Genomic DNA, 144179 nt, shown 5'->3' with positions numbered 1-144179 from the left:
CTTGTCGAAGAGTTCCAATATTTTCCTGGTCAAGTCGAGAATCACGGAGTCAAGGGATGGCTCGGTGAGTTGTGTGCGAGTGGACTCAGAGTTGTTGAACTCGACGAGTCCCGGAGTGACTCGGCGAGTTAGGTCGCGGATTGAGGGAAGTTCTGAGTATGGGGACTCGGCGAGTCATCGGGTTGACTCGGCGAGTAGAGTCAGTCAGGGGTTGACTTTGACCTTGTCTTTGACCAAGGGTTGGCCTGTGGTTTCCAAGGGCATTTTGGTAATTGTTGATTATTGTTTTGAGTTCAGTGCATTGGTGGTTGTCCAGTGGTGGAGATCGTATCAGTGATCGGAGCAACTTGGGTTATCTGTTCAGTCAGCAGTTTCGAGGTGAGTTATCCTCACTATATTAACGGGGTTTAAGGCACCAAGGCCAACCCTCTATCGGATGGAAATCCGGGTAGTTGTCTGTTGTTATGATATTGCGGGATATGGGCCGGAAGGCATTATACGTTGTGGGCCGGAAGGCATTATATGATGTGGGCCGGAAGGCATTATGATGAGGACCGGAAGGTCATGGCCTGGAAAGGCGTATGTGCGTAAATAGTATGTTGGCTGAGTCGTAGGGTGATGTTATGCTAGTGATCGGCTAGGTCGGTATCCTGGTTAGGGTGATCATATGTTATGTGATCTGTTTGATCGATGTGCTGGCTGTGAACTTTTTATATGATTATATGTTATATGCACACGGTTTCTTGGACTGGAGTGTGACCCGGTATGCATGGCTGTTCTATGTTCTGTTATGTTATGTATGCTTTTTATGTTATGGGACGGAAGGCAATACGTTATGGGCCAAAAGGCATTGTGACAAAATGTTATGGGCCAGAAGGCAATACGATTTGGACCGGAAGGTCGTGGCCTGGAAGGGCGTATTTGTGGTTGGTATTTTGGGGATATTTCACTAAGCTTTCGGGCTTACAGTTGTGGTTTCATGTTTTTCAGGTTCTTCAGGAGGCTGTGGCAAGGCGAAGGCGTGATCGTACCGCTCCTCATGATTTCATAGTATTGTGATTCTGGGAACACGTTATATGTTTTGTATTGAAAACCTTTTTGTAAAGATTTAATGGAATCGAGATGTTTCTGAAAAATTTAAAATTGGTTGTATTTTTCGGGCGTTACAAGTTGGTATCAGAGCCTTGGTTTGAGTGAATTGGAGGAACATTCGTGTGACTCCAGTCTCAAATCGAGGAGAGTTTTCAAAAGAGTATTTAAAATGGTTTTCAAAATGAGTAAGGGATGACGCGGAGGTACGATCAGCCGGAGCCAGTAAGTAACCCCAAAATATCATGCATGTTATTTGTTTTTGAGCTTTGATAGAACAGCATGCTAGTGATAGGCTAAGGATCTTCAGGATTTCATGATGTGTTTCCTGATTTGTGATGCCTGTAGCCTAGGGTTCCTTATGGGATATTTTCAGTGTTCCTCTAGTGGTGAGGGTGGAGCGTTGCTATGCATGTTTCTCTAGGGCGTTGTGGTAATACTTCATACAAATATGGGTAGGTGTGGAAGGTAGTATGGGCCCGTACTACTGAAAGCACAGGACCCATATGCATATCAGGGAAACCATGATCTCTAGGGTTGGGTTGAGAGAGTTGGATCCCAGGGTAGTGGGAAGAGTCTGAGATTTTGTGTGGTGTTTTCAGTATGGAGATTCTGAGGAATGATGAGAGTGGATCCGGATCAGGATCGGGAGCTGGAGAGAGAGTTCCGGGCGGATCGGTGCCGCCGAAGTCATCGGTCAGATGAGCACGTGCGAGTTGGATGCGAGGATTCGTGAGATCCTGCGTGATGAGATTGCTGAGTTGTTCCGGGCTGAGTTGCCGGAGCTGTTTGGGTCGATTAAGACCTCCATGGTTGAGTATTTTGATGAGCGCTATGCGGCTCTCGCAGAGACGGCTGTCGCGGCGGCTACAGCGGCTGTAGCGGCGACAGGGGGAGGAGCTGGTCGGGGTTTTCAGTATCAGGACTTCGCTAATACGAAGCCTCCCATCTTCGATGGAGTTCGGGACCCGATTGTTGCTATGAGATGGTTATCAGACGTGGAGGGGTGTTTCTTCACGTGTTTATGCCCTGCAAATCAGAGGGTGAGGTGTGCTCTGAACCTATTGAGGCTCAGGGCGAAGGATTGGTGGAGATTGACCACGGGGTCATATTCAGATGCGCAGAGGGCTGCGGTATCATGGGATCAGTTCAGAGAGATGTTCAGCACTCGTTATATTCCGCAGGTGGAGAGGGACAGATTGGCTCAGGAGTTCCTTGAGCTGAAGCAGGATTCGGAGTCGGTGACTGAGATCACTAGGATTTTCACTGAGAGGGCGATGTTTTGCCCAGATTTCGCTTCAGAGCAGGCTCAGATGTCTCGATATCTGAGCATGCTCAAGAGGGACATCAGGCAGTTTGTGTCTGTGCAGAGGTGCGAGACCTTGTTGGAGTTGCAGAAGGCCGCTAGGCGGCGTGAGTTAGAGATTGAGTTGCAGTTGCGTGAGCTGAGGCAGGCTCCGGTGCAGTCGCAGCCGGCGCCGAAACGGTCCAAGACCGTTGATGTTAGAGTGGAGGATCTGAGCATCCACACTTGTGGGAAGTGTGGGAGGGATCACACCGGGGTTTGTAGGTCCGGTGGTGCATGCCGCAAGTGCGGAAAGGAGGGGCACTATGCGAGGGATTGTCGGCAGTCAGCGCCAGTTCGGGATTTGAGGATTTGCTATCATTGTTATCAGGTTGGGCATTTGAGGGTCAACTGTCCACAGCTTGTTGCAGGACCGGTGCAGGCTCCAGCACCGGCCACTTTGAGGATCACAGGTGGAGGTCAGGGTGGAGCAGAGCCCCCAAGGGCTCAGGGTCGTGCTTTTCAGCTTGTAGCAGAGGAGGTCAGGGTAGTGTCGGATGCAGCTGCGAGTATGTTTCTTTCTTGATGTCTTGTTATCTTGTGATTATTGTGGTGTAATGTTTATGAGCTGGTATTTTTTTTGGTTTTAGTTGTGGTATTCGTCATTTTGCGGGTTTTGTTTTTGGTTATGGGTTATTGTTTTGGGAATTCCGTTGGTTATCATTCATGAGGGTTATTAGTGGAAACCCGGCAGTGGGTTGAAAGCCGGGTAGCATATGATTTCTAAGGAGTGGTTAGATGCAGATTGAGTTTCTTTCGAGCAGGTTGATCGGTGTTGATGTGAGGTCTTGTTAAGGTTGTTTATGCTTGTGAGAAGCAGTCCGCGTGTAAGTGTTTTATTTGTGTAAGAGTTGTTCTGGGATGTCGGTAATGGCGACCGGTGGTTGATAGTTAGTGCCCAAGTGGGGGAGAATTGGAGAATTCTCCGGGCGATCGACGAGTATTCGAGAGTGCTTAGCTGTTGGGATTCAGCAAGTGTTCTGTCAGCCCAGAGTATAGGCTGATAGGAGTAAGTGTCGGGCATGCGGGGCGGGATACAGACCTAGGGCATTTAATTGAAGAGGGCCTGGGAGCAGGCCGGGATCGAGTATGTATGATGGAGTTAGAGTTCGGAACCCCTAGAGGGCTAGAACGGTATGCATGGGAGGATTTCCGAGGGGGATAGCTCGGAATGTTGAATGCTAGTTGAGCGGTCCGGATAGACTGAAGGTCGGAAGGCGTACCAGTCAGGCCGAAGGCTCGGAGAACAGTCCAGCCAAACTGAAGGCACTGAGAGCGGTCCAGATTGGCTGAAGGTTCTGAGAGTGGTCCAGATGAACTGAAGACCTGGTGAGGCGGTCCAGTCATGCTGAAGACTCTGCAGGTATTGTTGGATCAGTTTGAGGATATGGGTTGTGTATGTTGCAGTGTGATTGCATTAGAAGGTATGGCCCCGGGTAGTGATCTTGATTAGTGCAGATAGTGCAGGGGCTTGAGAGTCCCTGCGATGAGATTCAGAGTATATGTGTTGGATGGATAGCAGATACGCTAAAAAGGGTGGTGTAGCGTTGGGCGAGCACCGTGGCACTTGTTGGAGTGGCAATGTGGTCAAGTGGATTCCTTGGTAGGGATAAGAGAGAGGTGTATAACTCCGCGAAGGAGTGCAAGTTCACGGAAGTGAAAGCGGCAGAGCAGAGTTATGAATAGATTAATTCGAGTATGGTTATCGAGCAGCATGTTTGCGGCAGTGGGATAAAAGCTCATCTGGTTTGGGATGTCTGCTGAGGTTGCGGAAGAATTCCGCAGATGTAGAGCCAAGAGACTCGGAAGGGATGCAGGGAGAGAGTCTTGGGCTCTCAGTGTGATTCTGATCAGGGTATTGTATATGTATTAGTGGTTCATCCTGGGGGGTGTTGAAGGATATCATCAGTGTATCAGGTTTTCCCAACCTAAGGGTGCTGGAGAAAGTTCAGCATGTGTATGTGATTGCAAGAGGAGCACTCGTAGGAGTTGCTCTGAGATTGAGAATGGGTCTTTCCGTCATCGCGGAATGGATAGAGTGAGATTCGGATCGGGGATCCGATGGTTCATGGCTTTCTAGCTCTTATGGGTCGAGTGATTGTTGAGATTTGGGGCAGTGATGCGTCATGGGTAATTCTCGGTTGTTGAGTGTGATTATCAGAGGGTATAGCCGGTGCCCGGCTCGAGACGGTGGTCAGGACACCGTAAGGAAAGAGAAGGTGTGTGAGTTTCGATGGGTATGCCTTGAGGGACTTGGCCCGGTTAAGGCCAGGTGGCGCGTTGTGGGAGTATCTTTGGGTTTGAATTGCTGTAGGCTTCGAGGACGAAGCCTAATTTAAGTGGGGGAGAATTGTAACATCCCGAAATATCAAGAGTAGAGTGGAAGGGCTAAAAGAGTAAATTGGGAAGAGTGACTCGGCGAGTCCATGGGTGACTCGGCGAGTCCCTGGGTGACTCGGCGAGTAGAGTCGCGACTTGGTCGCGTGTTAAGTAGCCGACTCGGCGAGTCAATGAGGTGGACTCGGCGAGTAGGCGCTGAGTGGAGAAAACCCTAATTCTCGGGGTTGAGCCCTATATAAAGAACCTTATGTTTTCCTCCCAACCTCTTTATCACCCCTTGAGTCTCAGAAAACCTAAAATCGTGGAGAGTACCATTGTTGAGCAAATTAGAGCTTGGAGAGGTGGCTATTGAAGAGATCTTAGAGAAGGAGAGGCTTGGAGCAAGGGGCTTTGCTTGGATTCAAGTTTCATTGCAGTTGGGGTGTTCTTTTGAGGTAATATCTCGTCTTTGAGCTGCCATTTCCTTGATGCATCATTTTGGGGGTATTAGAGATTAGATATTTGGATGTGTTGGAGTTTAGAGGTTAGATCTGAGGTTGCTACCTCAGATCTGGAATGGAGAAGAGTTGGAATGCATGAAAGTCCCTGTGTTGAGTGTTGGATGAAGCTATCATGTCCCAAACCTTAGCCCTAATGTGCAAAATGCATAGATCTCTTTGGATTCACGTAAAGTTTGCCACTTTACGTGATGGATGAGTTGTAGGAGGCTAGATCTATGTTTTGAAGCAATTGCATGGCCTGGAATGCTTCTGAATGGATTCAGACCGGTGGTACTCGGCGAGTCACATGGGTGTACTCGACGAGTTGCTTGAAGATGAGCTGGAACTCGACGAGTTGGAAGAACAACTCGGCGAGTTGGATGAAGATGGCCTGGAACTCGGCGAGTTGTATGAACAACTCGGCGAGTAGGTTGAAGATAGCCTTAGACTCGGTGAGTCTGTTCTTGGGCTCGGCGAGTCTTGTCGAAGAGTTCCAATATTTTCCTAGTCGAGTCGAGAATCACGGAGTCAAGGGATGGCTCGGTGAGTTGTGTGCGAGTGGACTCAGAGTTGTTGAACTCGACGAGTCTCGGGGTGACTCGGCGAGTTAGGTCGCGGATTGAGGGAAGTTCTGAGTATGGGGACTCAGCGAGTCATCGGGTTGACTCGGCGAGTAGAGTCAGTCAGGGGTTGACTTTGACCTTGTCTTTGACCAAGGGTTGGCCTATGGTTTCCAGGGGCATTTTGGTAATTGTTGATTATTGTTTTGAGTTCAGTGCATTGGTGGTTGTCCAGTGGTGGAGATCGTATCAGTGATCGGAGCAGCTTGGGTTATCTGTTCAGTCGGCAGTTTCGAGGTGAGTTATCCTCACTATATTAACGGGGTTTAAGGCACCAAGCCCGACCCTCTATCGGATGGAAATCCGGGTAGTTGTCTGTTGTTATGATATTGCGGGATATGGGCCGGAAGGCATTATACGTTGTGGGCCGGAAGGCATTATATAGGAAGGCATTGTGATGAGGACCGGAAGGTCATGGCCTGGAAAGGCGTATGTGCGTAAATAGTATGTTGGCTGAGTCGTAGGGTGATGTTATGCTAGTGATCGGCTAGGTCGGTATCCTGGTTAGGGTGATCATATGTTATGTGATCTGTTTGATCGATGTGCTGGCTGTGAACTTTTTATATGATTATATGTTATATGCACATGGTTGCTTGGACTGGAGTGTGACCCGGTATGCATGGCTGTTCTATGTTCTGTTATGTTATGTATGCTTTTTATGTTATGGGCCGGAAGGCAATACGTTATGGGCCGGAAGGCATTGTGACAAAATGTTATGGGCCGGAAGGCAATACGATTTGGACCGGAAGGTCGTGGCCTGGAAGGGCGTATTTGTGGTTGGTATTTTGGGGATATCTCACTAAGCTTTTGGGCTTACAGTTGTGGTTTCATGTTTTTCAGGTTCTTCAGGAGGCTGTGGCAAGGCGAAGGCGTGATCGTACCGCTCCTCATGATTTCATAGTATTGTGATTCTGGGAACACGTTATATGTTTTGTATTGAAAACCTTTTTGTAAAGATTTAATGGAATCGAGATGTTTTTGAAAAATTTAAAATTGGTTGTATTTTTCGGTCGTTACACGTGGGTTGGAGAGCGGCTCTCCGTTTCTGAGGTCCCTGTGGTGAGGGAATTTGCTGACGTGTTTCCAGAATAATTACTCGGAGTACCTCCGGAGAGGCAGGTGGAGTTCAAGATTGATCTAGTGCCAAGTGCGGCCCCTATCGCTAAGGCGTCGTACCATTTGGCACCGCCTGAGATGCAAGAGCTATCATCTCAGTTGCAGGAGCTGTTGGGTAAGTAGTTCATTCGTCCGAGTAGTTCACCCTAGGGAGCGCCGATCCTTTTCGTTAGGAAGAAGGACGCTTCGCACAGGATGTGCATCGACTATAGGGAGTTGAACAAGTTAACGATGAAGAACCATTACCCACTCCCAAGGATAGATGATCTCTTTGATCAGCTGCAAGGTGCATCTTTGTTCTCCAAGATCGATTTGAAGTCCGGATATCACCAGGTTAGGGTGAGGGAGGAAGACGTGGAAAAGACCGCGTTTCAGACTCGTTATGGTCATTACGAGTTCGTGGTGATGCCGTTTGGGCTCACCAACGCGCTGTGGATTTGATGAACCGAGATCTGCAGACTGATGCTCGATCGCTCGGTCATTGTGTTCATAGATGACATCCTGGTGTATTCCAAGACCCGGGAGCAGCATGAGGAGCCTCTCAGGGAGCTGCTGGAGGTTTTGAGGCGAGAACGGTTGTACGCCAAGTTCTCGAAATGCGAGTTTTGGTTACGAGAGGTCCAGTTCCTCATACATCTCGTTAACCAGGAAGAGATTATGGTCAATCCGGCCAAGGTAGAGGCCGTTATGCATTGGAAGGTTCCGAAATCTCCCTCGGATATCAGGAGTTTCTTGGGTTTAGCAGGGTATTATCGGAGATTCATTCGTGATTTCTCCAAGATTTTGGTACCCCTCACACGCCTTACAAGGAAAGGGGTGGATTTCCGGTAGGGTCCGGAGCAGCAGAGGGCGTTTGAGACCCTGCGGCGGTGTTTATGCGAGGCGCCAGTGTTGATACTCCCCGAGGGAGTTGAGGATTTTGTGGTATTTTGCGATGTGTCCATCACAGGGTTGGGGCAGTCCTCATGCAGAGGGGACAAGTGGTAGCCTATGCATCGCGGCAGCTGAAGCCGCATGAGACGAGATACCCTACGCATGATCTCGAGTTGGGGGCAGTGGTCTTTGCTCTCAAGATTTGGAGGCACTATCTGTACGGGGTCCGTTGTACTATATACACGGATCACAAGAGTTTGAGACACATCATGGATCAGCCGAACCTGAACATGAGGCAGCGCAGGTGGCTGGATGTGGTTAAGGACTTTGATTGTGAGATCCTTTACCATCCGGGTAAAGCGAACGTGGTTGCGGATGCTCTGAGCCGCAAGTCAGTTGGGTCTTCCACCCCAACAAGGTGTATGAGGATAGCGGTGGATTCCCCGCTCGTGAGTTTGATCAGGGACGCCCAGGTTGAGGGTAGGAGATCGGAGAATTGGAAGCAAGAGAGGATTAAGGGAGAAAGTGCCCGATTTGTTTAGGATAGCCTCGGGCTATTGACCCGATACGGTCGGGTTTGGGTTCCGATGACCGGAGGAGTCAGGCAGACAGTGATGGAGGAGGCTCGTAAGTCACATTTTTCTATTCTCCCGGGTGCCATTAAGATGTACCGCGACTTGAGTGCGAGCTATTGGTAGCTAGGTATGAAGCGAGATATCGTTGGGTATGTTGAGAGGTGCCTGACCTGCAGGATGGTCAAGGCCGAGCATCAGAGGCCGCATGGTAAGCTGCAGCCCCTAGAAATTCCTATGTGGAAATGGGAGCAGATCACGATGGATTTCATTACGAAATTGCCGAAGACGGCAAAGGGTTTCGATGTTATATGGGTCATCGTGGACCGATTGACCAAGAGTGCCCACTTAGCCATCCGGGAGAGTTCGTCGGCTGAGAAGTTGGCCGACCTGTACGTCAACGAGATTGTCTCTCGCCATGGGGTTCCATTTTCCATTGTTTCCGATCGGGATGTCAGGTTTACTTCACGATTTTGGCAGAAGTTCCACGAGGAATTAGGAACGAGGTTGTATTTCAGTACGGCGTTTCACCCACAGACTGATGGGCAGAGTGAGCGTACCATCCAAACCCTCGAGGATATGTTAAGGGCATGCGTCATCGATTTCGGTGGGAGTTGGGATTCCCATCTGCCGCTTGTGGAGTTCGCCTACAACAATTGTTGGATTAGTGTCTAAGTCCATAACTATTTTGGTATGCACTTGACCCGATGGTGCATGGTCCTTTTGGGTTGCCTTCACCAAAGCAACTTGATAGGATGAATTATGGAGAGAAAGGATTAAATATGATTTATTAATATATTATGAGAATAATATATTAAAGGACAAATCATACTGTTTAATTAATATTATTCAAGAATTAATAATAATTAAGTTTGTGACTAAAAGAGATTAATTAAACTTAAGGGACTGGAATTGTAATTATAAGATAATTGCAATTTGGGCTATGGATTGCCTTATATTAAGGAGTGGACGAATTCTATGCGGAAACCCATTAGAAATCGTCCAAGGCCTTTAAGGAAAGGAGTCCATGGGTTGCTTAGGGCTTAAGCATCCAAATTAGGGTTTCCTTGTTAAATAACCCTAATAGCCTCACTATATATAGAGTCCTTATGCCCCAAAAACGTGGACAAGCTTCTGTCTAGGGTTTCCACACATTTTTTGAGAGCCTCCTTCTCTTCTCTTCTTCATCCTCTTGCTCATGGTGTTTGTGAACCATTAGAGGAGTGACATTTGTGACTCTAAGCTTTCTAAAGTCAATACAAGAAGGATTTGAGATTGTTATTGCTACATAACAATCAAGTAATGATCTAAACCCTAATTATATGTTATATTGATTATCATATTCTAGATCTAGGGTTTATAGTCTTGGATAACTTGCATGTACAATAGAGAAACCTAGATCCAAGCATTAGGGTTTGTATGAGCACATAGGATGTTCTTATGACCAAAACCCATCAGTGGTATCAGAGCCTTGATTGGTTTCTATTGTATTGATGCCTTGTTGATATGTTCATGCTTGAAAAATTCGTTTTTTGTGAGCCTGCCTGATGGACTCGGCGAGTCCCATTGTGGACTCGGCGAGTAGGCCCCTACTCGGCGAGTCCATTGGGGTACTCGGCGAGTCCAAGCGTCAGAAAGAGCAAATATTGGGATTTCTTGTTGTTTATCTTTGAGATACTTGCCTTTATCATATTAGATCAATATAAATCCGATTTTATGATATATATGAGTATATTCTTGATCTAATTGAAGATATTTATCAATTAATAAAATATTTACTTCCTTATATGATTAAAGTTAATTATTTGTATTAATTGGGTAACTTATTTTGCAAGAAATTGAAATTAGGTCAAATATAGATAATGACAAAATTAGTTGTTTAATTTATATTATTTGTTATTTGATCCTTGTGTTATGAAAAGTTTCAATTTTTCCCGTTTAGGTTTTATAGTTTAAATTTAAACTCAAAAAGTTTAGTTTTGAAATTTAAATAGTTGAAACCCTAATGTTTTGAAAAGGTTTCAAAACTTGTCCTCAAGTTTTGGAATTTAAATTTTGATTAAAAGTTTAATTTTGATGTATATTTAAATTCTAAACCTAATGTTTTGAAATGTTTCAAAACTTGCCCTCAAGTTTTGGAATTTAAAAGTTGATTAAAAAGGTTTAACTTAGGAATGTTAAATTCTAAAACCCTAGTATTGTTTTGAAAAGTTCAAATCACACCCTTATGGTTTTATTAATTAATTAAGGTGTATAATTAAAAGAGATTTAATAAATCCATAAAAGTTTTGGTTTACAATTTAATTGAATTAAAAGTATAATTGTTAAATTTGACCTCCTAGTATTTTAAAAGTGTAAAATACACCCTATACTATATATAACATTAAAAGTCTAACATTATATATATGTATGAGTAAAAGTTAGTCTTACAGTTAGTAAGCCTCATTCACGAAGCTGGTCTATAAGGGGTGTTTAAGGAAATTGTCTATAAAATGGCGATTGAATGGGTATCCACTCTTACCCACCGCACTCTTGACTAGTGGAGGGTCGTTAGCCGAACGAGTAGGATAGGACAAAAACCTTCCATTATAAGTATAATGAAGTACAAAAGTAACTAAATGTTTTACAAATTCCCAACCTTAGTTACTTAGGCAAAAGTGAATTGATGCAATTCCATGAAATTACACTTTGTGCCCTTGCGAAGACATTAGTGGAGCGTGTGTGGTTAACCGGCACACTAAATGGGTCTAAGCAAAGGTAGCAAAGGGTGACTCAATGTTTGTCATAGTTCGATGGAGCGTGTGTGGTTTACCGGCACATCGAATAGATGACTGTAACATGTGAGGGCACCATGTAAGTTTGCATGGCTATTCACACCCGCTTTGTGATCCTCGGCATCCCAGTCACAAACTAGAGGGGCATATCGAGATTTAAACATGCCATTGAAACGTTCAATGAATCTCAAAGGATCTAGGAGTTTTAATAGAATTTAAAACTTAAATTTTTTTCGTTTTTTAGTGGTGGAAATTAGTGAATCGTCATTCACTTACCTTCAAATATTCTGCAACTAGATTACGGCATCCCTTTTCTAGGTTGTAGCGTATTGTGTTGGGTCCTAGCCTTAGTATCTCATTTGGGTGATTTACTAAGGACTCAATCAATCAACTAACTTGAATTCGTTTTCTCCCATTTTGTAGATGTCAAAGTTCGACAACTATGGTCTTCCCAAATCCTGTGGAACAAGCTTTCCACATGAAGATGATATTCCACGATTCGATCGAGGAACAAGAGATCATGCTTCACTTCCTCCACCTCCTCCAATTATTCTCCCTAACCCACAAGTTCGAAGGCTTGAAAAGTTCAAACTCACTCAAGCCCTTTTGGCAAGTAAACATAAAGAAGGAAAGTCGGTGTGTGCACACATCCTAGGGATGAAGTCACACATTGATAGGTTAAGAATGTTGGGATCCGTTTTCTGTGAGGAGATGGTTGGGTTCTTCAATCACTTCCTAACTCGTATAGTGAGTTAGTAAGAGAGTACTATATGATGAACTACGGCGTGACCCTTATAGATCTCACCTATATGCTTATTGCTGTTGAATCAGCAATGGTTTGGCGCAATAGAAAAGCAAAGTTGATTGGTGAATCTGCCTTCAAGACCTCTATGGATATAGACAATGGCAACGAAAGACATGCTATGATCGAAAAGTTTGATCATAAGAGAAAGGCAATGTCTGAAGTAGTTCCATGTCCAGTTCCAAAAGAGTCAATTTGCTTTTATTGCCAAGAGAAGGGGCATTGGAGACGAAGCTACCCTATTTACCTAAGAGATCTAAGATATGGGAGAGTCAAAACGTATGGCTCTGTTTTAGGTAAAATCCATTGACTAACTCTTTTAAGCTCCTATTCTAGATTCTTAATACATAATGTGATAAGATTACAATTGATGTTTTGTAGGATCGAAGAAAAGAGAGGAAGCTTAAGGGAAAAAGTGAGCAGAATCTAACCGTGAAGAAATGGATTTCAATCGCATTACTTGAAGATTAGATTCTTGAACTACTACTTAGAGTTAGAATTAGATTGCTATGAAATATGTATTAGCATAGTTTTTCAATGAATTGCATTGTAAGGACAAATTTTCTCCGCAATAAAATAAATTTTGATTTTATTTATTTATTGATCCTTGCAATGGCGTGTATGAAAAATTGATTTTTGAATGTTTTTATTATTAGCAATAATGGATTTGATTCTTAATTATGGAAATGTCGAAAATTTACCAAATAAGGAGAGTTTCTCATCGCCCAAGTTTCAATTAGACAGAAACTTAGAATCATGCAACTTGGTTGCACGATGAATGAGAAATTTCATATTTGGAAATTAGACTAATTCATTGACAAAGTGTCAAGTGAAGGACTAGGAGATCGAGTACGCAAAGTTGTGTGTTGATCAAAGTCCACCATAAGAGTAACAAAGATATTCGTCATGATTTACTAAAGGTTTGGTAAATATGATTATACTTATAAGATTAAGTGTAATTCTGAATTGATTGAAAAGGTTTAAATCAATAGCAGAACGAATAAGAAGAATCAAGTAGGCAGAAAGATAAAAGTTTCTCCATTCTAAGAAGAAGGGAGAGTACCTTTTATGCTTTATGATAGGTCTTAATGATTAAGAACCATATCTCAATTGATCCTCTAAGTGAGTCTTAGTACAATTGTATGTCTAAGAAGAGGAATCAAGAATTGAAGAAATGGTTAAATCGAGAAGTCAATCATACTTCGTTCCAAAACAAGTCTTAGAGTTAAGATTGTGACATTGAGTGAAAAGTATTAAGAAGGTTTATAGCATTCATCAAATGTAGAAAGTTGTGATGTCTTGGATAAGACAAAGACCAACTAGGACAAATTTATGAAGTGTTTTGATAAAAACTACATTAACTCTTGAATATTTGTTTGTCAAGAAATTTTTATTTGCAAAAGAATCTTATATGTCAAGGAGTCAGTGGGAGTCTTAACGGTCTTGAAAGGTTTCAAGAAAAAATCAAAATAAACCTTATCGATCATCACTAGCACACGAGATAAGGTTTACAACCTATCGTGTTGACACTATATTACTTCTGTGTCATTCCAAAAATGTGGACAAGCTTCTGTCTAGGGTTTCCACACATTTTTTGAGAGCCTCCTTCTCTTCTTTTCTTCATCCTCTTGCTCATGGTGTTTGTGAACCATTAGAGGAGTGACATTTTTGACTCTAAGCTTTCTAAAACCAATACAAGAAGGATTTGAGATTGTTATTGCTACATAACAATCAAGGTATGATCTAAACCCTAATTATATGTTATATTGATTATCATATTCTAGATATAGGGTTTATAGTCTTGGATAACTTGCATGTACAATAGAGAAACCTAGATCCAAGCATTAGGGTTTGTATGAGCACATAGGATGTTCTTATGACCAAAACCCATCAACAATAGCTATCATTCCAGTATTGGCGCCCCACCTTTCGGTCATTCTTCTCTATAGCTTCTTCCTGAGCTTTCCTGATACTTTCCACAATCGTCGAGACGACTTCAATTCTCAACGCTCTTGGCCTTTTCCTTTCAAGATTAACTTTCCAACTGAGAGCATCAGCAACAACATTTGCTTTACCTAGGTGGTAAAGTATCTCACAGTCATAGTCCTTGAGTAGTTCTAGCCAGCGTCGTTGCCTCATGTTCAATTCTTTCTGATTAAAGAGATATTGGAGACTCTTATGATCAGTGAACAACTTGCACTTTGTGCCGTAAAGGTAATGCCTCCATATCTTTAGAGCGAAAACTACCGCTGCCAACTCCAAATCGTGAGTGGGGTAGTTCTTTTCATGCTCTTTCAATTGTTGAGATGCGTATGCCATCACCTTTTCTCTTTGGGTCAAAATACAACCCAAACCGACTCCAGAAGCGTCACTATAAACCGCGAAATCTTCAACTCCATCGGGTAGAGAAAGTATCGGTGCTTCACATAACTTCTTCTTTAGCTTCTCGAATGCGTCATTGTGTTTTTCACTCCACATATATGTAGCTCCTTTATGTTGCAAGCTGTTAACGGAGCAGCTATCGAAGAAAAGCCTTAGATAAATCATCGATAATATCCGGCTAATCCTAGAAAGCTTCGAATCTCCATTGGACTTTTTTGACGTTCCCACTTCATCATAGCCTCGATCTTTGCGGGGTCCACCATTATTCCCTCCTGGTTAACAACATGACCCAAGAATTGAACTTCTTGGATCCAAAAATCACACTTGGAGAACTTTGCAAAAAGCTTCTCCTTCTTTAACACTTCTAATACTTCTCGTAGATGCTTGCCATGCTCCTCTTGGCTTTTCGCGTAGATGAGAATGTCGTCGATGAACACTATCATGGATTTATCGAGGAATGGTTTATAAACCCTGTTCATCAAATCCATGAATGTTGCAGGAGCATTGGTTAGTCCAAATGACATAACCAAGAACTCATAGTGTCCATATCTTGTCCTGAATGCAGTCTTCTCAATATCCTGCTCTCTCACCTTCAGCTGATGATATCCTGACCTAAGATCGATCTTTGAGAAGTAGCTCGAACCTTGCAGCTGATCGAATAGGTCATCAATCCTCGGTAATGGATACTTGTTCTTCACCTGTTATTCAGCTCTCGGTAGTCTATACACATTCTCATACTTCCGTCCTTTTTCTTCATGAATAACACCGGAGCTCCCCAGGGTGATGAACTAGGTCGAATGAACCCGTTGTCCAACAGCTCCTGAAGTTGCGTCATAAGCTCCTTTATCTCCGTCGGTGCTAATCGGTAAGGTGCCTTTGCTATCGGTGTTGTTCCTGGTAACAAGTCTATACGAAATTTCACTTGCCTATCAGGTGGTAATCCGGGAAGATCTTCGGGAAAGACTTTTGGATAATCACACACAACCGGTATATTCTACACCTCTTTCTTCTCCTTCTTAGCATCGATTACAAATGCCAAGTACGATGCACATCCTTTGGACAAACATTTCCTGGCTTTCATCAGGGATATGATTCCAGAATTCACTCTGCGGTTGTCCCTATACACCATAAATGATTCTTTTCCGGGTGGGTTCACCCTTACTATCTTCTTTCGGCATTGAATCTCAGCATCGTTGGCGCTAAGACAATCCATACCCAAAACGATGTCGAAACCGTTTAACTCTATGGGTAATAGCTCTTCGTGGAATTCGTTTCCATTTAGGTTAATGACGATGTTCCTAATACGATTACTAACAGGTACGAATTTGCCACTGGCAACTTCTACAATCAGGGTATTATCTAGTTTTTCTACAGGTAATGCTAATTTCCCACCAAATTTATGCGACACAAAGGAGTAGTTGGCTCCGGAATCAAATAGTATATTCACAGGCAAACCATTTACAAGAAAGGTACCTGAAGCGACGTCTGCTGCCTCCTTCGCAGCCTCGAGCGTCATCTAGAAGGCTTTCACCTTCGGCTTTGGTGGTATGTTGGGTCTTCCTGCCTCCTTCTTCTTCGGGAAATCCTTTGAAATGTGCCCCTCCTCGTTGCACTCATAACAGACCTTCTTAGTGAGCGTCCATTCGTTGGCATAGTGCCCAGGCTTTCCGCATTTGAAACAAGTGACCCCTCCGTCACACTTCCCACAGTGCTTCTTCTTACACTTGTCACACCACTTCGCTTCTGATCCTCCTCCTCTCGAACTAGATTTCGAGAATTTACTCTTCTTAGCAGCCCAGATGGCAGCTTTCAGAGTGGCAGTTTGCTTAACCATTAGACCAAAGTCCGCTGGTAATCCAAGGGCAAATTTGTTAACCTTGGAGAGTTCAGTTGGAATGAGGTGAGGAACAAGCTTCATTTTCTCAATAAAGCTTGCAGCGTATTCAGTAACACTCGTTCTTCCCTTCTTCAGATTCTGGAATTCGTTGTTGATCTCCAGAAGATCCTGCTCAGATGAGTATTGCATCTTCAACTGTACCATAAAATCCTCCCACGACATCTTGCTTGCTTCACCTTTGGGCATTGAATAAGCTAGTAGCTTCCACCAGCTTAGTACTCCAGATTTCAACAGAGGAACCGCGAGAGCGGTCTTCTGCCTGTTGCTACACTCACAACTCTCAAACATCGTCTCCATTTCAGAGATCCAGTTCATGACTTCCACCGGTGTCGGGCTTCCAGATAGACTCGATGGCTTGGATGCCATGAAATCCTTGTATTTGCATCCACGTCCGTCATTTCCTCCATCCTGGTGGTTTTGCCTAACTATCGGTGGGTTGGCTTGACCAACAGTCCCACTGTAGTTTCCCTCCTCAGTCTGCCCTTCGTTCAACTCGGGTTGTTCGATCTGAATAGTCTCTTCCTCTCGATTTTGCTGGAGCAAACGTCTGGTTTCCTCCATTTGATGATCCAACATCACCTGGATCATCGCTTGCACTCTGGCCATCGTGACTGGCTCAGGTGCAACTTCTTCAACAACAGGTATTTGCTGAACCACTGGGGGTTGGTTCCTATCTCCATTTGCATTCACCTTTCCGCTACGGGTCCTTGCCATCTTGATCTATACACCGAATAAGGTGAATTTAGATCTTTATTTAGGATAGACGTTTAAATCATCCTTATCACTCTGAAACGTTTACATGCTAGTTTTAATATCGTAGTTGTACGTTTAGAATCCTAAAAACATAAGGTTTCCAGATCCGGTCGGCAACAGACAATATATCCGAACAAATAACAACATATCATGCACAAAGCATTTAGCGCATAAAAGCATTTTAGGCACAATTCCTAAAATAAGCTAGTGCTCACACCTTACAATCATCGCTTAGCATTCTAAGTTTAAGTCTAGAAATCCTAAAAATTCCTAGTTCGCTTAAACTAATGCTCTGATACCAACTGTGACATCCCCATTTTCACGGCCAGAAAAGATCGATTTTGTTTATGCTTTGTTTGAAAATCAGAGTAACATTTTAAATAAAAGTGTTGCGGAATTTGTCCCAAAACAAAATATGATAAAGATTTATCAAAAGCATTTCCATAGAAATGTATTTCATTAAAAGACTTGGGATGTCACGTTCGTACAGATCAAAAGCATAAACAGTACAATATAAGTCTTACTACATTATTTCATATCTACAAGCCTATATCCGTAATCCCTCGTCCAAACATCATATCTATGCTCAAGCGCCACTACCTGTAATATATAAAACTGAGTGGGTCAGGCTTGGAAGCCTGGTGAGCGCATAGGGTTTTCAACCCATAATAAATAAGTTTATTAATTTCATAAATCAACAATAACCCGATTATCCGTTCCCGTTATCCTCACTTTACGTCCCTAAACACCTATCATAGGGACCTAGTCTAAGGATCATCATCGGGATGGACACTACTACTAAGGGGATTCCTTAACAATAAATGTCCTAAAGGCAACCATGTGGGAGATGGAGTACACCGGTGAACACATCGTTCACAAACACCTACAGGTTGCGAGCCTGCTAGTGTTCCACTGGACTGTCTAGAAGAGTCCGTGGTCGTCATCCATACTCCGCTAGATGACAGAATCAACAACATCAACATCGAGGCCTCTCATCATTTTATCACACATCACCTATTACATCTACCCATGTTTTACCACAATAGTTTTGTAGATATAAAATACATATACAGTTTAAATCATTGAAAACATGTATAAAAACGTTCATCCAGCATAGATAGCAAGTGTTCAGATAATATGCACACATAGCATGTAATTTATATAAAATACTTCATATCTATGTGTAAGCTGAAAGTAACTATGCACTCACCTGGTAAGGTGGTGACTCGGCACTCGGACAGCTCTTCGTTACTTCTTAAAACAATTTTTCCTTGACCAAAACCTAGTATTAATACCACTAGAGTTTAGTTTTAATGTTAATCGCGACTAATTAATAGTCTAGCTATTATTACTATTATATAAGCGTTAAATAACACTCAATATAACTCATAATAATAGCCCAAATAATTATTTTAAGGTCCTAATAATGTTACTATAATTAAATAAAAGCCATATTAAATATAGTATAGGCGTAACTCACTTACAGCGGGTTTTTATTAAAAACCGGGCTTCGCTGGAGCAGCGTTTCCGAGCTGAAAGCTTTTCTTCTCGGAGCCGTCGGGCGCTTCGGGGCTTTCTTCTCGTGATAGGGAGGTTCCCTAGACTTGGGAGGAGTTTAGGGATGTTAGAGAGAAGTTAGAGAGAGAAAGAAAGGTTTGAAGGTGTGAGGAAATAATGAAGAGTTCATCTCTTATTTATAGGAAGTGTATAGTAAAGTAGTCTCCAAGTTTCGTCCGTAACTTTTGCATACGAGCTCCATTTTTGTCTGTCTTTTTACCGTTGAGTTCCTATTAATGAGATCTTCAACTTTCATATATACCTCGTTAGCTAATTCTCATTCTATCTCGGATTTACAAAACTATATCGAATTCGCCGCGCTCGAAAAGTAGAGACTAAGCTTCGTCCATAACTTTCGTATACGAGCTCCGTTTTTGTCTGTCTTTTTACCGTTGAGTTCCTATTAATGAGATCTTCAACTCTCATTTGGACCTCGTTGGCTAATTTTCATTGTATCTCGGATTTACAAAACTGTATCGAATTCGCCGCGCTCGAAAAGTAGGGACTAAGCTTCGTCCATATCTTTCGCATACGAGCTCTATTATCGACGTTCTTTATATCCACGCGTTGGTATTTACGAGTACTACAACTTTCATTTAGATCCCGTCGGCTAAAAATTGACCGATCTAAAATTCAGATTTTGGGTTGTGCACTGCTATGCTAAATCTTAGAAAAATCATAACTTCCTCATACGAAGTCAGATTTGGGCGTTCTTTTTATAGATGTTCTTAGTTTAACATATTCTACGACTTTCATTTAGAGCACTAAGGCTAAATCTCGCTCTATCGTAAATTCATTATTTACACTTCCCGGTATCGTGCCGGTTCTGTCGCGAAACTTCGACAGGTCATAACTTCTTCGTTATAACTCGGATTCCGGCGTTCCTTATATCCCCATAATCCTTATTTCGACCACTACTACTTTATGTATAGATATTGGGTTTATCGCACACTTTAATTTTAACGCTTATTTTTATTCTTTATTAACTATACATTTATAATTAAATAATAAGCACAATAACACACATAATTCATATAATACTTAAATATTTTATCTTTATTACTTCAAAAAGAGTTACAATAGTTGACCTGGACTATTACATTGACAAATATGCTTAGCCCTGAAACCCGGGCATTACAATGTAGGACCCCGGTCTGCTGGGGTGAGGTTGGGCACAGCCGCACAGGGTGATGGGTCGGACTGAGGTGGTTCTGCAAACTACCGAGATGATACAACAGATTAGATAGCGGTTGCAGACCGCTCAGAGTCGGCAGAAGAGTTATGCTGATCGACGCCGATCCGAGTTGGAATTTCAGGAGGGTGACATGGTTATCCTGAAGGTCTCACCCTGGAAGGGTGTGATCTGTTTCAGGAAGAGGGGAAAGCTGGGTCCCCGCTATATTGGGCCGTTCAGGATTGTTGCCAGGGTAGGCATGGTGGCTTATAGGTTAGAGCTTCCGGAGGAGCTTAGCCGGATCCACAACACATTTCATGTTTCGCAATTGCAAAGTGTGTTATAGACCAAGAGGCAGTCGTGTCGTTGGATGATATTCAGGTCGACGAGCGCCTGAATTATGTGGAGAGACCTGTGGCCATTTTGGAAAGGAAGAAGATTTTGCGGAACAAAGAAATACCCTTAGTGAAGGTACAGTGGGAACATGGGAAGGGATCCGAATGGACATGGGAGCCGGAGGCGGAGATGCGCGAGCATTACCAGTCGTTATTTATCCCAGCAGACTTCGAGGGTGAAGTCTAGTTCAAGTGGGGGAGAATTATAACGCCTCGATTCTGAGGTATTATTTTAAATAAAAATTTCTTGGTTTTGGCCCTACTCGACGAGTCGGTAGCCCTACTCGTCGAGTAACGGTGGGTGGGATCGCAAAGTAAGTGAGTTACTCGGCGAGTCCTTTGTGGGACTCGGCGAGTAGGAGCTGGAAGGGGAAACCCTAATTTTCGGGGTTTGCACCCCTATTTAAAGAAGCTCAGGCCTCTTTCAGTCCCTTTGCATCTCTAACTCGTATGTGTGTTTGCCCATTGTGTGTTGAAGCTTCGAGAGAAGATTTTGGTGTGGGAGCTTGGGGAAAGCAAGTGATTGAGGCAAGAAGCTGGGAGGAAATCCAAATCTACTTCTGTGAACATCTCTTGGGAAGGTATTAAGCTATTACCCTCGTTTATTTCAGTCTAGACCTCCCTTTTTGAGTGAGCTTTAGGGTTTTTATAAGGATATCAAGTTGGTATGACAAGTTATGGGCTAGATCTGAAGTTGTAACTTCAGATCTGGACCCTCTTTGGATTATAGAAGCATAAAGTTCCAGCTGTGGTCGAGATTAAGGTTCCCTTGGCCCATTAAGACCCATTAAGATCTTGGTTTTGGCATTAAGGGCTTTTAAAGCAATGCATGTACGTAAAGTTTGTAACTTTACGTGATAAGTATGCTCTAGGAACCTGGATCTGTGAATTTGAGCCGTTGCATGGCTCAAAATAGGCCTGTATGGAAAAAGGACTGGATGAACTCGACGAGTTGGATGAGCAACTCGGCGAGTCGCATGAAGATGGCCATGAACTCGACGAGTTGGATGAACAACTCGGCGAGTCAGATGAGTTTTAACCAAGAACATGTTCACGTGTATATACGTCGAGTTGCAAGGAGGGAACTCGACGGGTGGCCTTAAGGTTTGATCGGGATTCAAAGGAACTCGATGAGTCACGTCGATGACTCAACGAGTTTGATTGTGCTTCAAGGGACTCGGCGAGTAGCTGGGTCTGCTCGACGAGTTGAGGTCAACATGGACTGTTGACCTTGACTGAGGACTTTGACCTTGATCAGGGGTTGACTATTGCGTTATGGAGTACCTTATAAGGTTAAGGACTTATGAGTATGTTGAACTATGATTATAGGTAGTGGAGCCTGTGTCGAGTGATCCGAGAGTTGGAGTTTACCTTCCGAGTCGACATCTGCGAGGTGAGTTATCCTCACTATATCGATAGGGTCTACGGCGCCAAGGCCGACCCTTTAGTTATTATAGTTATGGTATGCTACATGTGATTACGATCTGCTTGATTGGAATCAGGGTAGGCAGTATGTTATGTTTTATGATCCGTAGGGATTGATATGTTAGTGACCTGCTAGGTTAGTGTTCTAGAGAACTTCGTGATTTAAGATCAGTAAGATAGATATGCTTGATGTTTGTATATACCGTATATGATAGTTATGCGCACATGGTTATCTGCTTGTTGGTTGGGTTGAGGTGGTCCTGCTCCGTGCTGAAGGCCAACATACCCTATGAGCGGTCCGAGGAGACTGTAGGCCCATGTGGTGGACCAGTCATGCCGAAGGCTCGGGATAGATCTAGATAGACTGTAGGCCCAGAAGGGCGGACCAGTCAGGCCGATGGCCCAGTATGCATGTTGACTGATTGATTGTTATTGATATGGTTTCTGTCAGTTTGGTATTGGTATTTTGGGGGTAGCTCACTAATCCCTTGGGCTTACAGTTTTCAGTTATGGTTTCAGGTACTTCAGGAGACCGTAGGAAGGCGATGGCGTGACCGTACTGCTCCTCATCCTTGTGATTTTTTTGGGACACTCTGATGATAATTGATTTGGAAATGTTTTGTAAACGATTACTAGTTGTTTCTTTTGTTTATACTAAAAGTTTAAATTTGGCGTAAATTCTTTTGGATGTTACAAATAGATAGACCCAATATCTATGAAGAAAGTTGTAATGGTCGTGACAAAAATTTTGGAGATATAAAGAACGTCGAAATCCGACTTATAACGAAGAAGTTATGACATGTCGAACTTTCGCAAAAAAACCGGCACGACGCTGTGTGACGTAAAAAGTGAGTTTATGATAAAATACTTTTTAGCCTTCGCGATCTAAACGAAAGTCTTAGTATACGTTAAACCGAGCGCGTGCATAAAAGGAAAGTCCAAATCTGACTTCGTATGAGGAAGTTATGGTTTTTCTATGATTTGGCATATTAGTATGCAGCCCGAAATTCGAATATTAGATCGACCGATTTTTAGCTGACACAACCTAAATGATAATTGAAAGTTCTCATTAATAAGAACTCAACGATATAAAGACAGACAAAAATGAACATCCTTGACAAAGTTATGAATTTTTAACGGACTTTACCTGTCCAGGCCTGTTAAAATATAACTTTAAAAATAAATTCAAAATTAGCCGACGGAGTCTAAACGAAAGTTGTAGAGTACGTCGCCACCTATGTGTGGATATAAAGAACGTCTAGAACGGAGCTCGTATGCGAAAGTTACGGAATTTAGAAGTCGGGAATGGGCTGTTGCGAAGAGGGTGACGTGGCACAATCCTGACTATTGCTTCCTCCCCACGCCTTGCCGCCAGATGGTGATACTTGGCACCCAACTCGACGAGTTGGAGGCTCAGAACTCACCGATTTGAGCTATTTTTAAGCCTATAAATACCATGCGAGGCTCACTCATTTTCCTCACACCTTAACCCTTCTCTCTCTTTCTCTCTCTAACTTCTCTCTAAACCTCTCCCAAGCCCTAATACTTCCCAAGTGCTAAGAGGCAATTCCTGGAGCACCCAAAGGCTCCGAGAAGAAGAGCTTTTTAGCTTGGAAGTTTTGCCCCCGCACAGCCCGGTTCCTAACTAAACCCCCGACAAGTGAGATATGCTTACTCTATTTTAAGCAAGGTTGTAAAAATCGCTCAGTGGTAGCTCGGCGGTCGACTGGGGTCAAGCGATTAATCGGTTTGGCGGGGATTAATCGGGGACCATAAATTACTAATAAAACTATTTTAAAAGTTAATATATCCTAAGAAAAAATAGTATTTGAAAATTTAAAATTTTTAAATTTTTAAATATTTGGTATAATATTTGAAAATTTGAATATTTAAAAGTTTGAAATTTTGAGGTTTTGAAAAATTTGGTGTAATATTTGAAATTTTGAAATTTTGAAAATTTTAAAATCTTCCCGCCAAGGACCGTCGAGGGCCGCCAAGGGCCGCCGAGGACCGCCTAGCCTGTGTTTGACCGATATTGACCAATTTCCGCCAAGCACCCCTAATCGTAATCAGTTGCAGACCGCCTAACGCCTAGGCGGCCGCCTAGGCCGATATTTACAACACTGATTTTAAGTATAGCTTATGTTTAAATTTAGTATTGTTATTATGAACTTATAATCAACATATAAGTTAGTATTATGAATTATATAAGTGTTGTTATAATATCTTTTTAACTCCTCGCGGTACAGGGAATCCGGTTTTAAGGGTCGCCTGGGTTGTTGGATTTCGGAAGTGCTTTAATGTTAAAATGGTCATGCCCTCCGGTGTTCATGTCTGTCCCTGTCTGTACATAGTGGTTAAAAAGTATTGTGTAACACTTATATAATGATAATAATACTAAGACTAATAATTAGTCACGAGAAATATTAAACTAAAATCTAGTGGTAATAATACTAGGTTTCGTCGAAGGAAATTATATTGTTAAGAAGCGAAGCGCTATCCAAGTTGGAATCACCACTTTAACAAGTGAGTGCATAGTTACTTTCATCTTACACATAGATATGAAGTATTTAATATAAATTACGTACTATGTGTGCATATTATCTGTGTTCTTGATATATATATATATATATATATATATATATATATATATATATATATATATATATATTGGATGAATGATTTATACATGTTTTAAATAATTTAAACTGTATATGTATTTTATATCTACGAAAATGTTAGGTAAAACATGGGTAGATGAAATAGTTAAAGTGTGATAAAATGATGAAAGGCGTCGATGTTTACGATGATCTAGTCATCTAGCGGAGTATAGATGACGACCACGACTATTCTAGATAGTTTAGTGGAACACTCGCAACATGTAGGTGTTTGTGAACGATATGCTAACTGGTGTACTCCATCCCCCTCATGGTTGCCTTACAGACAATTATTGCTGAGGAACCCCCTTAGCAGTAGTGTCCATCCTGATGAAAATTCTTAGGATAAGTACTTTATGATAGATGCTTTAGGGACATAAAATGAGGATAACAAGAACGGATAATCGGGTTGATTGATTTGATGAAATTAATAAATTATTTATTGTGGGTTGAATACCCTATGTGCTCACCAAGCTACCAAGCTTGACTCACTCAGTTTCTTGTATTACAGGTAGTGGCACAAGAGCATAGTTGAGATGATCGGATGAGGGATTATAGATTATAGGCAAGTAGAAATAAATAAATGTTGTAAGGTCTATGTTGTTTCTGTTTTTGTTTTTGATATGTATTGACAATGACATCCCAAGATTTTAATATAATATTTATCATATTTTTGGGAACAAATTCCGCAACCTTTTTTTTAAAAAAAGATACTCTGATTTTCAAATAAAGCATAAACAAATTGGTCTTTTCTGACCGTAAAATTGAGGAAGTCACAACATAACAGTCCCATACATTCCTGCAACTTTCTTGTATGCAGCTACAGACCACACGACTAATGACAGTCCCTAAATGTGAAGCCATACAACCCGCTCTTTGACACCGATAACAATTCCTTGAAGTTTTTTTTAATCCCATCACTTTTCTTTAATCGAATACATACTTTTGAGGACATAAATTCAACCGAAACCCAAGTCCCTCCAATATACTTAATCTTCACTTCTTCAAAACCTACGTCATGAGACATCGTGTATAAATTTGGAATCAGAGAAGCCTCCTTTAAGAAGGATTACTTTCTTGATCGTATCATCAGGTGTATTATAGTCCCCAGTAGAAAGGATTACTTTCTTGATCTCACTTAAACTAGCTTTACTTAAATATCCTTTACTACCTTTAACAATTTTCGCATAGGACACCCTATTCATGAATATTCCCCTTCTTTTGCATATTGGAATTCTCCTTCAATCCTTTATTTACCTGCTCAGAATTTTCCCTATTGTTATGATTAAACCAGATTTCTCTTTTAATTCTAGCAACAGAGACGAAAATGTGAAAGTTCCCACCCAAATATTCTCAAGTTCTTTTTCCGGTTTTCTTTCATCTATGACTTTCAAGAATCGAATAAATGCAAACTTCCTACCAACCTTTGACAACTTTTGAGCAACATAGACATATACTTTTTTGCCATAATCTTGAAATTACTTCCACAAACCTTTCTCCTCCATGTCTTTAGGGAAATTCGTGACAAAAAAAAGTCACCGCCGGTCTCTCTACATCATGTTAATCGGATGTAGTTCCTGTCATCGCAACTCTTTTATTTCCAATCCTCCATTCAAAATCTTTGTACACTGTCATCCGTACTTTATTTTCCTTACTGAAAATGAAAACAAAAACCTATTATGGCTTTTGATCCTGCCGGAAAAGATGATGCCGTAAGTAAGATATCGCTGCAAAAAAGTTTTTTTTTGGTACCAAACAAACTGCTCACAAGAAAAGTTTCTAAAGGTCTATGGACGTGACTAATAACTTTTAGTTTTAGTCAGTGTTTTAAAAAGCGTGTCATGGCGTGAGACGTGACTTCGCCATTATAAAAAGTCTCATAACGTTGCTGTTAGGCGTGACACGTGATATGACGTGCCATGGCGTGTTATGACATGCGTTTTTTCGTTTGAGACACATTTTTTTCTCTCTTTGTTTTGTCTTTTATAATCGGAGATACAAATATTGTGTTTTTTGTTAACTTTTTGTTATTAGTTATTGATATAACACTTTTAAAAAGTAGTTATATTTGATATACATTTATATTTATATGGTAATATAATTATAAATTAATATAAAATCGTCGCCTTACATCACGCCTTGAAAAACGTCACGGCTCGTTAAGCTTGAGGCTTGGCTTTGCCGCCACACCACGCCTCACGTCATTTAGAACCTTGGTTTTAGTAATATTGTCGGTTGAAGCCGAATGACTTCAAAAGAGTGAAATTCTTATTCTTAATGAAGTGATATACACATGCGTGTAACAAATTGTTAAGTAGCAACCGGTAGAATAAAAAGCAAGGGATCATACGCATTATAACAAACCCAAACAAGACATTGATGATTAGGTGAGAACTTATGTACAACAAGGAAGGTATAGCTTGAATTTGAATGACTTGTGATAAAACTTTTTTCATTTTTATGAATGTTTGGATGGTAAACAATTCAATAGTAAACAATTCAATATCAAGTTTGAAATGAAGTGAGTAGATTTAAAATAAATAGTTAAGTGGGTCACACTTATAATTTATTCTTTTATTATGTTTTAAATGGTGGAAGAAATTTCCTCATAATCCCTTACACATATTTATATGTACATTGATGATGATTCAGTGAACGATGAAGAGTTACCAAGGCTAATTTTATTGTTCAGATAGAAGTGGTATTTACTATAGAACTAACGGAAAGGATTGAAAAGGGTGACTTGGGAATTGCCCAATGTATGAAGGGTCTTAATGCCCATATCCGTAATTTGAAGGTGTAGTTTTGGAATTTACATTCATAAGCTATCCACGCGCATGAAAGAAGAAGGTGGGCTTTGTTTCTTTTGTAGACTGAAGAGGGCACAGAAGTAGTAGTAGACTAGCAGTAGTAGTAGCCCAAATAATTACAAAAAACCAGAGAACAAAAGTCTTTATACTCTTTTCTTGGTGTGATTATTGGAGAGAGGAAGAAAGAGAACCCAAAACCCACCTCTCACTTTTCAAGAACTCAAAAGAAAAAAACAAAGGATTTATGCAAAGAAGCCGATGGTGATGATGGTGCTGTTGAAGTTAAAAACACACCACGAAGATAAGAACACATAATACCTTCTTCTTTTTCCAATCTTCTTTTTCTGTCTCAGAAAAGGCAAGAAGCCAACTTCCTTGTTATGTTTTGGTAGTTTATTGCAGTAGCAGTGTTCTCTGATCTTACTGCAAATCTTTGTATCAGAGCAGTAATCGTGTAGTCTCTCTCTCACACACACTCTTTCTCTCTCTCGTTCTGTCTGCAAGTCTCTTTGTGTTTAAGAGAATTTCAGAGACCCCACACCCAGCATCATAGTAATATCTATAGACAGACTTGTAGATCTTTCTCAGATCTTATAAAATCTTCTTCAACCCTATATTCGAATTGGGGTTTTGAAGTAATAAAGTTTGGGTTTTTGTCAACGAATCTCTGAGAGATTTTGATACAAATTCTAGCAGTTGTGGCTACTAGCAGGAGTAGTAGGCTGCCTTCAGATTCAGGTGCTTTTGCAGACTGGGTTGCTAATCCTTCTTCATCTTCTGCTCTCAGACCCTCTGATCAGGATCTTTCTTTAGGTTTCAATGCCGGTCCCGCCACCGCCGGAGGGGTATCTACCGGGATGTGGTCGTCAGCCCCGTCCGCTCGTCAAATCAACTACGGCCTCCCGGAGATGGGCATGTTGGGTCTTCGTGATGTGTTTGTGGTTGCTCCTTCCAGTCATCATAATCTCTCCGATCATCATTCCATCAACTCATCTGTTGCAAACGCCAACGCTGCAACCGCGCTCGGCGTCGGCGTTATTCCACTTTTGAGCACCACTCCTTGTCTCAACGTTGAAGAAGGTATGTTGAATAATCGCGGCAGCGGTAGAAATAGCAACGCCAATAATAACAGTAATTATAGCATTCAGTTCTGGCAGCAACACCCTCAAACGCAACCACATAATTATTTGAACAAGCCAATGATTTCCGATCATGGGTTTCTCCAAGGCAGCGTCGGCGGCGGCGGGTCGACGTCAACTTCAGGTTCCACCATGACTTGTCAAGACTGCGGCAATCAGGCAAAAAAAGATTGCACCCACCGGCGGTGCCGGACTTGCTGCAAGAGTAGAGGGTATGATTGTGCTACACACGTGAAGAGCACTTGGGTACCCGCTGCTCGCCGCCGTGAACGTCAACTCATGACATCAACGGGCGCTGCTACTGTTTCCTCCGCCTCAACTTCTGGTCCTAAAAAGCCTCGCCTCACTTCTCATACCACAACTAACTCACACACTTCCACTTCCAACACCACACCTCCTCGCAGTTTTGAAACTAGTTCCAGTCACCATCAAGGTATACATCAATTCATCCATCTAATTTTCTTCCTCCATTTAAAAATCTTTATATAGAATTTACGTTCTTTAATTCTGAAGCTGTAACGATGTGTTTTGAAACCACGAATCAAAAAAAGATTACGAATGTTTGCAACTATATATATTTGGGTTATTTTTTAGATGCCAGTTTTAAGGAATCATTGCCCGGACAAGTGCGTGCTCCGGCGGTGTTCAAATGTGTGAGGGTGACGGCGGTGGAAGATGGAGATGATGAATATGCATACCAAGCTAGTGCTACGATCGGTGGACATGTCTTCAAAGGCTTCCTCTATGATCAAGGAGTTGAAACAAGAGATCATTCAAACATCCCCAATTTTTCGGAATTGCACCTGGGCGGCGGTGGTGGTGGCGGCGGTAGTGGAGGGAGGAATGTGGATGGTTCATCTTCTTCACCGCTGCTTGACCCATCTGAGGTTTATGGATCATCAGGTGGTGGATTGCTTGCAGGATCAACCTATGGTAATCCAATAAATTAATACTGGTTTATTTTTCAAAATTGTCTAATTAAAAACCGAATTTTCATGGAAACTTGATTGGCTGCGTGGCATCGTGTTGTCCAATCAAATCCGCATTAGGGTTTATTTCTTGATCCCTTCGAACGTTGCCCTAAACATGTATGTGACTCAACAATTCTTTCATGCAATAATTTTGATTTAAAAGGTCTTTGCTTGAATTCCAACTTGAAATTATTCTACTCACTATCGTTATTACTAATGATTCTTCTATTTTGCTGATCACTATCAACGGTCCATATGGTGTTTAAGAGAGTTTTTAATAACAACGATAACAGTACTAATAATATTGTTCTAATGTATGTGTTTTATAATAACAAATTTAGAAAGCTTTTTAAATCAGAGAAAAAAATATAATAAAGGTTTTCACATTCTAAGATGAGAAATGCATGAATTGTAGGAGAAGCTTTAGGTGAACAATCAATCAATCTATAAAGTGAATATTTTAATTTAAAAAACAAGATAAGCTCATAATCAGAATAAAATATTTTGGAAATAGGAGTGAATGATTGTGCTTTGTTTTTTGATTGGGCAGTAGTAGGTAATTGCAACATAATTTATTTGTGATATAATGTATTTTTTTAATTATAATATGATAATATGCATGTTTTTTATTTATAATAACAGTGCATTTATAATTGTTTTTAAATTAAGTAACATATAGCTTTTTAAGTATATTACTTATTATCCATTGTAACTTATTTTTATAGTATTACTTAAAACTTATATCCATTGTAAGATATTTATGTTACTTGATTTATAGATAGAGTATTTAACAAACCTATATTTCTTCAACCATGCTAAAACGTCTTAAACGTTTTAACCGATGATAATAATAAAGTAATTCAATGTTTGTATTTCTTAAATGTTGATAACATATTGTTAATTTTGATTTGTTGGCTGACATGTATTGTACATGTAATTTGAAAATTATTTCTGAAAATCCGAATTTGAAGAAAGTGGATGCTTTTTTTTTGTTACCAGAAACATAGGGCCTTTGGTTTTCTTTAATCTAAAATTAAAAACCAAATAAAAATTGTGTATGTATGGTGTGTTTTGTGTCATAGTTGATTATTTTATTAAATATTTAAAGTATATATAGTTTACAGTGCCTACATTTTATCTCCTTTATTACCCAATTTTTATGGAACTTGGTATTGTTGTGTTGATTTTGGTTTTTGTTCTATTAAAATCAAATGTGCTGTTGATTAGATATAAACTTATCATGGATTGATGTTTTTATCATGAGAAATTAAATTATCTCATATTTTTTATTCTTAGAATTATTCCTTCCCATTAAAATTATGATAAATTATCATTCAATTTAATTTTATTTGATATATTTCTAATATAGTTTTAATAAGTTAGTTCAAAAAATATGAAAAGATGACACTTGTTATAATTTGATTTGGTTGGAATATTTGTAAACATAAAAAATAGGAATCAATTTAATTTCTTTTTCATCATACATTATGATATTCAAATTAAAATCTTCTTTGTGCTATTAGAAAATTTGACTTGGTGTGTCTATGTATTCAACTCCTTTTTTTAATTAATTGCTTTATGTATAACTGGAAACAGAAAAACTAATTAAACTCATAATGTTAAAAAAATCGGTTTTGGGGCTAGAAAGTGAAAGTCTACCGAATGTAGATAGAACATTTAGTTATTGTTTATATTAAACACGTAAAACAAAAACTGTACCATACAACTTCATTGCATGACTAATGGCTCAAAAAAGATGTTTGATGGGTAAAGCAATGTGATAGCAAGAGATGCAAAATTTAAATTGGTGTGTATATATAAAATAAAAGAATATAATTACGTTTTTCTATGCCTCAATTAAGCTATACGAACTCGTTGTAGTCAAGAAGTAGCTTTTACAATAGGTGGACAAAAAATTGTCTAATTTATTATAATTATAAACAAATGCAGGCACAATAGTTACATTAATTAAATCGGTGTCAACAAAAATTTAATTACGTTTGTAAACATACGTAGACGTACAAAAAAGTGTCCAATCATAAATAAATGTAGAAACAATAATTGCGTTATTAAAAAGGTAGTGTAAGAATGAAGTTATGATTGTACATACTAACATTAAAACCAGATAGCAAAATTGTATTTGTCTTTTCAAATCACTTATGGTATGGTAGTTGATACGACTTACGAGCCCTAGGAGATGAATTTCGATTGAACACAAAAGTATGTTTAAGTGAATGGAAATGTTTAGATCCTTAACCTACTATTTCCTAGTGATTTTTTTTAATCCACACTTTCTTATATGTCTTTATGCATAGTCTCTTGTCGTTATAAGTATCTATAATAAACCTATTATAATATGTACGTTTAAAACATGGATAACCTCTAAATGAAACTATTTAGGTGTCGGCTACAAATCGGTCAAAATTAAATGTTTGATATATGTTCTGGACTAATCAGAAGTCTATGAAGTGTCTATAAATAGTTTGGAAACATTATTTTCTCTTAACCATTAAAAAGTTGGAACCAGGTTAAACGATTGAATTTGATCAAACAACCGTTCAGATAGTGATAAAAAAAAGGTATGTAGTAACGTGGGAGACAAATTCCACGCTAACAATAGTATATTTTTTGAACTTTTTTAACCTCATATATAAAATTTTGCAGCAGCACCCCAACAGCTCGACAGAAAACGAGAATTCATAGAAGTTGTCTTAGGTTCAAACATAATAAGTATCACCTTTTTGTTTTGATTATATTATATTTTACCTCTATAACGTTGACCTTGTTGGAGGACACTCATAGGTGGCCTATATATAAAACTTTTTATTGTAAGACTTCTTTGATCTTGTGAGTAAGGACAATGTATAGATAGGTGGTTTAGTTGGATTGCAACTAGATAGTTAGCTTTTGATGGTTGAATGTGAAGGGAAGAGAGTGATAGGGAGTTTGGCTTGGCTTAAGTATGGGACAGTTGATGTAAAGTCGCTATCATTTATTACTTGGAGGAGTTGAAAGAGATCATTTTGTCCTTTATCCTTCACAACACAACTCTACGTGGCTTCAACTTTTCACAAACTTTCCCCCTCACATGCAACATTTCATTAATTCATTCTTCTAAAAACCATCACTTCAAATTCAAATCACTTAATTTGTAACTAATTTATGTCTCGTTTGTTTGTTTTCTAAATAAATCCCATCTAAACCAAACAGATTCTCAAACGAGTTTAATATTTGAATTTTGAAGCTGAGAGATTCCCACTTCGACTTTATTGAAGGAGCTGAAAAATTAATTCTGGCTAATTAATTAAAACCTAACTTATTCAACGACTTTTGAGCTAAAGCTTGAGCTTGAATTAAACATTTAACAAGCCAAAACTGAGTAATTCGTTTTATTTAGACCCCTCTTTGTGGGACAGAATGGTTTTACTTTTATGTGTACTAGTTGGCAGTTTGTATAGAGACAATATATAAATGTAACTTGTGAATAACTTTAGAAGGGTATTCTGGTCCTTTACTTGCTTTTCTGGAAATTGGGACTCGGGCAGCAGGCATGTCACTTGTGTTGCATGTTGTTCCTGCACACATAAGAACAAGTCTACATTCATTGTAATTAGAAGTCGAAACTTTTAGAGCAACACAATTAATATATAATTATAACTAGTTTATAACCCGCGGGAACTACGGTTACAAAATTAATTAAATTTTTATAGTAAAATCTAAAAAAATTTAATTAATTATTTTAAATAAATTATTAATTAAGAGATTTTTTAGATATAAATTTTAATTATTGATTAAAATAAATATGTGAAATTATATTTTATAGTTTGTATTAATTTTATTTTAATTTTTATTCTAATGTTATTAATTTAATATAATTAGAGCGAAAATTTTAAATTTTGAAATTTGAAATACAGTTAACAAGTGGCATGCATTAATTAGGAAACATAATAATATGACACATGGCAAAAGGAGAATAAAATATGTATTAATTACAATGCCTAATAGAATGACACATGTCAAAAGGAGAATAAAACTACTCTTTTATTAGAATAGAGATTGTGTTAGTTGTGATAATTATATATTACACCAGGCGAATGTTTGCGGGGTGCGTAGAAACATCTATATAACTAAAATGTTTACAAATATATGTTTTTTTTAATATAACAATAATATTGTTAAATTCGCTATAATAATTTGTATATTAAATTGATATAATATATTGATTATTTTTAAAAATATGATGATATACATCTATTAAAACTGCATAATCTCAATCTTTTGAATGACCTCTACCCGTGGGTTACTCATTAATAAAATTAAATATAATATATGGTTTAATGTTATTTATAGTTGTTGTTATTGTTAATTAATTTTTTAAAATTTATTTGTTTAACGTTTTAATTTCTATCATTGTAATTCTTTAAAACATCAAATATTTTTATTTTATTTTAAAGGTAACATATAATCATTTATATAAATTTATTTTTAACTATTGTTATTATAAGTTATTTTAAGCTACTTATTTGAAAACTTTTATCCATTATAAAAATATATTTAAGAAATATTTTAGTTAAATTGATATTACAATTTAGCTTTTGCATTTAACACTATAATTTATCACTTTTAACTATTCAACAAATATTCTTTAGGTTTTTTAAGTGGAACTGGAATTTATATTGAAATTTACCATGTAATGTTATATTTAAATTAACAATTTAAGTATCTTGTCCAAATTGTTCAAAAATTATAGCTTTAAACTGATAATGGTTTACATAGAACAACATATCTCTAATCCTAATAAAAACCTCTCCTAAATTCCACTTGTCAAACTCTTAAACTACAAATCTGCCACGTGGCATAAGAAGAAACAATAACCAAAAAAACTTTCCCGCCCATACACACATTCAGTCAATCCGTCAATTCCTCAATCCATATCCAAAACAAATTTAAAATTCAAAATTCCTTATTCAATATTGAAGATGACGATCCTGTATCCCTTAAATTCAGCAGCCGAAATTGATGTTGGTCAATTATCTTCCAATCTTCTGATTGAAATATACCGTAGATAAATCCTTGAAAATCAGGTTCAAAATAAAGGCATATGCATATATATATAATAATATAATCGGTTTTACTTCCACTTAGTATTATATTTCACACATTCTTTGACGACATTCTCTGTGAGCTCTGATGACTTCCATGGAACAGGAAAAACTAAGCACAATCGATGATAATAATAAAAGGTTTGTGTTTCATTTCTATTGCAACTCATTTATATCTTTTAATCTTTTAATCATTAATTAACATGTCTATATTTCACTGTCTATATTTTCTGTCTTTCTTTATGAATTATCTATACTCAAGAAACTGATGTTTATGTTTTTGACTCATCATTTTAATTTTTCGGAAAAACAGTTTTACAAAGTTTGGGATTGTTTTGAATTGACAGAATATACACACTTTAATGTTTTGAACACAATTATGTACACTAATATTCTTACTAAAATATTCATATTTTAATACATTTTTTATGTAATGAATATTCATCTTTTACAAGTTTTTTCATAAGTTATTTATTTAAAAAAACTTTTCATAAGTACGATGCTTAAATATTCATCTGTTTTTTATTCTATTTTACTCAAATTCTCATATTTTGGTAAAGCTTTTATGTCTCCATACAATTTTTATATTTTTCTTCAATTTTACCATTTTGACATTTTTCGAATATAATGTGTTTATTGATTGATCTTTTGCTATATATGCATCTTTATGTCTTTGAAGAAGTGTACATATATACTATTAGGGATAATTTCACTAATACTCTTGTAGTTACCAATTATTTGGCATGTAACTTATAGAATGGATTCTGATATTTGTAGGGATATGTCTACAACAAATATCACTTTCATAGCTGACTTGGATGTAACAAGGGATGATTTGAGTATCAAGGTTCGTGTCATAAACCATTGGAAGCAGATGTCTTTCTACAACAAGAATGAAATATGGTCCATTGAATTAATCTTGGTCGATGAATAAGTATGTTATATATATCTTTACGTATGTGTTAAATATAAATATTTATGTTAGTTTAATGTTTAATGCTTATAATATATTGTGTTTTTAGGGGAGCAAAATACAAGCATCTGTCCCTAAAAAATTCCTCTATCGATTCAAGAAAAAATTAAAAGATAGGAAGTCATATTACATCACATCTCCAAGCTTTGCAGCTCTGGAGCCTAATACTTTTAGGTTAATTCCCCAAGATCAAAAACTCACGTTTGTGTAGGAAACCGTTGTTAAAGAATGTACCCAATTTAGCGGGCCTAAATTTGGTTTTTCTTTTGTTGATTTTCAATATGTGCTGTCAATGGTTCATCCTCAAAATTTGTCACTCGGTATGTTTATTTATTATATTTTTTACTTAATGAAATTTCAACTTTTCAAAATTTAATGTTTATATATGATATGATATGATGTTTCCATATTCTAAACACCACTTCATTCATATTTTTTTTATATTGTAGATGTTATTGGATTGGTTGTTGCTGTTGGGGAAATGGCAAGAGAAAGCACTGATAAGTCCAAACACAAGATTTACATCCATATCCAGAATGAAAAGTATGTTTTTCAATATATTTATATTGAATACTTAAATTTTTTGATGTTTATATATAATTAACTTACTAACTGTTGTTGCATTGTCAGTGGTTTGGAAATACGTTTGGTTTTGTGGGGTGATTATGCGTACCAGATGTAAGAGTATATACAAGACAATCCACACAATCTTCAAATCATTGTTATACTTCAGCTTGCACAAATTAATGTTTGGAGAGGTATACTCAATTTCTCAAAAAAATAAAATTTTATAATAATTTTTACATTATTTATACATTTTTTATAGACCAACAGTTTGTCTAAACCGAAGAGTGTGTGGGAAAACACATGGGAATATCTGCCAGATGGAATTCTTTATACTCAACAACAGAGATTAAAGTCTCCAGGTATTATATGTTTATTACATTATTATTAAATCTATACCATATAAAATTCAAATATATGGTCAATTAGATTTGACTTTCATTTATTATATTTTTTAATTGGTGGTAACTAATATAACATTATTCATACAGCTTTATCACTAAACGAAGATCAAATTAAAAACTTGACTTTGTTTGAGATAGAACAAATTTTACTCCGAAACAACACCAGTCTCAAGAACTATAGAAGGATGCCTTACCCTGATGCTGATTCAGTTTCATCTTCAAACAATCGTTTGATAACTGAGGAGCTCGATTATGACATACCAAATTTAAAGAATGAGTTTGATCGTCTTTTTGTTTCATTAACAGACGAGCAACGCAACATTTTCCTTGATATCATGACTACGGTTAAAGATAATAAGGGAGGTGTATTCTTTATTTATGGTTATGGTGGAACGGGTAAGACATTTCTTTGGAAGACAATTTCTGCAGCCATTAGATTCAAAGGTGAGATTGTTTTAAATGTAGCTTCAAGCGGGATCGCTTCATTATTATTGACTGGAGGCAGGACAGTACACTCTCGGTTTATAATACCCATTAATCTTAACGAGGATTCTTACTATAGAATAAATCCAGATAGTGATCTTGCAAATTTAGTAAGAAAAACCTCATTGATCATCTGGGATGAAGCACCTATGGTACACAAGCATGCATTTGAAGCTTTAGATCGAACTTTGAAGGATATATTACGACGTTTCAATCCTACGAACTCGAATACTCCATTTGGAGGGAAAGTGGTTGTTTTTGGAGGTGATTTCAGACAAATTATGCCTGTTGTTCCGGGTGACAGTAGACAAAACATTGTTAATGCTTCTTTAAGTTCTTCGTATTTATGGCAACAATGCAAAGTCCATAAATTAACAAAAAAATGAGGCTAACTGTTGGAAGCGATCCATCTGCTGTTGACAAAATAAGAGGTTTTTCAAACTGGCTTTTGGACATAGAGAAGGTAATCTTGGTGGTCTGAATGATGGTGAAGCAATTGTTGATATTCCACAAGATATTCTTATTAATGATCCATGTGATTCTATACGTTCATTAATCAAGTTTGTATATCCTTTAATTGTGGAAAACTTCAACATTGCAGGTTATTTTCAGGAAAGAGCAATACTTTCTCCCAAAAATGAAGTTGTCCAAGAAATAAATGATCGTTTGCTAAAATTGATTCCAGGAGAGGAAAAAGAATATTTAAGTTCAGATAGCCTCTGCCAATCCGAGTTTGTTCATAATAAAGTTGATTGTAATTTATATTCGCCTGATGTTTTAAATGGTCTTAAACTATCAGGTATGCCAAACCATAAGCTCATTTTTAAAGTCGGTGTTCCAGTTATGCTATTGTGAAACATTGATCAGAAAAATGGTTTATGCAATGGCACTAGACTACAAGTCAAATCTTTGGACAAACGTGTTATTGAGGCAGTCATCATATCTGGAAGTAATATTGGAAACAAAACTTTTATTCCAAGAATGTCTTTAACTCCTACTAAAGACAAGATCCCGTTTAAATTCCAAAGAAGACAATTTCCATTGGTTGTATGTTTTGCAATGACAATTAATAAAAGCCAAGGACAGTCTTTGTCGAAGGTTGGTCTGTTTCTCAAAGAACCCGTTTTTACACATGGCCAATTGTACGTTGCTTTATCCAGAGTTCAAAGTAGAGAGGGATTAAAATTGTTAATTCAAGATAAGAATGGTAGACTAACAAATAAAACATCAAATGTTATGTATAAAGAAGTTTTTAGATTTTTATAAATACTTTATACAATTTTATTTTATATATGAATTTTTGTTTCTATTTTATTTAATTTTTTATTCAATTACACAAAATTGATAATTTTCTAACATATCTACAAACACAAACTGCCGATTGGATATTCAAAACACTATACTTTCGTAATTTTAAAGAATCAATATATCATTATCAAATTACTTATAAAAAATATAATTTATTACGTATTAAAAATATTTATAATTCCTTAATTAATATATATATATTTTAAATATATTTAACTTTTATTTTCTCTTCCGTGGTGTCCACGGGTTATAACCTAGTTAATTCTAAAAATTAAGTATAATATATTAAAAGTTAAAGACATAACTTTAAAAGTAGAAGTAAAAATATTATTTTAATATTAAAATTTAGTTTATTATAATTACACTTTAGGTTTGATACTTATTTAACATTTTTAACCAACTTATGATCATTATTAGAAAGAAATTGAAAAGTCATGTGAGTTTCGAATGAATGTGGTGGAAGGAAAATGAATGAGAGTTTTAAATGAATGTGGTAAAAGGGAAAATGCTTCCTCTATAAGTATACTAGGTGAATATCGAATATCCGCGCGTTGCGCAGAATAAAATTAAAACTTTTGATTATCTTATGTCATTGAAAATATTTATATCATTTTTATTAACTATAAAATAATAACTATTGCATTTAGTTTATATAAAATTATAATTAATTTGAACAATAGATAAAATAACTTTTATTAAAATCAAATCATTTAGTGGTCTCTACTCATGTTTTACGTGCTTATAACATTAGTTATATTTGTCAGCTATTTTAATTTACTACTGTTATGATTTATTAATTTTAAAAAAAAATTGATGGTGTTTTAATTTCATCATGATAATTATTTAAATTATCAACAACTGTTTGTAATCTAACATAAGTTAATTTCTAAGTTTATATTATTTTTAACTATTATTATTATAAATTAATTTAAAAACAACTTAATTGAATTTTCGTTATTATAAAATATAGTTTTCAGACACCTTTTAGTTAATTCGATTCATCGATTACGATTCTTTTATATTTATTATATTAATGTTTTCCTTTTAAATATGTTCAAAATATTTGTATTGAACATTTTTAAACATTATTTAATATTTTACTTTAGGTTTAAATTTTACACTAAATTTTTAAGCTTCTTTGATATATTAATCTAGGATATTTATTTAACAATATATTAAAGTTATCAAATTAAGTATATCATATTGATAAGTCATAAAGTTTTCCATATATGATAATATTTACAACTAAAAAAATCTTTAAGTTAATAAATTAAATATATTAAATATAAATATGAAGAGTTGGGGTTTCAAATGAATGTGGTGAAAGAAAAAATGTTTCCTTTATAATATAGTATGATGAGTTTATTTAAAAAAAAGATTGAAGGTCAAAATATTTGAGAAGTATGAATTTATAAAATAAAATATATTATTAAAGTTGAAATGTTTTTTTTTCAATTAAATTTAATAAAATAATTTAGATAAATAAACAACAGCAATTAATGTGGTTAAATTTAGATAAATTTAATAATGGTGGTTTAGATTAGATTGAATGGAATGTTCTTCCCTTCAATTTGTTATAATGGTTCTTCTTTATAATTGTTTTGGTTTACTATTTTGTATTTTTCACTCCAAGATTGGAGTGGCTTTTCATATATATATATATATATATATATATATATATATATATATATAGGGTAAAGTGAATATACCTAACAACCTTATATAAGCTTAGGTACCTAACCACATCATACTACGTAATTTTGTATCATATTTGCATTGTAATCACCCAAAGTTCTTAAAATTCAACCTCATAACTCAATTGCTTCCAAAATCTTTGGACTTTCACCATTATCTTCCTTCAAATGACGTCTTTCTGTCGGAGACCCCCTGGTGGGCTTTATATACTACCGTTACAAATCAAATGGTGTAGGAGGAATATAATGGTGAATGTCTGAAAATCTTGGAAGTAAATCAAGTTAACGGTTGAAGTTTAAGAACCTTAGACGATTGCAATGGAAATATAATGCAAAACAATGTAGTATAATGTGGTTAGGTACCTAAGCTTATATAAGGTTGTTAGGTATATTCACTTTACCCATATATATATATATATATATATATATATATATATATATATATATATATATATATATATATATATATATATATATATATATATAATATCCTTTTTTTTGCCAGTTTAAGAAATAAGGGTTATTAATGAATTTGATATTCATTTATTATTATATTTATTATAATTATTGAATTTAAATATTATATAAAATTTAATAAAATGAAAAAAACCATAAAATGACATTTGAAAAAAATAATTCAAAATAACCACAAAATAATATGTGCCAAAATAAATAAGAATATGAAATGTGACAAGATGATTTATACAAATTAAAATAAGGTAGTTTATTTTCTAAATAATATATCACTATTGAAAGTTTATATAATGCAATTAAAGTATTGACAAATATATATCAATGAAAATATGATGTGATTTATTAACTTTAAAATAATAATTATTATTAGAGTAAATTACCGAATTGGTCTGTGTGGTTTGATCAAATTTGCAGTTTTGGTCCTTAAGTTTAAATTTTGATAGGTTACATCTCAGTTGTTTGTGAATATTGCACTGCAAGCCCTTGCTTCATATAAAAAGACCAAATTAAATTACTCATATAAGAAGTCTTTGCTATATATATATATATATATATATATATATATATATATATATATATATATATATATATATATATATATATATAACTATTTTTATTATCTTTATTTTAATAGAATTAATATAGATTATTTATAATTTTTTTTTATTTTTTTAAATCAATTGTCTAAATTATATAAAATCATATTATTATTATTATTATTATTATTATTATTATTATTATTATTATTATTATTATTATTATTTATTGCTTTATTTATTTATGTTTGTTTTGTGGTTTAAAAATCTTTTAATATTTGTGACGATTTATTTGAATATATTATTTAATATTGTTTCATGGGTTATTGTCACTGTAAACCAATGAACTTTCGGGTTTTGGTTTAAATGAGCCATTGTGATATTCTTTTTGCATTATAAAGGAACGAATTCATGTTTTCAAGTTTTAAAATGTCATTATCAAGAATGTGAAGGGGTCGTCTGATGAACCCCTACCTTTTCACCAGGTACCATTTGACAAGTCATTAAAATAAGGCCACCTCACTTACCACCTATCTGAATATTTAACACGTCACCAATGAACTTCTGATGAAATCGATGAATTTCTCTATGTTGTAACCTTTACGAATCAGATCTAGGTCAAGATACCTTACTAATAAAGTGAATCGACTCCAACGTTTCGTTAACCTTCCGTGATCGTGATCTTGAACGTCCTCAACCACATACTTGTAACTCCAGCGAAATTAGTGTCAAAATTTAACTTTTATAAAACAATAACTGGGATATACCAAGTGGTATATATTGTAATGAGGTTTCCAAAAATATAAAGAACACTAGAATCCGAGTTATAACGAAGAAGTTATGACCAATCGAAGATCTGCAGCAATACCGGTAAAACACTGTTAAACGTAAAATACGAAATCCCAATCAAATACTTTTTAGCCTTAGGTATCTAAATGAAAGTCATAGATATCATTAAACCGTGAACATACATAAGAAGAACGCCCAAATCTGACTTCGTATGAGGAAATTATGATTTTTCAAAGTTTCTGACCTAGCAGTAGACAGCTAAAAACTCGAAATAGAGATCGAGCGGTCTTTAGTCGACACAATCTAAACGAAAGTTAAAGACCCAACAATAGGAGTACAACAGTAAAAAGTCTGACGAAAATGGACACCGGATGAAGGAGTTACGGAATTTAAACAGACTTTTCCAGGCCCGACCTGTTAAAAATAATATAATAAAAATAAAGTCAAAATTAGCCAACAGAGTCCAAACGAGAGTTGTAGAGCCTTTTCTTAGCTACGTGAGGATATAAAGAACGTCGAAAACGGAGATCATATGCGAAATATATGATTTTCTGAAGTTCGGGACACGAATTTCGACGCTGTGTCAGAATTGTCAGTGTTCACGACGTGAACACTGTGTTCACGACGTAAACAGTCTGACTAATGCATTTCAGAGCCACTTGTCAGATGACGCATGCCATGACGAATTTGGGACAAACTCACGACGTGAACTTCGATTTTTAGCCTATTTATAGAAATTGAAGCCTTTCAAGTTTGGCTATTCATTCCTAACCTCTCTCCTACTTCTACTCTCTGTTATGCCCCTCTAAACCACCCCGAAGCCCCGGTAACACTCCTGGAACACGACGCAAGGCCCGGCGCCCCAAAGTTCCCGAGACACTGCTGCTCTCCATTTGAAGTACTGCCTGCGTGAAGCCCTGGGTTTTATACTCAAGCTCTGAAGGAAGTTCTATACTCCTGAGATCCCCGAGAATCCCGAGATTTCAACTCTCTCTAGTTGAAGTTCTTCTCAATTCTTCTCTCGACTACTTCAAAACAATCACTTCAATCAACTGAGTTCATACCCCTACAATCACACTTTAAATGCTTTTTAAATGCTTTTGAAACACTTTTAAGGGGGGGGGGTAATACAAGTAAATACACGGTTAAAATCGTGTGAAACACCAATCTTTTGCTAGACTTTCATACTGTTGTTTTAACTATCATATGAAGTTGTTATCATGCAAAACACCTCACAACACAACTTTACCCTCTAGGGGTACAATATGTTTTATAAATAGAAATGTGTTTTATTTATACGTTTACATACTACATCATATCAAGGGTAACCATCTTTGTTAAACCATTTTATGCATTCAAAGAACTTATGATTTATGCTTTGTCAAACATTGTGAAAGAGGATAAACATTGCATACAAAACTATCACTTTAATACAGACTTAGATGAGAATCCGTGAGACGATTATATCTTCAATGCTACCTTTTTGTTAAAAGGTAAAACTTAAAGTCCTGTCCATTATAACCAGAGTCTCCCGTGGGAGAGCGTGTCATATGTGTATAGATCTATACGGGAAGTCATGATCCCGTGTCCTGAGTGTTAGCTACAGTCCTTTGGGTGACAGTTTGTCATAAACGTTTTGACGTCTGAAGACCGTCGCCACAGACATATTATGTTTAGTATGGTTATAAAACTCACCGGATAGACAATTATTATGGTATTCTGATTTTATGAATGAGTAGCTATTAAAACTATTCTTCATCTAACAAGTGAGATCTTCTTATAGCTTTATTATATAAAACTATGTCTCAACTTTTAAGCATGTCAGATGTCAGTTGCTTGGAATTTTCGGTCTTGGACATTAGAGACTACTTGTTACTTTAGGAAAATAAGGGATTTTCCTGGTTCAACTATTTACAATTCACAACACGAACATACATATGCATTTCATACTTTTATAAGAAAATAAGGGATTTTCTGGAAAACATACACGAACTTTCGAATGGCATACATTTTCTCAAAACACTACTTATGAGCTCACCAACTTAAATGTTGACACTTTCTCTTTGAAATAACTTATATTCTCAGTAAATCGCTAAACCAGGTTAGCAACTGCTTTTGAAGACTTATGCTCAGGCGTCAGTTTAATATTTTGGATCACCATATTGTATTTGATTTCTTTTGCAAACATGTAACACATAAAATCATGTAAACTTTTCAAATATATTTATATTATGGTGGTGTGTACTTTCTTTACTATTCATTTGTTATGATAATTGACATGACGTCCTCCGCCCCCGAACGTTTCCGCCGTTCAGGTTTGGGGGTGTGACAATACTCTTCCTCACCACTTCATTGTTCACCGCCTTCCTCTGCCTCTCATCCAGTGTTGATCCAATCCTTATTCTATAATCTATAAAAATCTGTCACACCCCAAAACCAAGAACGACGGAAACATTGTGGGGCGGAGGACGTCATGTACAATATCACAACAATGAAAAGTAGTAAACAAGCAACAACATCATCCATTGCATTAATAATACATTTTTAATACAAATGTTCTGTCAAATTATAATAGACACTGAAGAATAAATCAAAATGAAAGATGCGTCTTGAACGAGCACCATCTTCCCTAAACCTTGCATTGGTACCTGTCTATGGTTGACCTGAGGATACAAGTTATTTTGAAAGAGAGTATCAGCTTTAAAGCTGGTGAGATCATAAGTATTTTAGTGTCTTAATCTGTATGCAAGTATTTGTATGTATATGAATTGTAAGTATTGAAAATGTATATGAACTGTAAGTATTGAAAATGTATATGAACTGTAAGTATTGAAAATGTATATGAACTGTAAGTATGAAAATGTTTTGTATGATCCTAGGAAGCCTTATGTTTCCTACTAATCGTATCCTTCCACCAAGGCATCTAGTGTCTGTGTGTGTGGCTCTTGTAAGAGTGTGTATTTTCCCAAATCTGACTATCATTAACCAAAAATATAGTTTCTACATTACCGTGCATCGTGTGAATGTTCACGAAGTGAATGTAATGGGAAAATGAAATAGTACTATGGTGTAGTGTCAGAACTACAACCGTACTAATTACCTTAAGTCTAGGGTAATTCTTATAAGTACTGTAGTATTTGTGATAAGTGACTACTTCTGTACTCCTATTTTGTTATTTGAGGGATAAGGCATAATGTGATGGCTAGATCCCAGGCTGGACGCTCCCCTGTCAAAGGGATTTTGGGACCTTTACACGACCCCTGCCTGTATGCAAGCCGTGAACATCCACATTACTATGATCATGTATACCCAATATAACTATCACAATGCATTGTGATTCACCGGTATAGTTAGATCCTGAACTTGTTCTATGCTATAGCACCTAGTGATGTCTGTCGTATCAACGTATATGTAACCGCACTCATGTAAACGTATATATGTAAACGTACTCATGTAAGCCTAATCATGTAAACATATCTTTGTAATATCATAGTAATGTACTGTAATGTTCTGCGTGTGCTAGCTGTAATGTGTGTTCTCTCTCTATCTAGAATGTATAGTAATGTACTGTGTGTACTAGCTGTAATGTATGTTCTCTCTATCTAGCAAGTATCGACTCATGAATGAACTGACTCATTGTGTGATATTGCGTTCTAGTAATAATTCTAGTATCTTCTTAAACTACCCATATGGTAGCTTACTAGTAATGTAACTGGTACGTATTAACATGGATGTATACCCTTGCTACCCAAGGGTATTAAATGAATTGGAAGAACCTTTATGACTATATATGTACACAGGATATATAACTAATATTTAAACGACCTTCGGACGGGTACCCGATATCCCACCAGACCACATCTCAAGCGCGAAAAGGAAATAGGGTGGGCAGGCCTTCCTAAGACTTTTAAATATTTCTTATATAACTATACATATGTAGACATGAAATTTATAATATAAAAGCATAAAATAAGTTTTGTAAAACCTTTGAACATAATTATTATCTAAGAAAATATCGACTTGATGTCAATCTATAAAACGGGTTGAAAGCATGAGTTTGATAAAACAGTTTAAGTATAAAGAAATGGTTGGAGGAAACACAATATTAAATGAGTTTGAAATGAAACATACAGTGTAAAATAAGGAGTTTTAAACATATAAAACGTTTATGAATATCATGTGAAGAAAACTGTTTGGTAAAACAGCTAATGAGTAGCAAATCATTTAAATGCTGCTTATTAATCACATGTGATTGATATAATAACTAGCATGATTCTACTTGTATCCACCCTATAAAACATTTAGAAACATTTAAATCATTGATTAATGGGTATGAACTCACCTGTTGCGGGTGGATCGGAAGGAAGTGTCGGATAAGTGCTTGGTGTCAAGTGAAGACATAGACACGCACAAAGATCCTAATTACATATGAGGACATATGTATATAAACAATTAGTCTTTAAACAACTAATAAACAAGTCAAGACACTCTAGGACATGACAAACACTTTGTATAAGTGTTATAAGTGCTAAGGAGTGCATATAAGTGTTGTAGAGAAAGGCTAGTGTGTTTGGGGTTCAAGGAACACTCCTAAAATGAGTTTACTCCCTAAAGACCAACACCCCTTGAGTTTACGGTCGTAAACTCTTGAGTTTATAGTCGTAAACTCCTAACCTTTTGACCATTTGTTGTTTTGAAGTCTTCTAAGCTATTCCAAACATTCCTACTTCATGTTTAAGCCTTAGGAAGTGTTGTGTGGCATCAAAACACTCCTAAATGGAGTTTACGGTCTAAGGACCATTTCTCCATGATTTTACTACCTTAAACTCATGAGTTTACTACCTTAAACCCATATGTTTGGTATTTGGGGGTTTTCAAGTCCTTAGCTCAATCATGACAATAGTCTAGGTTAGATTTAGACATAAGGAATAACCATGGGAATTTTATGGGACTTTTACACACCTTTTGGGGTGTTTACGGTTTTGGGAGATCCCCAAACCGTAAACACATAAAAATGTAAGTTTTTGGTGCTTTTTGTGTGATAAACTCATCAAGGATGAATCTAGACAAGTCCCTAAGGCATGGTGAAGCATCTAGGCACCCTAAGGCACCACTTTGCACTTAATCTTGGTGTTTATGGTTTTGGGACCTCCCAAAATCGTGAAAACCTTTATCATGGTGTTCTTGGGACTTTTCTTTGATGCTAATATGTATTACAAGCTTAATAAGACTCAAGGATGGAAGTACTTACTATAAGGAAGCTTGAATTGAGCTAAAAGTCCAAGAACACTTAGTGTGTGTTCTTGGTGTTTTTGGAAAACTAATCAAAACACAAAATTGGATGGATTAAAGGATGTACAATCACTAGATTAACTATTATACCAACTTGAAATGGATAGAACACTTACAAGTTTGAAGATCTTGAATTAAATCTTGGATGATACTTGAGAGTGTTTTTGAGTTTACTCTTTTGGTGATTGGGGAGTAAACATAAAATGACTAGTTTGGGGAGTAAACTCATGTTTAAGCATGATTTTACATATTTGGGAAGATTTTTTGGCCCAAACATAAAAGTTTGGCCGTGAACTTCTAAGACACATGGCGTTTGCGGCTTTGAAATTTCAAGACTCGAGACGGCACTTCTTTTTACCCGTTCGTTTAAAGAATAATATTAAAATAATCAAACGAACTTTAAATTTGCTAAAAATAAGTAATAATGTAATTGACCTATAAATCGAAGTGATTGAATTTTAGGGTTTGACCGAATGAAAATTTCGAGTTGTCAGATCATCCCCCTGTTAAAGGGAATTTCGTCCCGAAATTAGAATTTAGGTAAGGAAGTAGGTATGAATGATCGAGTCGTGAGGTGGAAACTTCCTAATCGATTGGTTCTCACGTACATAAGTGAATTCGGGTCCTCGGTTGGTATCCCAACGAACCTTCACTAACTGGCGACGGCGTTGCTTCGTCCGCTTGACCTCTCGGTTGAGGGTCACTACGGTTCTAAAATAAAGGCGAGGATCTCGTTAATCTCAATCTTGTCGGGTAGGACTTACGAGAGTGCTAACGGAAAGGTACGGGTTCAAGATCGAGACGCGAAGGGTAAAAAGTACGTTACTGAGTTCGTGGAGTAGGTTTAGTCTGTGAGATACATGACCGATTCTGGTAAGAATCTCGGAGGTCCTGACTATCTTGGATTTAGCTTTCCACGCTTTACGAAGCGCATTAAGACATTCCCAGGGTGAGTTTTCCTAAAGAACTTGGTCTCTCACTTGGAATCTCCAAGGTTTCTTTTTCTTGTTTATCTTCCCAGTCAAGGGCCACCCCCTGCTGGGTCAAAGTCGTAAAGGTTTCTCTGATTTGCGAGGAGTTCTGGATGAACTATGACAGTAGGTCTGTAAGACCTAGAATTTGGCGAATTTCTGTCGGCGTCTCTAGTGTCGACAAATTCTCAACGGTTTTGATAAATTGACAGAGTACTCAAGAATTTCGACATCACTAATAGTGTGTCTTAGGAAATTTTGACTCTTCAATTCCAAAACTCGTGTTCAAATATCCTTGCAAAAAGTATCTCCGAGGGTAATGTTTCCGCGGGTTCCTTCTTACTTCAAGGGTAGATAAGTAAGTCGTTACATGGAGAATGACGAACTGATCCAAGTAAGAAAGACGGACTCTATTCATTAAACTCATGAATGCTTCGGGCGTATTGGTCCTATCCGAGGGGTATCACTACGGACTCGAAGTGTCCGCATCGAGTTTAGAAGGTAGTCTTCTGGACATCCTTCCCTAACACTCAAACTGGTGATATTCGGATCTCAGGTCTATTTCTGAAAGTCATCCCTTCCTTGCGTTTGCTCAACCACTTCATCTATGCGGGTCAGAGGCAATGATTTCTAATGGGAAATCTTGACGGAGCCCTCGATACCTGAGGTACATATGATGCAATCCGTCGACCTCTGGAAGGATAAGACCGGAGTTCTCCAGGGTGAGAAGCCTAGTCTTCCAATTCTATTTATGTGTAGTTCGCTAAGTTGTCTGGGCTGTTCTTGTATCTCCGTAGGTGTTTAGACTATAAGGCAATCTGTTTACAGGAGTCATACTGGGTTCTAAGTTTGTTCACATGATGATGCGATACTCGTAGTCTTGGGCAGTTCTCCGTCCTGAAGTTCATATTTAGGATCCATACCTGGTTTCACAATCACAATCTCTCATATACGAGTCGTATATAATTAAGATTGAAAAGGTAGTCGAATAACTGATTCTTCTTTAAGCTCACATCCCATCAGGGAAAAAGAAGTTAAAGTGGAATCATCAATTCTAAACCTGTAGAACCTTGATTATATATTACCCTTATGTATACATTCCTCAGTGATAGATCAACCGTATGAATCATTGGATTGAACTTGACGTACTGCACGAGTGGTACTTCGGGGATTTCTTTGGAAAAGAAAAGAACTATGAGGTACTCCACGCATGAGTACTTCGGTGTTCTGAAATGACTGTTTCGCTAAAAAGACGTTTACTGATAAAGAGGTGTACGTATGAAGCTGTTTTTGTGAGGATCAAATTGAATCGAGTCGTATGATAATGTCGGAATCATACAGAAACTTAAAGACATTAGATTTGAACATAAGACGTTTACAGACAAAACACAACCGTGCAACCATCAACAGAGTTACAATACTTTAGACTTACTACAAGACCATTGCTGCGAATGAGGTATACTACAAAAGACAAGTATACGCAGCTCGAGCATCCCTATACCGACAGGATCCCACAAAAGATAAGACTCTAGTTGCACTAGTTTTAAACATGTTTTAAAACATACAAAATACTGACGATTGGGAGGGAACCTATACTATAGTAGGGTCCTTAACTGCCTCTTTCCATTCTGAGGTCAAACTCCTCCGGATTCGTCGTTGTCCTTCTCTAATGGACAGTCCCTCTTGAAGTGTCCCATGACGCCATATAGATGGCATATCTGAGAGGTTTGGACATTGATGGTTGAGGTAATGTGTTGGATCTGGGTCCTGCAGCAGCTGGTAGTATGTCCATTCTTGTTGCATTTAAAACAGTGTAACGGACGACAACTACCCAGATGATGAAAGCTACACTCATAGCATTTCGGTAGGTTTCCGGCATATTGCCTGGCTGGTGTAGGGAAAATTGGGACACCAGAAGGAATGGTAGTAGGAGGTACAGATGTCGTAGCTGTGAAGGTCGTTACCGGTGGTTGTTTCTTGTTCGCCCCTTGAAGCGATTTGTCCTTCTTTTTGGCCCAAAACTTCCGTTTGTTACTCTTGGTCTTGGAACTCGGGGTATCATGGTAGTTTGTTGCTCGTTGAGGTACTTGATTGTCACCTGGATTGGAATTGTTGTTAACAACTCCGCTAACATTCGCGTTGTTAGTGTGAAGGTGGGTCAGAATAGCCGACACGACAGCCAAGACTGCAACTTGAAAGGTAGCCGCATCAATCTGAAGGGTCGGTGCTTGGTTGATGGGTTGATCATTTTTCTTTGGCGACATTATTCTGTTTCACTGAAAGAAAATGAATTTGTGAGTGAGCATATTGGAACCTAGACGTAGTTCGACTGTTTATGTAAAGAATAGAAGTATGTTCTCGTGAGTTTGACCTACATCCCTATGATGCAATCCTAATATGGATTGGAAGTATTTTCGCGAAGGTTTGACCTACATCCTTATGATGCAGTCCTAGTACTGAGTGGGAGTAAGTTCGTGAAATGGTCTCAAGACGTTTGTCGTTCAAGCCAAGGTATCGATGGTTGGTGAATAACATGATCCAACCACTGAAAGAGACTTGGAAATGTCTTTGGAGTTAAATTACTATAGTCAAATGACTTGACTAAAGCATGTTTCAGATAGACTCTAATGAAAGTATGATAAGAGTACTTGAATAAAGAATGACATAGAAGTTAGCCGACTGCCAATATCTTTGATATTCATGACGTACAAGTTTGGGAAAAATGACCTTGTAAAAAGGTCTTACATCATATCCAGAGAAGATAGTCCTTGACAGCATAAAGACCTAACCAAAAGTACTTACGATACAAGATAATTTCCTAGAAAATGCCACATCGGGCATAGATAGAAGACAATTCCTTTTAACAAGGAAAATAAAGTAAAACATCTACTATTGGCGACGATCATCCCTCTGGTGAATTCTCAGTTCAGCCAGTTGACGTTCCACATCAAGTAGGTGTCTTTCGTACACCCTCTGGCGTACTCAGAGCTCTATGACTTCGGCTCGTGATTCAGCCAGTGCTTGCAGTAGGGTTTCATGGTTTCTCTCAGATCTCTCATGAGCATCTTCTAGACGAATGGTGTGGAGGGTATGCATTCTCGAATTGGTGACAACTTTTATGATTTGATGTAAGGCTGTCCTGCCTTGAATCTCATTTCGGGCCACTCTACGGACCAAGATTGGCAAGATTCTGTCTGCTGAGCCCCCATTGCTCAGGTCATAAAAACTTCGGTCACCATTACATGGCATGGGCTGATCTTGTCCTTGGCTCCATGTTTCCAAGCATTCTACTCACTCAGGCGTCGGGCCATGAAAAGTCGGACGAGGGTTAGGAATTGGAACGGGAGCTGCCTGGGGTAGGTTCTCAACCTCGGGTTCGGAGTTAGTACCGTCCGAAGGGTCTTCATCATGGTGATCATTCAAAGGGATAGGATGATCATTCTCTGGTTCTTCTCCAAACCAACCAGCAATGACTTCGTTCGGAAGATACTGGTTGTCATGGGGATGGAGTCTAGCCATGTTATCTACACGAGAATTGGGGTAAGAAAATAATTATTAGACGAACTATCTAAATAATTATTTAGAAAATCTTCATTAGTTACATCACTATTTGTGAAGTGCATACTAGTTATATGTAATCGAAACAGGATAGGCCTTCGAATAAGTGACCTTAACTCCAAATTCACACAGAATAGGGGTAAAGTAAAATTTTCACAGATTCTAAGTCTATAACATCCTAATTACATATATCCTTAGTGTATCCACTTAGCAACTATCAACTTAGTAATGAAGATCCCATTTTAGTTCTCAAGTATAAACTTCTGATAGTAACAACAAATAATCCTATAGTATTTTAAGTTTAATGTTATGTTCTACTGTTCTCATTGTGGTATTGTTGGTAAGATTTTAGACTTATTGCAACCACACAACTACACTTAGGCACAAGCTAGTCAACCCTCAGATAATATAGTTGGTAAGGCTATATCTTCCCAGTTTTGACCATATGTCTCTAAGTCCACCTGTGTTGCCCAACAATCGTAATTCTTTTGTACTGTCCTAGTGACACTGATTTTAGTATGAATGCAGGCACGTATACTTAATTAAATATTTTACTATTTAAAGTATAAAATCTTGGTCAGAGTATTTTTAATCCGCATGTATTTATAGTTAGTATATCTTTTATGGGTTGATATACTTAATTCACTATAAATAATGCTCTGATACCAATCTGTCACACCCCAAAACCAAGAACGGCGGAAACGTTCTGGGGCGAAGGACGTCATGTACAGTATCTCAACAATGAAAAGTAGTAAACAAGCAACAACATCATCCATTACATTAATAATATATTTTTAATACAAGTGTTCTGTCAAATTATAATAGACACTAAAGAATAAATCAAAATGAAAGATACGTCTTGAACGAGCACCATCTTCCCTGAACCTTGCATTGGTACCTGTCTATGGTTGACCTGAGGATACAAGTTATTTTGAAAGAGAGTATCAGCTTTAAAGCTGGTAGATCATAAGTATTTTAGTGTCTTAATTTGTATGCAAGTATTTGTATGTATATGAATTGTAAGTATTGAAAATGTATATGAACTGTAAGTATTGAAAATGTATATGAACTGTAAGTATGAAAATGTTTTGTATGATCCTAGGAAGCCTTATGTTTCCTACTAATCGTATCCTTCCACCAAGGCATCTAGTGTCTGTGTGTGTGGCTCTTGTAAGAGTGTGTATTTTCCCAAATCTGACTATCATTAACCAAAAATATAGTTTCTACATTACCGTGCATCGTGTGAATGTTCACGAAGTGAATGTAATGGGAAAATGAAATAGTACTATGGTGTAGTGTCAGAACTACAACCGTACTAATTACCTTAAGTCTAGGGTAATTCTTATAAGTACTGTAGTATTTGTGATAAGTGACTACTTCTGTACTCCTATTTTGTTATTTGAGGGATAAGGCATAATGTGATGGCTAGATCCCAGGCTGGACGCTCCCCTGTCAAAGGGATTTTGGGACCTTTACACGACCCCTGCCTGTATGCAAGCCGTGAACATCCACATTACTATGATCATGTATACCCAATATAACTATCACAATGCATTGTGATTCACCGGTATAGTTAGATCCTGAACTTGTTCTATGCTATAGCACCTAGTGATGTCTGTCGTATCAACGTATATGTAACCGCACTCATGTAAACGTATATATGTAAACGTACTCATGTAAGCCTAATCATGTAAACATATCTTTGTAATATTATAGTAATGTATTGTAATGTTCTGCGTGTGCTAGCTGTAATGTGTGTTCTCTCTCTATCTAGAATGTATAGTAATGTACTGTGTGTACTAGCTGTAATGTATGTTCTCTCTATCTAGCAAGTATCGACTCATGAATGAACTGACTCATTGTGTGATATTGCGTTCTAGTAATAATTCTAGTATCTTCTTAAACTACCCATATGGTAGCTTACTAGTAATGTAACTGGTACGTATTAACATGGATGTATACCCTTGCTACCCAAGGGTATTAAATGAATTGGAAGAACCTTTATGACTATATATGTACACAGGATATATAACTAATATTTAAACGACCTTCGGACGGGTACCCGATATCCCACCAGACCACATCTCAAGCGCGAAAAGGAAATAGGGTGGGCAGGCCTTCCTAAGACTTTTAAATATTTCTTATATAACTATACATATGTAGACATGAAATTTATAATATAAAAGCATAAAATAAGTTTTGTAAAACCTTTGAACATAATTATTATCTAAGAAAATATCGACTTGATGTCAATCTATAAAACGGGTTGAAAGCATGAGTTTGATAAAACAGTTTAAGTATAAAGAAATGGTTGGAGGAAACACAATATTAAATGAGTTTGAAATGAAACATACAGTGTAAAATAAGGAGTTTTAAACATATAAAACGTTTATGAATATCATGTGAAGAAAACTGTTTGGTAAAACAGCTAATGAGTAGCAAATCATTTAAATGCTGCTTATTAATCACATGTGATTGATATAATAACTAGCATGATTCTACTTGTATCCACCCTATAAAACATTTAGAAACATTTAAATCATTGATTAATGGGTATGAACTCACCTGTTGCGGGTGGATCGGAAGGAAGTGTCGGATAAGTGCTTGGTGTCAAGTGAAGACATAGACACGCACAAAGATCCTAATTACATATGAGGACATATGTATATAAACAATTAGTCTTTAAACAACTAATAAACAAGTCAAGACACTCTAGGACATGACAAACACTTTGTATAAGTGTTATAAGTGCTAAGGAGTGCATATAAGTGTTGTAGAGAAAGGCTAGTGTGTTTGGGGTTCAAGGAACACTCCTAAAATGAGTTTACTCCCTAAAGACCAACACCCCTTGAGTTTACGGTCGTAAACTCTTGAGTTTATAGTCGTAAACTCCTAACCTTTTGACCATTTGTTGTTTTGAAGTCTTCTAAGCTATTCCAAACATTCCTACTTCATGTTTAAGCCTTAGGAAGTGTTGTGTGGTATCAAAACACTCCTAAATGGAGTCTACGGTCTAAGGACCATTTCTCCATGAGTTTACTACCTTAAACTCATGAGTTTACTACCTTAAACCCATAAGTTTGGTATTTGGGGGTTTTCAAGTCCTTAGCTCAATCATGGCAATAGTCTAGGTTAGATTTAGACATAAGGAATAACCATGGGACTTTTATGGGAATTTTACACACCTTTTGGGGTGTTTACAGTTTTGGGAGATCCCTAAACCGTAAACACATAAAAATGTAAGGTTTTGGTGCTTTTTGTGTGATAAACTCATCAAGGATGAATCTAGACAAGTCCCTAAGACATGGTGAAGCATCTAGGCACCCTAAGGCACCACTTTGCACTTAATCTTGGTGTTTACGGTTTTGGGACCTCCTAAAACCGTGAACACCTTTATCTTGGTGTTCTTGGGACTTTTCTTTGATGCTTATATGTATTACAAGCTTAATAAGACTCAAGGATGGAAGTACTTACTATAAGGAAGCTTGAATTGAGCTAAAAGTCCAAGAACACTTAGTGTGTGTTCTTGGTGTTTTTGGAAAACTAATCAAACCACAAAAATGGATGGATTAAAGGATGTACAATCACTAGATTACCAACTTCAAATGGCTAGAACACTTACAAGTTTGAAGATCTTGAATTAAATCTTGGATGATACTTGAGAGTGTTTTTGAGTTTACTCTTTTGGTGATTAGGGGGTAAACATAAAATGACTAGTTTGGGGAGTAAACTCATGTTTAAGCATGAGTTTACATTTTTGGGAAGATTTTTCGGCCCAAACATAAAAGTTTGGCCGTGAACTTCTAAGACACAAGGCGTTTGCGGCTTTGAAATTTCAAGACTCGAGACGACACTTCTTTTCACCCGTTCGTTTAAAGAATAATATTAAAATAATCAAACGAACTTTAAATTTGCTAAAAATAAGTAATAATGTAATTGACCTATAAATCGAAGTGATTGACTTTTAGGGTTTGACCGAATGAAAATTTCGAGTTGTCACAAAATCAACCAAAACCAATTATCAATCGTCGACATAAAGTAGATCATCTAATCTCCTTGTCTTATTTTTGTAATCTTAGCTTGTGCTCTATTAAGCACCCAAGGTGGTTTCAGGTATGGAATGAAGTAATCCAACTTCAGGCAGCCAAACGTTTGTTGGAATTAAGACAAAACTCCAAATGCTTGTAAATTTTGAGAGGCAACCACAACATTAGGATGTGAAACAGCAGCTCTCTTGGTACCAAGAATGGAGAACTTTGGGATTTTGTTGCAGAAACGAGTCTCGATAAAAATATATTTGTGTTTCTTGAACATTCAAGACACTGGTAAACTTCTAGTAAAATCCCCTCGCCCATTGAAGGATGAAAAACAAAAATAGTTCAGACGTTCGTCTTTCCTTTTCATCCCACCAGATTTTTTCAACTTTAGAGATCAGGGTCTTCTACGTCTTCCACCAGGTTTTTTCAACTCTAGAGATCAGTGTATGGATTATTTTTTGTTTATCTTCTCGTATCTAGGAATGATTTCATATGGATTCAATTTGTAATGGTGGGGGTTTGATTTAGGTTTAATTTCATCTGGGATACCTTTATCCTCTAGCCACAAACACACGATCTTTATCCCCTGATCTCTCCCAATGTTGATCTGATTTGGGCGGTGGGGAAGGGTCAGCTAGTGACTGGAGTGGAGGGAAGGGGCTTCATCGGATGTTAGTTGAAGTAAAGGTGAAGCAGAGCAACGACAAAAAGGAAGGTTCGTCGTTGACGGTAACCAAAGCAACGATATATAGGGTTTGGTAAACAGGGTGGTCATAGGTTTTAAACATGTAATGGTTTTTTTCTAAAGTAATGGTGAGGTTTGATTTGAGTTTAATTTTATCTGGGATACCTTCGTCTTCATTTTCATACCCAACATAAAAATACTGATTTCATCTATTTTAGAAAGAAAACCAGTTAGGGTGGATGAAGGGAGTGAGATGATCTGAAGAGGAAAGAACGGAAGAAGGTGGTGGGGACCAATATTTGTTGACTAAGACAGATAGATGTATATAATTACAAATCAACATATTATTTCTTACATGACACTCTTCTTGGCAGCTGTAACCTATTATTAGAGGTAGCCTGGCCAAACTAGCCAGTAAAAGTTAAATTCGTTCCCTTATAATGCAAAAAAATATCATAAGAGACCATTTAAACCAAAACCGAAACCAGAGCTTTATAAAGGGAGAAATAGAAAAGTGGAAGACTACCTAAAACTAATTTGACGAAAGTTAGCCGACCTCTAGAATTAGGTATTTAAACATAGATGTATACCCAATTGAAATGACTAAGTTTCAAGTAAAAAAACATCATTTTTATCTTCTTACTCTTTCATATTCCTAAAAACCATGTAATCTAAATCAAATTTTAGTTAAAAATATCAAGCGGGCATATATATATATATATATATATATATATATATATATATATATATATATATATATATATATATATATATATATAATTTGAGAGGGCCGAAAATATAATATGTATAAAAATCGGTGAGCAGGGGGCATCGCCAAAATTTTATACTTTTTTGTCTAATATGTATAAAATGAAAGTATAGGGGACTATTTGTAACAAAAAAAATCAGGGGGATATATATATATATATATATATATATGCGATGAAAAGATTGCTTAGATTCTCTAAGAATCGTGGATTCACTATCAAATTAAAGTATTTCGATGGTACAGATCGAACACTCAGCTAAATAAAATTTAAAGATTTTGAATTCAAAGAATATTGGAGGAAATATCCTTTATGTGTACAAAAAAGGTATATAGTTTTCTGTCTGAAATCTGTCACAAAACAGTTTCAAATTGTCACCAAACCGTCTCATGGATCCCACACCCAGGGAAACTGCCCCCGAAACCCCGTTCGTTTAAGGGCTTCGTCCCTAAATGACAACGTACTTTAAATCTTGAAAACTTAAACTAGTGTGCACTTTGCGCCACCCTAACTTGTTCAATATTTATTAAGATCATTTTTTGTCAAAAAATTTAATCATATTATACTTAAATAATATTGATGATAATAAATCTCCATATATATATATATATATATATATATATATATATATATATATATATATATATATATATATATATATATATATATAAGTAACTATTAGGTCTTTTGAAATTAAAATCAAAAAATTAATTTTATTAGTTTTATTCATGTGACAATTTCTTGTGCGTATGTGTTCTACATTTGCCACTGTTTTTCTTTCTTTCTTTCTTTATTTCTTTTCCCATTTTTGCTGTTAATACATGTAATAACATGTTTCCACGTTAAAATAATTGCAATTTTTCAAAAAACAAAACATTAAGTCTACAATTCTTTTATGTTTTTACCTAAGTATATTTTTTTTATCTTAACATATGAATTGACATAGAAAAAATGTATATATACATGATTTTTTTGTAAACTAAACGAAATATAAATACATTTTTTCAATATATATATATATATATATATATATATATATATATATATATATATTACGTTTATTAGTTTTTTTGGAATTGTTAGTATACTTGGTAGAAGTATGTATACATATTTTAACGTATCTAGAAATATATTAATAAAAAACGTATTTATAGGAAAAAAATTATAATAATACTTCCAATATATATATAATACGTATTTACTTCAAAAAATAACGTTATATTTAAAAAATCATAAAAACATATATTTATGTTTCTAAAAATACATATTTATATTTTTCTAAAAACATAAAAAAAAATATTTATATTTCAACAAATATATATATATATATATATATATATATATATATATATATATATATATATATATATATATATATAATTCTATAAAAGTATATAACTACATATTTATACTTATAAAAAATATAATTATACATCTAAAAAACATAAAAAACACATGTTTATGCTTCTACAAATACACATTTATATGACTATAGATGTATAAATATTTTTTTTTTTATGTTTTTGAAAGTATAACTATATTTTTTTGTATTTACACACTCTTGATTTATATACTTATTGATATGTTAAAATACGTATCTATAAATCTAAAAAATATATTAATAATTCTAAAAAAATATTATATTTCTAAAATTGAAAAAATACATATTTATAATTAAAAAACATATATAATTATATATATATATATATATATATATATATATATATATATATATATATATATATATATATATATATATATATATTAAAAAGATCGTGTTTAAATAAGTTTTGTCAACATGAATACGTATAAAAAAAAAAAAAAAACATGTTTAAGATAAAAACATAAAAGATTTATAAACTTAATGGTTTTTAAATTTTGATTTTTATAGTAACCTGATTAAATTAAAGGTAACAAGCGAAAAATAAAATAAAAACTTAACGAACTTTGGACGTACATGAACAAAAATCATCACAAGGATAGGACCGAAATTTTTTATGAAACTTGAGGACTTTCATTGTGAAAAACTTTTATTGTTAACTTTTATGACGGTTAACTTGTTATGATGGTTAACTGATTTATGTTAACATGTTTTAAGATAATATCATGGAAATGGTTAATTAATACGTACTTAATTATTTTTAGAAAAAAAAAAAGATTATTATAAATATATGCTTTTTATTATTTTTTGGTTAACTGATTTATATTAACATGTTTTAAGATAATATCATGGAAATGGTTAATTAATACATACTTAATTATTTTTAGAAAAAAAAGATTATTAAAAATTTATGCTTTTTATTCATTTTTTGTTTGAAATTTTGATTTATCTTTTACATTCGATTTATTATGTTTGATTGACTTGAATAACATATTTAATTTAATTTTAAAAATAACTTATTAGACCATTTATTATTTATTATTTAAAAAAGGGACCTAAAGTTCATACATTATAAGAAAAACTACAACTCATCCTAGATCAAAAATATATAATGTCCAAGGGAATTTGGATAGTCATAAAGTTGCACACATTATCTCTTCTAACCATTCAAACTCCATATATTAGGCAATCATGACACTAAACCTAGATCTAAGAAGAGAACCTCAAAAAGGTGGAAGCTTGAGGGCTTACAGTGCGTCCGGAAGATGCACACAAGGATAGAGATGGATTGTTGGATCTAGTCACAAAAATACTTTCTTTTTCCTTTAAGAACACCACAACATGCAAAAATGAGCTCCAAAAGCTTCAAGGAGGCTAGGGTTTTCTCAAGGGAACGATTAGCAAGTGATGGAGGCTGAGGGTGGAGGAAACCCTAGCTATTACTTCCTTTAAATAGGGGCCTAAGCTCGAATAATAAGGGTTTGCCCATGCCCAGATGCCACATCGTGACCAATATAGTGTCACGTCGTGACATCTAAATAAGATACGTGTAATGGTCGGAATGCAAGTATTTACCCTTGGAATAAAATTTCTTTTGTGTGGAGGGTCTCTATGTACATTGGGCGTACATATGCGTACACTTAGTCTACTAGGGAGGAATGGACGCGGGTATGCACCACGTATGCGGGGCGTACCAAGCAGTACGCGGGGCATACGTCGCTTCAGACCAAAACCCTAATTTTAGGGCAAGGGCTCTATTTAAACACTCTTATGTTATTTGGACCTTACCCTAAACAACCTCCATTGCCTCTTATTGTCCTAAACCCTCGTTTTGAAAAAGAGTGTGATCCTTGAGCTTAAAAGTGTTTTTGGTGGCCATTTGAGTGGGTTTGCAAGAAGGAGAGGATAGTGGTCAAGTATTGAACGTGAGTGAGCTTATAGATGTTGAATCTACTTAATCTTGGGGAGCTCTTGGAGGTAAGAAGTCCAGGCCTTGCTTATTCCTTTCGTTAGAATGAGTTAGGGCTAGTTATGAGTTCATTTTTGCTCCATGGGTCCTCTTTTGCGTGTTTGAGCAACTCTAGGGGTTAAGGATGTTAGATCTAGGTCCCTTTGTCTGGTTAAAAGCATAAAAATGCTAACTTGATGGTTGTTATGGCGCCATGCATGAGTTTAATATCTTAAATAGAGTCTTAATGGATAAAATGAAGTATTAGGTTCCCACATGGCATGCAAAGCCATACAGTTTTCAACTTTATGCCCTAGGACCTCTAATATGACCCAAATATGGAGTTGGACGAAAAGACTACATGAATTAAGCACATAATCGTCATTTGTGCTAAACTAGCTTGTACGTTGGGCATAATGATTTATACGTTGCACGTACAACCAAAGGATCCAGTGTACTAAGCTTACTGATGAGGTATGTTGGGCGTACACTCCATAGTGGAGTTTGGGCTTCATTGTGCTTTTTAGCTATTTGGTACCTATTCAGCCTTGGACCTGGACCCATTAAGAGTTACTAGGCCTTTGTACTTGTTTTAGTGTAACATCCGGGATTTCGGGGATGTCAGTTTGTGTTTCAATTTGGAAGATTTAGGAGGGACTTGACGAGTCGAGAGTTTGACTCGCTGAGTCACGTCGAGTTGATTGCGAGTATTTAATGAAAGGACTCGACAAGTCCAAGTATGGACTCCCCGAGTAGGTGTTGGGCACAGAAAACCCTAAGTTCCGGGGTTGGAGCCTATTTAAAGGAACTTATGACCTTGGATGCGCCTCATATCTCCTGTAAGAAACCCTAAATCGCCATTGGAGCCTTGGGAGAGTTCTTATGATGAAATCAAGTAATTTGGTGGGTTTTGTGGAAGGAAAAGAGCATGACTCAAGCACGGAACGAGATGGGGGCAGTGGATCTAGCATCTCTTCGCATGGGACTGCTGTAGGAGGTATGAATCTATACTCATTCTCGTGTATTTGGTGGTTTTCTTGAATCTAGGGTTTTCTTATTCCTTCTTTAGCTTGGATTCGAAGCTTATGAGGTCCCAAGGTGGAATAAGTCTTAGATCTGGACCTTAAGAGGTCCATAGAGTCCCAACCATTCTGCTTTATGCTGTTCTATTGGAGATATGGATCTAGGTTGCCATTTTAGGAGCTATTTCTTCATATAAGGGCATAAGAGTGTTGCATGAGCTTAAAGTTTGAGCCTTTATGTGATATTTGGGTGTAAGAAGGTCGGATATATAAGTTAGAGAAACATATCTGACCTCAAAAGGTCATTTGAGTGATGCCATGGAGGGAACTCGCCGAGTCCATATGGGGACTCAACGAGTCGAGTCGGGTTGCCCCGCGATTCGTGACCAGTGGTAACCCGTCGAGTGAAAGGTTAACTCGAAGAGTCGAGTGAGACCTTAGGAGGATTCAGAGGACAAGCATGGACTCGCCGAGTCACCTGAGTGCACTCGACGAGTCTGGTCAAAGTTGACCGTTGACTAGAGTTGACTTCAGTTGACCATGGGGTCTTGGTCAAGCTGATTCAAGAGGGGTCAGGGAGGGGTAGAATGGTCTTATACCCAATATTAGAGATGAGAACAAGAGAAAGTATTAATTGGAGATGTTTTCCTTATGTGTTAGACGGAGGCTCAATCGAGGTTATCAAGCGAGAAGGTTTACTAGACATCATGGGAGGTGAGTCTTCTCACTATGCCTTACCAGATGGGGTAATTATGTGTGATCGGAAGGTCTTATGTGTATGATGAATATGTGATGTATGTTGTATATGTAATATGTTATGATATGAGTATGATGATGTGGACCGGAAGGTCAGGATGATATGGACCGGAAGGTCAACAGAGTTCTGGGATGGAAATCCCCTGAGACACTTGGATCGTAAGATCCCACAAAGTTATGGCCTGGAAAGGCATATGTGTTTTATGTGGTATTTTGGGGAACTCACTAAGCATTTATGCTTACAGTTGTTGTGTTATGTGTTTCAGGTACTAGCGAGGATCGCGGGAAGGCGTCGGGATGGTCTGTACACACTGATGAAGATTTATGTAATTGAGATTCTGGGGTTGTTCATTGAGATATTATGTGATACAATGGGTTTTGTTAAGAATGAATTATGTTTTAAAAATGAAAAAAAAAATTATTTGAAAATTTACGTTGTTACATTTAGACTATAGGTGACATGGTTGGGCCTATTGGGCCTTGTGGCCAATTATTATTTTGGACCTTAGATGTTAGGCTCGTTTAGGAAGAAAGGCTTTTGGGGCATATTGGAGGAATTTGGACTTAGGATTTTGGGCCCTTGGATAGTTTGTGTCATAATCCTAATTAGGGTAATTTGTATATTTATACAGTGTGAGATTTTTGGATTGGTAGCCGAGCAACTATTGTTTTCAGCAGACCAAGGTGAATATCTTCCCGGTATTATGGGATGAAGGCACCAAGGCCAGCCCATTATCTTTTTATGCAAAATGTAAGTTGATGTGCGTTATATGTTGTGATCAGTTTGAAACACACCCCATGGCGGGGGCCCAATATGATATGACACCCCATGGCGGGGCCCACTGTGATATGTTGGGTTGAAATATACCCCAGGGCGATGCCCCAGGGTGGGAGTCCATATTTGTATTGGGATGGAAATGAACCCAGGGCTGGGCCCAAAATAATTAGCTTTACCATTCAAAAAGTCTTAGTGGCACAGCTTGTTGCTCGTTTGCCATCTCACTCATTGTACGATAACAATTAAAATCTAATACAAATTTATCTTTTAATTTGGGAAACTCACTAAGCTTTTTCTTACAATTTATTTTGGGTGTTTTTAGGTACTTCCGGTACTAAGGAGAAGGGCCCCACTTGATGGCGCAACATTCACTCTCCAACATTTTTTGCATTTATTGTTATGGATACTTTGATCTTTTGTCATGACTTGATGTAATGGATTTCTTTTTAAACGAATTATGAATGAAATTACCATTTTTAAAAATGAAATTTTTTATCTGGTTTCAGTTTGTTACAAGTTGGTATCAGAGCCTTGGTTTGAGAGATTTAGGCACACTCTGTAGTGTGTCAGAACCCAAACTGAGGAAATGGTAAAACTTTTCAAAAGAAACAGAAGTCACGTTTTTTCTGAAAACGGTTTTCTTAAGTAAAAAAGGAGAGTCCAATGCGTGAAATTGTCCAAGCTCAAGTAAGTGTTTCCCGATATATTAACCATGCTAGGGATATATTTCTTGGAATTGATGTTGCCTCGGTTATTTTCTAAGTGTATACTTTCAAAGTTGTATTTATTTAGGAATGCATAGCCCTAGAATGATGGATTCTTCCTTATTTCATGTTCCATGTTTGGTTGTGGTCTTAGGGTAGAAGCTTTATTTGACCGTCTATGTGATTCTATTTATGTATAACTTGCATGCATAGGGAAACCTGCAATGTTGATTGAGGTTTCTGGTTCTGTGAGGATTGAGAAATCCTAGAAGAGTCTAGGATATATGTGTTGGGTTTTAGTATACTACAACATCCTATGGTGCACATATAACCCTAAATGCTTTGGATCTATATTTTCTCTAATTATACATGCAATATTGTTTCCAAAGCATTAAGTCTACAACTAGCATACAATTGACATAAACAACATAAAATACTAGTTAGGACTTTACCTCTTTATGTAGCTTGTAGAACTTGTTGTATTTTGCCTTTAAGAACTTAGCACCCCAAGTGTGATGCCTCAAACGGTTCACAACACACCTAGGACAAAGGAGAAATTGAGAGAGATGCTGCAAGCTCCAAAATTTGGTCTAATGAAGTCCAAGAACTCTAGTGTACGATTTTGGGTGCTAAGGGAGTCCTTTTATAGTGTGGCAAAGTCTAGGGTTACATCCATGCAAACCCTAATGCCCATTAACTTTCATATTACTTAGGATCCATGGGTTAAACCTCCATGGACTACTATATTGGTTTAGCCCATCCTAAATAATAACTGGCCCACACTATAAGAATCATTGATTACCAAATCAATCCCCATATATTTAATTAGTCTCTTTTGATCACATAATTAATTCCAAATTAATTTTTGATCAATACTAATTAAATAATATGATTTCATATTAATATATTATAACTTATTATATATTAATAAATCATAAGAAACCTCTTACTCAAGTATCCATCCTATCAAATTGTCCTGGTGATATGCAAATCGAAATGGACCATGCTACTCTCGGGTCAAGTACATACCAATTATAGTTATGGGCTTAGACACCTAATCCAACAGTCTCCCACTTGGATAAGTCTAATAACTATTATTGCAAGTACGACTCCAAAATCCCAACTAGCAATCGTAGCTCCTAAAAGCCGTTGTCGAACTCTAACCTAGTCAATGACGTGTCCATTAGATAAGTGATCATATATTGCTCCATTCTAGATATCGTATCGACTGAGACATGGATTATAATCATTCTCTCTATCCATCTGTTGTTTCCCGATTTCTGATTTATGACGACGGACTAATTAAACAAATCAAATCAGTCTAGGCTTGGCCAAGCACTTAGGGTTGTCATCACTAAATCATCTAGGCGCCTACATATATTGCTTTTATCCAGGGTAAAAGGAACGGATAAACTTCAACTCATATGCTTGCTTGTACTTACTCATCAAATCACACACAACAATATGTTTTATAACACTAAGTTACTGGTGCGTTTACATACGTCAATATGCAACCGACTTGTAAACTACAACTCACATGTCTTGGTTTCAAGAATATAAGATATTATCGTCTCACCAATCACTTGTGATAAAATCCATGAAGTGATTCAGATGAGCGCGGGTTTAATCCAATACTCGAATCTTATTCCAGGAGTACTCATGAACACTGTAGCAAACTTGTGCTATGTCTAAAACACCTAGACAATCTACAGTTAGATTCATGACAGTCTTGCCTCAATACCTACTACCAAAGTATAATCGACTATGGATGGTTTGAATAACCTAGTTATTCGGGAAGTCAAAACATGCGAAGTGAAACCCAAGAATAATCGAATCCAATATGGTCTCAAACTTATGAATATAAATAAAACACCTTTTATTTAATCACCATATTGATTACACATTATTCATTGTATAATGTTTCGATTTGTCAACTTAATACTTGAATTAAAACAATAGTTATCCCATGCTCCAATCATGCACACTATGTTTTCCTATGGTCCTTTCTTTGTGAAATAGATCAATTGAACACATCTTCAATGAAACTGATTTCACAATTCCAAATCCTTACCGTAAATGTGAGAATACCAAATTCTTGGCATTTTGCTGTAAACTGTTAGATTCTAAACTTATATGCAATGATCCTCTTGTAATGACTATGCACAAAATTCATAGAGACTTGGCAACAAACATTACCAAGTATTCCAATGGAGAGCAATTCCATGGAAGCGAAGTCTCATATTCAAAGTACATTCCTTTGAACATCCTTCTTGCTTTTTAAGTTCTCTAATCTTACACATATTTAATTATTAGCTTCCACTTATGGTAACATTTCCATATTCCCATTTTGACTATCACTTCCGAACAAGAGTTATCTCTTCTCAGAGTATGCGAACATGGTCCTTCCAAAATTTACACTATATTTCATCCTGTCTGTAAACAAACAATCTTTGGTAAACCTCAGATTGTCCTCGACAACTGCTTAACCATTTTAGTCACATCTCGTTCTAGTCCCTTTTCCCTCTGAATGCCCTAGGCATAAGGAAAATTAGAACAGATTAATATTATAGCATATGTAATCGATCCTATACCCGAAGCATATGAGATACGATACATAATGTTTCACATAAAAACATGATACTTTACCAGTCTCTTGCTATAATATCTCCATATATAGAATTTCCTTATGTCAAATCTTTTCAACATAACATTCATATATATCCTTGACTAAGTTTGATTAAAAATCTCAATCTAAGCTTTTAGATTTGAAAGGAAGTATAATTCCTCTCCCTTAATTATAGCAAAACAACTTTTCAACCCCTGCAACTTTGCAAATTGAAACTTTTGTTTTTCTATAATTAATATTGCTAACTTGCAACACTTACCATAACAATTATGCTCCCACTAGCATAATAATTATTATCTTACTAACATAACACTTATGCTCCCACTAGCTCTGACATGTACTCAGAAATAAGCTGAACTTCTAGAAATCAATACTTGTTGACTTTCTTACCAAAGTTCAGATTTCTGATACAAGATGCTTCGATAAGACTTTATCTAGGATTCTCAAACTCATACACCTTTCCTTATATAGCTCACATGTGTGTCTGAACAATTTCAGAACTTACAACAATAAGTCTAAAATGTTTAGACCTTTTCCATTTCTCACAATTCGAACTATGAAGAGGGATGCCGTAATCATAATCAAATTTAAGAATGCAAATACCACAATTGATGTCTTCTTAAAATCGACTTGGTGAAAGCATTTCCTCGCCATCATTTTCATGAAGCGGAGAGAAACCTTATGACACTTAGATTTTATGGTGTATGTGTTCCTATCCATATGAATTTTTCGTAATCATAATCATAAGACAAGATTAGTGACAAATCCAAACTCATATGGACCAAACATGTTTAATCTTAATTTCTTGCCACCTAGCAGCACAAGGGTCTACCATTTCTTCCAAGTAGTTATGCATACAATTGAGTACTCTTAGAATTCAAATGCACAGTCAACTTTAACTGTAATGGGCACAAAAATAAGAATATGTCAACACGATAGGTTATAAACCTCAAGTCATGACCTACTGATTAACAATAAGTTTATTCTTGATTAGTACTTGAAACTTTTCAAGACTACTTAAGACTCCCATTGACCTCTTGACATATAAGATTCTATTCTCCTAGACAAACAAATATTCAAGAGTTAGTGCAGATTCTTATCAAGACAAACACACAATTAGTCTTAGTTGGTCTTTGTCTTATCCATGACATCACAAATTAATAATTTCAAATGTACAAGAGTAGAAAACATTTTACTCTACATTTGACAAGTGTTATAAACCTTCCTTAAGATTATTTTACTCAAGTTACAATCTTGGATTTTGACTCTAAGACTTGATTTTGGAACGAAGTATGATTCACCTTTTCGATTTAACCATTTCAACAATTCGCGATTCCTCTTCTTAGCCATACAACTGCACTAAGATGTCTTTAGAGGATCAATTGTGATATGGTTTCATAATCACTAAGATAATCATAAAACACAATACTCGAGTACTCTCCCTTCTTTTCAGATTGGAGAAACTTTTATCTTTCTGCCTAATTTGATTCTTCTTATTCGTTTTGCTACACATTGAAACTTTTTCAATGATTCAGAATTATACTTAATCTTGTAAGTATAACCATACTTGCTAAACTTTTAGTAAATCATGACGAATAGCCTTATCGTTCTTTGTGGTTGACCTGACCAGCACACAACCAAGTGTTCCCGAACCCCTAGTCCTTCACTTGACTCACATATACATGTGAACAACGAATTAGTCCCAAATTAGTGTGTCGGTTAACCACACACGCTCGACTAACGACTAATAAGGTGAAATGTTCAATTTCATGGGTTAGCATCAAATTCACATTTTTCCTAAGTAACTAAGATTGAGAATTTATAAGGGTCTAGTTACTTTATAATTCATTATACTTTTAATAAGGGTTTAATGTCCTATCCTACCCGTTTGGCTAACGACCCTCCACCAGTCAAGGAAGTGGTGGGTGAGAGTGGACACGCATTAAACCGCCATTTTATAGGTAGTAACCTTATACCCCACCCTTATAGACCGGCTTCGTGAATGAAGCCTACTAAAGGTAACACCGACTTTTTACTTATACATATAATATATTAAACTTTTAATATTGTAATAGTATAAAGGTGTATTTTAAACTTTTAAAATACTATGTGGTTTAATCTATTAATTAAACTATACTCTTAATTTAATTAAACTTAAACCATGTCATTATAGAATTATTAATTCTCTTTTAATTTAAAACTTTAATTAACTATTAATAAAGTCCATAAAGATGTAATATGAATTATTCAAAACATCAAGATGCTAAAACAAAATTAAAACTATTTAATTTATTATTAAGTTATGAACCTATGAGTTACACTTTTGAAAACGTTTCTAATAACTTTATTTTTAGAATTCAATGTCTCATAAAAAAAACTTTTCAAATTCCAAAACTTGAGGGCAAGTTTTGTAACTCTTGAAAACTTTTAGAATTCCAAAAAAGATATTTTCCAAGTTTCATAACTTGAGGGAAAATTATGAAACTCTTCAAAGCCTTTTATAACAAATTTTGTAACCTTTGAAGACTCTTGGAATTCATAACTTAAAGAGTTAATGAGTGAGACTTTTCACATCCATAACTTATGGAAGTTCCAAAACTCTTAAGATCATAACTTTTAAAAAAGACTTTTGAGTTCCAAAATTTGTAACTCCTTAAACACATTTAGATCAAAATTTTAAAACAAATCAAATCCTTCCCTAAAGGAACTTCTTGCGGGAAAATGTCCAACCATTTTGGCAGAGTTTGTTGCATCCGCTCCTCTCACGCCCCTACTTAAACCTGACAACGGGATCCGTCCGATTGTAGTAGGAACTATATGGAGACGGCTGGTTTCCAAGGTTGCCATGAAAGGTGTGGGTCAAGAAATGGCCAAGTACCTTAATGATTTTCAGTTCGGGGTTGGTGTATCTGGCGGTGCTGAGGCTGTGTTACACAGTGCCAATAGGGTGCTGAGTGAACACCATGTTGATGGGTCTCTTGTAATGCTGACTGTGGATTTTTCGAATGCCTTTAACCTGGTGGATCGATCAGCATTGCTCTACGAGGTTAAGAAGATGTGCCCTTCCATTTCTTTGTGGGTGAATTTCTTGTACGGGCAAGGAGCGAGACTTTATATCGGAGCCCACATATATGGTCTGCCACTGGGGTGCAGCAAGGTGACTCCTTGGGCCCTCTTCTTTTTGCCCTCGTTTTGCACCCACTTGTGCTCAAGATTAGAGACAATTGTAAGCTCCTTCTCCATGCTTGGTATCTAGATGATGGGACTGTCATTGGGGATTCAGAGGAGGTGGCTAGGGTGTTGAACATAATTCGGTTACATGGTCCAGGTTTGGGTCTGGAGTTGAACAACAAGAAAACGAAGATTTTTTGGCCCTCCTGTGATGGTAGGAAGCTTCGTGCCGATTTATTCCCAACCGATATAGGGAGACCTTCTTTGGGGGTGAAGCTCCTTGGGGGGGGGGGGGGGCTGTTAGCAGAGACACAGGGTTTATTAGTGGGCTGGCCATGAAGAGAGCGTTCAATGTTGTTGATTTGATGGGCCTTTTTCCATAACTATGTGACCCGCAGAGTGAGCTCCTTTTGCTTCGATCATGTATGGGCATTGCAAAACTTTTCTTTGGTTTAAGGACATGCCATCCGATACACATAGAAGAGGCAGCGTTATTCTTTGACAAAGGATTGTGCAGGTCTATCAAGGATATGGTGGTATGTGGAGGCCCCTTCTTTGGAGACATTCAGTGGCGCTTGACTTCCTTACCTATTCATTTTGGTAGTTTGGGTTTGTACTTGGCCTACGAGGTTTCCTCCTACGCATTTGTAGCCTCAAGGGCCCAATCTTGGGCATTACAAGACCACATCTTACATGACAGTGGCGTATGTTGTATGGACTCAGATTACCTATGTGCTATGGCTCATCTTCGCAATACGATTCTGGGATTTGATTGTAGCGGTTTCACTAATAAGGACACCGCCCCCCCCCCCCCCTAAATCCCAAAAAGCTTTGGCGTATGCCCTTTTTAGCAAAATCGTCCAAGATATGGAAGTCGACTTTGACATGACTGTCAGACAGAAAGCAATCTTTGAGTGTCTGCGGGCGCCTCATGCTCAGGATTTTCTGCTAACTATCCCTATTGATGGTCTTGGCCAACATATGTCTCCTGTGGAGTACCGAACTATCCTTCGTTACCGCCTCATGATTCCCATATTTCCAATTGACGAGATATGTCCAGTTTTTCCAAGGCATGTTTGGATACCTTTGGGGAACACGCGGTTCATTGTAGAGAGCTCCCTGGTTTCAAGTATAGACATGATGTGGTTTGGGATGTTCTCTTTGATGCTTGTCGGCGTGCTGGTATTTCTGTGAAGAAAGAAGTGCCGGTGAACTTTTTGACGGACCCGTAGGATGGAAGGTCCACACTTAGACCGGATGACATTTTGGTCTTTGGATGGATAGGAGGGAAGCATGCGTGTGTGGATCTTACTGGGGTCTCTCTCGTTGGTTTGGGGGGAGGGGGTTTCACAGTTGGGTATGCCGCATTGAAAGCCGTTTTGTGCAAAGTGGTAAAGCACGAGAATGGATGTATAGCAAATCAACATGTGTTTGTTCCTTTTACATTCGATACATTTGGTTTTCTCGCACCAGAGGCGGTGGAGCTCCTCAATAGAGTCCAATGGGTCATGCATTCTAATGTCATATCTCCTAGATCCACAAATGTAGTGTTCAAAAGAATTGGTTTTGCTATCCAGAAAGGGCTAGCGGCTCAGCTTGTTGTCCGTTTGCCTTCAATCGATATGTATTGAACTTCCCGAATTGAAATCGAATGATAATGGAAATGTCATGAGTAGTAAAAACAAACTAATAAAATAATCACATCATTCTATCTTTTTAATAAATTAACCTAATTCAACTCTTGTAGTAAAATGACTAAAATTTTACAAATAATTAGTTTTTGATAAAATCAAGTAATTATCTTAAAATTTGACAAACTTCATTTTTTTTTCTCAACTTTGAAAATAAAACATTTGCATCAGTATAACAGAAAACAAATCATGTCTCTTGTAGCACCCCGACTCTCAGGTATCAATTTTACAACTTTATTTTTCATATTGAAAAGTCTACTCGACGAGTTGGATGCCCTGACTCGTGGAGTAGGAACGTTTTTGGCCATGAGTTTAAGTGACCAACTCGGCGAGTCAGAGGACACAACTCAATGAGTTGGAGCTAAAGGATGAAACCCTAATTTTCGGGGTTTTGCACCATATTTAAAGGATCCTTTGCCTCCTTAGCCTTCCCTTACAGCCCCTTGTGAGTCCAGAAACCCTAATTCGTGTGTGTGCTCCATTCTTGTGTGATTTTCGAGCTTGGAAGGTGATTTTCAAGAAGAAGACTTGAAGTATAAGAGGAATAGTGCAAGAGGGGCTAGTGGATCTGACTCTTTTGCTTCTTGGCATCAGTTTGAAGGTAACAAGTCATTACCTTGACCTTCCCTCTTTCTAGATCTTTTTATGTTGAAGATTAGGGATTTTCTAGTATATATATGTTAACTTTTTTTGAGTGTGAGCTAGGATCTAAAGTTGCAACTTCAGATCTCAACTTATCTTGGTCTCTATAGCTATAAAGTCTCCAGCTTTAGCAAGTATGAACCCTTCCTTTTGAGTTAAACCCCATTATAAGCTTAGAATTGACATTCTAAGCCTTTAGAGCCTTGCATGCACGTAAAGTTTGCATCTTTACATGATAAACATGCCTTGGGAAGCTTGATATGTAATATGGAGCTTTGGAATGGTTTAAAAAGCATCCGAATGGAGAAAGGACTGAAGGGACTCGATGAGTCCGATGAAGATTTTCGTGCAAGGATTTCTGCATGGACTCGGTGAGTCAGTAGGAAGACTAGGCGAGTCAGCTAGGGTTTTCCTGACTTTTGAACATGCATGAACTCGGCGAGTTACAGGGAAAATCGACGAGTCAACAAGGGATTTCACGACTTCTCGATTTCAGGAAGGACTCGACGAGTCGGTGAATTGCACTTGACGAGTTAGGTCAACATGGACTATTGACCTTGACCTTTGACTTGGACTTTGACCAAGGATTGACTAGTTAACTTCTGGTGTATTTTAGTAAATTGGAAATTTATGGAAATGGTGCTATGGTAAATATAGGTGGTGGGTTATCCTCACTATACTAAGGGGTCTAAGGTACCAAGGCCGTCCCGTTGGATTTGATATCCCAGTAGTTGATGATGTGTTGAGTATGAGATAGTTATACATGCTAGTTTACTATTCCAGTTAGGTAGATCTATATGACTACCTATGTTACCGTTTGATTATCTGTATGTGCAATTAGCTATATATGTAGACATGTTGTGTGGGTAGGGTTGAGGTTGCACTGTCTTGTGCAGTGACCAACAAACCCTAGAGTATGCCAGATATAAGTTGAGGGCCAGGAAGGAATACTAAACTCATATTGAGGACTCACTAGCATATCATATATGAGCTGAGGACCAAGTGGTATGTCAGACTTGTATTGAGGGCAGGTCGGTTATGTTTCAGTTTTAGGACTGAAGAGGGGGCAAGCCAGTCATATGTTGTGGGCTCGAAAGCAAATCAGAATTATGTTGTGGGCTTGGAGGCAAGCCAGATGTGAGCTGTGGGCCCGGAAGGCAAGCCAAAATCATACAGTGGGCCTAGGGGTAATCCAGTCTGTAGAGTTGTGGACCCATTACATGCTGTTATTATGTGTATTGTTTGTTATGTTTGGGGGAACTCACTAAGCTTTGGGCTTACAGTTTCAGGTACATCAGATGACCATGGGAAGACAAAGGCGTGATTGTACAACTCCTCACATTTATGACTTTGTTTCTGGGATACTATGATATTATACTATTTTGAAAACAAGTTTTGTAATGATTAATGGTTTTGAAATGTTATTAAAAGTTTAAATTTGGCATGATTTTTATGGGTGTTACATCTCTGATACCACTGTTGGGTTTTAGTATACCACAACATCCTATGGTGCACATACAACCCTAAATGCTTTGGATCTATGTTTATTCTAATTATACATGCAATATTGTTTCCAAAGCATTAAGCCTACAACTAGAATACAATTGACATAAACAACATAAAATACTAGTTTGGAGTTTACCTCTTTATGTACCTTGTAGAACTTGCTGTATTTGGCCTTTAAGAACTTAGCACCCCATGTGTGATGCCTCAAACCGTTTACAACACACCTAGGACAAAGGAGAACTTGAGAGAGATGTTGCTAGCTCCAAAATTGGTTCTAATGAACTCCAAGAACTCTAGTGTAAGATTTTGGGTGCTAAGGGAGTCCTTTTATAATGTGGCAAAGTCTAAGGTTACATCCATGAAAACCCTAATTCCCATGACCTTTCATATTACTTAGGCTCCATGGGTTAAACCTCCATGGACTACCATATTGGTTTAGCGCATCCTAAATAACAATTGGCCCATATTATAAGAATCATTGACTTACCAAATCAATCCCCATATATTTAATTAGTCTCTTTTGATCACATAATTAATTCCAAATTAATTTTTGATCAATAAAAATTTAATAATATGATTTCATATTAATATATTAGAACTTATAATATATTAATAAATCATAAGTAACCTCTTACTTAAGTATCCATCCTATCAAATTGTCCTGGTGATATGCAACCCGAAATGGATCATGTGTGACAACCGTCAAATTCAAGTCAAGTCAAAGTCAACAAGTCAAAGTCAAATCGACAAGTCAAACTGGTCAATCCTGTATAATACTTGTATAATTAAAAGTTATTCTATGAAAACTTACATTTGTATGTCAAGAGTTCAAGTGTCTCAATAAATCTATGAGTTTATCAATCTGAAACCCTAAGAAGGGAGTTAAACGCATCAAAACCCGACTACGGACCCTTTTAGGAACTTAAAATAATCATAAACGAAGTATAATGGGGTCCGCGGATCTTTCATTGCAAGATTATTCGATGAAAATGACTAAAAGTGAATCTCTCTCAAATCTCTCCCAATCTCTCCCAAATCTCTCTCAAATTTTATAATCCCTTGGGGCATCCCGACCCTTAAATTGGCCAAAAACCGCTTGAAACGGGGAGTTATATCGAAAAACAACTAATTAGGGCCGAAACCCCCCTTAGGAGCCGAACCCTCTCAGAACTTATCTTGTCAGAAGCGAGTCTATCAGAACTGAACTTCCGAACTGAAGTCTGCAGCCAAACTGAGCCTCCTACAACCGAAATAGACCGAGCCCTCGGTCTATTTCGCTTCCATAACCATTTCGGACCGAGCCTCGCAGACAATAGAAGCCGAGCCTCGTACCTTCGGTTCCCCCGCCTCACACCTTCGGTCCCTTCTCTCTTCTCTCGGTTCCTTCTCTTTTCCTCTCGGTTCTCACCTCCTAAGAGCCGAACCTCGCAGGTTCGGTCCATAATGTCCGGTTTTCGACTACTTTCGCATGTTAAGCCTATTTTTGACATTTTTGACGAGGATTTTCACCAAATTCATATTTTTATCATTTTAAACTCCCTAACTCATATTTTAATCAATTTTGAGGGAAATTCTAGTCTAAGGATAAAATCTAGTTGGTAAGATATAGGAGTGGAGTGTTGACTTTACCCTATTGTGTAACACAAGCAACCTCCCATACCCACCCCATGACCATCCCCAGTAAGTATTCCTCCATACTTGGTCATTCCATCGTCCATTCCCCCCCCCCCCATTTCTCCAGCCATACTCTTGGTCAAAGTCTAGAAAACTCTTATCTCTCCTCACTCTTCTCTCATTCTCCACCAAAGAACAAACTTCATTCTCTCTCACTTTCTCTCTCTAAATTTCGAGATTCAAGGCTACTCTCCAAGCTTTTCTTATACTTTTGGTAAGTATTATCATCCTCCATATGATTATTTCAATCCTTTCTACTCAAATCATAGATTGCTTACACAAATATCGTCATATTTGTGTTAGATCTTCAAAGCTTCAAGCATCTCCCAAGTGTTCTTGAGTTGAACACTTCTTTTCTCCATCATCCATCTACTGAAATCACTCAAGGTGAGTTCATACCCCTAAATTTTCACTATTTTCTTAAGTTTTAAGGGGGGGGGGGGTAATACAAGTTAAAAACACCAAGAACACAACTAAACTCATCCAACAGCTTTCATCAGAAAATTTTAACTCCATTCACGGACTGTTTTGGTCAACTTAAACATTTTAGTTTTCAAAACTGTATTAGGTGCAAATAGTTCAGGTTTATACCTTTAAAATTACTACTTCACATCTCCATACAATTTTTCTACAATTTATGGTGATTTTTACAAAACTGCCTATCATTTCAAGAACAAATCTGGACCAGTCTGTGATTATGGACTTTTTCACACAAGTTGGAGGTCACTAAAAATCATAATAAAATTTATGAACAAACTAGAATCATTTTACAAACTCTCGAAATTTACGGATTCTGATTTGGACCTTTGATGATTTTTCTATAAATTTTCTAAGAACAATAATAGAAATGTTAGCACTAGAAAAATGCTATCAGTTTCATCTGCACCTTGTAACTTGTTGAGCAAGGTGTGTATCATTATGTGAATATATGTTTTTACATTACATGTCATTTCGTCTTGATGTATTGAAATACATCAGAAAACAAATGTATTTTTACCTTCATAAGTATGGTAATTAATTAGTTGTTATAAACAAAGTTTACATCCATTGTATACAAACCTTTGATAAACTATGGAAGTATAGTTTATGTTGCTTTTACATTATAAACGATTATAATAAAATATAATAGGTATAGTTTATGTTTCATTACATTTCAAACTCTTTACCTAAGGTTTCCAGTTCACGTAAATCTGTTAATGAATAAATTGGTGAGACATTCGCTTTGCGTTACATCCTAGTAACGAAATCAAAAGTCCTGTAAATTGTAAGCAGAGTCTCTTGTTGGGAGAACGTGATAGTTGTGTATAGATCTATATTGGGTATGACAAACCCATACCTGAGCTGCATGCAATAGCTAGACAGGCAGGTCTGAGGTGACAAGTGTCATTTAACTTGCGACGCCTGAAGAACATTGTATTACGAGGCCGTCTGAGTCATAGCATGGTTATAATAACTCACATGTGGTATTAACATAACATAAGATTTACGGGTTTTCTTCTAAATTTAAGGAGTTTATGTCGATTTAAACTTGCATAAATTTCGTTAAGTATGGTAAAATACTTGTGCACTTCGGTCTGGACTTTTAAGATTACAACGCATTACAGAAGAAAATATGGGATTTTTCTTGAACAAACATCACTTTTACAAGAAGAGGATTTTAGCATCACCATCAAAAACTTATGAACTCACCAACTTAATTGTTGACACTCTTTCAAAACTACTTGTATTCTCATGAAATCCATAAGCAGGTAACCAAGTGCTTTTGCGGATAGGACATAAGGCGGCAAACATTTCATTTTTTGTCAACATAATGTAATTGATTTGGAAACATGTAAACTCATACTATGGTGTAACTTTTTCAATTATATTTATTTTGGTTGTGTTTACTTTGATCACTATTGTAATTGTTGTTATGATACTATACGTGAAGTCCTCCACCCCCGGACGTTTCCACCATCCTTAGTTTAGGGGTGTGACACCATGCTACTCTCGGGTCAAGTACATACCAAATATAGTTATGGGCTTAGACACCTAATCTAACAATATGTATGTGTTTTATGTTGTAGGTCATGTTTTATTTATAGTTAGGTGAATTAGAGGTATCAGATATGGTCTTGAGGAAGGTACATGTAGGTGTGGAAGGTAGTATTGACCCCTACTACTGAAAGCACAAGACCTATACTCGAGACAAGGACAGAACTGGGAGCTCTAAGGGGTCGGGTGGGGAGGAATCCCTTCGAAGTTCCTTATCAATCTTTTCCTATGTTGTATTTTCAGTTGAGGATGGTGATGGCTATGCGAGGAGGTTCAGGCTGAGGATCAAGATCAAGTTCAGATTTTGGTGCAAAGTCGATTGACGAGAGGCTGGGCGAAATTATCGCAGCTGAGGTTACTCGTGGCATCCTTGATGCTACCCCGGTGATTTCTGGTACCATCAAGGAGGGGATCATGGAGATTATAGAGGAGCGTCTCAGGTCTTTCCAAGCCGAGATTGTTGCGGGTCAGATTGGGACTCAAACTGCCTCATTCCGGGAGATCATGGCATGTAGTGCGCCTGAGTTCTTTGGGGTTAAGGACCCATCACTAGTCGCCGCTGGGTCGCTGACATGGAGAATGCTCAATGCATGAGTTTTTTCCCCGATGCAGAAAAGGTGGGATTTGTGTCCTGTATATTGAGGGACCGAGCACGGGACTGGTGGGAGGAGGTTACCCGTGAGGTAGGATTGGCGGGAGTGACTGAGATGACATGGTAAGAGTTTGTCCGGAGATTTGATCGGGAGTTTGCACCGGCCATTGAGGTGCAACAACTGGTGAAGGAGTTTCAGGACCTTCACCAGACTACGGAGACGACGGTGGAGATTACTGATAAGTTTAAGGAGAGAGCACTATTGGTTCCGCAATACACTGCAGATGAGGAGATGAGGAAGACGAGATATCATCCTATGCTGAGGGATGATATCCGGGAGTTTGTGATTTTCTCAGGGTGCTCAACCTTGAATGACATGATTAAGGCGGCCCATGAGCAGGAAATTGAGTTGGAGCTCCGCAGAAAGCGGAAGCCGAAGTAGGTTTAAAAGGCAGTAGGTCAGGATAAGAAGCCTAAAACCATTGATGTTCATGGTAGAGGCCAGCAGGGCCAAGGTCTATACGCCAAGTGCGGAAAGCCGTAGTGGTCCTTGTCGATCAGTGGGACCAGGATGCTCTAGTTGAGGTCAGGCGGGCCATATGAGCAAGGACTGCCCTGACGTCGTGAATGGTATGTGACTTATCTCTATCTTTATTATTTTATTATTAAGCTTATGTTGTTATGATGTTTAGGGACCTTTTTGGTCAATGGATTTTCAGCTCATGTTCTCTTCGATTCGAGGGCTACCTGATCTTTTGTATCTATTGCACTCCGCAAGAAGTTTCAAGACGCTCCGGGGACATTGGAGTCCCCTCTGAAGGTGGAGATCGCTGATGACCATACTGTGTGCATTGCGAAGATATTCCGTAGGACAATTCTGAATATGTTCGACGAGAGGTTTCCTATCGACTTGGTACCAATTCCCTTGAGGGGATTGAAGGTGATCATCGGGATGGACTGATTGGGGCCCAATGGGGCCGTAATTGATTGTGAGTGGCAGTTAGTGAGAGTTCAAACCCCAAGTGTGGGAAACTAGTCATATCTAGTGAGAGAGCTTCGCATGGGCTAACTCTTTGTTCAGCAGCGAGGGATATGAGTCTTCTTCTACAAGGTTGTCCTGGGTTTCTGGCTTGTGTCTCAGATTCGATGGTGGAGACCACGACAAAGTTGAGCGGGGTACCTATTGTGTAGGACGTTCCTGATGTTTTTCCTAAGGAGCTGCCAGGAGTGCCTCCCAGGAGAGCAAGTTGAGTCTTTGATTGATTTGATGCCCGGTGCGGCTCCAATAGCCAAGGAGCTATATCGCCTAGCACCACCTGACATGCAGTAGTTTTCTACGTAGTTGTAGGAGCTACTAAACAAGGGTTTTATTCATTCGACCAGTTCGCCGTGGGGGGCACCGATTTTGTTTGTGAAAAAGAAGGTTGGGTCACACAGGATGTGTATTGATTATCGAGAATTGAACAAGCTGAAGGTGAAGAACTATTACCTGCTTCCGAGAATCGACGATTTATTTGATCAACTTCAAGGGTCATCTTGGTCTTCCAAGATTGATCTTCAGTCAAGATATCTTCAGATGAGGATCAGGGATGAGGATATATACAGAAGACGACCTTCATAACTCGTTATGGTCATTGGAAGTTTGTGGTGATGCCATTCGGTCTCACCAATGCTCCAGCAACGTTCATGGATCTCATGAACCGGGTGTGCAGACCGATGCCAGATTGGTCTTTGATTGTTTTTATTGATGACATCCCGGTCTACTATAAGACCTAGGAGCAGCATGAGCAACATTTGAGGGAGGTACTAAAGACCTTAAGGAGGGAGAGGTTTTTTGCGAAGTTCTCCAAATGCGAGTTTTGGTTGTGTGAGGTGCAGTTTTTAAGGCACATCATCAACCAGGGAGGTATCTTAGTGGACCCGGCCAAAATTGAGGCTATGATGTGTTGGGAGGTTCCGAAGAATGCATCTGAGACTCAGAGTTTCTTGGGTCTCGTGGGGTATTGTCAGAGGTTTATTAAGGATTTCTCCAAGATTGCAGTGTCGTTGACTCATTTGACCAAGAAGAAGTTGACCTTTTGGTGGGGTCCGGATCAACAGTTGGCCTTCGAGACTTTGAGATAGAAATTGTGTGAGGCCACGATTCTTGCGTTACCCGAGGGATTGGATGATTTTGTGGTGTACTGTGACGCTTCTATGTCGGGTTTGGGAGCTGTCCTTATGTAGAGGGGACATGTGATTGCTTACGCCTCGAGGCAGCTGAATCCTCATGAGGTGAAATACCCCACTCATGATTTGGAATTGGGGGCGATGGTGTTTTCCTTCAAGATCTAGAGGCATTACTTATACAGGTTCTGATGCACTATTTACACCGATCATAAGAGTTTGAAGTATTTGATGGATCGGCCGAACTTGAACATGCAGCAGAGGAGGTGGATAGACATGGTGAAGGATTATGAGTGTGAGATTTTGTATCATCCCGAGAAGGCCAATGTGGTGGCCGATGCTTTGAATCTTAAGGCGACGTGTACTCTGATCCGAGATATTCTGTTGTTTGTTAGAGACAGTCGGGGATTGTTGACTCTATGTGGTAGGGTTTCGGTTTCAACGTTTGGTGGGGTAAGGCAAAAGATCTTGGAGGAGGTGTATAAGTCCAAGTTTTCTATTCATCCGGGGCCCACGAAGATGTACCGAGACCTCAGGTTGAGATACTGGTGGCCATGTATGAAGAGGGAAGTTGCTTGGTTTGTTGAGCGCTGTTTGACATGTAGGAAGGTCAAAGTCGAGCATCAGAGACCCCACAGAAAGGTCTGATGGGTTTTGAGCACTATAACATCCCTATGGTGCACATACAACCCTAATGCTTTGGATCTAAGTTTTCTCTAGTTATACATGCAATAAACAATTTTCCAAAGCATGAAGCCTAAACTAGCACACAACTTGATATACGAATCATAAAAACTAGTTAGAAGATTACCTTTCGTTGTAGCTTGTTGTATTTGGCCTTTAAGAACTTACCACCTCAAGTGTGATGCCTCAAATGGTTCACAAAACACCACCAACAATTGGAGAACTTGAGAGAAAGGTTAGAGGCACTCAAGAATCGGCTATAGTATCTCTAAGATCACTAGTGTCCTCATTCTAGGCCAAGGGGTTACATATATATATATATATATATATATATATATATATATATATATAGTGTAGAATTCCAAGGGTTATGTGTAAACCCTAATTCTTACACTTGGGCTTGTAATGGACTAACACTATATGGATACTTACATAAGCTTGGCCCATCACTAATCAATCATGGATTATTAGCCCCGCCTATATATATCATTGATTTACACAATCAACCATTGTAAATTTAATTAGTCTCTTTGGATCACTAAATTAATTCCAAATTAATTATTGATCAATACTAATTAAATAATATGATTCCTCAATTAATATACTATACTTATAATATATTAATAAATCATAAATGACCTCTTTCTCAAATATCCATCATATCATATTGTTCTGGTGAATGCAACCCAAAATGGACCATGCTACTCTCGGGTCAAGTACATACCAATTATAGTTATGAGATTAGACACCTAATCCAACAGTCTCCCACTTAGATAAGTCTAATAACTATAACTTCAAGTATGAATTAAAAACCGACTAACAATCATATCTCTTAAAAGCTGTTGTCGAACTTTGACGTGCCATATTAAATAAGGGATCATATAATCCTCTGTTCTTCACGATATCGTGTGGACAAATACATGGAACATAATCATACTTATTGTCCAGCAGTTTGTTTCCCGATTTCCGATTTGTTTGACATAGAACTTATTTGAACACGTCAATTGAGTCCTGACCGGACCCGACACATAAGTCAAAACAAAATCATCGAGGGGCCCAAGATATCTCTTTTATTCCTCCAAGGGTAAAAGGAACAGATAAACCTCGGCTTATATGATTGTACTAACTACTCGTTAAATCATACACAACAACACATTTTATAACATCAAGTTACTAATGCGTTTTCGCACTATCAATGTACAACCAACTCATAGTCAACAACTCATATATCTTAGTTTGAAAACTATATGATATTATCGTCTCACAATCACTCGTGATAAATTCCATGAAGTGATTCATTTGAGTGTGGGTTTAATCCAATACTCACACCTTATGAGCACTCATGAATATTGTAGCAAACTATTGCTATGTCTAAACACTTTAGACAATCTACAAGCCAAATTTATGACAGTCTTGCCTCAATACCTACTTCCAAAGTATGATCAACTGTGGATAGTTTGAATAATCTTATTATTCTGGAAGTTAAAACATGAAAAATGAAACAATAGTAAACAATTGACACAAGATAGTAACTTTACTCATAAATAAAACTCCTTTTATTTAATCCTCAAATGTCAATTACATTTTATCTATTATAAGTTTCTAAATGGCTATCTAATCATTAAAACTAGTATCGTCCTTTAGCCCAATGCTCCTCGCATGCTACAAGTGCTTAAACCTACTCAGCCCCTTCATAAGGGGATCTGTTGGGTTCTCCTCTGACGATACCCTCTTTTCTACGAGGAGTGCTTCTTCTATCCGATGTCTTATGAAGTGATATTTTATGTCGATGTATCTGGATCTGTCATTATCCCTCGGTTCCCTGGCTAAGGCGACCGCACTCTCGCTGTCACAAAAAATTTCCATAGGCTCCTTTATAGCTGGTACAACTCCAAGGTCTCTGATGCAGTCCTTTAGCCATATCGCCTCCTTCGACGCTTTGCTTGCTTCTATGTACTCTGATTCGCACGTTGAATCAACTATAGTCTCCTGTTTGGAACTTTTCCAACTTATTGCTCCTCCATTCAGGGTAAATACCCAGCCCGACTAAGAGCGGAAATTATACTTGTCGGTCTGAAAGCTGGCATCACTATACCTTGTCACTCTCAAGTCAACACCCCTACCTAGGGTAAGGACCCAGTCCTCTGTCCTCCGCAGGTACTTAAGAATGTTCTTTATCGTAATCCAATGAGCTTTACAAGGATTCCCTTGATATCTGCTGACCATGCTCAAAGAAAAGGCCACATCAGGGCGAGTACAACTCATAGCATACATGATCGTGCCAACTGTGGAAGCATATAGTACTCGACTCATCACTGCTATCTCGGCCTCTATACTCGGACTTTGAGTCTTACCCAGCTTGGTATTGCTTTGGATAGGTAAGTCACCTTTCTTGGCATTCTCCATGTTGAAACGCTTCAAAACCTTGTCCAAGTAGGTACTTTCACTAAGTCCTATTAGTCATTTACTCATGTTTCTCTGTATCCTTATCCCTAGAATATAAGCAGCTTCTACTAGGCCTTTCATAGAGAAACACTTGCCAAACCACGACTTAACCTCCTGCAAGGTTTGGGATGTCATTTCCTTTGAGAAGTATGTCATTCACATACAACACCAGAAAGCTAACTATACTCCCACTAGCTTTGACATATACACAAGACTCATCCTCGCTTCTCGAAAAACCAAACTCTTTAACTGTCTCATCGAAACAAAGATTCCATCTGTGAGATTCTTGTTTCAATCCATAAATGGATTTCTCAAGCTTACACACTCTATTTGGGGACTTTGCATTGACAAAACCCTTTCGCTGAATCATGTAAACATCTTCAACCAACTTCCCATTAAGGAAAGCGGTTTTGACATCCATTTTCCATATTTCATAATCATGAAATGCAGCTATGGCAAGCATAACCCTTGTATATTTAATCTTCGCTTCTGGAGAGAAGGTCTCATCATAGTCAATTCCACGAGTTTGATTAAAGCCCTTCGCAACCAATCGCGCCTTATATCTGTGTACTTTCCCATCCATGTCGGTCTTCTTCTTGAAGATCCATATGCACCCAACTATCTTACGACCTGGTACATTGTCAACCAAGTTCCAAACTTGATTGTCATACATGGATTGAATCCCACTATCCGTCGCCTCTTTCCATTTAGTAGACTTGGGGCCCATCATCGCTTCCTTGTAGTTGTTAGGTTCATCCAAATTATCAGTTTGCAATCATTGATAAATGTATCACCATCTGTAGTGATATGGAAACCATAGTGGAACATTAACTCTAATAGAATGCCTCAGAGGTAAGGACTCGTCAACTGGTTCAATAGGAGTTTCCTCCTCAGGTTGAGCGCTAGTGTTTGAGCTTCCTTCATCACTTATCTCTTGAAGCTCTTCAAGGTCAATTTGCCTCCCACTTTCCTCTTGGCATATGAGTTCTCTCTCTAAGAAAACCCCTCTCCTCGTAATGAAGAGAACATTGTCACTCGGTCTGTAGAAGAGATATCCAAAGAACTTTTGTAGGTAGCCGATGAAAATACATCGCTCACTACAAGGTTCGAGCTTGTCATGAGTCTCAAGCCTCACGAAAGCCTCGCAACCCCAAACCTTGATGTGTGCTAACGAGGGAACCTTCCGTGTCCACATCTCGTGAGGTGTTTTGGAAACCTTTTTGGTTGGGACTAGATTAAGGATATGGGTGGCAGTCTCTAAGGCATACCCCCAGAAAGAGATAGGTAACGGAGCTTGACTCATCATGGAACGAACCATGTTCAACAAGGTTTAATTGCGCCTCTCAGCGTCACCATTAAGTTGTGGTGTCTTGAGTGGCGTCAATTGTGAAATAATTCCACATTCCTTAAGATAGTCTAGGAACTCGATACTAAGATACTCACCACCTTGATCGGATCAGAGCATCTTTATCTTCCTGCCCAGCTGATTCTCCACTTCTTGTTTAAACTCTTTGAACTTTTCAAAGGTTTCTGACTTATGCTTGATTAAGTAGATATAGCTATATCTGCTATAATCATCAGTAAAAGTCACATAGAAGCGGTTAGCATCCCTTGTGGCGGATCTGAAGGATCCACACACATCAGTATGTATGAGATCCAAAAGACCCTCACCCCTTTCATAAGTACCAGTGTAGGGTGACTTGGTCATCTTTCCATGCAAACAAGATTCACAAGTGTCATCCGAATTTAAGTCGAATGACACCAAGACTCCATCCTTTTGGAGTTGGGCTATGCACTTCTTGTTGACATGTCAAAGACGACAATGTCACACGGATGCCTTATCCAAACTATTGGAAGAATCAATGTGCAACACATTATTTCCTAATTTGTCTACAACTATCACAGTTTCATATACACCATTACAAGGCAATGCTTTAAAATAAAATACACCATTATAAAAAGCATTAATAGAACCAATTTCATTATCAAATGAAAATCTAAAACCTTGTTTGTACAAACCATGAAAGGATATAATGTTTCTCGCCATATCGGACGAGTAGCAACAATTATTCAAATCTAATTCTAATCCACTACTAATCATTAAAGAATAAACTCCAATCTTGGTGACATATGGCATTTTCCTATTCCCCATGATCAAGTTCATCTTCCTGTGCTCCACATCCATACTTTTTCTTAGACCCTGCAACTCAGAACAAATGTGGAAATCACAACCTGTATCAAGGACCCAAGAATTGGAATGTGATGAGTTATTAGATAGAATAGTGTAAATACCTACATGGGTGGGTTTATCTTACCATCTTTGACATCCTTCAAGTATTTGGGGCAGCTTCGCTTCCAGTGCCCTTTATCATGACAATAGAAGCACTCTTCTTCTTTTGGATTGGTTGAGGGATTAGCATAACCAACTTTGGTCCCACTAGAAGAGGATCCATCATGAGACTTTCCCTTACGGCTCTTAGAAGGAGCCTTCCTCTTCTTCCCATTCCCATGTCCAATTGCCAGGACTGGGGCAGCAGCAATAGGAGTAGGAGTAGATACAATAGATTTTCCTTTTAGACTACTTTCAGCAGTTCTCAAAAGGCCTTGAAGCTTGCTAAGAGTGACCTCCTCCTTGTTCATATGATAAGTCATACGAAACTGATCATAACAAGTAGGCAAAGAGTGTAGGATAATATCAATGGTCAACTCTTCATCGAAGTTAACATTCAACTTCAGCAAGCGGTCCACAAACCTTTACATTTTTTGCAAGTGGGCTGTGATGGACTCTCCATCCTTCATTTTCGTTGTTATCATGGAGGCAATGATTTCATACCTTTCCTGATGAGCACTTTGACGGTATCTTTCCATCACGTCTTGGTGCATCTCGAAAGGCTAGTAGTCCTCATAGGACTTTTGAAGTTCTGCTGTCATAGTGGCAAGCATGATACAAGACACCTTTGTGGCATCCTTCTCATGTTCCCTATAATCAACAACCTCTTCAGGAGTAGCAGTGGCTTCATCAATCTCCTTGAGCTCATTTTCAAGGACATATTATTTGTCCTCGTAACGAGTGACCATCCTAATGTTTCGAATTCAGTAATTGAAGTTCAAACCATCAAAGATGACCCTCCCACACAAGTTAATGAGGGAGAAAGAGCCCGAAGGGTTTGAGCCAGAAGCAGTGTTGGAAGACATCTGAAAAAGAAAGACAAAGTTTAGATTAGATAAGAATCCTTAATATAACACCCAAACGAAATATTAAGGCTAGGACCCAACACAATATTTTACAATTCGGAAGAGGGATGCCATAATCCAATTACAAAATATATGAAGGTAGGTAAATGATGATTTACCAATTTCCACCATGAAAAATGAAGTTGAATATTAAGTTTTAATTTGATTGAAATTCCTAGATTCTTTTGAGATTCATTGAACTTTTCAATGGCATGTTTAAATCTCGATTATGCCCTTCAGGTTTATGACTGGGATACCGAGGATCAGAAACAAGGTGTGAATAACCATGCAAATGCGCTTGGTACTCTTGATGTCATTTATCACCTAATCAATGTACCGCTTAACCACACATGCTCCATTGATCTATGACAAACATCAAGCTACCCTTTGCCACCTTTGTTAGTCCAAGTTAGCGTGTCGGTTAACCACACACAATCCACTTATGACTTGGCAAGTTACAAAGTGCAATTTCATGGAATAACATCATTTTCACATTTTTCTAAAAGTAACTAAGATTGGGAATTTAATAAAACATTTATTTACTTTATAATTATCATTATACTTTTAATGAGAATTAATGTCCTATCCTACCTGTTCGGCTAACGACCCTCCACCAATCAAGTAAGTGGTGGGTGAGAGTGGACACCCATTAAACCACCCTTTTATAGGCAATATCCTTATATCCCCCCCCCCCTCTTATAGATTGGCTTCGTGAATGAAGCCTACTAATGGTAAGACTGACTTGTCTTATATATATATATATATATATATATATATATATATATATATATATATATATATATGTATGTATAATTATTAAACTTATAATACTATAATATTATAATAGTATAAGGGTTGAATTTTAAACTTTTGAAATTCTGAGGTTTGGAATTAAATGTTTCATAAGTGAAACTTTACAAATTCCAAAACTTGAGGACAAGTTTTGAAACTCTTCAAAAAGTTTGGGTTCCATAACTTATGTGTTAATGCATTTTAATGAATGAGACTCTTGATGTCCCATAACTTGAGGACAAGTTATGTGTATCGATCCAATTTTCAAAGTAAATTTTGAAATTTTAGAATGAGCAAAATATTCTCATACGTTAAGAAATCCAGTTATAATTGTTTTCAAAAGATAAGTCAATACAACTTTTATTCCAAACATCAGAGTATCCCATAAAATGTCTGCGAGAGAGTGCACGCCGCACCATCACACCTTGCCCTTGCTCTTGGAATCTGAAGTACCTGAAACCATAAACAAGCATGTAAGCACGAAGCTTAGTGAGTTCCCCAGAGCATAACCCACACACAAACTACATAACATGTTAGCTATAAAATCTACCTCTACCACATAACACATATCAAATAGCTATAAATCTAACTCTACCACATAATGCATATCAATTAGCTATAAAGCTATCTCTACCATCAGTCACAAAGGCTATCTCTACCCTTAGCCATAAAGGCTATCTCTACCATTAGCCATAAAGGCTATCTCTACCATTATACATAAAGGCTATCTCTACCATTAGCTCTAAAGGTTGTCTCTACCACTAGCTGTAGAAGCTATCTCTACCACATATCAATGCATAACAACGCCACACACCTCTACATAGCAAGCATACCAACTATGATAAAATAGGCCGGACTTGGTGCCTTAGACCCATTAGTATGGTGAGAAGACTCACCTCAAATGCAGAAGCTTCCTGAACAAATCCTTAGCAGCTGCCCCGCCCACTTCCTGAACCATCAATACCGATCAATATACCCAGGTAGAAACTGGGTCCCAATCCATAATCCTTAATCCATTCATAGGGGTAAACTGACGATTTTACCCCTGGCCAAATATGATCCAAAGCTAAGGCACAAATCTCAAAACAAAACCCAACACTAGATAGGCTTTCCAATCCCACTAGTGGTCCACTAATGGCCTAATTTGCTCAATTGGGCCCCATCCCTCTAATGGGCTTTACCCTAATCCCAAACATATCCTTGGCCTAAATTATCTGACTTCTGATGGCCTACTAAGGCCCAAAGACCCAAAGCATGGCCCAAACCGTGGCCCAAAAGCACAAGGCCCAACTGACGGAGTACGCGGGGCGTACGCTAAGCGTACAAACTAAGTGTGCGTACCTTGGGCGTACCTTCACATACGCTCAACGTAAACCTCATGTTAAGTCCATTTCTCATTAAATGTTTAATACTTCACTTCAGAAGCTACAATCATAGATCCTGGTCCTTTTCCATGTCTTAATCCATAAAGTCACTGACTTGGTGACTTTACTTGTCCCAAACAAGCCCAAACTCAAAAAATGATGTTGTACTTCCATGAAAAGAGCTAAATCTCATGCATGAACCTATTAAGACCTTCAAGATGGAGACTTTACTGCTTATGAGACCCTTTTAGCTTTGAGGGTAGCAACCTTAAGCTCACAAATGAGATTTCACCATAAATGTCCATTCTTTGGACCAATATGATTCCAAAACCAACTACACTAGATCTAAGCATTCTTAGGTAAAGTTATGAACTTTATACCTCTAAAGAATCCCAAAGGATGATGCTATCCCAGATCTATGAGCTCCAACTTCCCAAGTTCTTGCTTGCCAACTTCTCCTTTTCCTCTTCTAAGCTTACACTACCAAAATGAGCTTCTTAAGGTTAAAACCACACAAGAATGAGGGGATGAGGCATTCTAGGTTATCTCTGAGGTTGGGGAAGAGATAAGGAGGCTAGGGTTTTAGCCAATAAGTTCTTTATATAGGGATTAGCCTTAAAATTAGGGTTTTTAGACACTAGACGTACGTTGGGCGTACATTCTGTATGTTGGGCGTACGCCAACAACACCCGCGACCATTTCCTTTTATACATTGTGCGTAACCCAGCTTACATTGGGCGTACCCACGCGCCTTCCACTTTGCATGCATGTTCCTTCCTTGTCATTTATTTCCATTAGGGGCCCTTTTCGCCAATAACTTAAAGAGTCAAAAATCCTTCAGTCTATGTTCGTTTCCGTTGAACTTTATATCCACGAAATGGTGGCGCGAAGTCCTACGCTCCCCTCGACACCTCCAAGCCTAAAACCTCCCGGATAAAACCCGAGACCATAAAAGACCGAAATTGTCCCTACTCTTTGGTTTCCGAGACCCCAACCAAATGCTTTCAAACAGGGAGTTACATTATGAAGTTCTTTAAAAAACATTTAGATCTATTTTAATTAATAACATTATCATATAATTTATCATTGATCTAATCTAACTCATAAGGAAAGACAATTCAAATCAAATAATACAAATAATAAACTTATTATCTTAAAATTTGATAATTGTCCTTTAATTAGATGAGGATAAACATTACCATATCATAAAAAATGAATTTTATGATACAAAACAGTTTGTGGTAATGATCCTAATCCAATTCTGGCCAAAAGGCTCGAAAATCTGCAAGCAAAAAGTTCTAATCGACGAGTGCATGAACTGGACTCGTCGAGTTGCCAGTCTGTGAGTGAACTCGTCGAGTTCATCAGTTAGAGGCCAGAAAAGTGACTTTTTCAGCTTTAAAAACCAACCATGCATCAATATAACAGAAAACTACCCTAGGCTCTGATAACACTGATGAGTTTTGAGCACTATAACATCCTTATGGTGCACATACAACCCTAATGCGTTGAATCTTAGTTTTCTTTAGTTATACATGCAATAAACAATTTTCCAAAGCATGAAGCCTAAACTAGCGTACAACTTGATATATGACTCATAAAAACTAGTTAGAAGATTACCTTTTGTTGTAGCTTGTTGTATTTGGCCTTTAAGAGCTTAGCACCTCAAGTGTGATGCATCAAATGGTTCACAAAACACCACCAACAATTGGAGAACATGAGAGAGAGGTTAGAGGCACTCAAGAATCGGCTATAGTATCTCTAAGATCACTAGTGTCCTCATTATAGGCCAAGGGGTTACATATATATAGTGTAGAATTCCAAGGCTTATGTGTAAACCCTAATTCTTACTTCTGGGCTTGTAATGGACTAACACTAGATGGATACTTACATAAGCTTAGCCCATCACTAATCAATCATGGATTATTAGCCCAACCTATATATGTATATATATATATATATATATATATATATATATATATATATATCATTGATTTACACAATCAACCCTTGTAAATTTAATTAGTCTCTTTTGATCACTAAATTAATTCCAAATTAATTCTTGATCAATACTAATTAAATAATATGATTACTCAATTAATATATTAATAAATCATAAATAACTTCTTTCTCAAATATGCATCCTATCATATTGTTCTGGTGAATGCAACCCAAAATAGACCATGCTACTATCGGCTCAAGTACATACCAATTATAGTTATGGGCTTAGACACCTAATCCAACAAGGTCCAACCGTTACCCATCCCCATGTGGAAGTAGGAGGAGATGCCCATGGACTTTATTACGAAATTGCCCAGGACGACGCAGGGTGTTAATTCTATTTGGGTTATTGTGGACAGGCTGACCAGGAGTGCTCACTTTATTCCGATTGCTGAGTGTATATCTGCTAAGAAATTAATGGATATCTATGTTTGGGAGGTGGTGGTCAGGTACGGAGTGCCAGTATCTATGGTCTTGGACCGTGATGTTCGGTTCACCTCCAGGTTTTGGAGGAATTTTCATGAGGAGTTAGGCACTCAACTGCATTTCAGTAAAACTTACCACCACCAGATCGATGAGCAGAGCGAGCGGAAAATTCAAAGGCTCGAGGATATGCTTCGAGTGTATGTTCTAGACTTCGGAGGGAGTTGGGATGCGTACCTTCCATTAGAAGAGTTCTCCAACAACAACAATCATCATGCTAGTATTGACCGGCCCCCATTTGAGATGTTATATGGAAGGAGGTGTAGGACTCCGGTTTCTTGGGGGGACATTGGCCATCAAGTCTTGGGAAGCACCGAAGTGGTGCAGAAGACCACCGAGTTGATTCAGTAGGTGCGTGACAGGCTGCGAGTCATGCAAAGTTGTCAGAAAAGCTATGTTGACAGACGTCCATCAGACCTCGAGTTTCAGGTGGAAGATTTCGTATTGCTGAGGGTGTCACCTTGGAAAGGTGTCATCCGCTTTTAGAAGAGGGGCAAGCTGGGACATCGATTCATTGGTCCATTCAGGATTTCTACTCGATTTGGCAAGGTTTCTTATTGGTTGGATCTTTCTGATGAGCTTAGTCAGATCCATAACACCTTCCATGTGTCTGAGCTACAGAAGTATGTATCAGATGAGGCTGCAGTTTTTTGATTGAATGATATTCAGTTGGATGAGAGCTTGAATTATGTTTAGAAGCCCATCAGAATTTTGGATAGAAAAGCTAAAGCTCTTCATAACAAACTGGTGAAGCTAGTGAAGGTCTAATGGCAGCACCGGAGGGGCTCCGAATGGACATGGAAGTCGAAGGATGAGATGAGAGAGCATTACCTAGATTTATTAGCATCAGCAGACTTTAAGAACAAAGTCTAATTCAAGTGGGGGAGATTCGTAATAGTTGGAACGCAAGTATTTACCCTTTCTACCCTTGAAATAAAATTTCTATTGCATGGAGGGTCTGTACGTATGCTGGGCATACATATGCATACACTTAGAGTACTATGGACGAATGGACGCGAGCATGCACCACGTATGTGGGGCATACCAAGCAGTGCGCGGGGCGTACGTGGGTTCAGACCAAAAACCTGATTTTAGGGCAAGGACCCTATTTAAACAGTCTTACGCTATTTGGACCTTACCCTAAACAGCCTTCACTGCCTCTTATCGTCCCAAAACACTAGTTTTGCAAAAGAGTGTGATCCTTGAGCTTAAAAGTGTTTTTGGTGGCCATTTTAGTGGTTTTTCAAGAAGGAGAAGGTGGTGGTCAAGTCTTGAACGTGGGTGAGCTTATAGATCATGCATCTACTTCATCTTGGGGAGCTCTTGGAGGTAAAAAGTCCAGACCTTGCTTATTCCTTTCGCTAGAATGATTTAGGGCTAGTTATGAGTTCATTTTTGGTCCATAGGTCCTTTTTTGTGAGTTTGAGCAACTCCAGGGGTTATGGATGTGAGATCTAGGTCCCTTTGTTTGGTTAAAAGCATAAAAATGTTAACTTGATGGTTGTTATGGCACCATGCATGAGTTTAATGTCTTGAAGAGAGTCTTAATGGATAAATGAAGTGTTGGGTTCCCACATGGAATGCAAAGGCATAAAGTTGCCAACTTTATGCCCTAGGACCTCTAATATGACCCAGATCTGGAGTTGGACGAAAGGACTACATGAATTAAGCACTTAATCGTCATTTAGGCTAAACCAGCTTGTACGCTGGGCGTAATGATTTGTACGATGTACGTATAGCCAAAGGATCCAGTACGCTAAGCATACTGATGATGTATGTTGGGCATACACTCTCTAGTGGAGTATGGGCTTCGTTGGGCTTTTGAGCTATTTGGTCCCTATTTAGCCTTGGGCTTGGGCCCATTAAGAGTTATTGGGCCTTTGTACATGTTTTGGACCATATGTGACATGGTTGGGCCTATTGGGCATTGTTGCCCATTATTATTTTGGACCTTGGATGGTTGTCCCATTTTGGAAGAAAGGCTTTTGGGCCATATTAAAGGAATTTGGACTTAGGATTTTGGGCCCTTGGCTAGGTTGTGTCATAATCCTAATTAGGGTAATTTTTATATTTATACAATGTGAGATTTTTGGATTGGTAGCCGAGCAGCTATTTTTTTTCAGCAGACTGAGGTGAGTCTCTTCCTGGTATTACTGGTCGAAGGCACCAAGGCCGGCCCATTATCTGTTTATGCAAAATGTTAGTTGTTGTGCGTTATATGTTGTGACCGGGTTGAAACACACCCAGGGCGTGAGCCCAATATGATATTTCGGGTTGAAATATACCCTAGGGCGGTGCCCATTGTGATATGTTGGTTCGAAATATGCCCCCTGACGAGGCCCTAGGGTGGGGGCCCATATTTGTATTAGGTTGGAAAAGAATCGCATGGCTGGACCCATTTGTATGTGTTAATTTGGGAAACTCACTATGCTTTTTCCTACTGTTTTTTTGGGTGTTTTCAGGTACTTCCGGTACTAAGGGGAAGGTCCCGACTTGATGGCACAACATTCACATTCCAACATTTTCCGCATTTATTATTATGGATACTCTGGTCTTTTGTCATGACTTGATGTAATGGACTTCCAGCTTGATGGCGCAACATTCACTTTCCAGCATTTTCCGCATTTATTGTTATGGAAACTCTAATCTTTTGTCATGAATTGATGTAATGGATTTCTTTTTAAACGAATTATGAATGAAATTCCCATTTTTAAAATGAATTTTTTTTTCTAGTTTTCGGATTGTTACATTACGCGTCTCATGCGAGCCATGCCACGTCGTTGTGATACCTCCACCATGTCGTGGCCAACCAAACACTCATGAGTTACTTTAAAATTCATATATCAAAGATCCGGATGTTACAACGTCATATAAACATACTAGAATTGAGATAGAAATAAATGTGAATTCTAGCAACAACATGGAAGACAATGATTCCAAAACTTTGAGCAAATTATAGACATGATAAATAACACTTTTGGGGCACTCATAACGAGATTTTGACAACATAAACCATCAAAATATACCTAATAAAATTGGAGTCTAAACACATGAAAACTCAAAGATTGAAAGAAAAGGAAGCATGATTAACAACACCAATTAGGAAGCAATTTACACATTTTTTTTATCGATTTCTCAAGCAATTGAGATATAAACAAGAGAAGAAGAAGAACTAGAGATTTTTATCAAGATTGGGATTGATTTTTGCAGCTCTAAATCACTTTCTAGGTTTGATAATAACAATCCCCCCCCCCCCCCCCCCCCATTTTCTCGTTTCATTGCTCTCCCTCCCCTCCCCTAGCCGCTCGTTTTTTTTCTTTCTGATCGTGTGACGTGCACAAAAGAGATAACCCAATAAAAAACAATAGATTACTAGGCTCAAAGATAAACGAACACGTAAAAAAACGGGTGAACACTTGAAAGCTCATCAATACGTGGATTAAACGACATAGGTTATTTTTTTATTTTTTTATTTTTATTATTATTATTTTTTAAGTTAGACCCCTTAAATGTCATAAGTACTTCCCAAACAATTCCTAACCCTAATAATCTAACAATACAAGTTTCTTTTAATGACACATTGGCCCCTCAATTCCTTTTAAACTTTTTTATGACTAGGAATTATCTTAAATACCCCCACATTAAACTTTTAGGTATAAGTTAACACCCTTTTATTCTAATTTATTGAACTTATAATCATAGACACCGAACTCACTAACGAAAATTAATATTCAATTAACGCCTTAACGTAAACTAACCCTGATGACGAATGAGAATTTGGTTGTTATGGTGTTTAGGATTTCATTTTTAAAATCAAAAAGACTTTTATACTAAATGACTTATTGACTTATGGTTGTAGGAAAATGAGTTTTTATAAAAATGTTTAAATTAATTTTTATGGTGGGAAAGGTTTATAAATCGATAACTTATCCTTTAAAAAATATTTGTCTTAACTTGTACATCTTTGAAGTAGTATTTTAGCTTTTACAGCTCCAAAAGTTATAAGGAGATTTGAAAAGTTAGAAATTCTAACTTATTAAAATCTCATTTTTTAAGAGTTGATGAAAAATTCTTTTCATATTGACAATCGTTTTTTTTTTTGACTTTTAATTTTTCAAAAATTCAAAAATTTGTTTTTAAATGAAATCTCAAATATCCTTTTTAATGTAGCATTTGAAGTTAAATCATGATATTGGTTTCGAATTTTTTTTTGATCGGATTAATAGTTATTAGGTTTTCACGTAAATATTTATTTTCAATATATATATATATATATATATATATATATATATATATATATATATATATATATATATATATATATATATATATATATAGAGGAAGGATCATTTGAGAACTTAAAGTTTCTTGAGAACCCGGGAACTAAAAGTCAACGGTTAGATCAAAAATTTTGGTGGCTTAGATTAAAGATGACATAACTATAAATATAAGTGAATTTAATGATATTTAATGATATTTAAGGTTATTATCAATAAATCTTAGGGGTAAATTTGTCAATCAAGAAAATAAACAAAATTTTAATTGCCAATTAAACAAGGAAATCACAAAAATACTTTCTTTCTCTCTCTCTCTCTCTCTCTCTCTCTCTCTCTCTCTCCTTCTCTCGTCTTCACTCTTCACAAATGATCAATGATGACTCCCTCACTTGTTGATCGTCTCCCTCCTCCCTTCATCGATGACTGTCAATCCACATTTATTGATCTCCGACAGTTGTTGTATCATCTCCACCTTCTCTGCTGATCAACCGCTTATCGACTCTCTCACACTCCTGATTTTCCCCAAAATAAACACCACCATCCTCCAGATCTGGAATTAACCGTTAAACCTTAATGCCTTGTCGTCTAAGTTCATTTCCAGCTAGTCTTCGACATGTTCTACACCGGATTTTAAGCTGAATTTCCATCCTATCATCGGAATTTGAAGCCATCAATAGTTGCCGCCTGTCATCTCAACCGAAGAGTGAGCTGTAAGAGGTGGAAGACGATGACAGTTACGAACACGAGACAATGGCACAAAATGGTAGGGGTTACAAACGCGTTCAGACCACTAGAGAAACGCTTCAATTTAATGTTTAACTTCTCCAATCGTATTCCTAGAAGAAAGAAGGGTGAAGTTCCGAGTCGAATCGATTCATTAGGTCAGGTATCAGGAGTGTTGGGTTGCCAGTGGGGTGATGAAGGCAAAGACAAGCTCGTTGGCATCTTGCCAAAGCACTTCGACTTCGTTGCTTGTTATCAGGTACTTTCCTCATGTATTCATGTTTTTCATTTATGTTATTTTTTCACAGTTTCACATAATCATAGTTCCTTTCATTTATCTTAGAGAGATTGATGACAAGCATTTGTCTAAGGTCACTTCCTTCATGAACTTTTCCATTATGAACTTTGTAGAAAGGGTACTCCGGATGCGTGATGCATCAAATTTAGAAAAGTACAGCCTAACATGTCGCATTTCCTCTTATGCATCCTAAATAAAATTATGAATTTATGATGCAATCTTGCACAATGTTCGGGAGATCGTGTCACACCCGAAAACCGGAACGGCAGAAGCATTCAGGGGTGGAGGACATCATGTACAGTATCACAACAAAGCATAGTAGTAAACAAGCAACAACAACATCCATTGCATTAATAATATAGTTTCATACAAGTGTGTTCTGTGAAGTTTAAAAGATACCAAAAATGTAAATCAAAATAAGAGATGAGTCTTGAACGAGTTCCATCTTCTCAAAACCTGGCATCGGTACCTGTCTATTGATGACCTGAGAATACAACTTATTTTGAAAGAGTTTATCAACATAAAAGCTGGTGAGTTCATAAGTATTTTAGTGTCGTTGTATGTATGAAAATGTTTGTAAGTGTTTGAATGTATAAGTTTGTAAATGTTTGTAGTAAATGTTTGTATCTCATAGAAAATCCTATATTTTCTACTAAAAGTAGCCTTCTACCAAGACATCAAATGTATTGTATGTTTGTTGTATTCCTCCCAAAGGTGATTATCATTTAATAAAATACAGTTTTTACATTACTGATTATTTGAAATGATCACAAAGTAGATGTAATGGGGAAAATAATGAAGTATTGTAGTATTATGTCATAATAACTACCGTTGTACTGATTTCCTTAAATTGGTTATTAATATATAATGTGATGGCTAGATCCCATACTAAACGCTCTCCCTGTCAAAAGATTTTGGGAACCAAACGCGACTCGGCAAACTGGTGGTTGCATAGTGTACATCCACATTAAAGTTATATGATCATGTATACCCAAATTTAACTATCACCTTTTGTTTAGAACAATGAGTTAGTGATTTATTGTTATAATTAGATCCTGTAATTGTTCCATGTTATAGCATCTTAGTAGGTATTGTATGTATTAGTGTGGTATATGTTCTCTATGACTCTCATCATAGTATGTTCTTTTGTATAGTATATAGTGTGTATGAATTGTATGTACTAGAGTATTGTATGTTCTCTCTTATAGTATAGCATATTGTATGTTTTGTTTCTCGTTATACTATTCTCTTAGTTTCTCGTTATAGTATTCTCTTATTTTCTCATTATAGTATTCTCTTAGTTTCTCGTTATAGTATGTATTGACTCATGTATAAACTGACTCTTTGTATGTTTCCTTGTACTAGAAATAATGAGTAGTATCTTCCTAAACTATACCTATTATAGTTTACTAGTAGAATTGTTTGTATAACTGAATGTATTAAACTAAATGTATTGAACTGAGATAAAAGATTTTATGTCTTATACATATATACATAATATATAACTAAGGATCAAATGACACTCGAACAAACAACCGGGTACTCTAAGTCCACAACCAAACGAGGAACAGGAAATAAAGTGAGTTATTAGTCCTAAGTCCTTCAAACCTTACTTATATAACTATATATGCATTACACATGATTTTGACAATATAAATATATAAGTTTAGAAAAAAGTTTTGTAAAACCTTTTGAAGAGTTTAAATAAAGATTGATGACTTGATGTCATTTTATAAAATGATTTAAAAGCAGTTTGACATTTAGAAACAATTTTGAGAAAGAGTTTAACGCGTAAAACAAGATTGGTAAATAGTTTGAAGTAGTTTGTTTGATAAAGCAGTTAAAAGTATAGTAAATCCTTTTGTTTGATAGTTATTAATCACATGCGATTGATATAGTAACTATAATGTTTCAACTTGTATTCCCTCCTATAAAAGCATTTAAAATCATTTAAAAGGTAGATTAAGGGGTACGAACTCACCTGTAGTGAGTGGTTTTGATGAACGGATGGTATAGGATGCTTAGTGTCAAGTTAAGACTTGAGCACACACACGGACCCTATTTATCATATAATGACACATATATGCTTACAATTAGTGTTTAAACAACTAAATATGTAAGGAAAGACACCCTAGAAGATGGATAACACTTTAATTCAAGTGTTAGAAGTACCAAAGGGTTGCGTATAAGGGAAGTACGACCTCTCATTGGAGTTTATGGCCAACATGGATGCATCACATGAGTTTACGGCCAAGGGGTAAACCCCCTTGAGTTTACGGCCGTAAACTCATGGCATTTTGTACCAAGTTGTGATATAAGGTCTTATAAGTCACAATGAAGTGTTCTATGTTCAAGTCTAATCCTAAGGAAGGAATGGGAGTACAAATGCACCACTTACTAGTGTTTACAGCCCAAGGTGAATGCCTTGGCCATAAACACCATATGTTCTTGGTTCTTTTGATGTTTAAGGTCCTATACTCTTGTTGGAAGTATTCTAGACTTGGTTTCAAGGCTTTGGAAGGGATTAGGGATCGTTTGCACCCTTAATTAGGGTTTACGGCCCAAGGAGATTGCCTTGGCCGTAAACACCTTTTGATCTTGTTTCCTTGATGTTTTCTAGGTGTAAACTAAGTGATTCAAGCATATAACAAGTTAAGGCAAGAGTACTTACAAAAGATAAGGTTGTATGGGTGCTTATGGTCCAAGAACACTAGTTTGTGTTCTTGGTGTTCTTGGTGAAATGAAGAACACTTGAAGATCTATCAAAATGAAGAGATTTCCTGGATAAAATCATGTACAATCACTAGATATTGAAGTATATCAACTAATCAAGGAAAGAAACACTTACAAAGTTGAAGATCTTAGTGAAAAATCGGATGATACTTGAGAAAGAATGAGTTCTAGGCTTGAAAATGGTAAGAATGACTAAAAATGGCTAAGTGTCATATTTATACCTTAGAGTTTACGACCATAAACTCCATTTTATGGCCGTAAAATCCAAACTCTTGGAGTTTTGAGCCTTAAATGTTGCACATTGAACTCTAGAGTATACTTCCTTTAATTACCTATTGAAGGCACTAAGCTTTAGAACACTCAGACATACTCTAAACAGTGCAAAGAGTTAGCAGAAACAAGTCTGACTTAGATAGAAGTGAATGGTTGTACAAGATACAAATTTCGAGTTATCACATCATCCCCCTGTTAGAGGGAATTTCGTCCCAAAATTAGAGTTTAAGAAATTAAGTAGTTACAAACAACTAAGTAAAAAGATGAGGATATTTCAGTTTCATTTGATCCTTACGCTCCCAAGTGAATTTTGGTCCTCGCTTGGCGTTCCATTGAACCTTCATTATCGGGATACGACTTTGTTGCGTTTGCTTGACCTCTCGGTCCATGATCTCTACAGGTTCTTTCACAAAGTTGAGGCTCTCTTTGATCTCGATCTCGTCGAGTGGGATTACAAGAGTCTCGTCGGATAGGAACTTTCTCAAGTTCGAGACGTGGAAAGTAGGATGTACGTTACTAAGTTCGCGGGGTAGGTTAAGTTTGTAAGCTATAGGGCCGATTCTAGCGAGAATCTCAAAAGGCCCTATGTATCTTGGATTTAGCTTTCCATGCTTACCAAAGCGTATCAAGCCCTTCCAGGCTGAGACTTTCAAAAGAACGCGGTCTCCCACCTGGAATTCTAAAGGTTTCCTTCGCTTGTATGCATAGTTTTTATGTCGGTCTCTAGAGGCTTTCAATCGTTCAAGAATCTGAAAGATCTTCTCTGTCATTTCCCGACTGATCTCCAGACCTTCGGAGCAATTACCACTGCCCCTTGCAGTTGGTCGAACAAATCGTCTATGTGAGGCTCTGGGTAACGATTCTTAACGGTAAGCTTGTTGAGTACCCTGTAGTCGATGCACATACGGAACGATCCGTCTCTCTACTTGATGAACAAGACCCATGCTCCCCGTGGTGAAAAGCTTGGTCTTATAAAGCCCTTGCTGAGCAGTTCGTTAAGTTGATCGGATAGTTCTTGCATCTCAGCTGGTGCCAAACGATAGGGCGATTTGGCTACGGGGGTAGCCCCAGGAATTTAATCGATTCTAAAATCGACTTTGTCGTTAAGGAGGTAATCCTGAAAGTTCTTCTGGAAAGATGTCGGAAAGATCCAAAAAAAGTACGATTACTCGTGTAGTAAGGAAAAAGGATAGGTACTTCTGTTCTGTCAGTATCTCTTGTCCCGATCGGCAGGAAAAGGCATTTGTTTGAATCCTAGGTTTATTTGCATAACAGCGCGATCACTCTTAGTCATGAGCAGTCTCCGTCCTGAAGTTCATATTAGAAGTCATTTTTGGTTCATCAATCACAGCTTCGCGTATATGAGTCGTATATAATTAAGATTGAAAAGGCCGTCGAATAAATGATTCTTCTCTAAGCTCACATCCAAACAAGGAAAAGAAGTTAAAGCGGAATCATCTATTCTAAGCCTGTAGAACCTTGATTATATACCACCCTTGCGTATAAATTCCTCAACGATAGATTAACTGTATGGGTCTTCGGGTTGAACTTGACGTACTGTACGAGTGGTATTCCAGGGAGGTTTGCTGAGGTTCTTCGGGAAAGATACGGAATATGAAACATAAGATACTCTCCACATGAGTAACTCGGAGTTTTGGAATGACGGCTTCGCTAAAAAGGCGATTACGGGGAAAAGAAATTTGCGCACGAAACTGACATTGTGAGGATCGAATTGACTCAAGTTAAATGGTAATATCAGACTACTCAGAATAAAAGGCGTTAGACTAGATCATAAAGGTGTTACAAAAACATAACGGTGCAACTTTGACAAAGTTTCAGTACTTTAGTTTAACTACAAGACTACTGCTGCGAACCTGGTATATTACAAAAATCAAGTATAAGCAGCACGAGAGTCCCTTGGATGACGGGATCTCGCAAAAGATAAGACTCGAGTTGCACTAGTTTTAACAGTTTATAATGTGGGTCCGAAGTAGTCTCTCCAGCTGCAGTGATCCTTAGTATCTTCCCGTCTGCGCCAGAGTTCTTTGTTATTGGACAATCCTTCTTGAGATGTCCTACTTCACCACATAGGTGACATATCTGGCTTGCACCAGCATCGGTGGTGGAAGTGATGTGTCGGGTCGGAGTTATGTGGACATGAGTGCTTTCGTTGTTCCTCCCTTTCGGATAATTCCTTTTATAGTGTCCGTTTTCACCACAACCATAGCAAGCTGGGCTGACTCCGATGCTAGTGGTCTGGAAGATGGTTCGTGTCGGTGCTTAACAGACACGAGTAGTGTGCCCCTTTCGGTTGCAATTGTTGCATTGCAATTCACGGAAAACTCTCTTATGATGAAAATTACACTTGTCACACTTCGGGAGTGTTCCTTCATATGGTTTGATCGGTGCTGAAGTGGCAGGGGTCGCCACTTGTTACTGTTGCCTGAAAAGTCTTTGGGATCGCTTGCGCTCCTTTTGGACTTGACGCTTTTGTTTCTTATGCTCAGCTTTGTGGCTTTGTGTGTCTGTGACTGTTATCATTTGTTGACTTCCCGAATTGTTACAAAAATTTGAACTATCAACACCTTTTCCAGCCTTGTTTGCGTTAACAGCGCTGTAGTGTGCAAGGACAGCTGCCACGACAGCTGTTACCGCGGCTTGGAAGGTAGCGGCGTCTATATGAAGGATCGGGGTTTCGTTGTTCAACTGACTATGTCTAGATGATGACATGATTCTGTTATACGAAAGAAAAGGAGTTCTTGAGTGATTATGGTCGGTACTAGATGTATTCTACTTTTTCGAATAAATGTAAAATTTTCATTTTGTTAAACTGTTCTCGGTGGTTTGACCTACATCCCTATGATGCAGTACTAGAAAAGAGTTGAAGTAAGTTCATAGAATGGTCACTAGATGATTAATATTTCGAACTAGATTATCATTGGTTGGTGGACAACATTATTCAACCTTCGACAAGAATTGGAAGTGATCCTTGAGCTAAATTACTACAGCTCAATAATTTGACGAAAGTGAGCTTTAGATAGAATTCTATTGATAGAAGAATGAAAGTATTTGAACTAGGATTGTCACAAGAATTATCTGACTGTTAATATCATTGATATTTAAGATGTAATATGTTTGGGAAAATTGAACTTGTAGTAGGTCTTACATCATATCCGAAGTAGAAAAGTTTTGATAGCATAAAAGCCTAACTAAAACGTACTTACAGCACAGGGATAGTTACATACAAAAGTGCTACATGAGGCGTAAATAAGAAGACTACTCTTTAAACCAAGGAAAGAAAGGTAGAATATCTCCTACTGGTGATGGTTATCCCTCGGGTGAACCCTTAGTTCAGCCAGCTGACGCTCCACATCAAGCAGGTGCCTTTCGTACACCCTTTGACGTACTCGGAGATCTAAGAGTTCGGCTCGAGCTTCAGCTAGTGCTTGTAGCAGGGCCTCATGGTCTGTGCTAGACCTCTTACAAGCATCTTCAAGATGAATGGTGCGGATGGTATTTATTCTTACATTGGCATCAACCTCCGTGATGCGATGGAGAGCTGTCCTGCCCTGGATTTCGTTTCGGGAAACTCTACGGACTAGGATTGGCAAGACTCTGTCTGCTGAGCCTCCTTCGCTTAGGTCATAAAATCTTCAGTCTCCATTGAATGACATAGGTTGATTTTGCTCTTGACTCCACGTTTCCAAGCTTTCTACCCAAGGAGGCGTCAGGACTTGAAAAGCCCGACGAGGGTTAGGATTTCGGACAGGAGTCACCAGGGGTAGGTTCTCAACTTCTGACTCAGAGTCAGAACCATCAGAAAAGCCTTCAGCATGGTGATCATCCAAAGGGATTGGATGATCATCTTCTAGCTCTTCTTCAAGCCACCCAACATTGCCTTCGTTTGGGAAGTACGGGTCGTCGTGGGAATGGAATTCATCCATGTTATCTACGTGAGAATAGGGATAAAGAAATAATTAATAAACGTACCAATTAGATAATTATAAGATGATCTTTATCAGTTACTTCAATACTTGTATAATGCATACCAGTTATATGTAATCAAAACAGGATAGACCTTCGAGTAAGTGACCCTATATCCAAACCCACAAGGAATAGGGAGTATAGCAAAGGTCACAGATTCTAAGTCTATGACATCCTAGTTACATATAACCTTAGCGTATCTACTTAGCAACTATTGACCTACTAATGAATACCTTTTGTTGAATCATAAAAAGTGTCCCTCTTGAACTCAACTACCGCAACCTTCTCTCTACTACCGCAACGGTTCAGCTCCCGCAGCCAATCCAACACCCGGAGTCAATTCTACAAGTGTAACCGCAACCAGTTCTCTTTGCTACCGCAGTCTACTAGATTAATTTTACTTGTCTTTTATGTAATTCACTCTATTATCCAGTATGCCTTGCACGGTTGCTTATAGAGTCTTAATCTAGTTCAGAGTCTCTATAAATAGAGACTCATTCTCTTGTATCGAATACACTACTTACTCCTTACTGATAACTTATGAACTTATTCTGAATATATTTCTCTAAGTTATCTTCTTCATTTCTCTATCTTTCTACTCTTCTTACTCTCAACTGCTACGTACTTAAACATATCTGAATATAATCTCTCTCCGGAGCAAGTCTGTAAGACTTAATCACTAAGTTTGATCTTCCTTATTAACTTGGAGTGAATGCATTCCTTGTTACGAATCAGCTTAAGTGTATTCTTGATATAACAATTGTTTTCATTTCTATTTCTTTAAATTCCGCAACTAACTTCCTAACTCTAACTATATTATTGTTGAGCTTTTAGATCCTTTGAGATTAACTCTATTCCGCAATATACTTGTTCTAACGTTTGTTCAAGTGTGTCTCCAAGTTTTTCTCTCAACAATTGGTATCAGAGCCAAAGCGGTTGCTTTTTGAATATCGGAACTCTGATTTTCTCATTAAGCCTTCTATACCACTAAAGCTCATTTCTCAAAAAAAAAAAAAAAACCAAAATGACACAATCGTTATCTCTGAATGTCTCTAATAGTGTTGGTGGTTCTAACCGAGCTCCGATAATGGTAGCAAATGAATATCATCACTGGTCACAAAGAATGGAGAGGTACTTAAGAAGACTGGGTAAAGATGTAAGGCGATCCGTGGAAGAAGGACCACACGTCCCAGTCCTCACACCAGTTCAAACTGACGGCGCGGCAACCAGACTAGGAGGAGGTCAACCAACCATGAGCCGTTCCACCAAGGATGATCTCGATAAAATGGAAAATGATGCTGTTGCTTTTTATGAAATTTCTTGTGGTGTTGCTCCTGACAACTTTGACATTATCATAAACTGCAAATCAGCAAAAGAGATCTGGGATGTACTCAAAAACCTGTACGAAGGCTCAGAACAAGCATAAGATAAGAAGCTCACTACCGCACTCAACGACTTCAACAACTTCAAAGCACATGCGGGTGAAAGTTTGGAAGACTCCTTCAAGAGATTCCACCTGATAGTCACAAAGTTATCAATTGCTGGTACCATCCGCAGCAACCATGAAACCAATCTCCAGTTCCTTAATGGATTAGGACGACATTGGACTATGACCAAAATGATAGTCCAAGGTGACAGGATGATTCACTCTTTATCACTCTACAAACTCTATGGAGAACTTCAAGCACCAGAGAATCCACTGTACTCAAAGACTGTGCTGACATCGGAGGACCACTTGCTCTTATAGCACAAGCTCCACCGCAGTCACCTTACTCTTCATCGTATGATACCCCACCACAGTCATACGAAGCCGATTCTGAGTATGACGATGAAGAAGAATTTCAGAAAGCTATTGCTCTGGTTAGTCAACAGTTCAACCGCATACCACCTTCTTCTTTTCGCAAGAATCAACAATTCAACAAACCTCCATTCAACCGTAACTTCAGTCCTCATAACAACCATTCTCGATATCCTAAAGGCTCTCAGAACAATCAACCAAAGGAGGTACAACAGTCTCCTCAGAACAATGACTCCGGTACTCAATCAGAAGACAAGACAGATGTTGTAATTTGTCACAAATGCAATAAAGAAAATCACTTCGCAAAAGACTGTAAGGCCAATATAGTCAAGGACAGAGCATTCTATCTTAGAATGGCTCAAGAGTTGGAAGAAAAAGAAAAGGCAAGGGAATATGTGGCTCAAGTTAAAAGAGACCATCAAGTTTGGTCATCAGGAGATGAAGAAGAGACCATCAGCAGTGTTAAGGGAAAAGGGAAAATCTGCATGCTGGCCACTGCGGATGATGATGGGTCAGCAATGTTGAACAAAAACTACTGCTACATGGCAAAGGATGGGACTTTAAGCATCGTTGAACATGTAAAACTCATGATCCAAACTTTAAATTATAGCATGCATGACTGTCAACCCTACATAGATGATCTTAATGACACTTGTGCTGCCATCCTTACAGACTATAACAAAGCCCTAGATGAGAAGAATATTGCATCTCAAGAGATGTTCCATGTGAGAGGAAGATTGGATAACAAGAGACTTAAGATGGAAATATTAGAGAAGGATCTAGAGTTAGAGAAAGATGCTAGAATGTTAAGTGAAACCCAGTTAGAGATAGCCTTGAACCAAAGAGATTTAGCTCAGAGAGAATTGTACGATTGAATCTCTTAATTGAAAATTTGTTTAATGAAAGTGAGACTATTGAAAATTTGGTAAACAATGGAACCGTAGACAATACATAAAATTGGGGTTGGTCAAATGGGTATCCTACCGCAATGGATTCCTCACCCCGGTTCAACAAAGACAGAGTGTATGTCCCTCCTAATAGAGAATTTCATTTCCCTATCAATGACAAGACTTTTCCCGAAGATATCAAAACTCACTTTGGTATATTGCACAATTTGAGGAATAATTGTGTCATTGAGGAAATTGTGCCCGAGGATTCTAGTCACACATGTGATCAAACTCCTGTCAGTGACACCACTCTTTCAAATTCTCAAACTTCATCTGTAGTTGATAAAGAAATTGTTGTTGAAGGTGCCGAAATTTCAAAGGACTTTCCATCTTTGTCCTCAGACCACGGTGTTCCTCACTATAGTCAAATGTCCCAGAAGTGTCCCACCGCAGTCTCATCGAAAACCTACTATGCGGTAGTCAAATCATCTTTACCAAAACCATCAGCTCAAGGAACTACAACTCTTCAACAGATTTTTCATGAGTTACCTATAGAAAATTTCGAAGTAGGCCAATACTCTCAAATTCCAGAATCCTCAAGTTCTGATGATTCTAGTCCGCGTTTTCAAAATTGTTCAAAAAATCTCAGAAAACCGCAGTTGAATAACAATGACTGCGGTTCACCAAAATCTTTGGCAAAAAGAGCTTTCAAAGAAGAAATTAGATCTCAGAAAAAAAGCAGACAAAGTTTTTCAAAAAATAAGAAACATGTGAGAATTCCAAAATCCAGGAGTCCAGAAAAATTTGTTTTCACAAATTACATTTCAAAAAACTCTTCTTTCATGAAAACGAACAAAAAGGAAAGTTCAGTTTCAAAAGTCGTTCCTGCTACTTCTGACACACCCCAAAAGGTTGTCAAATTTGTTAGAAACTACGTTTTTTCAGGTCTATTCCCAAAATGACCCTAAATGGCAAGGAATTTTACCCACTCCAACAATTTTAAAATCACATCAAAGCAAGTGGAAAGGAATTTTGCCAAATCCACCTGAAAAGACTCAAAGATTTACACGTGCTAAACCTCATTCAAAACAAACTTTTTAGAAATCAAATGTCAAATCTTTCAAAAGTGACCCATCTCGGACCAATACCAAGTCCAATTCATCCTATAAACCGTTGACCAAGCACAATGTCAGATTCAATGACAAACCCTCTTTTTATAAATGTCAATGCAATTGTCAAAAGTTTTTATCTCATGTCAAGTCAAATAAAAGTCAGAAATCTCGTACTTTTCAGAAACCTCGTAATAATCCAAATCAGAACAAACACCCAGGATTAGGTCTAAGAGTTGACAAAAGACCTATCCATGCAACCTCGGACCATGCATCATTTAAAAATACATCAATCGTCCCTGGCTCCAAACTTGTTTGGATGGATAAACTAACCGTGTAATTCTCAGGCTTTATGCAAGGAGGAACAAGAAAAAGAATGGTTAATTGACAATGCCTGCTCCTTGCACATGACCGGAAGGTTAGAGTACCTTCGGGATTTCAGGGCTATATGCAATGGTGGAAATGTCACGTTGGCAACAATGCAAACGGTGTCATCCGAGGTTACGGTGTTCTCACTACTGGAAACTTTTCCATTCAGAAGGTTGCTTATGTAGAAAGCCTTAAACACAATCTTATCAGTGTTGGCCAACTATGTAAAGCAGGACATCGTGTTGAATTTGATGATCAATTCTGTTACATAATGACGAGTGATCGAAGCACTTTCTTAATCAAATCTCGCTCCGAAGGCACGATGTATCCTCTGGATGTCTCTCTCATCATTGGTAAACCGCAGCTGTGTTTTCTGTCCAAAGTTGTATCTGAAGTCTGCTGGCTGTGGCATCGCAAGCTAGCTCACCTCAACTTTGGCTACATCAACAACCTCGTTACAGGAGAACTAGTCCGTGGTCTCCCCATTCTCAAATTCAGCAACGATACTCTTTGTCCAGCGTGTGAATGCGGTAAACAATCAAAAGCAAGCCATCCTCTGATAATGGATTATTCTATTTCTGAACCACTGGAGCTATTACATATTGATCTCTGCGGTCCCTCAACCGTAGCCAGTCTTCACCACAAAAAATATATACTGGTTATTGCTGATGACTATACACGTTTCACATGGGTCTTCTTTCTCATACTCAAATCAGAGACACCGCAAACCTTCATTAACTTCATTAAAGAAATCGAACTTCAGATCAAGCTTCTAGTCAGACGCATCCGCAGTGATAATGGAACAGAGTTCACTAATCACCTTCTCAACAATTTCCTGGTTTCCAAAGGCATCTCTCACAACTTTTCAGCACCCTATACACCGCAACAAAATGGTGTAGTAGAAAGAAGGAACCACACACTCGTTGAAGCAGCCAGATCCATGCTTAACTTCGCCCAACTTCCTCTCTACTTCTGGGCCAAAGCAGTAGCAACCGCATGCTTTGTTCAAAACCGAAGTATCGTATGCAAGCATCTCAATAAAACACCATATGAAGGTCTCAACAATCGCAAACCAAATGTTCGTTTCATTCATATCTTTGGATGTAGATGCTTCGTGATCAACAACAGAGACCAACTCAACAAGTTTGCACCAAAGTTTGACGAAGGTATCTTCCTTGGTTATTCTACTAACAAGGTTGCATATCGAGTGCTCATCAGAAGAACAAGTTTGATCATTGAAAGTTTTGATGTGAAATTTGATGACTCTCACATCCGCATTGCACCTCCGTCCACCGAAACAACTACAATCATGGAAAGTGACATTTCAGTCGCTTCCGGACCTCTGAATCTAGTTGAAATCAACTATGATGATCTTTTTGATCCCATTGAAATGGCGAAACTATCCGAAGTTCTAGTGTCACCCGCAGCTCAACAACAACATGCCGACGTATCTGGAGCATCTCTATCTGAAGTAGTATCGCTCAATACTTCCACCTCTCCGCTTGAGGGGGAAAGCTCTACTCCGGATCTTATAGCAACCGTTGAGGTTCCAGTACCTGATATTGCTTACATTCCTGCCCGAAGTGAAGATCCACCATCAAACGAACCTTCGGATGACTCAAATGACGAATTCATAGAGAATATTGACACTAGATCCATAACTGACCATACATCCCCGAGTCTACTTGTGATGTTCAACAATCGTAATACTTTTGTTATGTCCTAGTGACACTGATTTTAGTATGAATGCAGGTATGTATACCTGATTAAATATTTTAGTATTTAAAAGTATAAACTCTTGATCAGAGTATTTTAATCCCACTGTGTTTATAGTTTGTATATCTTTTATGGGTTGATATACTCGATTCACTATAAACGATGCTCTGATACCAATCTGTCACACCCCAAAACCGGAATGGCGGAAACGTTCGGGGGTGGAGGACGTCATGTACAGTATCACAACAAAGCATAGTAGTAAACAAGCAACAACATCATCCATTGCATTAATAATATAATTTCAGACAAGTGTTTTCTGTGAAGTTTAAAAGATACCAAAAATGTAAATCAAAATAAGAGATGAGTCTTGAACGAGTTCCGTCTTCTCAAAACCTGGAATCGGTACCTGTCTATTGATGACTTGAGAATACAAGTTATTTTGAAAGAGTTTATCAGCATAAAAGTTGGCGAGTTCATAAGTATTTTAGTGTCGTTGTTTGTATGAAAATGTTTGTAAGTGTTTGAATGTATATGTTTGTAAATGTTTGTATCTCCTAGAAAATCCTATATTTTCTACTAAAAGTAGCCTTCTACCAAGACATCAAATGTATTGTATGTTTGTTCATTGTAAAAGTGAGTATTCCTCCCAAAGATGACTATCATTTAATAAAATATAGTTTTTACATTACTGATGACGTGAAATGATCACAAAGTAGATGTAATAGGGAAAATAATGAAGTATTGTAGTATTATGTCATAATAACTACCGCTGTACTGATTTCCTTAAATTGGTTATTAAGGTATAATGTGATGGCTAGATCCCATACTAAACGCTCTCCCTGTCAAAAGATTCTGGGAACCAAACGCGACTCGGAAAACCGGTGGTTGCATCGTATACATCAACATTAAAGTTATATGATCATGTATACCCAATTTAACTATCACCTTTTGTTTAGAACAATGAGTTAATGATTCATTGGTATAATTAGATCCTGTAATTGTTCCATGCTATATCATCTTAGTATGTATTGTATGTATTAGTGTGGTATATGTTCTCTCTGACTCTCATCATAGTATGTTCTTTTGTATAGTATATAGTGTGTATAAATTGTATGTACTAGAGTATTGTATGTTCTCTCTTATAGTATAGCATATTGTTTGTTTTGTTTCTCGTTATACTATTCTCTTAGTTTCTTGTTATAGTATTCTCTTTGTTTCTCGTTATAGTATTCTCTTACTTTCTCGTTATAGTATGTATTGACTCATGTATAAACTGACTCTTTGTATGTTTCCTTGTACTAGAAATAATGAGTAGTATCTTCCTAAACTATACCTATTATAGTTTACTAGTAGAATTGTTTGTATAACTGAATGTATTGAACTAAGATAAAAGCTTTTATATCCTAAACATATATACATAATATATAACTAAGGATCAAACGACACTCAGACAAACAACCGGGTACTCTAAGTCTACAACCAAACGAGGAACAGGAAATAAAGTGAGTTATCAGTCCTAAGTCCTTCAAACCTTACTTATATAACTATATATGCATTAGACATGATTTTGACAATATAAATATATAAGTTTAGAAAGAAGTTTTGTAAAACCTTTTGAAGAGTTTAAATAAAGATTGATGACTTGATGTCATTTTATAAAATGAATTAAAAGCAGTTTGACATTTAGAAACAAGTTTGATAAAGAGTTTAACGTGTAAAACAAGTTTGGTAAACAGTTTGAAGTAGTTTGTTTGATAAAACAGTTAAAAGTATAGTAAATCCTTTTGTTTGATAGTTTTTAATCACATACGATTGATATAGTAACTATAATGTTTCAACTTGTATTCCCACCCCCCCCCTCCCCTATAAAATCATTTAAAAGGTAGATTAAGGGGTATGAAATCACCTGTAGTGAGTGGTTTGGATGAACGGATGGTATAGGATGCTAATTGTCAAGTGAAGACTTGAGCACACACACAGACCCTATTTATCATATAATGACACATATATGCTTACAACTAGTGTTTAAACAACTAATTATGTAAGGAAAGACACCCAAGGACATGTATAACACTTTGATTCAAGTGTTAGAAGTACCAAAGGGTTGCGTCTAAGGGAAGTATGGCCTCTCATTAGAGTTTATGGATAACATGGATGCATCACATGAGTTTACGGCCAAGGGGTAAACCCCCTTGAGTTTACGGCCGTAAACTCATGGCATTTTGTACCAAGTTGTGATATAAGGTCTTATAAGTCACAATGAAGTGTTCTATGTTCAAGTCTAAGCCTTAGGAAGGAATGGGAGTACAAAGGTACCACTTACTAGTGTTTACGGCCCAAGGTGAATGCCTTTGTTGTAAACACCATATGTTCTTGGTTCTTTTGATGTTTAAGGTCCTATAATCTTATTGGATGTATTCTAGACTTGGTCTCAAGGCTTTGGAAGGGATTAGGGCTCATTTGCACCCTTAATTAGGGTTTACAGCCCAAGGAGATTGCCTTGGCCGTAAACACCTTTTGATCTTGTTTTCTTGATGTTTTGTAGGTGTAAACTAAGTGATTCAAGCATATAACAAGCTAAGGCAAGAGTACTTACAATAGAGAAGCTTGTATGGGTGCTTAAGGTCCAAGAACACTAGTGTGTGTTCTTGGTGAAATGAAGAACACTTGAAGATCTATCAAAATGAAGAGATTTCATGGATGAAATCATGTACAATCACTACATGTTGAAGTATATCAACTAATGAAGGAAAGAAACACTTACAAAGTTGAAGAAATTAGTGAAAAATTGGATGATACTTAGAGAGAGAATGAGTTATAGGCTTGAAAATGGTAAGAATGACTAAAAATGGCTAAGTGTCATATTTATACCCTAGAGTTTACGATCGTTAACTCCATTTTATGGCCGTAAAATCCAAACTCTTGGAGTTTTGAGCCTTAAATGTTGCACATTGAACTCTAGAGTATACTTCCTATAATTACCTCTTCAAGGTACTAAGCTTTAGAATGCTTGGACAGACTCTAGACAGTGCAAAGAGTTAGCAGAAACAAGTCTGACTTAGATAGAAGTGAATGGTTGTACAAGATAGAAATTTCGAGTTGTCACAGATTGATCTTTGTACAGTGGATATGATTTTACCTATGATTCCTAGGTCTATGTTTCACAGCATGTCATTTACTAGCCTGAAATTAGAAATAGAATGGATAGAAGTCCAATCTAACGTTTCTTTTTCATGCCTGAAAAACCGACACCTAGATTATGTTGGGTTCCTGAATGATGGTGATGTAAAACAACCTTTCTCAAGTTGTCTGGTTCTAGAAAAAATGGTTTTATTTACCAATGGATTCACTTGGATAACATTGTGATTTCCAATTCCACCTTAAAAAGATTGATCATATTTGATAACTCAGACTTTGAGCCAGAAGATAATGATATTGGTTGTAAGATCAAGATTATTACAACAAATCTTACATCTTTTGAAATATATCAAACATCTATCAAATGAAATTCTCTTCAGTGATATACCTTCCCTTGTAAGAGCATACATTCACATTTCTCTCCCGGACTTTGAAGTTGAAATGTTGAATTTTAGGAGAATTTCTGATTTCTGACTTTGTATTTCAATTTATGAGAATTTTGAATTTCCGACCTTTTATCTGATTTCAGGCTTTGTATTTGATTTTTTGGTTCTGACTTTGACTTTGATTTTTGATTTTTGATTTTTTACATTTTGCATTTTCTAGGTTTTTGAAAGCAACACTTAGTTTAATGATATGAAAAATCTAGCAATTATACCAATATCATCTAAAGATTGTTTGATTTTCTTTAGGGAGATTTCACAGCTTTTGTTATGTTTAATGATTGCAAAATGTGATATGAATAATGAATTATGATGTTTCATCTTTTGAATATTTCATATGCAAATGAAGCTCTAAGGCTTATGATAGTGATCTAATGTTAACCGATGAAATAGATACTGAGAACAATAATGAATTATGATGTTTCATCTTTGAATATTTCATATGCAAATGAAGCTCTAAGGCTTTTGACATTGATCTAATGTTAACTGATGAAATAGATACTGAGAACATATAAGGCTAAAAGTAAATTACATTTGAATTACATGAAATATGAATCACATATAATCCACATTTGAATCACACATGAGTTACATGTGATTCACATGTAAATCACTAAATCACAAGTGAATCACATATGAATTACATGTGATTCACATGTAATTCACAAGTGAATCACATGTGATTAACACGTAATTCACATGTAAATCACAAAATCACAAGTGAATTACATGTAAATCACATATGAATTACATGTGAGTCACATGTAAATCACATGTAATTCACATGTAAATCATAAGTGAATCACATATGAATTACATGTGACTCACATGTAAATCACAAAATCACAAATGTATCACATATGAATCACATGTGATTCGCATGTAAATCACAAAATCACAAATGAATCATATGTGATTCACATGTAAATCACATGTAAATCAAAAAAATCACAAAATGACAAGTGAATTACATATGAATTACATGTGATTCACATGTAAATCACATGTAATTCACAAGTCAATCACAAGTGAATCACATGTAATTCACATGTAAATCACAAGTGAATCACATACGAATTACATGTGATTCACATGTAAATCACAAAATCACAAGTGAATTACATGTGATTCATATGCGAATCACATATGAATTACCTCTATACATACACATGTTTTTTTTAATTTTCTTGTGAATTTCATATTTGAATATTAAAATATACAATTACATGTGAATATCACATTATATAATCAGATGTGAATCTTGCGTGATATAATCACTTGTGAATCTTAAATGATATATACATATTTTGTGAGTGTTCTTGCATTAATCAATTTTTTTTTTTTAATTTTTTTTGTAGATTTTGAAGAATAGAAAATATTGAAGATGTGAAAAGTGATAAGTTGAAGAAAATATGGAAATCTTAATATGAAGAAATGATAACATTGTGAATCTTCGTAGCATTTTTTATTTTTTATATTTTATTCTGTATCGAATAAAATATTTATATTATTATATGTATAGATTAATTAAAAAAAATGAGATTTTCTATGAACTACTTATGAATATTATATTATAAGAAATATGCATATGCATCTAAAATGTTGATTTTTTTGTTAAAAAAATAAGTTTTTGTTTTTAAATATTCATGTTTTATTTTTAATTTACCGATTTTTTAAAATTTTAATTTTTTTAAAAAATGCAGTTTTTTTGAAAACATTACAGTTGTTTTTAGTAAAATGCAGTTTCTTTAAAAAATTGCAGTTTTTTTTTTTGAAAAAAATAAAGTTTTTTAAAAAAATTGCAGCTTTTATGAAAACATTGTAGGTTTTTTTTTTAAATTCCAGATTTATTTGATAAAAAATACAGTTTATTTTTAAAAAAATTGCAGCTTTTTTGAAAAAATACAGTTCTTTAAAAAAAATCAATTTTTGGTAAAAATTCATGTTTTCTGAACAAAATTAAAAATGTCAAATTTTTAAAAAAATCTAAAATGTTTTTTTATTAAAAAAATATCCGAAATTTGATTTATTATGTTAATTTTTAGAATTTTTTATTAATATTTTCAATAACAAAAAAAACATCAAATGATATTGATAAGATAATGATCATGTTTTTAATGAGTTAATTTTGATATATATATATATATATATATATATATATATATATATATATATATATATATATATATATATATATATATATATATATATATATAATGCATGACAGCAAAGATCTAGGCTGTGTTGAGACTGATCGGAGGGATGCTTGGTAAGTTGGTATCTGCTTTATGCGTAATTAGTTTTTTAACGCGACAAACAATGGAAGAGTAAGAAGCAACGAAGAAGAGAAGGCGAAATAGAAGGGAGCATGTCGAGGTACATTGAGCCCTGTGCTTCATGTCCTCCGCCGTACCCTTTTGCTTTTTCCCAGTCATTTTCATTTGTTCGCTCTTAATTCTCTTATTGTCTCACTTACCTCCCTCCGGATATTTTTTCAACAAATTTTAACCTTTACTAACTAATATTTTTTTCTTTAGATTCTAACCGTGTGATAAGTTGCCGATTGTAATTGTACTGCTTCCTTATATCTTATCACTTGTTTAGCTGTGAAAGCATCTGCTTAATATTTATTTATTTATTTGTTTGTATTTTTTATAAATGGATATTTATATCTATATAGTATTTTATTTATATATGAATAATAGATTTTAATATATATTTTATTTATACATGAATAATAAATTTTAATTACATAATCAAATATGAATAATTGGGTCTAATAATATTTGAGTAACATAATTAACGTGTGATTAATACAGATAATATTAAAAATTATAAAAAAAATAAAAAAAACCATAATCGTATAAAAAATTACAGTATTATATATTGATATTAATTTCCATTTATAGAGAATTAATGAACAAAATTATAGTAATATATTGGAAATACAATTTCGGTAATAATAACATTTCCCTCAAAAAAATTTATAGTATTAATTTTTTCGGAATATATTTTTTTTTTGTTGTGGTTTTATATCCGAAAAAAAATTAGACTACCAAAAATTTTAGGTTATTTGTAAATGGTCCAAATTACAAACTAACCTAAATGGTCCAAAATTTTTAAGTCAACACCCACTCATTTATTGAAACAAAGAGGTATTAAGCCCAATTAGTTTAATGAAAAAAAATCGGACTTAAACTCCTAATCCTTCTGTGATCGTCTGCCGTCGACTTCTCAATTTCGAATCGTATTCTGTTTTCTGACTTCATGTCTTCATCGCAACCCTGAATCGTCTTCACAATTGTCGTGATTGTCGACTTCTGGCGACCTCCTCTTCAGCTCCTCCGTCACAATGAAACAAGTTAGTATAAAAAAATACTCAATCCTATTATGTATTTAGGTTAATTCAAATTCCATTTTTTGTCATTATGTTTAAAAAATTAGAAATTGTCAATTAACTTTGTTAAGTTAGGGACTTAGAGTTAATGCTTAGTGATTATTTTTTTTTTGTTGAAACTTGAAATCAAGTTATATTTGATATATTTTGATTGTAGGTTACTATTTGTTCATTTGTTGTTGAAACTTGGAATAAGTTTATAGTTCATATATCTTGATAAATGATAATTTGATTGTAGATTATTATTTGTTGACTATTGTTGAAACTTGAAATCAAGTTTATAGTTCATATATTTTGATTGTAGGTTGCTATAAAAGCTTTTTCAAAAGATAGTTAGATTTTTGGAGACAAACAATGGTGAAGGAACTTCCAAAAAAAACACAATAGGGCTAATGAAAGTAACCAAGTTCCATAAACTAATCAACCTATGCCAAAACCACAAGAAACACAATCTAATGAACCTACTCAAAAACCAAAAATGACACAATCTTTTGATTTGAATGATCTTCCTTCGTACCTGGGGGATAGGCCAAAGATTACATCTTATAACCGTAATCAAAGGGATGAAATAGGGGGAGTGGAACATATTTGATTAAAGGGACTTGTCAACCAAAGATGCATAGTTTTGAATATACCTTATTTTGTAATAAGCCAATATGTTTTGTTGTGCAATGGTTTACTGATTTTCCATTTTTAGAGTATAGCATAAAAAATAAGAAGGCGTATTGTTTTTGTTGCTACTTGTTTGGAGACATGGTAGGAGAACAATGTGGAAGAGATGCATTTATAACCAAAAGATTTGATAATTGGAGTAAAAAAGGCTCATTCTGGAAACATATGTGTAATATTCAAAGTTATCACCATAAGGCCCGAGAAAAGTGTGATTTACTATTGTGAAAAAACCTATCTATTGGTGAGGTATTGCATAAGAAAATGGAACTTGAGAAAAGTAACTATGAAATTTGATTACGTGATACAATCCGTAGTTATAGATTTTTATTGAAAAATGCATTACCATTTCGTGGACATAATGAGACGGAAAAGTCTAATAATAAAGGGCTTTTCATTGAAGTCTTATATTTGATTATAGAAGATAATTAGAAGATTTTTAAAGTTACTTTAGAAAATTCTCCAAAAAATGAAAAGTTGACTTCTTCGATGATTCAAAAAGATATTGTCAATTGCTTTTCGAAAGCGATAATTAAGTCTATTTGTGATGAAATTGGTAAAAATGTGTTCGCTATATTAGTTGATGAGTCTAGTGATGTTTCCAAAAAACACAAATAACTATAGTTTTGAATATGTTGATAGACTTGGGATTGTAAAGGAAAGATTTATTGGAGTTGTTTACATGTTGGATACATCTTTTTTGACTCTTAAAACCGCCATCGATATTGTATTTTCCAACAACTTGAGTATGGCTCATGTAAGAAATCATAAAATATTTATTCATTTAAAATTTAATACCATATTTGTTTTATTTTTATTCGTTATAGTTTTTTTTATTAATTTTTTTCAAATATATAGGTGAGGGGGCAAGATTATGATAGAGCAAGTAATATGAGTGGTGCATTCAACGGTTTGGAATCTTTGATTTTATAGTTCGTATGAATCGAGTAAACAAAATGAAATCAGGGTATGAATTGAATTCAGGACACAAGATGTAAATATAATCTGTTTGGCTCAATTAAACTTCTGAAAGATACAAAATGGTTTTTAGAGTAAGAACATTGAAGGCTCAAAAGTTACTGTATCTATAGTACCTATCCCTATTTATAGAAATAACAGAAGTAAGCAAAAAGTACATAAGGGTGTAAACGTGAAAGCTTCGAATCTAAACAACCCTTATGTTGGGTTTTGAGCATTCTAACACTCCTATGGTGTGCATGCAACCCTAGAAACCTTGAATCTATGTTTTCTCTTGCAAACTTTCTTTTTCCAAGGTTTCATCCTAACTAGCATATCATGGGGTATATGTAATATAAAATTCTAGTAGAATGACATAACTTTCTTGTAGCTTTGATTCCTTATAACTTTGTGAGCCTAGCACCCCAAATGTGATGCCTCAAATGCTTTACACAACACCACCAACTATTGTAATATCTTGAGAGAAGAATCTATTGCACCAAAATCGGCTAGCCCTCACTTGTATCTCTTAAGTGCCGATTTCCAAGCTTATGGGGTCCTTTATATAGTGTAATGCAATTAGGGTTACACCATGCAAACCCTAATGTGCATGTCTTTCCATATTCCTTATGCTCCATGAGTTTTAACTTCCATGGAGCATCCATGGGTCACCTCATGGGTTTAGTCCAACATGTAGAATCATGGATCATAAACCCACTATATAAGACTGAATGATTTACACAATCAATCCCCATATATTTAATTAGTCTCTTTTGAGCACAAAATTAATTCCAAATTAATTCTTGATCAATACTAATTAAATAATATGATTTTGTATTAATATATTAGAACTTATAATATATTAATAAATCATAAATATCCTCTTCTCACAAAAGTCTATCCAAATTGTTCCGATGCCATGCAACCCAAATGGACCATGCTAAATCGGGTCAAGTTCATACCAAATATAATTATGGACTTAGACACCTTATCTATCAGTCTCCCAATTGGATAAGTCTAATAACTATAGCTGCAAGTACGACTTTAGGATCCGACCAGCAATTGTGGCTCTTAAAAGTCTCATGGAACTAACTTGTGCCATTTTAGATAAGTGATCATATAATCCTCTGTTCGAGATATCAGCCGGGCAAATACATGAAACAACGTCGTACTTATTGTCCAACAGTTTGTTTCCCGATTTGTTTGACATAGAACTTAATCGAACACATCAATTCAGTTCTGACCGGGCCCGATACGTAAATCAAAACAAAATCATCGAGGGTCCCAAGATATCGCTTTTAATCCTCGAAGGACTTAATGGAACATATAAACTTCGACTCAAATGCTTATACTGACTAATCATCAAATTGTACACAACAACACGTTTTATAACATCAAGTTACTGCTGCGTTTTCATACTATCAATATACAACCAACTCATAGTTAACAACTCATATCTCTTGGTTTGAAGACTTATATGATATTACTGTCTCACGATTAGTCAAGATAAATTCCATGAAGTGATACAAGTGAGCGCGGGTTGAATCCAATACTTAGAACTTATGAGCACTCATGAATGTTGTAACAACAATTGCTATGTCTAATACAATTCAGACAAATCTACAAACCCAATTCATGACAGTCTTATTTCAATACCTACTTCTAAAGTATGATCGACTGTGGATAGTTTGAATAATATAATTATTCTGGAAGTCAAAACATGCAAAATGAAACAATAGTAAATGATTGACACAAGACAATACCATACTAGTAAATAAAAAACACATTTTATTTAAACATCAAATGTCAATTACAATTCAACTATTACAAGTTTTGAAAGCTATCTAATTACTAAAACTAATATCATCCTTCAGCCCAATGCACCTCGCATGCTGTAAATGCTTAACCCTACACAGTCCCTTCGTAAAGGGAATTGTTGGGTTCTCATCCGATGATACCCTCTTTTCCACGATGAGTCCTTATTCTATTCGATGTCTAATGAAGTGGTATTTTCTGTCGATATGCCTAGATCTGCCGTGATCCCTTGGTTCCTTGGGTAAGGCTACTGCACTCTCGTTATCACAGAAAATCTCCATAGGTTTCTTTATAGCTGGTACAACTCCAAGGTCCCCAATGAAGTTCTTCATCCATATTGCCCCCTTTGCCGCCTCGCTTGTTGCTATGTACTCTGATTCACAAGTTGAATCAATTACTATCTCCTGCTTGGAACTTTTCCAAGTAATTGCTCCTCCATTTAGGGTAAAGACCCAGCCCAAATGAGATCGGAAATTATCCCTTTCAATCTAAAAGTTGGCATCACTATAGCCCACTACTCTCAAGTTATCACTCCCACCAATGGTAAGGACCCAATCCCTAGTCCTCCGTAGGTACTTGAGAATGTTCTTTACCGCAGTCCAGTGAGCCTTGCGAGGATTCCTTTGATATCTACTGACCATGCTCAAAGAAAAGGCCACATTAGGGAGAGTACAAGTCATAGCATACATGATCGAGCCTACACCGGAAGCATATGGTACTCGACTCATCTCAGCTATCTCAGCCTCTGTACTCGGGCTCTGAGTCTTAATCAGTTTGGCGTTACTCTGGATCGGTAAGTCACCTTTCTTGGATTCCTACATGCTGAATCTTTTCAACACCTTATCCAAGTAGGTACTTTGACTAAGTCCAATTAGTCTCTTACTCCTATCTCTCAATATCCTTATCCCTAGGATATAGGCATCTTTTCCAAGGTCCTTCATAGCGAAACACTTCCCAAGCCATGACTTAACCTCCTGAAAGGTTGGGATGTCATTTCCTATGAGTAGTATGTCATCCACATACAATACCAAAAAGCTAACTATCCTCCCACTAGCCTTAACATATACACAAGATTCATCCTCACTCCTCAAAAAGCCAAACTCTTTGACTTTCTCATCGAAACAAAGATTCCATCTACGAGATTCTTGTTTTAATCCATAGATGGATTTCTCAAGCTTACACACTCTATTAGGGTACTTTGCATCAACAAAACCCTCTGGCTGACTCATGTAAACATCCTCAGCCAACTTTCCATTAAGGAAAGTGGTTATGACATCCATTTGCCATATTTCATAATTGTTGATTTGCAGCTATGGCTAGCATAACCCTAATAGACTTAATCTTCACTACTGGTGAGAAGGTCTCATCATAGTAAACTCCCAGAGTTTGAGTAAAGCCCTTCACAACCAATCGCGCCTTATAAGTGTGTACCTTCCCATCCATGTCGGTCTTCTTCTTGATGATCCATTTGCATCCGACTGTCTTACGACTCGGTATATTGTCAACCAAGTTTCAAACTTGATTGTCATAGCCTCTTTCCATTTGGCAGAATCAGGGCCTGCAATGGCTTCCTTGAAGTTGTTAGGTTCATCCAAATTTATCAATGTACTATCACTGATAAGTGCATCACCTTCAGTAGTAATATGGAAACCATAATAAAAATCAGGTGTTCTCCTAACTCTTGTGGAACGCCTTAGAGGTACGAACTCATCAATCGGTTCAACAGGAGTTTCCTCCTCAGGTTGATTGCTAGTGTTTGAGGTTCCTTCACCACTTGACTCTTGAATTTCTTCAAGGTCAGTTTGCCTCCCACTGTTTCCTTGGCTTATGAATTCTCTCTCACGAAAAACTCCTCTCCTCGCCACGAAGACAACGTTGTCACTAGCTGTGTAGAAGAGATAACCAAAGGATTTCTGTAGGTAGCCGATGAAAATACACCGCTCACTTCGAGGTTCGAGCTTGTCGTGAGTCTCATGCCTCACGAAAGCCTCATAACCCCAAATCTTTGATGTGGTCTAAAGTGGGAACTTTCCCAGTCCACTATCGTGAGGTTTTTTGGCAATCTTTTTGGTAGGGACTAGATTAAGGATATGGGCGGCAGTCTCTAAGGCATACCCCCAGAATGAGATTGGTAAAAAAGCTCGGCTCATCATGGAACGAACCATGTCCAACAAGGTTCAATTGAGCCTCTTAGCCACACCATTAAGCTGTGGCGTCCTGAGTGGCGTCAATTATGAAACAATCCACATTCCTTAAGATAGTCTAGGAACTCAATACTAAGATACTCACCACCTCGATCGGATCAGAACATCTTTATCTTCTTGCCCATCTGATTCTCCACTTCTTGTTTAAACTCTTTGAACTTTTCAAAGGTTTCTGACTTATGCTTAATTATGTAGATATAGCCGTATCTGCTATAAAAGTCACATAGAAGCGGTTAGTATCCCTTGTGGCAGTTTTGAAGGGTCCACACACATCTGTGTGTATGAGGTCCAACAAACCTTCACCCCTAGCACAAGTACCAGTGAAGGGTAACTTAGTCATTTTTCCAAGTAAACAAGATCCGCAACTATCATCTGGATTTAAGTCAAATGAGTCTAAGACTCCAACCTTTTGGAGTTGGCATATACACTTCATTTTGACATGTCCAAGATGACAATGCCACAAGGATGCCTTATCTAAACTAGTGGAAGAATCAATATGCAATACATTATTTCCTAAGTTTCCTACAACCGACACAGTTTCATATACACCATCACAAGGTATTGCTTTAAAATAAAGAACACCATTATAGAAAACATTAATACCACCACATTCATTATCAGATGAAAAAGTAAATTCTTGTTTGTACAAACCATGAAAGGAAATAATATTTTTTTGCCATTTCAGATGAGTAACAACATTTATTCAAATCTAATATTAACCCACTACTAAGCAATAAAAAATAAATTCCAATCTTGGTGACATGTGAAGCTTTCCTATTACCCATGATCAAGTTTATCTTCCCGTGCTCCACATCCTCACTTCTATTTAGGCCCTGCAAATCAGAACAAATTTGAATTCCACACCCTGTATCAAGGACCCAAGAATTATTATGTGGTGAGTTATTAGACAATATAGTGTAAATACTTGCTTGGGTGGGTTTAACTTTCCCATCCTTAACATCCTGCAAGTACTTGGGCCAGCTGCGCTTCCTGTGCCCTTTTTCCTACCAATAGAAGCATTGTGTATCCTTCGGGTTGGAAGAGGGAGTGGCAGAATCACCTTTGGTTCCACTCGAAGAGGAGCCATCAAGAGACATTCCCTTGGTACCCTGCAAAGGGGTTCTCCTCTTTTTTCCCTTTACCTTGCCCGATTTCCAGAACAGGGGTGGTAGTAGGAGTGGTAACAACATTCTTACCTTTGAGAATACTTTCAGCAGTCCTCAAAAGTCCTTGAAATTTGCTAAGTGTGACCTCCTCCTTTTTCATATGATAGGTCATTCGGAACTGATTATAGCAAGAGGGTAAGGAGTGTAGAATGATATCTCACTACTAGAAAAACAGCCTTTTACGATGCTCATTACGCGTCGTAAAACGCTCAGATGACGCACAAATGCGCGTCAAGAAAGGCCCTGTCATAAAGAGAGACGACGCGCATTTATGATGCGCATTTACGACGCGCGGTTATGACACGCAATGCATATCAAGGAAGGCCCTGTCATAAAGGAAGATGACACACATTTTTGCGTATCATAATTTTAAATGTTAAAAAAACCTTATGACGCGCGTGTTTATGTCACGTAATGCGTATCAAGGAAGCCCCTGTCAAGAAAGGCCATGTCATAAATGAAGATGACACACATTTTTGCGTATCATAATTTTAAATGTTAAAAAAATATTATTTACAGATTTACTAATTTTCAAATTAAATTTGCATTTAATGTCTCATAACAAAAAATAAAATACCATATACAAAAAATACAATCCATTGCATAAAATTTATTGTAATACAAATAACAAACTTTATTTCATATTCATACATATGATTACATTATTCATTAAAAAAACATATACCTACATCTTCCCCTAAAATGTTATTACATGATGTTGGCCACTTCATTGATGGATCACCAAGAAGAAAACCAACACCTGCCTTAAAATGTTCCATGATGTGCCCATACTCATGTCCTGTAACTTTAAACATTTAATAAAGTAAAATACCTCCTAAAAATAAAATTGCACAAGAAACAACACATCATAATGAGAAATTACTAACATGAATGGAAGAAGTACACTATAAATTTGTTTTACCAAGAGTGGAATGGACGATCAGGTGCTACAAAGTTTGTCCAAGCTGCCAAACAAAGACTGCATGCAAACCAAAACATACATACACTATAAATTTAATTACCAAACAAATCATATTCATACATACGAGTTTGTTTTACCTTTTTTGCCTCATATCTTTATTTTTTTTTAAATCTTATTAGCCATGGAGTGTTGGTGTTTTCTTTTCTCTCGTTCAATCAACCCTTTGTTTTACTTTGAAAAATTAACAATTTCCTTACCAGTTGACTCTCCATCAAACAGCAAAAAGTAAGTCAATCAATAGTCAATGGTCAATACCAACTACAAGTTTTTACTGAAGTAACCTGACACCATAAATACTTTGGTTTAATGAACAGGAACATGTTTAATGAATAGGAACATGTATGTATAAAAGTTAAAGCAAATGCATACAAAAGTCAATAACCATTCCAGTCTCATGAGGTTCTAAGTAGATGATTTGCCCCTTCACCTAGTCAACAACAAGGTTAAGCAATAAATACACAACTGCAGACTAGAAAAAAAATCATAAAATTAGTATATGTAAAAAATATATAGACTCAATAATAAATGATAATAAGGGTAATACCTCATCCTTTTAAACCTCAATAAATTTAAGAATTGATTGCATTACTGAAAATCTCATCTCATAAAGTACCTTCTGTGAACTTGGTTCTGAAGCACTTGAAGCTCCTCGAAGTCTCTCCAATAAACAAGTCACCTACAAAAAAATCCATGATTTATTTTAAATAGTTTTTGAATTTTAATGAAAGATTAAGTTTTTTCTCTTACAGCGAGAATAACATTTTGCTGCTGAGAAATAGTCTTGATGTCTTTCTTGCCAGATAAGTTGTCATATGATTTGTGAGATCCCTTATGTACCTTTTACAAATAATAACTAAATATTAGAAGGCTCTTGGAACTTTTGGGTGAGGATTAGAAAACATAATATTAAAAAAAAACAAAAACAAAATAAAACTATCTTACTGATTTGCTTCCATAGAGTTTTTTATTCTAGAAGCTGAAAGAAAGAGGGTCTGAGACTAATGAGCATTGTTGTTGTTGTTGTGGTTAATAGATACACTTTTACCTTCACCTATATGTTGCCTTTTAGTTGGACGAAAACCTGATTTGTTTGCTTCTTTTTGATTTGATAAAAAGAATCTCAGGTTACTAAACTTATTACTCTCCTTATTCTTTGGTTTTCCTATTGAAAACTATACAAAACACGCACATGATAAAAAGAATTACTAATAAACAAAAGTACATTGCCACTTTTTGCATTTAACACTAGAAAGCTACAAACCTGCTTATCGCTTTCAAGGCTACGAATGCCTACATTACTCTTATTACAATACGATTTGTTATTACACATAACAACAATGTAATAACTTTTTTACCCATATATATAAATTATAATAATAGCATACTTACATATTTTTTTTACTAATAATAGCAACCTAATTTCTACCTGAGTAAGTAATGTAGTTTTATTTGTTACATATTGCTTTGCTGCTATTATCAGTGAACAGGTTGCTATTTATGTGTAGAGAATAGAGATGTAAGTGTGTTGCTATATCTATTTAAGTAGATAAATTGGTATTTAATTAATTATGGATTGGGTGGAAATGCAAGTAGAGTAACTTGGATGTAAGTGTGGATCTAGTTTTGCTGATAAAGTTAGCTCCTGCTTCAGTAGCAAGTGCTTTTGCAAGAAGTGTTTTCCCAGTTCCAGGAGGCCCGAAAAGCAATATTCCTTTTCAAGGCTGTAAGATTGACAAAAAATACATTATAAAATAGCAAGCAGCATGCTCTGCGTTTGTCCCATTTAGTCCAATCTAACTATTTTTTATGTATCTATCAAAAAAGCATATTTGACTTTCTTCGGTGTCTCATCTCGTATTCTCATCAACATTATAGATTGCCAACATGGGTAAAAAAGTAAAGTGCATCACCTATAATCTATATTATAGTGAAGTGCATTGTTATTTCCTATAATTTGTCCAAAAAAGAATAGAGACCTAAGTAGGACAAATCAAAAAGTACATAGTTATCTTATGACCTTATCCTTTAAAAACACACACCATGATTATAATTATTCTATTGTCATGAAAAGCATATGTATGGCCTTCTAAAAGCATGTATACATTAAGATGAAATAAAGCAAAGAGCAAACCTTTAGGTTTTGTGCAGGCTTCTTGGAGATCAATTCATGCTCTGTTGGTCTCATAATTGTAATTTCAAGGCTTCATGTTTCAAAAGATAAGTCACTTAAAGGTAATTTAATAAAGTGAGATGATTAATTTAGCCAAATCTTGTTTCATTTTTCGACTTTACTTTGTGGTCCCCACATCATTAGTCGATGCCCACAAAATGGAAGTCAGAAATGAAACTAATCAAAAGCACCACATTTCAAACTTTCACTTTCAGCCCTCCAAGAAGTTTCTAACGAGTTATTTGACCCCACATTTCTAGATTGAGCTGAAGCAATGGAAACTGATTGCCCAATAAGAGCAACCCAAGGAATATCAACTGAACTCCTTGGTCCTTGACCCAACAAATGTGCCTGAACAGCAGCAAGAACTTTCGGATCTGAAGATGCCTGATTGATTTTACTGATCACACCAATGGTTCTTGTTGCTACAGTAAAAAAAATTATAATTTAATAATTCATGAAGCCTTGAATAGATTGCAATTTAGGAAAACAAAGATTAGTTGTCCCAGATTACTTACCTTTCCTTGGACACTACTTGGAACAACTTATCGCCATGACAAGCTAAATCAACTAGAAACTTTCCCTGTTTACATTTTACAACAATACATGTAAATAAATGAATCAATTATACTACATTTGTTAAAAAATGCATAAAACCAGAATAAAATAATGAAATAGATGAAGAGAAGTTAAAAAAATAAACAATAGTATAAAACTAGAGTTTTACAAAGAAATCATGTAACCATTTTCATCGAACCATTTTTTTCAATTCCTTTAGTTGAAAAATCACACATATTATAGATCAGAGATTGTATATCTACAGAGACTTCAGCAGAGTGTTTATGAACGCTCCGTATGTATGCCAGGTGGTGGTCCTGCAATGAACCTTGATGTTAATTCCATGGGTCGATTTAATCTGAATATGTAGGATCCAAGGAAGAGAGACTCTACAGTTGCCATATAGATCGCTTCTACAACTCATACACATAAAATCGTTGTCATATACAAATCCAAGCTAAAAGCCCTAAATTACCCTTTCCTAGGAAAAATCGAACCAGAAAATTTGGTCCATATTGTTAATTAAACCCTGCATAAAACATAACCCACAAACAGTAAAACACGGGAAAAAAAGTCAATTATTATAACGAATCGAACATAAAGAGATATAGATTTACCTCCAATGGCATAAAAACCTAAGGAAAATCCGCTTACATATGTTCTTTAGTCATATAACAACCTTCAATTTCTCCGCATCTTTCTTCGTGGTGCATCAGATTTTGGTCTGAGAAGTTTGAGTTTCACCTATGTCGTTGGCTGATTGAAGGCGACGAGGCTACGTTTGCTTCTTAGAGAGGGGGAGGGCGAGAAAGTAAACACAAACCTCACAAATTAGAGAGGTTATCGAAGCTAGTAAGGGGAACACCAATGAAGAATCCAAGGGATTATTGAGAGAAAAACTGATTTTTGTTTGTTCAAAAGCTATCGAAGTATCAAGACATTTCCAATCCAAGAGACTCCAGCGCGTAGACGGAGGTGATGGCGATAAATCGATTGACTAATAATTTGAGAGAGCAAGAGAAAACCCACTTGCTAGCGATTTGGATGAACGGGTGGCTTAGACGAAGGTATTTGAGGCGGTCGATCAGTTTTACGAGAGAGACTGTGAACGATATCTATGGTATAGAAGAAGAAGAAGATGATGACGACTTGACTTTCTTGTTTACAAGATCAGGAAATTAAGTTTTACCTGGTATTTGTTGGAGAGAATCGCTTGAATGCGGGGTGAGAGAATCATGAAGGTGAATGTTGGGTGAAGATGGAGGAGCGTAGGAGAATGGGGGAGGGACGAAGAACCGGTAGAAAACGATAAATAGGGAGTTTTTCTGGTGAGATGCCATCTGAGGAAGCATCGAATGGCTGAAAACCATAATAATACTTATAATTCTTAGGGCACGCTATTAGGGAAATAAAGATGACTTAGGGGCATAAAATGGTGGAGAAAATAGGATAGTTGTCGTCGTTGACCTCCGTATGGACAACCACACAATCCTTTTAGGGTTTCTTTGGAAGATGATTTTACAATATACGCAGAAGGAGGAGAGTATCAGACGGGGTTTTCAATTTTTTTTTTGGTATTTCATTCCCCCCACTTGGCAATTAAAAAAATGGAAGAACGTGCGTCCGTGAAAAAAAATATTATAAAGCGACAGTTTTAGACGACACGCTCTTTTATGATAGGCGCCCTCCGTGCTTTTAATTTTTTTTGGACACTATTTTTAGGGCACGCACAAATGCGTGTCCTCTATCTTTTAAATTTTGCAAAACTGACATTATTTTTTAGGGCGCACACAAATGCGCGTCCTCTATCAGCGAGTGTCATTGTTTGCACGTCATTAAAGCGTTGTTTTCTAGTAGTGTCTATTGCTAATTCCTCATCAAAGTTCACATTTAATTTTAGCAAACGGTCCAAGAATCTTTGCATTTTCTGCAGGTGGCCCGTGATAGACTCTCCATCCTTCATTTTTGTTGTTATCATAGAGGTGATGATTTCATACCTTTCCTGACGAGCACTCTGATGGTATCTTTCTATTAGGTCCTGGTGCATCTCATAAGGTTAGAAATCTTCATAGGATTTCTGGAGTTTTGCTGTCATGGTAGACAACATGATACAAGATACCTTAGTGGCATCCTTCTCATAGGTAGTGTACTAAACAATCTCCTTTGGAGTAGTAGACGACTCATTGATAATCTTAAGCTCGTTGTCAAGGACATATTCCTTGTCCTCATAGCGAGTGGCCATCCTTATATTCCTAATCCAATCTTTGAAATTAGTTCTATCAAAGATGACTCTCCCACAAAGGTTCATGAGAGAAAAAGAGCCAGTAGGGTTTGAGCCAGAAGCATTGTTGGAAGACATCTAAAAAGGAAGAAAGACAAGTTTAGATTAGATAAAGAGTCCTTAATAAGACACCCAAATGAAATATTAAGGCTAGGAACCAACACAATCTCTTATAACTTTGAAGAGCGATGCCGTAATCCAAGCTACAAAATATTTGAAGGTAGGTAAATGACGATTTACCAATTTCTACCATGAAAAACGAGGTGGATTATTAGGTTTTAATTGGATTGAAACTCCTATATCTTTTGAGATTCATTGAACAATACAATGGCATGTTTAAATCTCGATTATGCCCTTCAAGTTTGTGACTGGGATACCGAGGATCACAAACAAGGTGTTAATAACCATGCAAATTAATTTGGTACTCTTAATTTTATCACATAATTGACGTGTCAGTTAACCACACACGCTCCACCGATCTATGATAAACCATAAGCTACACTTTTCCACCCTTGTTAGTCCAAGTTAGTGTGTCGGTTAACCACACACGCTCCACTAACGACTTAGCAAGGTGCAAAGCGTAATTTCATGGGTTAGCATCAATTTCACATTTTCCTAAAGTAACTAAGATTGGGAATTTATAAAACATTTAGTTACTTTATATTTATCATTATATTTTTAATGAGAATTATAGTCTTTGTCCTACCCGTTCGCCTAACGACCCTCCACCAGTCAAGGAAGCGGTGGGTGAGAGTGGACACCCATAAAGCTGCCATTTTGTAGGCAACAACCTTATACCCCCTTATAGACTGGCTTCGTGAATGAGACCTACTAACGGTAAGACTGACTTGTTCTTATACATACATATATATATATATATATATATATATATATATATATATATATTATTATTATTATTAAACTTATAATATTATTATAGTATAGGGGTTGAATTTTAAACTTTTAAAATTCTAGGGTTTGGAATTAAAGTATTCTAAAGTGACTTTACAAATTCCAATACTTGAGGGAAAGTTTTGAAACTATTCAAAACCTTTCATTTCTATAACTTATGAGTTTTAATGATTTTTAATGGAGAAGACTCTTGGAATTCCATAACTTAAGGAAAAGTTATGGAGTCCATTAAAAAGCATTTAGATCAACAATTAAACTAACAAGCATGTCAAATAATTTTTATGATTTAACAATACTCACAAGCATGCATAATTCATATCAACAATTTTCAAGAATTATATAAACTTAATATAAAACTTGAAACTTTGACAATTATCTTTGAAATTGGATAAGCACAATCATTACCACATCAAAAACCGGTTTAACAATGTAAAAACAGTTTAGGGTAATGATCCTAGTCCAATTCCAACATTTAAACTCGAAATTCTGCACTCAAGGCCTCCAACTCGTCGCATGCAAGAACCAACTCGACGAGTTGGATGAATTTTCACATGGACTCGTCGAGTCCCCCTAATGGACTCGTCGAGTCCCACCAATGGATTCGGCGAGTTCACTAAACAGTGAGCAGAAAATCGATTTTTTTAGCAAGTAGAATCAAGTATAATTGAAAACAAGCCTAGGCTCTGATACCACTGTTGGGTTTTGAGCATTCTAACACTCCTATGGTGTGCATGCAACCCTAGAAAGCTTTGATCTATGGTTTTGTCTATTATACATGTAAACTTTCTTTTTCCAAGGTTTCATCCTAACTAGCATATCATGGGGTATATGTAATATAAAATTCTAGTAGATGACATATCTTTCTGGTAACTTTGATTCCTTAAGACTATGTGATCCTAGCACCCCAAATGTGATGCCTCAAATGCTTCACACAACACCCCCAATTATTGGAATAACTTGAGAGAAGATTCTATTGCACCAAAATCGGCTAGCCCTCACTTGTATCTCTTTAGTACCGATTTCCAAACTTATGGGGTACTTTATATAGTGTAATGCAATTATTGTTACACTATGCAAACCCTAATGTGCATGTATTTCCATATTCCTTATTCTCCATGGGTTTTAACCTCCATGAATCATCCATGGGTCACCTCATGGGTTTAGCCCAACATGTAGAATCATGGATCATAATCCCACTATATAAGAATGAATGATTTACACAATCAATCCCCATATATTTAATTAGTCTCTTTTGATCACAAAATTAATTCCCAATTAATTCTTGATCAATACTAATTAAATAATATGATTTCATATTAATATATTAGAACTTATAATATATTAATAAATCATCAGTATCCTCTTCTCACAAAAGTCTATCCAAATTGATCCGATGCCATGCAACCCAAATGGACCATGCTAAATCGGTTCAAGTACATACCAAATATAGTTATAGACTTAGACACCTTGTCCAACACCTTACATAATTCATAAATTGGAATCTAACATACAGACTTCGAATCTTAACAAGCTACAACAGACTTTAATACCTCACAACTAAATTCGAACTCAACATTCTCCCCATTTGTGAGCAGTGTTGAACTTTAAGTCATTAACAACTTTATAGCCTGATGCAGAACCCTTCGAATCTCTGTGTACCAACTAATTGTCTTATGAATCTCTGTCTTGTCTCCTTTTGTATTTCTTTTGCAATTATTGATCCAGAAAAGAAGGTTTGTGTAATGAGAATTTGTATACTTTTCTACATCACAAACTTTGAATAAGAACTTTGTAATCTTATCCTTCTTATTCTTCCCAACGAACACAACACCTATTGGTTTAACACATATTTATCCATGTTCTAAATCCTTCATGCTTATTTGACCTTTTAGCAATGATTGTGGCACTATAACTTGTCTCTCCATTGCTAAGGCAAGTTCCACATCGGTCATGGCAAAACAATCATAATAATTGTCTATAAAAAGCTTGATATGTGCAAACCCTATTAGAAAGTATTCTTTGTTGGTCAACTGAAGCTTCAACACATCCACACTACTCAGAATCTGCGCAACACTGATGAGATCATTGAGATTCATCAAAGGAAAATCGGCCACTGAGAAAACACATGCTATGTTATTTGCTCCGACCATGTGAAATCGATAATTCTGTAATACCCTTTCGAAAAAAACATCCTTTGAGATATTGAGAACTATCACTATTCTCACCAATGATAAGATATCTTCTTCTATTTTTCCAAGTACTGCATGAAATCTTAGCTTCAATCGTTTGTATTCTTCCTTGTCTTCGAACTTATCAACAATCTGATACTGAGCTGAAATGAACATCATTTCATTGATAGGAAAATCTAACTGATTGAAATTAGTATTTTCAGTATCAAAACTCTTTTTAGGAATCTTCTTAAAATCATGCATGATATCAATGAAAACTATATCTTCAATAGTCTCATAACAGAATGGCTTTGTTGGCTCACCCTTCTCGAGACCTGGAGGATCACTCTGTCTTTGTCTAAGGATGCTGATGATCTGCCTTTGTTTTTCAACTTCCTTTTCCAAAGCAATCTTTTTATATTCTTTAGTGGGATCAACTTGAATACCCTTCCCTTTGCCTTCCATTTATCCCTTTGATGATGGTGGCTTCGAACTTGAACCCCCGACACTTGAACCAATAAGAATGACTTTGGTCAATGGCTTCTAAGTTATTGTGGTAGAAGTTGTTCACATAGACTTGGAATCTGAGTACTCATCACCTTCCCAACTACCTTCCATTGAGAAGTATCCTTCGATGATCTAGAACCAACACATTTTCTCCCCCTTGCACCCCTGTTTTAACAGGTGGGGCATCTGTTGGCATCAATTTCACCAATTGCAAAAGAGGAGCAATATCAACTTTAAAGTTGTTTTCTAAAGTAGAAAACATCTGGGAAAGGGACTCCTAAGAAACCGAAGAAGAAGGAGACACATTAAGCTTCGAAAGTGATTCCTTCAGGCTTCTTAAAATATCTTCAAGCTTAGCAAACACCTACGTATCAGACTTTGTCTTCGAATTGACCTTGGTGATGAAAGAATTGTAAAACTCAACAACCTACGTGACTGTATCAACAATTACATCAACCTTAGAATGAAGGGTTGGGTAATTGTGATCAAGCTTAGATATCACCTTTGACATGTCTGTTTTGATTGCTTCGATTTAGAGATTAACAACCTTTTCAACTTTTGTACCTCTTCAACAAAAAGAATATGCCGTTCTTTGGCCACTGGTCATAGATCCTTAACCTCTGCCTAAAAATTACCAGCATGACACTTCAACCGGGCTTCATGTTTTGATTCATTTTTATCCATTAGCATTCACATCCGATTTTCTTGGGCTCGTAACAGAACATCAACTTTTATCCCAGTCATAACATTTTGACTCCTAGAGTCAGCTTGAAGTTGGAGTAAAGAGTTCAACTTATGATTTAAGATCTTGAACTGCTTTCCTGACATAAGCATATGATCAAGAAAGGTATTCTCTTAAGGATCAAACTAGATATCAACAAATGATACCGTAACATCATTATCATCCTGACCAACCTCAGGAGTTGAGTTCGCACCTTCGATGGATTGAGAAGGAAATAGCAAAGTAATAGGCTAATTGAGAATATTTTGATAAGTAGGTAAAGTAGTGGAAGCTGGTAACGAAGTAGGTATTTGAGTAATAAATGGTGGTAAGGAAGTAGAAGTATCAAGAGGGATTGTTTCGATAGTGGATGAAATAATAATGGAAACAGGAACAGATGAAGTAGAAATATTTGAAATAGCTTGGGCTTCGTGAGTCAATTGTGACAACCCGAAATTTCCACTTTGTACGAACATTAACTATTCAATAGAAGCTAGTCCAGTTTCAATGAACTTAGACTTTTCCGAATAAGTTTGTGTACGCTAGGGTTTACATTTAAGGAGGTATCAGGAGAGTGGATGCTCTTGGGTTTGTGAAACTTGAGCATTTCAACACTTCATAATGTTAGAGTCCAATTCCAGAATAAAAATATTTTCTGCCAAAATATTTCAGGACTATAAATAGATTTCTGAACTAAATTCATTCATTATTCACATTTCCAACTAGAGAAAAGCCATATTCTCTCTCACGGATCTTCGGGTTTTCATCCCAAATCGTGAGTACACTTCTCTAGTTGTGTTATAATGTTTGTTTTATGCTTATTAACATAGATTACATGTCTAATATATGAGATCTGGGAGTTTACCGCCCAAGAACGTTCTTGGGGAGTAAACTCCAAAAAGGAGCTTTAAGGCTAGCTAGTCCCAATTCCGTGTTAGGCAACTAGTTTAGCATAATATGTAGGATCATTTGAGGCTAGAAATCAATCAAGAACACCAAGTTTTAGGAGTTTACGGCCCAAGAAATTCTTGGACCGTAAACACCATTTTCAAGGGCAAAATGAGCCCTAATCACCCCCTAAGGCTTTAGACTATTACCCTCAAATACTTGTAGCTAAAATGGGGACTAAAACACATCAAAATCATCCCTAAAAGGGAGTTTACGGCCAAGAAACGCTCTTGGGCCGAAAACTCCAAGTAAAGGCACCAAAGTGTGCCTAAAGTCCCCCTTAGCCTAAATCAAAAGCCTAGAAATTATCCTACTTGTGCAAGAGACTTAAAAGAATTAAAACATCCACCCCATGGGAGTTTATGGCCGTAAACTCTAAGGGGTATGGTCTTTAGGCTGTAAACTCCTCAAAGGAGTGTTATCTATGCCCTAAACTACCTAAAGGATAAAACCACCAAGCTAGGCTTATTCTAGAATTCATTTAGCACCTTAAAACACCCAAAACCACTAAGAGTGGAGTTTACGGCCGTAAACTCAAGGGTTTACGACCGTAAACTCCTTGGGTGGGGTTTATTGGGTAGTAAACTCTTATACAAGGTCCTTGGAAGCTTTAAACCCCTTTAGCTTGTCCCATAACAACTTAGATGCAACCATTAGGACCTATAACACTTATACAAAGTGTTTACAAGTTCCTAAGTGTCCCAACTTATTTCATTAAGTTATTATTTGGCTAATTAGTTATATATATGCTTATTATATGATAACTAGGCTCGTGCGAGTGAACAAGTCTCCGTTTGCCACCTAGCACGGTATCCGACACTACAATCCAAACCACTCACCACAAGTGAGTTCATACCCCTTTAATTAACCTTTGAAATGCTTTTAAATGTTTTAAATACTTTATGGGGGGATAAAAGTTCAATGCTTATAGTTATTGAAATCAATCACATGTGATTGCATTAATCACATGTGATTAATAACTAGAAAACAAATGATTTTATCACTGTTCAAACTGTTTATCAAACTGCTTTACTTCGAAATGTTTTACAAACTCTTTTACTTATCAAATACTTTTATTTAAACCTTGTTATACTTCTTATAAATTGCATGCCCATATATGTATAGATATATAAGAAATGTTTAAAGGGCTTAGGAAGGCCATCCGCCCTATTTCCTTTTTCTCGATTTGGATGTGGTCTGGTGGGATTTCGGGTGACCATCCGAAGGTCGTTTCAATATTAATTATATATCAAATATACATATATGGACATAAAAGTACTTCCATATTCATGCGTACTATTCACATCACTAGTAAGTTACCATCGGGGTAACACAGGATCATACTACTACAACTTCTAGATCAATGAGTCAGTTCATTCATGAGTCTATACATTACATTACTACGAGAACATATACAACTATACTAGAAAGAGAACATATACAACTATACTAGAAAGAGAACATATACAACTATACTAGGAAGAGAACACATACAACTATACTAGAAAGAGAACATATACAAATATACTAGGAGGAGAACATATACAACTATACTAGAACGAGAAACATTACACTACATATACAAGAATACGTTATCAATTGTGATCCACTGGATCGGAGCATGCCTTAAATGTCATGGCCTGACTTGTAGCTAGAATTCTCTTGGAGGGAGAGCGTGAGTTTGCGTATAGATCTATACTGGATTGACTATCCTACACCTTGCTGCTAGCTACAGCCGGACCTGCAGGTCTGCGGGTGCCAAACGTCATTCCGTTATTAGGACCATTCGTATGTCGTTGTTACCAGTCGATAGTATGGTGCAATTATCATATTATACCTTAATATAAATCCGGTTTAAGGTAGTTAGTACAGCAGTAGTTCCTATAATACAAAACTACAGTACTACAATGATTTACCCATTATATATTTTTTGTGATAACCTCACTTAAACATTAATGTACAAACTATATTTGTTAAATGATAGTTACACTTGGGAAATTACACACTTTTACAACAAATGAGCATACAAAACAGTTAAGCCTTGGTAGAAGGCTACTTTAATAGAAAATATAGGTTTTTCTGAGAGATTCAAACTTTTACAAACACTTACATACATTTTACAAACTTATACTTGAGACACGCTCAAACGTTTTGATAACAAACACCGACACTAAAATACTTATGAACTCACCAGCTTAATGCTGATAAACTCTTTCAAAATAACTTGTATTCTCAGGTCATCAGTAGACAGGTACCGATGCCAGCTTTTGAGAAGATGGAGCGCATTCAAGACTCATCATATTATTTTGATTTACATTATATTTTTGGTGTCTAAAACTGTACAGAACACGCTTGTATTAAAATTATATATTTAATGCAACGGATGATGTTGTTTGCTTATTTACATTTACTGTGTTGTGATACTGTACATGACGTCCTCCGCCCCAGAACGTTTCTGCCGTTCTTGGTTTTGGGGTGTGACAGATTGGTATCAGAGCATTGTTTATAGTGAATCAAGTATATCAACCCATAAAAGATATGCTAAACTATAAACCCAATAGGGATTAAAGCACTCTGACCCAGAGTCTATACTTTAAATGTTAAAATATTTAATTAAGTATACTAGTCTGCATTCATACTAAAATCAGTGTCACAATGAGAAGAACAAAAGTATTACGATAGTTAAATATCACAAGTGAGCTCGGGGATGTATGGTCAGTCCTGGGAATGGCATAGCCTGATCAACTATGCTGGTCCGAGGAGTGATTAGCATATGCCCTAGAATGGTTGTGATGTGTTAACAAGTCTAAAAACTTACCAACAATACCACAAGAAGATCAGTAGAACTTAAACTTAAAATACTATAGGTGTATTTTGTACTACTAGTTACATGTATACTATATTCTTATACCTCTCTTTTCGCGTAGATTTAAATGGATGGATTCCATCACGGCGACCTGTACTTTCCAAATGAAGGCAATGCCGGGTGGATCGAAGAAGAGCCCGAAGATGAGCATCCAATCCCTTTGGATGATCACCTCGCAGAAGGCTTTTCTGATGGATCTGACTCAGAGCCTGAAGTCAACAACCTACCGCTAGTAGGTCAAGCCCCGAACAACAACCCCCGACCAGCTTTTCCAGGTCCTACACCCTTGTGGGCAACCAACTTGAATCGCTGGAGTGACGAACAGGGTCAACCCTTACCATACTTTGGGGACTGAAGATTTTACAACGTCAGTGAAGGTGGTTCTGCTGACCGAGCTCTGCCCGTCATTATCCGTAGAATAGCTCGTAATGTTGAGCAAGGTCGAGCAGCCATCGACCGGGTCATGGAGATTGATGCCAACTCTGGTGTCAACACAGTCCGCATCCGCCGTCTTGAAGAAGACATGGAACGGACCCGGAGAACCAATGAAACCCTGCAGCAACAGCTGGCTGCCTCACGTGCTGAAGTCTTGGAACTTCGAGCCCGTCAGAGGGCTCAGGAGCGACACCTTCAAGAGGTGTTTCGTCAAGTGTCAGACCTCAGGACTCGCCCGAGGAATTCCCATCGCCGTTAGATGATGTCTAGTACATCTTTGTCTTTTGGTTAAGGAATAGCCTTTAACATATGTGATCTATGTAGCACTTATCTGTAAAATATTCCTAGCTTTCAGTACTCTAATTAGGAATCTAAGAACTGTCAAATTTTTCTGTATGGTATGATGTAAGACCTACTAATAGGTCGATTTTCCGTGAACTTATTACATCAGTAATACCAGTATTATTGACATCTATCGAATCTGTGGGAAAAATCTGTACATTTGTGTTTCCTACTAATATTCTTTGTTGCAATCTCAAACACTCATTCAATTGTTGGGCTATGGTTAGTTAGTCCATGTGTCACTCTCACGTTGCTTACAAATTGATTCTTACCATCTTTCTTATCTTTATAAACTTATAGCTGAAAGATGCCTCCTCGCAAATCTCCCAGGAATAACCCTGCACCTCCACCTCCTCCTCTGCCTCCGGTCATCGATACTGCAGCCCTGAATGCTGCCGTAGCTGCAGCAATGGCAACTGCCATGGCTCAGTATCACTCATCTGATGCCAACAGAGGTGGAACCCATGTTGAATCAATTCCGGTTAAAACCCCTGTGCGCTCGAGAGAGTGCTCCTACAAGGATTTCACCAATTGCAAGCCGAAGCCTTTCCTTGGCACCGGCAGAGTCATTGCTCTCTCGCAATGGTCCGAGAAGACTGAATCAGTCTTCGAAATCTGTTCATGCCCTGCTGCGAGCAAAGTCAAATATGCCGCATGCACCTTTGAGGGAAAAGCCCTGACGTGGTGGAACGGCCACGTTAAAACTCTAACCCTTGTCGTAGCCAACGACATGGGCTGGGAAACAATGAAAGACCTCATGATTGAGGAATACTGCCCGAGGGGCGAAGTCCAGAAATTAGAGCAGGAACTTTGGAACCTGACTATGAAGGGCACCAACGTGGTCGCTTATGCTGCCCGATTCAGCGAACTGGTGGCCCTCTGCCCCAATATGGTTCCCACTGAAGGGAAAAAGATCGAAAGGTACATATGGGGGCTAGTGCCTCCGTATCAGGGGAATGTCCTAGCATCAAACCCCGCTACCTTCGACAGTGCCAAGCGACTGGCACAGCGACTCATTGACCATGGAGTCAAAGCACCTGCAACAACAACCACCCTAACCATCCCAGAACCCTCCAAACCCGCTGACACTAAGCGGAAATTTTGGGATGAAAAGAAGAAGCAGCAAGCTGCCAAAAAGCAACAAATTGTGGCGGTGCATGCCGCGGTAACCCCTGCTGCTGCTACTGCTCCGGGGAAGCAGTGTGCTGGAAGTTTGCCTAAGTGCAACAAATGCAACTTCCACCACAACGGCCCCTGCCGTGAAATGCAGTGCTTTAACTACAACAGGAAAGGACACACCGTCCGTTTCTGTAAATTCCCGGCACAACCGATCACCCAAGTCCCTGGCTCGGGCGCGAGCCCGACCTGCTATGGATGTGGCGAAGCAGGCCACTTTAGGAGGGACTGCCCCAAAGAGAAGAATGTTGGAGGAGCAGGGAGGGTACTAGTGATAGGCCACGGGGAAGCAGTTGCTGACCTGACAGTGGTGACTGGTACGTTCCTCCTCGATAACTCCTATGCATGCATTCTGTTCGATAGTGGAGCGGAGCGAAGCTTCGTAAACCACAAATTTGCTCTCATGTTTAAGCAACAAACACACACACTTAAGGAACAATTCACAGTAGAAATGGCTAATGGGAAAACTGAAAGTACGAATAACATATACTTAGGTTGTACCCTAACTCTAGATAACCATTCATTCCCAATCGACCTCATGCCGGTCTCAATAAAAAGCTTCGACGTTATCATTGGCATGGATTGGTTAAGTCTTCATCGCGCCGACATCATGTGCTACGAGAAAGCAGTCCGTCTAAACCTTCCGTCTAACGAAACTCTTATAGTCTATGGCGACAAACCTGGTGCGAATCTTCGTATAATATCAAGTATTCGAGCGCAGAAGTATCTGCGTAAAGAATACCATGCATTCCTTGCTCACGTCGTCGAAACGAAAGAACTAAAGAACACCCCAGTAGTGAGCGACTTCCCCGACATTTTCCCAGAAGAGCTACCTGGATTACCTCCCCAACGATAGGTCGAGTTTAGAATCGACTTAGTCCCAGGAGCTACCCCAGTAGCCAAGTCGCCCTACCGCTTAGCACCAGCTGAGATGCAGGAACTCTTTGGTCAACTTAACGAACTGCTCAGTAAGAGCTTTATAAGGCCAAGTTTCTCACCTTAGGGAGCACCAGTCCTGTTCGTTAAGAAGAAAGACGGATCATTCCGTATGTGTATCGACTACAGAGAACTCAACAAACTGACGGTCAAGAATCGTTACCCTCTGCCTCGCATAGACGATCTATTTGACCAACTGCAAGGGGCGAACTATTTTTCCCAAATTGATCTGAGATCCGGATATCACCAGTTACGAGTACTAGAGGAGGATGTGCCGAAGACAGCCTTCCGAACTCGTTACGGACATTACGAGTTCGTGGTGATGCCATTCGGATTGACCAATGCGCCTGCAGTCTTCATGGATCTGATGAATAGAGTATGCCGACCTTACTTGGATCAGTTCCTCATCGTTTTCATTGACGACATCCTGATCTACTCCCGAAGTAAGGAAGAACATGGCGATCACCTGCGACAAGTCCTAGGGACATTACGAAAGGAGAAACTTTATGCGAAGTTCTCGAAATGTGAATTTTGGATCCGAAGAGTCGAATTCTTAGGGCACGTGGTAAGCGAAGAGGGAATCCACGTGGACCCATCCAAAATTAAAGCCATTGAGAACTGGTCAGCTGTAACAGCCCGAAATCTCAGGTATTGTTTAATTATGTTTTTGGGGTGAGTTAAGAGGGGACTCGGCGAGTTGGAGCCTAGACTCGCCGAGTAGGATCGCAGACTTGGTCGCGGGTCCGCGACTGGACTCGACGAGTCCAGATATGGACTCGGCGAGTCGACGCTGTTCAGCAGAAACCCTAACCGTTCGGTTTTGGATCGTATATAATGCTCTTATATGCCGTCATTGTCCGTCTTTAGTCGATTGAGAGGAACCCTAAACGGTTGTGGGCATCTAGAGCAAGATTGGAGGATATTAGGGCTTGAAGAGATTGTTGGGCAAGGAGGAGAAGGGTTTTGGCTAAAGGAACAGCAAGGGATTCGAGTTCTGCGGTTTGGAGACTCAGAGAGGGCATATTCCAGGTAATATTTCGGATTCCTTTATGTTATTTTGATGTGTATGCGAAATTAGGGTTTATGAAACCCATTTAGTGATTAGATGGGTTATTATGTTATTACCCAAACGTTTATACCCCAGTAATAAGGTGTTTAGAAGTCCAGAAAGTCCCATGATTGTATATCTCGGGACCATACGTAATTCAGGAAGCAGTTGATCGTCTGCATGGCATGGACTCGCCGAGTTGTTCTTCAGACTCGGCGAGTAGCTTGAAGATTTACTGGGACTCGCCGAGTTGTTCTTCAGACTCGGCGAGTGGAGTCGGGGTGGCCCCGCGATTCTTCCAGGGGTAACTCGTCGGGTCGAGGAGGATACTCGACGATTAGATAAGGAATCTCAGAAAGTTGGAGGACGTCTAGACTCGCCGAGTCGCCATGGTACTCGCCGAGTCCGGTCGAGTTGACCGTTGACCGTTGACCAGAGTTGACCTAAGTCTGACTTCTTAGGGATAGTCACACTTAGAAGATATAAGTGCTAATGAGATATGTAATGTTATAGGGAGGTTGTAGCTCGTCGGTTTGTGCACGAGTGATTTCAGGATTTGCTAGTTTTCAGCATTTACGAGGTGAGTCTTCTCACTATACTGTACTCGGAAGGGTTTGACTGTGTGACCGGAAGGTCGGATATGATATGTGATATGTATGCTATATGTGGTAAGTTATTTGTTATATGTGCTATGAATGTTATGGGCCGGAAGGCGATTATATTATGGGCCGGAAGGCAATATGTTATGGGTCGGAAGGCGATATGTTGTGTGATGGACCGGAAGGTCGGCGTGGGTAGGACCGGAAGGTTTACCCAGCAGGGACGGAAGTCCCCTGAGACACATGGACCGGAAGGTCGGGGCCTGGAAAGGCGTTTGTGCGTAAGTTGTATATTGGGGAACTCACTAAGCATTTATGCTTACAGTTGTTGTGCATGTATTTCAGGTACTAGCGAGGACCGTGGGAAGGCGCCGGCATGATCGATACACACTGAAGAATGCTTTTATGATCTTGGGATTTTGATTATTTGTATTTGACAGAATACTTAAACTATTTATGCCTTGTTTTGAATGGAAATGAATATATTTTTAAAATGAAAAATTTGTTTGAAAATTTGCGTTGTTACAATTGGTATCAGAGCCTTGGTTTGAGGGATTCGGGTGCACCTTCGGGAGTAGCTGAACTCAAACCGAGGATTTGAGGGAAACTTTTTAAATAAAGGCATAAACTTTTGTAAATGGTTTTGTGGTAAGCAAGAAAGAAGCAGTGTGTACGATCAGTCAGCGCCCGAACGGTAAAGATCCCCAAAATACCTTACAATATTATATGATATGAATTGTTATGCATGCTAGAAGACTAGGTATCCATGATAGGACTAGAGTGGCCTGATTTGTGATGCCTTAGTCTAGGGAAATTTGCCTGTATGAGATGTGTTGCTAGCATGCGGGTAGATAGTGCATATCAGCAGTAGAGTACTCACTATCCGGAGTTTGGGGAGGAGGACTTGGGATGAACACTGATGCGGTGTGGTCGGTAGTATTGGGCCCGTACTACCGAGGACACCGGGTCAGTGGGAGACCCAAGTAAGAATCCCTGGATATCGGGGACTGAGTAGGGTTGCGTATCGAGTGCGATTAGACTCGGAGGAGTCTCTGATAGTTTTATGTTGTATTTCAGAGACATCATGGTTAGACCACGCCACGGAGCGAGTACGAGCGGTGTGAGTGACGAGGATATTCGTCAGATGATTCACGAGGAGGTGGCGGCCGCGATCCGGGCTGAGATCCCGGAGATGTTTGGATCTATTAAGACCACCCTGATGGAGACATTCGATGAGCGGTACGCCGCGTTGACTGAGGCTGCAACCGCTGCAGCTACCGCAGCTGTGGCCGCTGCTAGGCCACAGGGAGGTGACTCGTTGCTGTTCCGAGAGTTCAGCAACACGAAGCCACCGGAGTTCGATGGGACGTAGGATCCGATTGCTGCGATGAGGTGGATCGCGGACATAGAGGGGTGCTTCTACACGTGTTCATGCCCGGAGCACCTGAGGGTACGGTTCGCTTTGAACCAGCTCCGCCTGGGAGCGAAGGACTGGTGGAAGTTCGTGACGGCGAACTTCACTTTGACAGAGACTACAGCGGTGACATGGGAGGGGTTTACTGCCATGTTCAGGGATGAGTACATTCCCCCGGTGGAACGATTGGTGCAGGAGTTCTTAACCCTCAAGCAGGGTACTGATTTTGTTGCGGTGATTACGCGGAAGTTTCATGAGAGGGCAATGTTCTGCCCCGAGCTGGTGTCCACTGATCAGGCTCGGATGAGCCGGTACTTGGGAGTGTTGAGGAGGGATATCCGAGAGTTTGTGTCGAACTCCACCTACCATACTTTTGCTGAGCTTCAGGCGAATGCCAGGAAGCGCGAGATCGAGTTGGAGACCCAGGCCAGGGAGGAGGCCGAGTCTCAGCGGGTGGACCGGCGACCGGCTCAGTTCCAGCCGGCAGCCAAGCGGACTAAGTCCGCTGATGCGAGGACAGGAGGTTCGAAGAGCCGCACTTGCGGAAAGTGCGGCAAGGGTCATGAGGGGGCGTGTCGATCTGGTGCTTGCTACAAGTGTGGCAAGGAGGGGCACATTGCTAGGGAGTGTCCCAAGGGATTTACGGTTTGCTTTCATTGCAACCAGACTGGCCATAGGAAGGCCGAGTGCCCTCAGCTTCTTCAGGGATCTTCACCTGCTGCCGGAGCTACTGCGACTCGACCGGTGAAGGCCGAGGCCCCGAGGGCTCGGGGGAGAGCCTTTCAGCTGACTGCGGAGGAGATCCGCGCTGCGCCCGATGTTGTGGCAGGGATGTTGTAATTCATGTAATTATTTTAATGTCGAGATGTTATGCTTATGATATTATATGCGTAGGTACTTTTCTTGTGAACTCTGTGCCTGCCTTAGTGTTATTTGACTCGGGTGCGAGTAGGTCCTTTGTGTCCTTAGCCTTTAGTCAGCATATCAGCGTTAGTCATGAGTCGTTGAGTCGACCTTTGAGAGTTTCTATAGCTGACGAGAAAGTGATTTGTGCCACGGAGGTTATTCGGGGATGTGTACTAGAGATTTTCGGGATTGAATTTCCGATTGACCTGATCCCTATTACGATGGGTGATGTCTGTGTCATCGTAGGCATGGACTGGTTGAGCCGATTCGGCGCTGTCATCGACTGTGAGCGTCAGCTGGTGACCATACGAGACCATAGTGGGGGAGTTCTTTCGGTGTACGGCGAGGGTACCCGATTGGGATCAGCTTTTTGTTCGGCCGCTAGGGCGAGGCAGTGTCTACAGCAGGGCTGTAAGGGTTTTGTGGCGTATGTGATGGATACGCGGGAGGTTTCCGAGAGACCGAAATCAGTTGAGGAGGTCCCTGTGGTGCGCGAGTTTCCAGATGTTTTCCCCGAAGAGCTGCCGGGAGTACCTCCTGTGCGGCAAGTAGAGTTTGGTATCGATCTGGTTCCGGGGGCCGCACCTATTGCTAAGGTGCCTTATCGTCTTGCACCTCCAGAGATGCAAGAGTTGTCCTCACAGCTCCAGGAGCTGTTGGGGAAGGGATTCATTCGGCCGAGCAGCTTGCCGTGGGGAGCACCTATTCTGTTCGTCAAGAAGAAGGATGGTTCACACCGGATGTGTATTGATT

General features: G+C 37.5%; 2 protein-coding genes across 2 annotated transcripts; both read left to right on the top strand.

Moving 5' to 3' along the window:
• The first annotated feature begins 27190 nt into the window (after positions 1-27190).
• Positions 27191-29346, top strand: LOC111893418 (protein LATERAL ROOT PRIMORDIUM 1). The gene is made up of 3 exons (XM_023889479.2): positions 27191-27798; positions 27874-28632; positions 28794-29346. Exons 2-3 carry the CDS (start codon positions 27918-27920, stop codon positions 29147-29149), a joined length of 1071 nt encoding a protein of 356 aa, XP_023745247.1. The 5' UTR covers positions 27191-27798; positions 27874-27917; the 3' UTR covers positions 29150-29346.
• A 5683-nt stretch (positions 29347-35029) lies between these two features.
• LOC111893424 (ATP-dependent DNA helicase PIF1) lies at positions 35030-117248 on the top strand. Its single transcript, XM_023889482.1, has 12 exons — positions 35030-35194; positions 35295-35419; positions 35489-35565; positions 35695-35788; positions 35876-35894; positions 36072-36171; positions 36301-37036; positions 37155-37231; positions 37298-37470; positions 37564-37838; positions 116958-117072; positions 117174-117248. The coding sequence occupies exons 1-12, from the start codon at positions 35030-35032 to the stop codon at positions 117246-117248; spliced, it is 2031 nt and encodes a 676-aa protein (XP_023745250.1).
• Positions 117249-144179: the final 26931 nt, after the last annotated feature.

Source organism: Lactuca sativa, chromosome 2, assembly GCF_002870075.4.
Source record: "Lactuca sativa cultivar Salinas chromosome 2, Lsat_Salinas_v11, whole genome shotgun sequence".
Lineage (NCBI taxonomy): Eukaryota > Viridiplantae > Streptophyta > Magnoliopsida > Asterales > Asteraceae > Lactuca > Lactuca sativa.
Note: the sequence above shows the minus strand (reverse complement) of the source record. Positions and strands in the feature narration are given on the sequence as shown.

What these genes read in the sequence shown, in the direction of transcription:
- LOC111893418 (XM_023889479.2), top strand. Translation starts at nt 27,918, where the DNA reads ATGTGGTCGTCAGCCCCGTCCGCTCGTCAAATCAACTACGGCCTCCCG. An exon ending in TAGTTCCAGTCACCATCAAG is followed by an intron (nt 28,633 to 28,793) that starts GTATACATCAAT and finishes GTTATTTTTTAG; the next exon opens with ATGCCAGTTTTAAGGAATCA.
- LOC111893424 (XM_023889482.1), top strand. Translation starts at nt 35,030, where the DNA reads ATGGATTCTGATATTTGTAGGGATATGTCTACAACAAATATCACTTTC. An exon ending in GGTCCATTGAATTAATCTTG is followed by an intron (nt 35,195 to 35,294) that starts GTCGATGAATAA and finishes TTGTGTTTTTAG; the next exon opens with GGGAGCAAAATACAAGCATC. An exon ending in ACAGAGATTAAAGTCTCCAG is followed by an intron (nt 36,172 to 36,300) that starts GTATTATATGTT and finishes TTATTCATACAG; the next exon opens with CTTTATCACTAAACGAAGAT.